The following is a 141,720-nucleotide window of genomic DNA, read 5'->3' as shown; positions in this document are numbered from 1 at the left end:
ACAATGTGGACTGTTTGCTTCTCCTGTGGGGGTGGGGGCCTTGTACTCACATTGCCAGGAGTTTGGCACGGTTTTCACCAGAACTCTCTATCTATATTCCTGACATGTCTTCAATAAAAGCCTTAAACCCATCAAGTGAGTTATTGTCTGAACGGGGGACCTGACAGTTTCCCCAGCAGGAGTTGGGTTGGGCTTGTAATAGGCCAGCTCAGGACAGGCATCGCTTTGCTGAAGCTCAGTTGCTCAGGTGAGGCCAGGGCCTGGGAGCCGGCACATCTGTTAGCCCAGCTGCCTTGAAAGGAGGGCATTGTAATCCGAAGAAAACTATATAGAAAAGGTGCCAGCACCCTCTGCTGAGATATTTGCTCATTCTCCGCATCTGGGAGAACAGAAAGATGCGTGGGTTGCTTATTTATCTGTTGGAAACATTCAAATGTCACTTTTCTATCCTGTGGAATTTAAGGTGGCTTCACAATGCAAATAAAAGACCACAATTTAAAATCTCACTTAGGCTCACACCAGTGGCGGAGCAACAAGGGGAAGGGGGGTGCGCTGTGCACTGGGTGCACACCTGGGGGTGCAGAAAATCACCCCAGGCCCCTTCCCCTTTCCCCCACCCCCACGGCACCCCCCACAGCGCCTTCCATCCCCTTCTCACACTTCCCTCTGCGCCGCTTCCCTCTGCAACTACAGTTCCCAGGAGACCTTGGGGCTCACAAGGTCTCCTGGGAAGTATAGTTTCCCATCAGGCTGTTTTTACTGTGAACAGGCCTTTTGCAGCCTGAAAAAGTTCTAGAAAAAGGAAAGGAAATAAGGTAAGTGGGAAAAGGGGGTGCCACGGGGGGGGCTGCGGGGGGTGCCGTGGGGGGGTGCTGCAGGGGGTGCTGCGGGGGCACCATGGAGGCACTGTGGGGGTGCCACAGGGAGAGCCATGGGGGGCATAGGGGTGGAAAATATAGAATGCGCACTGGGTGCAGTTTGGCCCAGCTACGCCTCTGGCTCTCACCCCTTTTGTGGATAAAGAGAGAATGTTGCAACTCTAACTGGCAGCTCCCACTACCCAACACTCCCTCGAGATCAGGAGGAGTACTTTTGGCATTGCTAGAGGAGCCTCCCTGGGTGCGTTGAGAGAGGACTCCCGAGCTCCCGGACGGGGACCAGTGGATTACAAAAACGTATAGTGTTGAGATACTGGAGGGGGAGTGCGGCCACGGACTATGGTCGAGATGAGGGCTGACTGATGAAAAAATGCAGTGTGGCTCATGAGGCCTGTGGCTACATTGGAGGATTCAGAGTTGGAATCTGAATACCAAGAAACCATTTGATCAATGGGATCAGGAGTGCTGGTGATACCAAGCTGAGATTTGGCAACTCCACAGAGATTTGGTACTACAGGTTCGCGCACAAATGGCAGAAGCAGCGCACAACCCGCTGGCGGATGGGAACCAGACTGGTACAGCTACTGTTCCACAGACAACAACAGTGGACACCCAGATGGGGGGGGGGGGAATGGCACCACCTCAGCCAGTCCAGAGCCCTCTGCCCCAACCTGCCCCACCTATGCCTCCTGCTCCAATGATGCCTGCTCCGGTACCTGCACTACACAGACAGTTGAACGTGAAGTTGGTGGCACCCCTAATCGACTACCTTACTTTCTAGTACAAATCACATGCAAGACTATGGACGACAACATGCCAGCGAAGTGGAGAGGGTCCATGATGCCGTGGCACTGCTTGTGTCAGGATGTGTGTCGGGGGATGGGTTGTTACTGGGATGCTATGCTGTGCCAAGCTCTGTCTGCTATTTTGCTGTGTTTCTTTCCTGCAGCTATGTCAGTGATTCTCAACCAGGGTTCCGTGGTACCCTGGGGTACCATGAGCACGTCCCAGGGGTACCCTGACAATGCTACCGCCTGCCCCCCCCTCACCGGAATCAAATGGATTTTGAAGGGGAGCTGGGTTTGGAAACCTCATGGGCTTCCTTTAAACAACATTTAAAACAGCATTGTTTTATTTGCCTAAATGCGGAGTGGATTGGGGGGGGGGGTAGATTTAAAGGGAGCTTTCCCTTTAAATCCCCCCAAATCCATGCTGAATTTAGGCAAACAAACAACATGCTGTCAATGCTGCTTTCCCTCCCCTCCCTTCCCCCTGCTTGCCACTCCCCCCACCTACAGGCCAAAAAAGGAAAAAACCCTTAAAATGCAAAAAAAATTCAAATGAACCTCAAGGGTACCTTGAGATATGAAGAGCAAGGTCAAGGGTACCGCGATGTCGAAAAGGTTGGGAAACACTGAGCTATGTTATCTATAACCTTGGGGGAAGAACTGTTTCAGTGAATTCTGTTGTTTGTTTCACATGTGGGGGGGGGGACACTGTTGCATGTCATCAAACTGTTCTGAGCTGATGCCTCAGAACAGACTTCTGCCTTTCACCTGCCATCAACAATAAACCTTTGAACTTTCAAGTGCTTCATTGTCCATGCAGGGGAGTTCTGACATTAAGCCTGTTCTCTAAAAAGTTGCCAACCTCATGCTTCCTTGGCCAGCTTAGGTTGCGCACATCTTATCAGCTATTCTAGCTTTTATTCAAGGACTCATTGGGGCCCTCTGCCTGAGGTCCCTAACCCCGAGATGAAACAGTGGCTTTCAACGCTTCTGACTGTGGAGGAGGATGAAGCTTTGAAGTCTGGAATAGCTTCGGCAGCTCCTCTGGTTGAGCAGACAGTATCGCACCATAACACATTTGGTTTCGGCGGGGACCCATCTGCACACTTGTTGCCCTGGGGTGGTTGATCAGTGAGTCAAAGGCCTGTGGATTACAAATCGATACCGTGGTCAGATCTGGGAGAAGATGTTCCCGATGATTGGTATTGGGACTATGGCAGCAATCCTGTGGATTACAAGTCTTCATATCTGATGGACCCTGTGTAATGAACCGACTGAGTCCAGGCAAAGTAACTACAAACAGTTCTTTATTCACTGGCTTAGACAGATCCGTAGACACGGCAAGAGAACTCTGGGCTGCCAGAGTTCAATCAGTAGTTTAAAACCAGACCATTTCCCCCACCCGAACGTGGATATCATAAGCAAAGAAGATTCACACAGAAAGAAGCACAGTACAGAGATAGCACACAGGCAAGTATATCTCGGCCCGGCTCACAAGCCAGGCAAACCACCCACAGAATAGTTCGTGTGCAGAATCGGGTGGGAACCAAGGTCAAAACACCCAGCACTTGACATCCTGGTACCAGAATGCTGGTACAAGCACTGGTGGATTCTGGGTATACACACTGCTTTATGCACCCCAGTGTGATAGAGGGGCTATGGCTGGAATTGATTCCACTGTGGCAAGCCATTCAATTTTTGGGCACCCCCAGCTTCCTCTGGATCCCATAAGCCCCCAACTCACACAACGGCTGCTGAGGAAGAATCCACCTATGCCCACCGATGGCATCTGGGACTATGTTTGTATTGCGGGGATAGTGGGCATCTAGCAGCCACATGTCTGGCTAAACCGGCTTCCAAGGGGTCCATCGCTCCCCCAACTGATGAAACAAAACCTGGGAAGGGTTGAGCGGGTACGGTGGATATCAACTGGGAGACCCCCATTGCACTGGGTAGCATTGGGAGGAACTGGTCTGAATTGGGGATGAGTGGCTCCAGCAACAAGACACCCAGAAATAAAGACGCAGGGCCCAATGGTGGAGAGCCCGGACGGTGGGAATGGTGGCAGCAGAACCTCCAGATAAAGTGAAATATTCAGACAAGGAATCCAGCACCGATACTGGGGCAACAGACCCTAGGAGCGGGAGAAGCTCGAGTACGAGGGAAGGTTCCGACAAAAGCAGCATGAAATGGAACTTTTACAGACAAGAGCTCAGTCTGTGGAAGTAAGGCTGACCCAGATGATCAACAAACCAGCTGATGGAGCTGTGGTGGGAGGCGTGACACCCACCAGAACCGTGCCACCGGGAACTGGCACTCAGGGACAGCCACTGGTGGCAGCTCCTATATTACAAATCCAGATTGTACCTTTGCCAATGCCCACTCCAGTGCTTGCGAGAAGGCAGATGACAGTACACTTCAATGGATCGCCACAACTGCTACTGTATTTCCTTATTCAGGTGGATGCCCATATGCAAGATTATGGTCAACAGTACCAAAGTGAAACAGAGCGAGTCCGTGATGATGGAGCACTGCTGGAGGGAGCAGCGGCTGATTGGTATGTGGACCTGTTCCAGTGGCAGGTTGGTGAACTCTGTACCCTACCTGGATTTCTGAGAGCTCTCCGCAGCTGTTTCGAAAACCCCTTTACGGGGGAGCAAGCTAAGCGGGAAATCATGAAGATGCGTCAGGGGAACAAGCTGTTTGTGGAGTTTTCCAAGGGGTTCCGTGCTCTGGCTAGCAGAATTCCAGATTTACCTGATCAAATTCTGGTGCATGCGTTTACTGAGGCCTTGAACCCAGAATTGCGAAAATGGGTCCTGATGAGTGGAAACCTGGCCAGTCTGAGGGATTGGATCATGCTGGCAAGTGACACTGATACCAGAATGATGGTAGTAAAATCATTTGAAACAAGGCCCCCTGTGCCTCACCGTGCATCCCCTGCGTTCTCTGGGTCCTGCAAGCTGCGAAGTCACACGTCGACCGTTGAGGAAGAGTCAACCTATGCCAGTCGGAGGCACCTCGACCTCTGCTTGTATTGTGGGGATAGTGGGCATCTGGCAGTCACTTGTCCAGCAAAACCAGCTCCAAAAGGGCCCGCCACTCCTGCACCAGTGAAGCTCTCCAGCAGCAAACCAAGCAAACCCAAGAAAGGGAGCTCAAAGATGGCCCTGGAAACCGACCCCTCTTTTGTGGATTCAGAAGGTGAAGGGACAGGGGTTGGTTTGGTTTCATCAGCCCGACCTCCAGAGAATGTGCCATCAAACTATCCATGACTGTTACCAACCAGCCAAAAACCACCAGAATGCTGGTACAAGTGCTGGTGGACTCTGGGTGTACACATTGCTTTATGCACCCCATTGTGGTGCAGGGGCTTCCGGCTGGAAATGATTCTGTTGAGACAGACTATTCAATTCTCCCAAGCAGACGGAAGCCCTATGATGGGAACTCCAGCTTGTTTTAAGACAGAAAAGGTGTTGATCCAGTGCACCCAGCATTGGGAGTGCCGCAGCTTCATTGTTGTTTACATCTCCAAATATCCAGTGGTGCTAGGGGTGCCTTGGTTGGTAGATCATAACCCAACTATCCTATAGGCTGAGCCCATTGTTCGTTTTACTGACACACACACACCCCATGCAGCAGCCATGTGCAGTAAAATATCTCTAGAACCTCAAAAGTTGGGACAAGCCAATTGCCTTCGGGCTGAGGGTAATGCAGAGATTCCAAAACCCTACCAGGATTTAAAAACTGTTTTCGAGGAAAGGAAATGTGATCCTTTGCCCCCACATTGAGCCATGGATTGTAAGATAGAGTTGATTCCCAGAGCTAAATTGCCCAAGGGGTGGCTCTACCCAATGAACACAGCACTGCGGGAGTTTTTGGACAAAAACTTGGCTAGGAACTTTAGTCAGAAAGCAGTAGCTACACCACTCCAGTTCTCTTTGTTAAAAAAAGGATGGTTCCCTTCGTTTATGCACAGATTATAGGGGTCTTAATGCTGTTCCCAATTCGAACAAATACCCCCTTCCACTAATCAAAGACTTGTTGGCGAGCCTAGGGAAGGGTCGCATTTTTACAAAATTGGATTTAAGAGAATCCTACTACCAAGTGTGCATTGAAGAAGAAGAAGAAGAAGAGTTTGGATTTATATCCCCCCTTTCTCTCCTGTAGGAGACTCAAAGGGGCTTACAATCTCCTTGCCCTTCCCCCCTCACAACAAACACCCTGTGAGGTAGGTGGGGCTGAGAGAGCTCTGAAGAACTGTGACTAGCCCAAGGTCACCCAGCTGGCGTGTGTGGGAGTGTACAGGCTAATCTGAATTCCCCAGAGAAGCCTCCACAGCTCAGGCGGCAGAGCTGGGAATCAAACCCGGTTCCTCCAGATTAGATACATGAGCTCTTAACCTCCTACGCCACTGCTGCTCCTCCTACGCCATTGCTGAAGGCTTTGAACATCTTACGGCTTTTAACACCAGCTATGGACAGTTTGAATACCAAGTCATGCCCTTCGGGTTAAGTGGAGCTCCTGGAGTGTTCATGAGTTTAATTAATGATGTACTACAAGATTTATTGTTTCAAGGAGTGGTGGGGTGTTTGGATGACATTCTGATTTATTCTGGGGATGAGCAGTCCCACATTCATTTGGTGAGCGAGGTGCTCCAGAGTCTGTGCTATGGCCAAAAACCTTCCGGGCAAGCCCCAGAGACTGTTGCAGCCTATTCCTGCCCTGGATGGTCCCTGGAAAGCGATTTCTATGGACTTCATGGGTGCAGTCTGTCATCTGGGCCCCTTTGAAGGAGGCAGCCCCATAAGAAGAAACACTCTGACTACTGCTTTGGTTCACATGGGGGTGGGGATTGCTGCAACATTTTATCAACAGTTGGCGCCTTCTCACCAGAACTGTCTTTCGCTGTTACTCTGTTGTCATGAATAAAATCCTTGAACCCTTCAGGCGAATTATTGTCTGAACGGGGAGTTTGGCAGGAAGCCACCACGGAGCTTTTCTTTCTCTACACTGGGGGAAAGAGAGTGGCAGGAGCTCCGCTGCTCTTGTTGATAGTGGTTGGCCCGTGCCTTGTTCCAAAGATGCCAGGCTGCTTATTAGACATTATTTTATAATCTGTTATTGGTTTTTTTGTCTATTGCAGTGGTGTCAAACTTGCGGCCCTCCAGATGTTATGGATGGTGGGGGGGGGGGGGGGGGGGGGGGGGGGGGGGGGGGGGGGGGGGGGGGAGGGGGGGGGGAGGGGGGGGGGGGGGGGGGAGGAGATGGGAGGGGGGGGGGGGGGGGGTGGGGAATCAAACCCGGTTCCTCCAGATTAGACACACGAGCTCTTAAGGGAGGCTGTTGGCTACAAGCGCAGACCCGCTGGCAGCTGCTGCCCACCCTCGGCTCAACTTCCATCGCTGCCTGCAGCCAGATGCCTCCCTGCTGCCTCGTCTTCAGTCTCTTCCTCTTGCGAGGCTGGGCTGAGGGGCAGGGAGGCGGCTGGCCGTAGGCACCGATGGAGATTGAGCTGGGGGGCGGTGCAGCAGCCAGATTTGACCACTTTGGCTCATCTGGACTCAAAAAGCAATTTTTCAACAAAGTGATTTTCTCATTCTAACAGAGCAATCCTCTACAGCAGTGGTGTCAAACTTGCGGCCCTCCAGATGTTATGGACTACAGTTCCCATTGGGGGGGGGGGGGGGTGGGGGGGGGGGGGGGTGGGGGGGGGGGGGGGTGGGGGGGGGGGGGGGTGGGGGGGGGGGGGGGTGGGGGGGGGGGGGGGTGGGGGGGGGGGGGGGTGGGGGGGGGGGGGGGTGGGGGGGGGGGGGGGTGGGGGGGGGGGGGGGTGGGGGGGGGGGGGGGTGGGGGGGGGGGGGGGTGGGGGGGGGGGGGGGTGGGGGGGGGGGGGGGTGGGGGGGGGGGGGGGTGGGGGGGGGGGGGGGTGGGGGGGGGGGGGGGTGGGGGGGGGGGGGGGTGGGGGGGGGGGGGGGTGGGGGGGGGGGGGGGTGGGGGGGGGGGGGGGTGGGGGGGGGGGGGGGTGGGGGGGGGGGGGGGTGGGGGGGGGGGGGGGTGGGGGGGGGGGGGGGCCACATCTCAAAAAGGATATTGAAGAGATAGAAAAAGTGCAGAGAAGGGCGACGAGGATGATTGAGGGACTGCAGCACCTTCCTTATGAGGAAAGGCTGCAGCGTTTGGGACTCTTTAGTTTGGAGAGGAGACGTCTGAGGGGGGATATGATTGAAGTCTATAAAATTATGCATGGGGTAGAAAATGTTGACAGAGAGAAATTTTTCTCTCTTTCTCACAATACTAGAACCAGGGGGCATTCATTGAAAATGCTGGGGGGAAGAATTAGAACTAATAAAAGGAAACACTTCTTCACGCAACGTGTGATTGGTGTTTGGAATATGCTGCCACAGGAGGTGGTGATGGCCACTAACCTGGATAGCTTTAAAAGGGGCTTGGACAGATTTATGGAGGAGAAGTCGATTTATGGCTACCAATCTTGATCCTCTTTGATCTGAGATTGCAAATGCCTTAACAGTCCAGGTGCTCGGGAGCAACAGCCACAGAAGGCCATTGCTTTCACATCCTACATGTGAACTCCCAAAGGCACCTGGTGGGCCACTGCGAGTAGCAGAGAGCTGGACTAGATGGACTCTGGTCTGATCCAGCTGGCTTGTTCTTATGTTCTTATGTTCTTAACACCCAGGAAGGGGAATTTCACTGTTGTGGTTATCTTGCTTTCGCTCGCTTGCCTGTGTGAAACTGTCTGTGTGAGATTCTGTGTGAGAACCTGAATTGTTTGTCTTCTTTTAGTGGGAGCTTGTCTGAAGCCCGTATAAGCGGCTGTTTGAGATTTGGGGGGTTAGTTCTCGCATTGCCTGTGCCTGACTAAGAATGCCAGCTCAATAAAGAACTTAATGTGGTTACTTTTGACTGGACTTTACTGGTTCGTTACACCTGCTTGGAAGGAAATGCGGCGGCCTGGTACGTGGGGCTCTATGAAGGAAGGGCGTCCAAACTTTTGTCGTTCCCTCGCTTCATGTCAGCCCTACACTGGAGGTTCGAGGACCCTTTTCAGGAGGAGAGGGCAAGGCAGAAGTTGCAGAACCTCCGACAGGTACACGTTCGGTGGCGGACTTCACGTCGAAGTTTCGCCAGCTGGCTGGGCAGATCCAGGACTGGCCCGAGCCAGTCCTGATCCACTTCTATAAGGAGGCGCTGGACCTGGAGATTGTGTAATGGGGAACGATGGGTGGTGACCCCCCAATGCTGGTGGGGTGGTACCAGAGAGTGGGTGAAACTGAGATTCACTTGATCAAGGCACAGAGCTACTGCTGCCAGTCCAGCCCCAGGAGACGCTCCCCACCTGCACCGACCAGACGAAGCAGCACCCCAGCAAAACCCCATTCCCTCGCAAGGAGCAAATCGGGGCCCGAAGAGTCACAGTATGCACGGCACAGACGACTGGGATTTTGCCTGTTCTGTGGGGGCAAGGGCCACATTGGTGCTGTTTGTCCTGAGAATGGGGGAGGTTCAGGAGGGCCCCCGAAGCGGGGGGCTAAGCAAGGAGGTAGGCCAGCCGCTAAGTCCTCTCCCAAATAGAGTACAGCCGAGAGGGGTATGAGGATGCATCTGGGGGAGTTGGGCCCAGAGGAGTCAGACAATTCAGATGCCAGTACCGGGTCGGTGGGAAATGACAGCGACCTGTCCTAAAGAATGCCCTAGGCCAGGTCCCTATGCAGGGCATCACACAGCTGCCTAGCAGCTCTCGCTGCCCTATCCTAGCGTCCCTTACCCTAAGCAATTGTAGGAGTAGTTACGGTAAAGTCACAAGCGTTGGTAGATTCGGGGTGTACCCATTGCCTAATGCACCCCTCCCTAGTGGCCCTGTTAGGCTTGAAGCAGATACCCCTACATCGCCCCATCGAGTTCGAACATATGGATGGGAGGGTGTTGGGGGGGCTGCAACCCATAAGACAGAGCCGGTGTTGTTGCAATGTGGGGAGTACTGGGAGAAGCACTCCTTCGTGATCATGCCCATGGCAAAATACACAGTTGTACTGGGCGTCCCATGGCTATGGGATCACGAGCCGCAAATTGACTGGGGGGCGGGGGCCATAATGTTCCGCGATCCTCCGTGTGGAGCACACATGGCAGGGGCACCACCACAAGATCTGGACCCCTCCCAGGAAATGGCCGGGTCAGCGGAGACAGCAGAACTGATCCCCCCCCCAGAGTACCGGGACTTGGCTAGGGTTTTCGAGGAGGGGGAGTGTGATCAGATTCTCCCACACCAGAGTATGTACTGTAGAATCGAACTGAAACTGGGAGCCCAGCTACCTAAAACTTGCCTCTACTCAATGAGTCCGGCTGAAGCGGTGGCGCTCCGGGAGTTTCTGGACAAAAAGCTCCGCAGGGGGTTCATCTGGCGGTGCACCATCGAGTTTGCAGCACCGGTACTGTTCGTGAAAAAGAAGGACGGAACATTGAGACTGTGCCTGGACTACCGGGGCTTGAACGCAGTCTCCGCTTGCAACAAGTACCCCTTGCCCTAATCAAGGACTTGCTGGCTTGTTTGGGAGGGGGGCGGATCTTCACCAAACTTGATCTGCGGGAAGCCTACTATTGGGTGCGGAAGGCCGAGGGGATGGAGCACCAATGTAACGAACCAGAAAAGTCCAGGCAAAAGCAACCATTATAAGTTCTTTATTGAGTTGGCATTCTTAGTCAGAAACAGACAATGCGAGATCTGGAGCCCCAAATCTCGATCAACAGCTTTTAAAGAGTAACAAACAGGCTCCTGCCAAGATAGGATAAACAAAGCAGAAATTCACACAGACTAGCAAGCAAGTGAGAGATAACCTAAAACAGTAAAATTCCCCTTCCCAGGCAGAGAGCCAGGAACCTCCAGCGGGAACCTCTCAAGGTCGGAATGCATACACTCACTATAACCTTACATTCCACCTCTCCTAAGAAACACCTCCCCCCGGCTTGTGAGGAAAGGCTTTATGAAAAGCAGTAACTAAAATGGGGGTGTGTACATCTGAAGCATTGACCCACTGATTATGGCCTGAAGGAAAACCCACCCACAAAACAAGATACTGTAAACGTTGTCGGTGCATCCAAGAGTCCAAAATAGCATCAATCTCATGATGCTTGTGTCCATCAATCAGAACTGGCGGAGGGTGTTCCAGAGGGCTGTATTGCCATGACTGTCAGGTAAGTTTGTGATAAAGTCCATGGAGATAACTTGCCATGGGTAGGATGCAGGAGGAATGGGCTGTAATAAACCATGGGGCTTGCCAGGAATAGATTTGGCCTCTGTGCAGGTAGGGCACCCTTTTACATATGTTTCAATATCCTTACACATGGAACACCACCAGAATTGGCAGCGTAGTAAATGCAGGGTTTTCAAAAATCCAAAGTGCCCTGCATGCTTGGCATCATGACTGGCGAGAAACACCCTCTTACGTAAAGAAGGCGGAACATACCAACAGTCCCCTCTTCTCCACACCCCATCCTTCAAAATCAACAAAGGGTCAGTTTCACCATCCAGAATGGGACTCCACCCCACGGCAAGGAGGTCTTGTAAAAAGGGCAAAACAATGTCAATGTGGGTGGAGGGTGCAGCGGGCAGCTGTTGCGAAGGCAGATTTGGGCTAGGCTGTGCTCTTGATTGAGCCCTGGTGCATGGAATGGCGCGTAAAGAGGCCTCCGCCCCCTTTGGCAGGCGAGACAGAGCATCCGCTAATCGGTTGGTTTTCCCTGGGGGAAAATGCACAGTAAAGTGGAAACGAGAGAAAAAATCTGCCCAGCGTAATTGTTTGGCGGACATTTTGGTGGGGGTTGAAAGAGCCAATAGGTTTTTGTGATCAGACCAAACCTGGAAAGGATGTGCCGCCCCCTCCAACCAATGCTGCCAAGTGCTAAGGGCTTCCTTAATGGTGGCAGTCTCTTTATCCCCTACTGTCCAGTTTAATTCAGGGCCGGACAGTTTTTTGGACAAGTAGGCGCAAGGAATGAGTTTCCCATCTTAATTTTCCTGCAAAAGGGCTGCACCCAGAGCCTTATCAGAGGCATCCACATGGACAACGAAAGGAAGTGAAGGGTCAGGATGGGCTAAAACCGGTTCTGTAATGAATGCGGTTTTGAGTTGCTGAAAAGCGTCCTGGCACTTGTTGGACCAATTAAGGGGGGCAACCGGTTTTGTGGCCGAGGGTCCCTTGCCCTTAGTCCATAACAGGTCAGTTAAAGGTGAAGCAATTTGAGCGAATTTTGGGATAAAATCACGATAAAAGTTTGCAAACCCCAAGAAGGATTGTAATTCCTGGCGAGATGAAGGAGCAGGCCAATTAACCACTGCCTCAACCTTGGCGAGATCTATTTCCAACCCCTTAGCTGAGATCCGGTAGCCATGAAAATCCAATTTTTATTGGTGGAAAGCACACTTGGGCAGCTTGACAAATAAAGAGTTATTGAGGAGCCGTTGCAATACCGTTCGGACTAACTTTACGTGCTCTTCTTCATTTTCTGAATAAATCAACACATCGTCCAAATACACTACAACACCTTTAAATAAGAGATCTTGTAAAACCTCATTGATCAGAGTCATGAAAGCCCCCGGAGCCCCATTTAATCATCGGAGGAAAGCCACACTCCGGCTGAGATGAGGTCGGGATAAGGCAACCAAAGACAGAGGCTCTGTTCCCAGGTCAGAATCCTCTGGAGTGGCGGAGTCAGGGGGAGAAGAGACAGGACCCCCTTTGGGGGCCTCTGTCCTAATCTCATATTCAGAGTTGAATGGACCCCTGAAACCCAGTTTATCCGGATCCGTGGGTGGTAGCCCACAGCGAGACATAAGGTAATTTTGTACAGCAGTCAAAAGTTACGCACTTGAGAAGGAGGATCTTAGCATAATGTAAATCTAAATCCGGTAAGGACCAGGCAAAAGCGCAACTCGCTCTGAGTTCTTTAGTGAGCTTTCGGCATTCTTGAGTCAGGATAATAGATTTATGCGTAGGATCTGGAGCCCCAGATCTCGATCAACAGCTTTTACAGAGTGTCAAACAGGTTCCCGCCAAGACAAAGTGTGTCAACCAAAGGCAGAAGTTCTCTTACCTACCAGACTAGCAAGCAAGTAAGAGATAACCTAAAATTCCCCTTCCCAGTGGGCAGAAAGTTTTTCCAGAAACCCTCCGGCGGGAACTCCTCTCTAAGGGCGGAACACATTGGCACACTCACCTCACAACCTCTACACCCCTTACTCACTGGTATGCTTTTATGCGTGGCACCCACGGTGAGGATCGTGGTCGGGTTTCGGGGATGCATGGCATCCTTCTTCATCTCATCTCCTGAGTCCAGGGTCGCAGGGCTCCTCGCCCTGTCCTGGACTTGCCCCTATTCCCTCATCAGGTTCTGGCAGTGAGGGACCCACCAGTTGTTCCATCTTTTCTGGCCATAGATCCGAAAAAGGGCGGGTCAAACCACAGTGATCCTAAGCTTAATGTCAGACTCTCAAACTTAGAAAGAACAGAAACCGTGAAAAGTCCTAAAGCAGTTTATTTCTTGCAAATAATTTACCTAGAGAGTAATAATGAGATAAAAGTGCAGGGATCTGAGCTAGAGAGCTCAGATCCAGGACCTATATCCTTCAATCCCCTCCCCCCTGTTTCGCCCCATACCAAATGACTACTACAGTTTCTACTACAATTACACTACAGAGCTTCAAAGGACCTGGGAACCTTTCACACCTCTTTGAAGGTGGGCTGGTGCCAGGAGGTTGCCAGGAAGGGAAGAGGGAAACAGGAAAACATTTGCAATTCCCACACAGCAAGACATCTAGGTACTGACAGGCATCGTCCTGACACAACACCCTAGTGATTCCAGCTGTGAAAGCCTTCAACAATAAACTGGAGACTTGTAGCTGGAAATAGCACAAGTACTCCGCATACGCCCAGAGGCATGGCATCATTATTTCACAGTCAGAAGAAGCCCCAGGCGGGTCCAGTTGCTGGACATTGCAAGCAGGTTTAGGTACAGACCTGCCTGTGTCGCCTTTAATTTCTTACAAAGAGAGGGCTCAGGACTCCAGCCTCCCTGGTATCCCAGCTGTAAGTGCTCATCCCTTTCTCCCTGGCCTGGTTATGCTTGGCAAAAGGCCTTCTGCACATGTTCTTGAGCACTGTGTGCTTGTATCATGTAACTGCTGATTTGCAACCCAAGGGAGGTGGTCCAACCTCAGGAAAACCCACAGCAGGTGTGCTACCAAGATTACATGCTGCGTTTCTCACCCTCCATCAGCACCATCCTTTCAGCGGTTTGCTAGCCTTTTCCTTCTGGGCAAACGGCAAATCGCAAGGCCAGAGCACTTCTGAGAAGCTGGGATGTGACCCATATTTCAGGGTGGGGGGAGGCCTTAATTGGCCAAGCCCCCCAGAGACCAGCCAGTGACTAACACTGTTCATGTAATCACTGCCTGGTCCCCTCCTCCTCTGGGTCTCTTCTTGCCCCTCTTTCAACTTCTGTTGGGGGCTAGAAAAACCCCCTGAGATGGTGACTTCCTGAAGACCTACTTTGTGCTGGCTGGCACATGTCCTGAAAGGCCATTTCTCTCCTGGGAACTTGAGTGTTTGTGGACTCTGCTGCTCCTTATGCTGAGTGCTTCCGCCTCTCCTGTTCACTTCCAGTGGGTTGGGACGGGCCGTGGCTCAGCCGTAGGGCCTCTGCTTGGCCTGCAGAAGCTCCCAGGTTCAGCCTCCGGCAGCATCTCCAGACAGTTGACCAAGTAGGAGGTGATGTGAAGCACTGAGACCCGTCTGAGTGGACAGCCCAGCCCTTGACTGCCCACGGGTCTGGTTTCTGAGGCACTTTCCTACGCATCGTGGGTGTCCAGCTGTCTGCTGGGCTGTGGCCCACCTGGGTCGAATCCACCCCAGTGCCCTGTCAGCGTGGTGTAGTGGTTAAGAGCAGATTCACGCTAATCTGGAGAACAAGGTTTGAGTCCCCGCTCTGCCACTTGAGTTGTGGAGGCTTATCTGGGGAACTAGATTAGTTTGTGCACATGCCAGCTTGGCCTAGTCATAGTTCTTCTGAGCTCTCTCAGCCCCACCCACCTCACAGGGCATTTATTGGGGGTGGGGGAAGGGAAAGGAGATTGTAAGCCCCTTTGAGTCCCCTTACAGGAGAGAAAGGGGGATATAAATCCAACCTCTTTTTGGAAACTGCAGTTTCCCTCTTCCCTGGCTGCACAGAAAGGCAGGCTCTGTCCCTTTTCCCCTTTCTCCCTGCAAGGCTCCTTCCATGCACAAAAGGGCCCATGATGCCCAGCTGTGGGAGCTGGTGCTGGGCTCGTAGCACAGGACTCCTTCTGGCCTGCTGGGCTCCTGGCCACGTTACCTGGCAGGCAAGGATGGCCTCTGCTTTCTCTTGACCTTTTAGGGAGGTCCAAGGCAGCTGTGGACAGCAGAAGGCACCCATAAATCAGCAGGTGGCCACTCCCTCCTCCTGGGAGATCAGTGGGGCACCGTCCTGGAGTGGGAGACAAGCCTGCTTTTGGCCTGGGTTCCCGGGTCCCAGGCTCACCCAGTTCAGCCCCAGAACTCGGTTCTAGAATCAGGGCTCACTCGCTAAAACAGATACAGTAGTAATGCAAATCACAGCAGCCTTCCTGAGCATGAACAGAGTGGCCTTCTCGCACCATTACAAAGCCAAGCTTATCCAGGATCCCACGCTGGCTAATATTGGTTCTGCTTTTTGCAGCCTGTGAAAACACATTTATGTCCATGTACTAACAATGAGATTGAGACAATTGCTCACATATTACTATGCTGTCAATTTTATGTAGATTTTAAGGGAGAGACTAATACCACCTTTATTATCACAGCGCTTTGACTATCCCAGTTCTTTTAATAGTTTGGATGAAATTTTAATTAAATATTTATTGGAATACAGAGTTCCTAATATAACATATCAAGTGACTAAATTTCTTTATATTGCCACAAGGTTATGACAAGCTAAGTTTTGATGTTCTTTTGTAATACTTATGAGATGTTTTATCTTTTATAACCAATGTGAGCTTGTCTCCCTGTGATAGAGTGGAAGATCATCTGCTCGTTTGTATATGTTTTATCTATTTATGGGTCAATGACCGAATCGTATCAGTTCTGCTTTTCTAATAAATTTAGTCTTAACACTGTGTTGTTTTGATGTCAACAACTATGCCCATGAGAAGCAGGCTCTTTCCATTAAAAAATGGTGATTTTTTTAATTTACTGCACTTAAATCCTGCCTTTCTCCTCAATGGGAGCCCAAAACAGTTTACATTGTTCTCCTGCCCTCCATTGTATCCTCACAACAACACAGCAAAGTAGGCCAAGCTGAGAGTGTGTGAATGGCCCAAGGTCACTAGCCAAGTTCTGTAGCAGAGCAACTATTCGAACCCAGGTTTGCTAGATCCTAGCCCCAAACTGTAGCCACGCTGGCTCCGTGTTCTGGAATTTCAAAGGCATGTTGGTTTCTGTCTGAGACCAGGCGGGCTGGCAGGGACAGGAGGCAGGGACAGACACCCACTCCTGCCCCCACGTCACCCAGACCCAACAATTGGCCAGGGCAGCAGAATGGGTTCACTGGGTTCAGTTAGTCAGCTTTGAACAACCAAGGGAATGGGGTGCTGTGGGGGTTCAGGCCATACAGCATGGAAGCCCCACTCCCCCCCCCCCAGGGATTCCGGTCGTGAGAGCCTTCAACAGCCCAGGGATTGATTAACCTGCTTCAGCTGCACATTTGCAACATTCCAGAAAAGATGCTTTGATTTTTTTTCCCTCTTAAGGTACATATCAGTTAATGAAGATGCTTCTAAGTTCGGGTTGCCAGCCTCCAGGTGGGACCTGGAGATCTCCTGGCGACAGAGGTCAGTCCTTGGAATAAAGGCTGCTTTGGAGGGCGAACTTTCTGTGGCACGCCCCAAAATCTCCCGGGCTTTCCAAGCCCAGAGTTGGGAACCTTGAATTGTGCAGGGAGTAACGGTTTTTCGCGAGCTCCTTCCAGCCCGGGGACAGGCGCCGGTGGGGGGGGGGGGTTCCCTCCGGAGACCACCGAGGATCGGACTTGAGTGAACCGGGCCTCCTCGCAGCGGGGAGACGGGCGAAGAAGCTCGTGAAGCGCAAACCCGGCAACGCTCCGAAACGCGCCCCTTGACGGTCCGTGCTTTTGACCGCCCACGGGGGAGTGCGATCCCTCCAGCTGGCCTCGGGTGCCACCTCCTGGCCGCTCCCTGCCGGGGACGGAGGGCTGAGGAAGGAGGGATTGCTCCACAGGAGAGTCGCCGCCCCCCCGCCCCCCCCCCCGCTCATGAACAGAGAAGGCTGCATCGGTCCCTCCGGCTTACCCTGCCCTCCTCTGACTGGAGGGGCTCATCATAGAACCATAGAGTTGGAAGAGACCCCAAGGGCCATCCAGTCCAACCCTTTGCCATGCAGGAACACACAATCAAAGCACTCCCAACATATGCTCATCCAACCTCTGTTCAAAAACCTCCAAAGAAGTAGACTCCATCACTCTTCGAGGCAGTGAATTCTACCGTGGAACAGCCCGGATGGTCAGGAAGTTCTTCCTAATGTTTAGGTGGAATCTCTTTTCCTGCACCTTGAACCCATGACTCCGTGTCCTAGTCTCTGAGGCAGCAGAAAACAAGCTTGCTCCCTCTTCGACATGACAGCCCTTCAGATATTTAAACATAGCTATCATGTCTGCCCTTAACCTTCGCTTCTCCAGACTAACATCCGCAGCTCCGGAAGCCTCTCTTGATATGGCATGGATTGCAGACCTTTGACCATTTTAGTTGCCCTCCTCTGGACCCGTTCCGGCTTGTCAATATCCTTCTTAAACTGTGGTGCCCAGAACTGAGCGCAGGGTCCTGCCTGAGGCCGAGGGACATTCTGTGTGCAAGGAAGATGCAGCACACCTGTCCTGACTAATGTGCCTGGTTAGGCAATTCTCCACGAACCCGAGTGGAGACCTTCTACGCATTTCCAGTGTGAACAGTCACTGCTGTTGACAGGCACGGCCACATCCCTGCCTTGTGCCTCACACTGGGGACCAAGGACACCTCGGGCATTCTTCCAGTCTCCTGGGCACCCAGTTCCCCAAGCGGGCACCCTCTGCAAGTTGGGTGTAGTGCTGGAGTCCCCTAGACTGATCGATCTGGCCGGGGGACTTCGTGCTGAGGACACCTCACTGGGACCAGCCCAAAATTTGGAAGCTTCTTTCACTGTCAGGGGTCTTGCCCAAATTGTGATGAAAGAGGCTTAATCTTCAGCAGGGAGCCTTCGAGGGAAGGTTTGGCTTCAGGGCTAGAGATTTGGCTTCAACCATCCTCTGACTGCTACTGACTTACAACAGCGGGGAAGGTGGCCCCTCAACCCTGCATGGCAGGAGGAGGCACAGTTAAAGTGGCCCACCACCCTCAGAGCCTCATGAATCCGGCTGGGCTCCAAAGGGGGTTAGGCTTCCAAATGTGGGTTCTGCTGAGGCCCCAGTGGAACGGCAGCCAGGTAAGCTCCTTGAAGTTGTCAGCAAGCTCACTTCCCCCGACTTCTCCCAGATGCCTACATTACAATCCAGCCCTCTGGTTTACCAGGGAGCAGGAGGATCTGAAATGGGCCGGGGGTCATCTAGAATGGTGCTGGCAAAGAACTCATACTGTCCTGCCCCTGACTCCGTATTCAGTTTATTTCTTTATTGTAAACAGCATCAGGAAAGGGCATTTAGACTTCTGCCATTAGAGCTAAAAATTAAGCATCAAACAGCCACCATTATACCCCTCCCCAAGCCCCACTTCCATGTCACATAATGCCACCTCTTGACACCAGGTCCCAAGGGGGGGATGGGAAGGTTCCCCTCAATCTCATGGGGAAAGGAGAGTACAGTCTTCACTTAGGCCAAAACAACCCATCCTCCTCAGCAGGTGTCTAAGGAGCAGATCAGGCCCTGCCTGGAAAACTAAACTAAGAGACAAAGAACAGATAGTGGTCCCAGGGAGGGAGGGAGGGAGGGAGGGAGGGAGGATCCCACATTCTGCCCGGGGGACATGGCAGGATGGGCCCAGAGCTGGGCAGACCATGACACATACTGATTCTGACAAATAGTATCACAGAGCTCATTGTGAGACTCATGAAGAGTGGGCAATTACTGCCTGGTCTCTAATCTCCCCTTTCTGGGCCAAGTGATTGAGGGAGTGGTAGGAAACCAACTCCAAGTATTCTTGGCCTACTCACCTGGCCTATAACCTTTTCAGTTTGGCTCCAGGCCAGGCTATGGGTTCAGAGATGACTCTTCCAACTTTAGTTGACAATTTCACCAGAAGGTGGAAGAAGCAACAAGGGGAACAGCTATTTTAGATCTGCTTTTAACCAATAATGATGACCTGATTAGATGAGCAAAAGTGGTAGGATCCTTAGGTGGGAGTGATCATGTTCTCCTGGAGTTTGTTATATAGTGGAAAGGGGATGCTAAGATTTTAAGAAAGCAGATTTCAGTAAGCTTAGGAATCTACTGGGTGTCATCTCGTGGTCAAAAATACTAAAAGAGAAAGGAGTGCATGATGGCTGGGAGTTTCTTAAAGGTGAGATCTTGAGGGCACAATTTCAAACAATGATGAGGAAAAATGGGTGGTGTCTCAGGAAACCAGGATGGCTGTCTAAAGAACTTTCAACTGAGCAAAGATTTAAAAAGGACATTTACAAGGGATGGAAAAGGGGGGAAATCACCAAAGAGGAATTCAAACAAATAACAGGGATGTGTAGGGAGAAAGTCAGAAAAGCTAAAGCTCACAGTGAGCTGAGGCTTGCCAGAGAGGTTAAAAACAACAAAAAAGGCTTTTTTGGTAATGTCTGTAGCAAAAGGAAGAAAAATGATAGGATAGTCACTGCATGGAGGGGATGTCAAAATACTAACAGGGGATGGAGAACAGAACTACTCAGCACCTTCTTTGCCTCAGTCTTTTCCCAAAAAGGAAACACTGCACATCCAGGAGAAAAAGAAATAGAAGATACAGTAGGAGAAATGTAGCACAGAATAAATAAAGAGGTAGTGCAGGAACACCTGGCTACTTTAAACGAATTAAAATCTCCAGGGCCTGATGAACTGCATCCCAGGGTATTAAAAGAACTGGCAGAAGGAATCTCAGAACCATCTTTGAGAACTCCAGGAGAACAGGAGAAGTCCCAGTGGACTGGAGGAGGGCTAATGTTATCCGCATCTACAAAAAGAGGAAGAAGGAGGACCCTAATAATTACCGTCCAGTCAGCCTGACATCAATACCAGGGAAGATTCTGGAGCAGATCATTAGACAGATGCTCTGCCAGCACTTAACCCCTGGGGGAGGGCGGTATAAAAGTGAAACAAATAAAAAAAATAAATAAAAAAAGAAACAGAACTACTCCACAAAAGGTTCCAATTTCTGCGGGGGGTGGGATTGCTCGGCTTATTCTCCCCTCCCCTCCCCTGACAGCACCTGAGTTTCCTGGCACCTTTCCCCAATCGATTAGTGAGGGTTTTGCTTGCTCAGCATCCTCTGGGCCCATTTACAATCCTGTTCCATAGCCCTCCCCCCCACACACACACACAGGCGTTCAAGAGCTTGGCTGGCTCCAGGCCAGGTTGGCTCTTGATGGCCCAAGCAGCAGGAGGAGATGGCATCTGCTGCAATGTTAAGTGGCTGCATTCAGTCCTCCGCGTCTGTCTGTAAGCACTTCTGCCAAAAGCCAAGCCCCGGGCACAGCAGCATTTGCCTTCTGAACCCTCCCCCCTTCCCAAACCTTCTTTGAGCTTCAGCCTCACAAAAATATGGGTGGGAGGGGGAGAGAGATGGCTCCAAATTTATGCTGAAGCTCTGCCTGTCAAGGCCAGCCCCGCAGGCTACTGGGGAATGCTCAGTGTTGAGGAAAAGGCATGCTTAGAGGACTTCTTGTAGGCAATCTATATCTATAAACTGGTTCTGGTAGGTTTTCCAGGCTGTGTGGCCATGGTCTGGTGGATTTTGTTCCTAACGTTTCGCCTGCATCTGTGGCTGGCATCTTCAGAGGTGTATCACAGAGAAAAGTCTGTTTCACACTGTGTCTAAGTGAGAAGGGAAGTTGACGGAGTTTATTGTTCATAAACCAGGGTAGGGAACCAATCATTAGCGTGTTTGATGGATCTTGTTATGCAAAGAGTGTAGCAGGAGTTGAGTGACATTGATTGGTGGGATTATCAGTCCATTTTTTAAGTACTGAGAGCTGGGCTTTGCTAATTTTTAAAGAAGAGAATTTAAAAATTAGCAAAGCCTGGCTCCCAGTACTTAAAAAATGGACTGATAACCCCACCCGCAATACAATGCACTCAACCACACCTTTGCATAGCAAGTTCCACCTAAACACTTAATGATTGGTTCCCTACCCTGGGACATGGGCAATAAACCACACTAAACTCACTTAGACACAGTGTGAAACAGACTATTCTCTGTGATACACCTCTGAATATGCCAGCAACAGATGCAGGCGAAATGTTAGGAACAAAATCCACCAGACCACGGCCACACAGCCCGGAAAACCCACCAGAACCAGTTGAATCCGGCTGTGAAAGCCTTCGACAATCTATATATATAAAAATCTAACAGTGTGTTTGTCCCTGATGGTGTCCCTCAGAAGCTGCTGGACGGATCACCCCCAAATTTTCACAGGACGTCCCTCCCTGTTGCTGGCAGGTAATCGGACCTTCAAACCACCGAAAGTCCATACCTGAGCCAGGTAAAATGTCTTTTTCCTGGCGCACCAGGCCATAAAGCTGCCTCTGTTTACCTGTCACCCTTAGATTGTTCGTGCTGCCTGTCTGTCTGTGGCCTGAGGGCTTGGTATGCCCTTAGAATGTTCATGCAGATGGGCAGAGATGAGCAGTGAAAACAGTAAATAGGTAATACTGTTAGGTAATACGAGTGGAAATGAAACACATACACACTTTGCCATGTGAGACGTCCGGTGGGTTCCCCTCACACCTCCCATGGAGTAGCAACTTTCACTCTCTGTACCTCATCCACTGCTACCACACAACACACATCCAGCTCATCCTTACACACCTCACTCTGCCCTCCCTCACATCCAACCACCACTTACCCACTTCCTCACCCATATTCGCCACAGCTCTCTTTTACTAAAAGCGAGTTGGAGTTTGCCTTTTTCTGGAGACTTCCGGTTGGGACGGCAAGCAGACGGAGGCGAGAGAAATCGCTCTCCGTAAACCCCGTTTCTTGTGCTGAAAAAAGGACTCCCCCCCACAACGAAGAGAAGGGGGTGAGCTCAAAACGTCAGCAATTACTCCCGGATTAAAAGGAGTAACAAAAGTTCGCCAGACAATTGAACGCCGCTCCGGAGAACACGCCCGCAGTGAACGGAGCGAAGGCTGAAACAGCTGAGCCGGGGCGAGCCTCATCCAAGGGCGGGGTAAGCGGCGACATTGCCGGACCCAATTTTCTTTACTAACTGGAACTTGTCAAGCTTCTTAATGAATGTGAAAGAAACAAAAAAAATATACATACTGATAGCGGGCGGAGTGATAGAAAACTGAAGATACGGAGTTGTCCTTTGCAAGCTAGTGCGGAGATGCAAATGAGAAACTGAAAGGAGAAAGGGGCGAGATTTAAAGAGCCAGCTCCATATAAAGCCATCTAGAGGAGAAACAACGGTAAGAACTGGTGTAAAGCGGCTGAAGTCAAGCTAAGGGAATAGATGTAAAAGAAGCCAGTTGAGAAATGAATAAAACGAGAAAAGCCAGTTTAATTGAGAAATCAGAAAAAACGGAGATGGAGTCGAAATTGGACTACATGATTGAAATGATGAATGGCATGCAAAAGGACAACACAAAACGTTTCAATGAATTAGAAGGAAAATTAAATGAAATGGACAATAAATTCAATAAAGTAAGTACAGAAATAAATGAACTTAAAAATGAAATGATGATAATTAAAGACTTGGGTCAGAAACTAGGAGAAGTAGAACAACGATGCATACAAATTGAAAGTCAACAGAAGGAAAATGAGAAAAAGATGGTTAGCTGGGAAGAAGAATTCAGAAAGCTGAAAAATCAAATGCTTCTAGCAGAACTGCATCAAAAGCAAAATATATTAAGACTTAGAGGAGTACCAGAGAAAGAAGGAGAAAAGACAAGGAAGGAAATGATTACAAATTTGGCAAAATATATAGATACGGATGAAGATGTACTGGAGGAAGATACAGAAAAAATATTTAGGATTAACACCAAACAAGGAGACAACAGAAGAGATAGGGATATCTTGATTTTCTTTTCAAGGCTGAAAACAAGAGAGGAAATACTTAAGAAAAATGCAAAATCCAAGCTGAAGATAAATACGAAAGAAATCCTCATCCTGAAAGAAATACCATATAAAATCTTGAAGAAGAGAAGAGAGTATGACTTCAGGACCAACATTTTAAGGAGAGAGAACATCAGATATAAGTGGGAAGATATCGAGGGTTTCTCAGTGACTTATAAGGAAAAGAAAATGAAAATCATGTCAATACAGCAAGGAAAAGATTTTGCAGAACAATTAGAAAAAATGTAGGTTAAGTAAAATTAATACATTTGGGGTACTAAAACAAAATATTAATATAAGATATTAATAATGGGGAAATTTTTCATTAAATATTTATTTTTGGACTGTATTAATTATTTTTGTTATGGATTTGAATTTCATTCTCATGGAATATAAATGGAATGAATCTCCAAGAAAAAAGGAAAAAATATTCCATATTTTTTGGAGAAAGAACAAATACTCCATTTTGATTTGTTTGCAGGAGACTCACATAATAAAAAAAAGATGAGTCATTGCTGAATAAACAAAAAGATTGGGTCAAATTTTCAAGTCTATCCTAGAGAAAAAAATAAAAAAGCAGGAGTAGCTATATATGTAAAGGAAGAATATAACCCTAAAGAAATAGTGGACGATGAAGAAGGACGTTATATAGGAATTGAAGTTAACTGGTTAGATAGAAAAACATTCGTGCTAGGAGTATATGCACCAAATCAAAATAAGAGTATTTTTTTCCAAAACTGAAGGATGTAATAATGAATTTGGGTTATACACATATTATTTTAATGGGAGATTGGAATGGTGTAATTTCAACACAGATAGATGAAACAATGCAGGAAAGGGTTGTAATGAGGAAAAGTAATGGAAGACTACCAAACAAAGTTTTCTTTTGAAAATGATAGATGAGATTTAAGAAAGGATTGTAGACGTGGTGGAGAAAAAACACATTACTATAACATTAGGAGAAAAAGATTATACCTATAGATTGGATTTTTACAAGACAAACTCAAGAATTGATATGATTCTTTGCTCTCAGGATCTGAGTATAAAAACAAAAGAGATTAAGATTTTGCCAAAAAATGTTAACAGATCATAAAAGCAATGAGTATGGACAATTAAATCAGGGAAGGAGAGGAGGGAGGGATGGAGATTAAATGAGTAACTTATTAAAAAAAGAAAAAATAATGAGAAAGAAATAAGAGAGAAGTGAAAGACTTTCTTAAAAATTAATTGGACTCCAGAAAATCAATATAAATGTAGTATGTGGGATGCATTAAAGGGCCTTTGTAAGAGGATTATTTATTAAGGAAAATAATATATGGAAAAAAGAAAAAGGGAAATGTGAAAATGAATTAATGGAAAAAATCCAAAAAATAGAAAAGGCGTTGATAGAAAACCCATCAACTGAAGAATTAAAAAACGAAATGAAAAACTTACAAAACCAGATAAATGTATTAACAGTCAGTGAAATGGGGGAAAAAAATTAATTATGCTAAGATGTATCACTTTGAAAATGCAAACAAATCAGGAAAATGGTTATCATACAGATTAAGGAAAATACATCAAAAAAGCAAAATAACAGAAATAAAAGAAAATGTAAAAAGCTTTACAAAACAAGATGACATTATAAAGAAATTTGTAGAATATTACACAACACTCTATCAGAGTGTAGAGAGTACGGAGGAAGAAATACAGGATTATATACAGCAAAATGTTACTAATCAATTTACAGAGGATAATAAAGAACAGTTAAACAAAGAAATATCCAAACAAGAAATTAAAGAAGCCATTAAAAAAATTAAAATTACATAAAGCTCCAGGCCCGGACTGGCTGCCAAATATATTTTACAAAAAATTTCAAGATCAACTAATAGATATTCTTCAGGTAATTTTCAATAAGATAAAAGAATCAAAACAAATCCCAGAATCGTGGAAAGAAGCCACTGTAACGTTGATACCAAAAGATAACCAAGATAGAACTTCAGTAAGAAATTATCGACCTATTTCTCTGTTGTTAAATACTAAGATTATAAGAATTTGTATGCAACTATCTTAGCTTAATAGATTGAAAGGAGTGCTAGAGAAAAGTAATAGGTAAAGAACAAAACGGCTTCCCTTCCTAGAAGATACCTGAGGAACAATGTAAGAATAATATTAGATATTATCGAATATCTGAGAACAAAAGAGCAGACAAACAAGCAGCTCTTACATTTATTGATATTGAAAAAGCATTCGATAAAATTTAAATTGGGCATTTATGGAAAAAAAATCTATTCAGAAGTACTAAATTATGGGGAAAATTTCGAGAATTGGATAACAGCCATATATACACAACAAAGAGCTAAAATCAAAGTGAACGATGAACTATCGGAATGGATTCAAATAAGGAAAGTGATCGAGGCAGGGCTGCCCTCTGTCCCCCCCCCTACTTTTTTTATCTTATCTATAGAGACTCTGGCCAAGAAGATGAATAAGGATAAACAGCTAAAAGGAATACAAATAAACAACTACGATTATAAATTCAGATCTTTCGCAGATGATTTAGTAATATCAGTAGAAGAGCCAAAAAAATCAGTAAATGTGTTAAAATTAGATTTAGAAGAATTCGCGAAATATTCAAATTTAAAAATAAATGAAAATAAATCTAAAATAATGTTTTTCAATATGACAAATAAACAGCAAGAAGAGATTTTGAAAGAGGCCAAATTTAAAAAAGAATGAAGATAGTAAAATATCTAGGAATAAATCTAACAGAAGCAAAACTCCTTACTGTTCCAAAATAATTATGAAAAAAGTCTGGGATAAAATCCAGAAAAGATATGGGAACAATGGGGAAAACTACAGTTATCACCTCGCTGGAAGCTAGAATTGCAGCAATAAAACAAAATGTGTTACCGAAAAATGATTTTTCTATTCCAAAGCTTTACCAATAATTATTGGGTTAAGAGGAAATGCTTCGAAATTTGGAAACGAGATATAACAAAATTTATTTGGATGGGGAAAAAACCCCGAATTAATTATGTAAACACATGCGACAGGATGGAAAGAGGAGGATTGGGCCTGCCAGACTTGCAGCTTTATTATGAAGCTGCAGGACTGGTTTGGTTTAAAGATTGGATGAGTTTAGAAAATAGAGAACTATTAAACATCGAGGGCCACGATTTAGTATTCGGTTGGCATGCATACCTCTGGCATAATAAGTGTAAATTAAATAAACAATTTAATGATCACTTTATTAGGAGAGCAGTTAGACAAATTTGGGAAAATTATAAAGCTAAATTCCTAATTAAGATGCCAGGATGGATTTCACCACATGAAGCAAGTGTGTTAAGACCAAATGCAGGAGGTATAGAATATAAAAGATACTGGGACATTCTGAAAGAGGAACGAAACATAATTAAAATAAAAGAAAAGCATGAAATACCAATAAATGGAAAACAATGTCAATGGTATCTATACCTCCAAATGAAAGACAAATTTAAACAAGACGAAAACAAAGGGTTTAATTTAGGGAAAAGAATCTACGCTATGGGAAAAGTTTTGTGTAAAGAGGAGAAAGGAATGATTAAGAGGAATTACAATCTATTATTAACCCAAAAAACGGAAAAAGAAAGGATAAAGAAGAATATGATTATTTGGGCAAAAGCAATAGGGAATAATTTAAGTTTGGAACAATGGGATCAAATATGGAATAGAAATTTGAAAATTTACAAGAAACTTATTAGTCCTAAGAGAAAAACGTAAATCAAAATTGCCTTTTACAGGCGGCATTTTAAGCCCATGATATAAATTAGTAAGGATGTATCCAAATACATCTGAATTGTGCTGGAGATGTCTTCGAGAAAAGGGAGATTAAGTGAACACATGTGGTGGGAGTGTCACTAAGATAAAAGTTTTTTGGAGAAAAATACATGAGAAAATACAAGCAGAATTTTGGGTTGTATACATTCGAAATACCAAAAAAAGAACGATTTTTTTGTTTAAAGTATTATAGTAGATCCAGCAATACAAATACAAGCCATAAGAAAAAAAATTATTTTTCCATATGATTACAGCAGCAAGGGACTCCATAATAATGGGGAAATGGAAGGGAGCAGTGAACCTCAGAGATGATAACAGAGATGGACTAGACAGAATAACGGAAATTATGGGACATGATAAGTTATCATCCTATCATAAAAGCAACTAAAGAGACCTTTAGAAAAATATTTACAAGATTGGGAACCCTTTATTGAATTACATGGAAACAATTTAGCTGTGTAGATGAATGGATAAAGATATATCAAATGATTGAAATAAACATCTTCTAAAATCAAGTGTATTTTAGTAAAATCTTCAGATTAACAATTTAAAAAAAATGTTTAGAAACAATGCATTAGGAAGGTAATAGGAACTATGGATTTACTTAGAAGAAAAAGAAGGAAAAGAGGGTTACAAATATAAGTGTTTTTCCTTTGAAGTTTTAAACAATGAATATAAGTAAAGGAATTATTAAGTTAGTATATTCAATGACAAGGTGAAGTCACGAACTTGGTTATGAAAGTAATGTATATTAAGTTGAAAGAATTATATGTTATTGACATGGAGAAGAAGTATATTAGAAAATAGTATTTATTGTTTGTTTGTTTGTTTTTAAAACTTAAACTTGAATAAAGATTATTATAAAAAAAAAAGGAGTTTGCCTTTTTCTTCTAAGAAAATCCGCGGGATGGGGGGCGAACCTACACTACCTGCTCCACTTCTTTTGCACATGGCCCTTTAAGAACCCAGGGAGCTGGCCTCGATCTGAGCGCCTCACCACCCTGCCTCTGCTGCCTGACTGGGATAGCCTCCTTGCCCCAGTTCTGCCTTACCCAGGCCAGGACTGTGCGTGTCAACCAGCCTCATGGACAGCAGGATTCGCACGCTGGACAGTTCCGTTGTGGAATGGAAAGGGTTACCTTATACTAAAAAAACGAGACAGCACCATATAACAATGTGCATTGAAAGGGGAAAGAGGGATTCCATTTGATCACCCCAAAAGGCTATGCTGGGGATCATTGGACCTGCATGGACATCTGTGTGGGTTGCGGACTGTGATGAGAAGGACAATTGCCACAGCAATGCGTGGCTGGGCCCGCTAGTCTATATATATATAAATCTAACAGAGTGTTTGTCCCTGATGGTCTCCCTCAGAAGCTGCTGGACGGATTGCCCCCAAATTTTCATAGGACGTCCCTCCCTGTTGCAGGCAGGTAATCGGACCTTCAAATCGCCGAAAGTCCATACCTGAGCCAGGTAAAATGTCTTTTCCACTGGCACATAATTGTATGGAAGAAACTGGCTGTGTTTAACTGTCACCCTTAGAATGTTCGTGCAGCCTGTCTGTCTGTGGCCTGAGGGGTTGGTATGCTCTTAGAATGTTCGCACAGATGGCCAGAGAAGAGCAGTGAAAACAGTACATAGGTAATACTGTTAGGTAATACGAGTGGAAGTGAAACACATACACACTTTGCCGTGTGAGAATTCAGGTGGGGTTCTCCCCCTTCACACGCAGGTAACTTTCACTCTCTGTGCCTCACCCACTGCTACCACACAATACACATCCAGCTCATCCTCACACATCTTACTCTGCCCTCCTTCACATCCAACCACCACTTACCCACTTCCTCACCCATATTCGCCACAGCTCTCTTTTACTAAAAGCAAGTTGGTTTGCCTTTTTCTTCTAAGAAAATCCGCGGGGTGGGGGGCGAACCAACACTACCAGCTCTGCTTCTTTTGCACATGGCCCTTTAAGAACCCAGGGAGCTGGCCTCGATCTGAAGCGCCCTACCACCACCTTGCCTCTGCTGCCTCGAGCTGGGATAGCCTCCTTGCCCCAGTTCTGCCTTACCCAAGCCAGAACTGTGCGTGTCAACCAGCCTCATGGACAGCGGGATTCGCGACCTCTGGACCAGTTCCAGATTTGTGCAATGTGGAAGGATTAATCGCTTACTACTAAAAAAAAGACAGCACCATATAACAATGTGCATTGAAAAGGGAAAGAGGGATTCCATTTGACCACCCTAAAAGGCTATGCTGGGGGTCATTGGACCTGTGTGGGTTGTGGACTGTGATGAGAAGGACAATTGCCACAACAACGCGTGGCTGGGCCCGCTAGTATATCTATAAACACGAAATACCACTGACTGATTCACTGACTCATCAAAAGAACTCAAAAACCACAGTACCTACAAAGTTGAAATTTGGCACACCGGTTCATTATGTGGTTTAGGTGCTCACTAAGAAAGTATTTTTCAAAATATTCAGTTTTACTTATTACACATTTACTGTGAAAATCAGACAACTTTTGGACCCCACAACATACAAAAAGCTAAAACAGGACCCAACCAACAAAATCACCAGAAAAACCAACACCTTGATTAAGAAATCCTCCATTGATCCAATCATACACCAACATCTCTGCAAATCTGAAGCTCACCCTCCTAGTCTTTATGGACTCCCAAAAATCCACAAGGACTCCACTCCACTCAGACCCATTGTGAGTGCAATCGGATCCCCTACATATGATTTGGCAAAATTCCTGGCTGCACAACTATAAATCCATATTGGACTACTACACATTACATTAAGGATTCAGCCCACTTCATTGAAAAAATCAGCAATCTTAAACTCAACCCCAATTATTATTATTATTATTATTATTATTATTATTATTATTATTATTATTATTATTATTATATTTATAAACCGCCCTCCCCCGAAGGGTTCAGCTAATGACAAACTGATCAGCTTTGATGTGGTTTCCCTATTCACCAAGGTCCCCATAACAGACACCATGGTATTAACCAGAATTTCCCAAAAGACATCACAGCCCTGAGCCCTGTTTCAACATTGACTCACTACCAGCTACTTCCAGTGGGATAATGAATTCTATGAACAGAAAGATGGGGTAGCCATGGGTAGCCCACTTAGCCCTGTAATAGCAAATTTTTATATGGAACACTTTGAGGAACAAGCCCTGGAAAAAGCACCAAAAAAGCCCACCATATGGTTCCGTTATGTGGATGACACATTCACCATTTGGAGCCACGGAGAAGAAGAACTAAACAAGCTCCTGGACCATATCAACAAGATCCACCCAAACATCCAATTTACTATGGAAAAAGAAAATGAAGGAAAACTGCCATTTCTAGATGTCTTAGTCATCCACAAGCCACACAGGATACAGAAGACCTATGCACACTGATAGATATCTACACAAAAACTCCAATCATCATCCAGGACAAAAAAAAACACCATTAAAACTTTGGTAGATCGTGCAAACAGAATCTGTGAACCCCACCTCCTTCAAGAGGAATCATCTAAACTGGGCTCTACAGACTAATGGTTACTCTACTACAGACATCAGAAGAGCTGCAAGACCAAGAACAAGCCACATGAACAAAGATGAAGAGCCACCTAGAGGGAAAGTATTCTTACCATACATCAAGGGAACCACTGACTGCATAGGAAAACTGATGAAGAAGCATAACCTACAAACAATCTACAGATCCACTAAGAAAATTCGACAAATGCTATGTTAAGCAAAGGATAAGATGGATCCTCTAACAACTGCAGGAGTCTACTACATACCATGTAGCTGTGGCCAAGTCTACATAGGGACCACCAAATGCAGCGCTCAGACACGAATCAAAGAACACGAAAGACACTGCAGACTAATTCAGCCAGAAAAATCAGCAATAGCAGAACACATGATAAACCAACCTGGACACAGAATATTATTTGAAAACATAGAAATTCTGGACCACTCTGACAACCACTACATCAGATTACACAGAGAAACCATTGAAATCCACAAGCACATGGACAATTTCAACAGAAAGGAAGAAACCATGAAAATGAACAAAACTTGGCTACCAGTGTTGAGAAACACAGAAAGACAGTGAGTAATGAACACCACCCAGACAAAGGATGACTATAGACAGTAAACAATCAAAGGGAACAAAGACCAGGCTACTTCCATTCAGATGACCTCACCTATTGACTTTGCTATCTTCATTGTTATTCACATGCTAATGGTGGATCCCACTCAACATATGTAAATCTAGCTTGCTAGTTGCACCCTTTACTTGCTAACAAATGGCTCTTTTCCCCCACCCTGGATACTCCAACAGGTATATATACTCCACTTGCTTTCCTACTATCAGTTCCTCTGAAAATGCCAGCCACAGATGCAGGCAAAACGTCAGGAGAGAATGCTGCTAGAACATGGCCATGTAGCCCGGAAACCACACAGCATCCCAGTGATTCCGGCCGTAAAAGTCTTCAACAATACATTATTGTATGTTTTTTGTAAATGATGGTACTATTATGCTGTTATGTGACATTTATTGATATTCTTTGCCAGGTGTGCTGTTATTATTGTTATCTTGTTGTTTATACTGTCACATTTTATGCTATTATGCTATGTTTATATACTCCACTTGCTCTCTGGAGGCAGCAGAGAGGAAAACAATGGAGAAGAGGAGTGGGACAGAAAGGGCTAAGTAAGCTCTGGTTTTATTATTTATTTATTTATTTATTTATTTATTTATTTATTTATTTAGACTTTTATACCGCCCCATCCCCGAAGGGCTCTGGGCGGTGTACAACATATAAAATAACAATATAAAACAATTAAACATTTAAAAGCAGCGATAAAACTAGAAATTTAGTTTACATAATCTCAGTGGATAGAGATATAATTAATATGTGATTGACGCCTTATGTTCCACCGTTAAAATTCCCTCTCCCCTGGAAAGGGAGGCATGGCGAGTCTCGTTAGGTGGTATGTGTGGCCTAGATGTCAGGGCCACAGGAAGGAAGGGGGGCACTATTAGCGGCCCGGGCTACTCCAAAAGGCCCGGCGGAACAGTCTCCGCCTTGCAGGAGGCCCTGCATGGAACTCCCCAGAGGTCCCTTGGAGGGGTCTCGGACAGCTGGAGGAAGAGCGTTCCACCAGGCCGGGGCCAGGGCTGTAAAGGCCCTGGCCCACGTGGAGGCCAGCCGCATTGCTGAAGGGCCAGGGACCACCAGTAAGTTGGCCTCCCCCGACCGGAGAGGCCGTGCAGGGACATATGGGGTGATGCGGTCTCGAAGTTTTCTTTGGAGGGCTTTTGTCAAAGCCACATATTTTTTTAAATTAATACTTTGAGTTAAAATATTGAAAAAATTCAAATTCCATGAACTTAAGAAGAAAAACAATATGTACAGAATATTGCACGACTTCAATTAAGTAACAAACATAAATTACATCCGCTCAACCATTAACTTAACTTACATTTCTTTAAATTCATTATAAGTTCCATTCGTTAGTCATAAATTTAATTCAATAAGAGAACCTAAGTAAATTCACAATTTCCTGTGGAGCAGAAATAAGAATAGTGAAGTCTGGCAAAGGATAGAAGGGAAAAAATGGTCAAAAATAGGTAAGTGGGATAAAGTTATAAAAAAGAGTTGAAGAAGAAATAAAGAGAGAGAGAGAAATAAGTAATTTTTTAAAAACCCAGAGTGTGAGTAGGTAAACAAATATCAATCAGATATTATCGTCTATAATATCTTGGGCAGACTTCATCAGTGAGCTCTGTATAATTCTATTACATTTTAGCTAGTGTCCAAAGAAAAGAGAAAAAAAGGCTGAACAAATTAATTCATAGTAATCTATATGATATTTATCTAAGTTATTTAATACATTCTCTCATACTAGTTAGCATCCTTATGTTATTCTTGCATAATTGTTCTACCTTATCCCTAACAAATATTACATACAATCAATAGATTCAATATTCTACTGGATATAGGCTGACCTCTAGCTTTTTCGTTATATAGTTTGTCCAGAGTTGCCAACTTTTTGCAAAAGTTTCTGCTGGGAGTAGTTTGATTTGGTGTATGTTTTTATCCATAACATAAAAATATTGAACTTTAGTTATCCAGTCGTCCAATGTTGAGATTTGATCCGTCTCCCAAGTTCTTGCTAGGATGATCCAAGCTGTTACGAGTAGATAAGTTATTAAATAATTGTGTTTCTTCACATGTTTTTCTTTGGACAATGCTGGACCCAAGAGGTAAGACAACAAGTGTTTTTTGAATTTTTACCTAAAATAATTTCAATTTGTGAATGAATCAACGACCAATATTGTTCCACTTTTGAACATGTCCACCATAAGTGGATAAATGTTCCTGATTTTCTTTGACATTTCCAACATCATGGGGAAAATTTATTACTTATCTTAGCTAACATTACAGGCGTTAGATGATTTCTATGGAACATTTTCAGATTGTGCTCTCTAATGTCTGTATTGGGGGAGTGTTTATAAATACTATGCCAAAATTTCTCCCAGTCTTGGAATGTTATCACTTCCTCATTGTTTTGGGTCCATTTGACCATGCATGGTTTAACAATTTCCATCTCTGTTTTATGTTTCAACAACAATCCATATAGGTTACTTATGAGTTTATGATCTTTACCTTGTAATATTTTATCCAGATTTGTTTGTTCAATATTAATACCCCAATATTTTTCATCTGATTTCCAACAACTTTTAAGCTGTTTGTACGTATACCAATGGCATGGTTGGTGTTCAAATAAAATTTGGGCTCTGGGTTTTATTTGTGTGGTTAAGTTTGATTTATCGACAATATCCCTATATATTAACCAATTTATTTTATTGTTTCTGTCTAGGATTTGAAGACCTTCCATCCTTGAAAGCAAATTGGGGATTTTGCTGTAGAATACCTTTTTGTACTTATTCCATATTTTTAATAAACTTTTCCTGATAAGGTGTTGATCGAACAAGTTGTCTCCTGTTTTTTATCTTTATTAGTAGGCTATAAATAATTATGCCAACCCTTAGGCATGTTATAACTCTCTATATTTAGTACTGTGTAATCCGTTAAATTGATCCATGTTTTTAACCAGGTTAAAGCTGCCGCATCGTGATAACCTTGAAAATCTGGCAGGGCATAACCATCTCTTTCCCTTGCATCAATTAGAGTCAATAATTTTAGTCTAGGTTTTCTCCCTCCCCATAGAAATCTTCTAATGTCTGCTTCCCAAATCTTGAAATTTTTCTTTGAGGTGATAAGGGGTAGGTTTTGAAACAGAAACAACATTTTTGGTAAAATAACCATTTTAATCAGAGAGATTTTCCCTATAAGGGAAAAATTCATTTGCCATTTATTATTTGCCACATCTTTTTAACAGGGGTTTTTAACAGGGGTTAACAGGGGTTTTCTTTTTTCTCTTTGTCCTGGCTGTGTGCTTCCCCCAGGCTTGCTGAGAGGTGGGGCTTCCTATTAGCTGTGTTGCTCAGTCTCTGGAGGCAGTGGCGTGTGCCTAACGGCATGCACAGGTGTTTTACTGAATAAGGACATATCTTGAGGAATAGTAGATAGTACAGAAAGCTCAAGGGGGAGGCAATAATTAACAGTTTAATAATTGAATATCTAAATGGAATTAGATATGAAGGCAGGAAGCCAGCAGGGGGGTGATTCAATCATTGTAGTAGGCGATTCAATCATTAGGAATGTAGAGAGTTAGGTTTATGAGAGACATGATGACCAGATGGTGACTTGCCTGCCTGGTGCGAAGGTTGCGGATGTTATGCTTCATCTAGATAGGCTGTTAGACAGTGCTGGGGTGGAGTCAGCAGTTGTGGTCCACATTGGCACCAACAACATTGGGAAATGTAGCCGGGAGGTTCTGGAGGCTAAATTTAGGTTGCTAGGTAACAGGTTGAAGTCCAGGACCCTCGAGGTGGCATTCTCAGAAATGCTACCTGTTCCACACGCAGGGCGAGCTAGGCAAGCAGAGATACAGGGTCTCAATGCATGGATGAGAAGGTGGTGTAAGGCAGAAGGTTTCAGATTTGTTAGGAACTGGGGAACCTTTTGGGACAAGGCATGGAACATAGCAATGTGCATGGGATAAGTGATAGTGGCTACAAAGGGCTAGAGGGCAAAGCACATAAATCCCAGGTTAGGGACGGAGGCGGGGTATACAGGTGTCTCTATGCTAATAGTAGAAGACTTCAACTATAAAATGGAGGAGCTGGAGTACAGAGTTTTGAAGGAGGACATTGATATAGTGGGCATCACAGAGACATGGTGGGATGAGGGGAACCAGTGGGATGCTGTTATCCCAGGTTACAGGCTTTATTTATTTATTTATTTATTTTGAGTTTTTTATACCGCCCTACCCCCGAAGGGCTCTGGGCGGTGAACAACAGTCTAAAACATACAATCAAATCGGGATTTAAAAAATAGATACAGCGCTTTAAAACATATAAAACTATATAAAACAAGCGTCAGGCCAACAAATAAAATCCAATTTAGAAACCTCCGCAAAGGAGGTGGAGGGAGGGGTCCCATAGATGGTGGAGGGACCCTAAAACAAGAACTAGAGTAGAAGGGGGGAGGGAGGGGGGCATTACATCAGCCGGGCCGGACACTCCAAAAGCCCGGGCGGAACAATCTCCGATCTTACAGGCCCCTCTGGCGTGAATTCACCAAAGATCCCGGGCAGGGCCCGGACAGCTGGAGGGAGAGTGTTCCCACCCAGGGCAGGCCAGGGCCGTAAAAGCCCCTGGCCCGGGTGGAGGCCAGCCGCATCATAGAGGGGCCGGGGACTAGCAGCAAATTGGCCTCTGCCGGGTCAAGCTTGCAGAGGCCTGGAAGGGACATAAATGGGGTACGCGGTCCCGGCGGTATCGAGGGGTCCCAGACCGCCAGATTAGGCCTTAAAGAGTGTAGCGCAACCCATACCTTCTGAAGATGGATCCGGAACTCAACCCTGGGAGCCAAATGCAGGCGGCGCAGCACAGGTTGATATGATCACGAAAGCGCTCTGTGAGTAGGCGGGTCGCCAGCGACATTGTTGGACCAGCTGTAACTTCCGGATCAAACTTGCTAAGAGGTAGGCCCGCCAGTGAGAGCCGAAGTTACCTAATGGAGTCCCAACCTGAGAGTGACCGCTAGTAATTGGATCACCGTGCGGGACCCAGGTCAGTGCGGGAGAGGAAGCGGAGCCAGCCAGCCGGGCCTGGACGAAGATGGGAAGAATGCAGCTCCGGGTTGTATGGCATGGGCCACCTGGGTCTCCATTGAAAGAGATGAATCCCAGGTGGACCCCCAGGCTGCGAACAGAGGAGGTCGGGCGCCAATGAGACCCCTCCCAATCAAGGGCTGGAAATTCCCAACCCTCGCCCCCCACGGCCAAGCCAAAGGATCTCCGTCTTCGGATGCGGATTAAGTTTTAAACTCCGCTCTGCTGCAACCAACCAGCTGAATTCCGCCTCCAAACAATGCTGTAGAGCTGCAGGGCAGCAAACCTTGTTCCCCCCCTCCATCAACAGAAATGAGCTGAGGTGTCATCCAGCATATTGGATGGCAGATCAGCCCAAAGCTCCGCACTCAGCTGAGCAAGGGGTCGCATGTAGATGTTAGCAACACATAGCGGGGACAGTAAGCCCCTGAGGCACACACTGCAACAAAGCCGGTACCTCTGGAGAGGCCTGGTCCCTACCCCGCACCACACTTCTGTTGACTCCGGGTCCCGGAGAAACTTGAGGCAATCCATTGAAGGACAGTGCCCCTTTTGCGACCCCGGAAGCGACCAGGGCGGTGGGTCAAAGGTCGTTAGTAAGGGGAATTCCATAGACGCATGAAATAAAAGGCTTTGGGAGTAAAAGTCCATTTATTAAGACATCTTAGAAAGCTCAAGTACACGCCCGGTGGCAGGGAATGACTACTTCCTCGCCAGAAGCACAGGTTATAATGCCTTTCACCCCATCCCCTTCCTGCTTCCCATGGGAACGGAGACTTCATCTCCGCGCAAGAAGATAAAAGTCTCCGCCGATGCATCTGGCTCCATCGCTCCTTGGGCTGTGGAGATGCACTCCAAGGTTTACTTCACCATCAACACCATTACTGAATCCTTGAGTGGTCGTACCACCACATCAAACGCCTTGCGGTCAGATCTTAACAAGTACCAACAGCGCCCGATCCGCCTTTGGTCAAGCTTCGCATCTGGAGCGCGGTCTGTGACGGGCAATGCACAAGAACCGTCTCTGTCCCATGCCCAGCACGGAAGCCGGGACTGGAAGGGGGATCGAAGCGCCGATGTGTCATCCAGAGGAAACCCTGAAGCTGAAGTCCAACACCACTCTCTCAATTACCTTCCCAGGAGCCAGTAAAGATTCGACTATCGGCGGTAATTGGCCAGATCTCCAGAGGATCTAATGATGGGGTCTTTTCAAGAGTGGGCATGGACCATCTGCCTCCCTTCCAACCCACCCGGAAAGACCTCCTTGCTCAAAGGGAGCCATTGATGATATTCAACAGGTGGGGTCGTAACTCCTCCCGGCAGGTTTTTTTTATAAGCCAGGAGGGGCACTGCGGATCCAGAGGACAGGTGAGTAGGTCTAACAGCAGCCAAGGCCCCTGTCAACAGCGGCTTTGGAGAGCAGGGAAAACTGGGCCAAAACAAAGGGCCTGAAGACGGCAAGGGGAGCCCTCCAGTTCACTAATTGTAGACAAAGTGGAGGGAAGGTCCCGGTGAATGACATTGACTTTGTCTGCAAAGCTCATAAATGCCTTCAGGACTAATCGCTAATGGTGGGAATTTACTGGACCCTCCGATAAGGAGGTTAAAGATCGAATCACTTTCCCGGAACAATTGTGCTGGACCAGCATGAGCTAGCAGATGCGAGAGAGGAGGAGAAGAACGTCTCTTCGCCTCCTTAGTGATGCCGCATGTCTCATAGGCTTTCATAAACGTCCTATAAGAATGTTCGCTAGCAGCTTAACCCCGACCGCAGATTTCCTCCACACTCGCTCTAGACGTCTGAGTTCCCGCTTCATAAGGCGGAGCTCTACAGTATACCACGGAGACCCATGAGAGGCGGGGGCCTTGAAGGACGATCGGGGGGGCAACTTAACTTCGATGGCATGGGAGAGCAGGGAATTCCAATCCTCCACCTGCTTCATCGAGTGTGCCTGGGTAGGTTCAGGATCCCGCAGAGCATCTCCAGGAAACCAGTCGGATCCATTAAGTCTCCTCGCTGGCTGTGGCATAAATCAGCCCGCTAAACGCCTAGACAGGAGTTGAGAAAGCGGCAAATCCATCCAGGATGCCTTTCAGGACGCATAATGGTCGGACCATGGCACTCTATCAGCAGAGGATGCGCACTCAGATCAACTCGACCCAAAGACCAAATCTAGCGTGTGGCCCAGCCTCATGAGGTGGGGCCAGAATTTACTAAGAAGGAGGCTCTAAGCGCCGCCATGGATGACACTAGGCCCACAGCCACTGTACAAGAGGAAGTATCGACATGGACGTTGAAGTCACCCAAGACTATAAGCCTGGGGGGAACCTCAACGCCCAGTCGTAGCCACCACCTCTAAAGCGAAAGCCATGGCAGGCTGATCCCCAGGTGCGCTTAGGCGCACCGGTACACCATAGCAGGACTGGCCAACCTCTCCAAGCGCCAACCACTCTATCGGCCGACACACTCTAAGCCAGTGATCTTCCGGGACAGAGATAGCCCTAAAGGGAATAGAATCACGGATGAACATTGGCCACCCCGCCTCGACCCTGGGTTCGAGGCTGGTGGAGGCACGCATGAAACCTGGTGGCTGACTCTAAGCCAAAATGACTGGTCTCGCATGCTACTTGCCCAGGTTTCGGTGACCTAAGCCAGGTCCATCTGCTGGTCTCCAAGATAATGCGTGGAGAGAACTGCGGTTTTATTATTGATGGACCTGGCATTTATCAACACCAGGTAATGACGAAGGTTAGGTGTCTCTGAACCCAACCACTCTAGTTCCTTGGGATAGGAATGAGGAGGTCAGAATGCAGCGAACGAGCATATCCATATCTTGTCCGCCGTCTATCATAAGGCCGCCGCCTACCGTCATATTTACCCCGTTCCATTAACACTGGGATCCCCAGCCCCATAAATGGTGCCCCCATGTCTCCGTTATCTCCCCTCTCTCAATAGCCTAGCTAAAAACTCCACCTCATGTGGGTCTAAACTTACCACTACTCACAACTAACCAATTTGAGACTAATACTAAACTACACTAATTCTAATCTATAACAGCTAAAATATTACTACAATATTACTACAAATATTACTACAAATATTACTAAAAATATTACTACAAATATTACTACAATCACACAGTTATAGGCAGATAATACAAGACCAAAGGAGAGAAGGGCCACAAGAACTCTAGCTATTGATTGAACAGGAAGAATAGGACAGGGGATTGATTTACAGGAAGAATAGGACAGGGCATGTCGAGGATGGTGTTGCCCTCGCCCTCTACGTCAAAGAGAGCAATAGTGTCACATAAAATAGCCAATGCAGGGAGAGCTGATTCCCCTACAGGAGTCCTGTGGATATCAATACCAGGTGTGAAAGATAGTCTAATATTAGAAATATATTATGGTCCCCCTGACCAAAGCGCACAAGAGGATTCTGAGATGGAAAAAGAAATTAGAGAGGCCAACAAAAGCAAAAACGTAGTGGTAATGGGTGATTTCAACTATCCCCACTTAAACTGGGAAAATGCATGTTTAGGTCATAGTAAGGAGAGAGCATTTCTGGATATGCTAAATGACTGTGGCTTAGAGTAGATGGTTATGGAACCAATCAGGGGAGAGGTGATCCTGGATCTAATTCTATGTGGGACCCAGGACCTGGTACGGGAAGTCAGTGTTGTTGAGCCAATAGGAAACAGCGACCACAATGCTGTCAGATTCTGTATCTCCGCATGTGAGCAATAGACAATCCAAGGAACTAGCAAAGATAGTGGTAGACAAGGAAGAAGTTCTGGCAGCCATTGATAAACTAAATGCTACCAAATCCCCTGGCCCAGATTGCATTCATCCAAGAGTTCTTAAAGAGCTCCAGCATGAAATTGCTGATCTTCTCACTTTACTATGCAACTTATCCCTGAAATCAGGCTCCATCCCTGAAGACTGGAAGATGGCCAATGTCACACCAATCTTTAAGAAAGTGTCTAGGGGGGACCCAGGAAATTACAGGCCAGTCAGTTTGACATCTGTTCCTGGTAAACTAGTAGAATCTATCATTAAAGATAAAATTATAAAACATGTAGAAAAGCAAGACCTGCTGAGGAAGAGTCAGCATGGCTTTTGCAGAGGTAAGTCCTGTCTTACAAACTTACTAGAGTTCTTTGAGGGTATAAACAGGCATGTGAATAAGGGGGAACCAGTGGACATTGTCTACTTGTATTTCCAAAAGGCTTTTGACAAAGTTCCTCACCAGGGCACTACTGAGAAAACCTCAGCAATGAAGGGAATAAGAGGGGAAGTCCTCCTACGGATTCAAAACTGGTTGAGAAACAGGAAGCAAAGGGTGGGTGTAAATGGGAAATTCTCGCAATGGAGAGATGTAGGGAGTGGTGTCCCCCAAGGATCTGTTTTGGGACCAGTTAACTTTTTTAACCTATTCATAAATGACCTGGAAGTAGGGGTGGGTAGCGCGGGTGGCCATTAATTGTAAGTTTGCAGATGATACCAAATTATGTAGAGGTGGGTGAGAACCGCAAAGGCTTGCAAAGAGCTCCAAGCGGACCTTGATAAATTAGGTGAGTGGGCTAAGAAATGGCAAATGCAGTTCAATGTAGCAAAATGTAAAGTGGTGCACATAGGGGCAAAAATCCAAACTTCACATACACGCTACAAGGGTCAGTGCTATCAGTCACAGACCAGGAAAGGGATTTGGGCATCTTAGTTGATAGTTCCATGGGAATGTCAACTTAATGCATGGCACCTGTGAAAAAGGCAAACTCTATGCTGGGGATAATTAGGAAAGGAATTGATAATAAAACTGCAAAGATTGTCATGCTCTTATATAAAGCAGTGAAGCAACCGCACTTGGAGTACTGTGTTCAGTTCTGGTCGCCACATTTCAAAAAAGATATCAAAAGAGATAGAAAAGGTGCAGAGAAGTGCAACGAGGATGATTGAGGGATTGGAGCACCTTCCTTATGAGGAGAGGCTGCAGTGTTTGGGACTCTTTAGTTTGGAGAGGAGACGTCTGAGGGAGGATATGATTGAAATCTATAAAATTATGCATGGGGTAGAAAATGTCGACAGAGAAATTTTTCTCTCTTTCTCACAATACTAAAACCAGGGGGCACACATTGAAAATGCTGGGGGGAAGAATTAGGACAAATAAAAGGAAACATTTCTTCATGCAACATGTGATTGGTGTTTGGAATATGCTGCCACAGGAGGTGGTGATGGCCACTAACCTGGATCGCTTTAAAAGGGGCTTGTACAGGTTTATGGAGGAGAAGTCGATCTATGGCTACCAATCTTGATCCTCTTTGATCTGAGATTGCAAATGCCTTAGCAGACCAGGTGATCGGGAGCAACAGCCGCAGAAGGCCATTGCTTTCACCTCCTGCATGTGAGCTCCCAAAGGCACCTGGTGGGCCACTGCAAGCAGTAGAGTGCTGGACTAAGATGGACTCTGATCCAGCAGGCTCCTTCTTATGTTCTTATGATGTTTTTATTAGTGATGTTATGTTTGAAGGGAGAAACAACACCTCGTAGGGTGTTTTCCCGTTGCACAACGAGCAGAGCTCACTGGTGGCTAAACACAGTGTAAGCTTACCTGTGCACGTGTGTGCGTAACCTTGCAAGTGAGCTTTGGCACAAAGAAAAGTCGGAGTCATTTGTAGTTTCTAATCTAATAAAAAGAGTATTTATTAGTGAACTCCATTCTGGATAGAAAGGTAGGTAGGTTCACTAATTTATCCTAATCTAGCTGGATGGAGACTGATGCAGGAAGCACCCATCCTCCCTCTAGGCATGGTGACAGTAAGATGGAGAAGAGTGCGAGAAGAAGGCGGAAGGAAGGAAGTCTCTGAGAGTATCAGTCTAACATCAAAGGGATAGAGCCAGCATGATAGCGTAAAGGTGTCAATCCCTAGGTCCCTATCTAGCCACTGGCTATCTAGTAAAACCCCCTCTGTGGGTCGAAGCAGGAAACAGCATAAGGTCCTTCTCTTCCAACAATGTTTATTATATTTCTACCATGTGAAATGCTATGATTATTGTTACTTGCTGGTTATATTGCTTATGTTGATTGATGTTCTTACTATTTTGTAATGTTATACCTATTGATGTTTTGTTGATTGAATATAACCCATGATGTTTCTTGTTCATTTTATTGTTGTTCGCCGCCCTGAGCCCTACGGGGGAGGGCGGGTTATAAATCAAATAATGAAATGAAATTATGAAAATGATAAGGGCTGCTTCCCTACAGCAAGGGTTCTCCACTCTGCCTTCCTCGCCACTGTGACTGCAGAAGCATCTTTCCCTCGGCCCTGGAGTCTCCAAGCATGGAAAAACTTCCGTCTATGGAAGCACAATTTCCTTGCCTCCCTCCTCATGCTGAAGTCCACAATGTCCTCTGAAAAGTTTTTCTGGGAGAGCAGGGAACCCCCAAGAATACATTGGGGGAATCACAAAAAAGACTGCCTACCCCATCACATGAGCAGAAATTTCAGGGGGAACCAATCTGGAGTTTTGTGCACACTTTCTTCTGTCTGCTGCCAATTTCTGCATTTGTCTTCCTGTTGCACTACTGGAGTGTTTTCTTTTTTAAAAAAAAAATCAATAACTGCTGCAATGCTAGAGGTGCTCCAGGAACGCTTTCTTGCAAGCCAGCTTTCGATCACTGTCTGCTCACTCCACAGTTCTTCTAAGCGGAGATGCTCTGCTCAGCTTTGGTCCACCCAACCTGCATAGCCTGTAGGCCAAGCAGCTGAGATATGTAATGCTGAGATTGATTAGCTGGCAAGACTGCGGTCTCAGCTGCTCAGCGTGTGGGCAGGATGGCACCTTGAGTGAGAATGATGGCACAAAGAGTCTCAACAAAGACGCAACCGAGTGACGTTGCTTGGGAGGCAGCCTCAGGTTTCCGAGGGATTTGGCACCTCTTCCGTCTGCATTCTGTCCTCCTTTTGTCTCCAGCCTCTGGGGCAGGGAGTGACACAGCTCTGCCTTTTCCCCTCCCCACTCATGCCAAGCCAGCAGGTGGAGGCAACCAAAACAGGCCACCAGGGGCATACCTAGGCAAACTGGCACCCGGGGCCAAAACCTGAGTTTGGCGGCCCCCCCCACCCGATGTATGGGTGGCCACCCTCCCCCACCATGACCAAACAATGATTTTTTTGTACCAGCTCACAAAACACCTCCCACTCCCATCAAAACATACATGGCTCTCTCCCCACCAAATCTTTTCCTAATTTCCTAATCACAACAACTTCAAGCCAGTGCAAGTCGGTATTAAGCATGTAAATCTCTCACAAATCACCCCCAGCAAAACATTTACCAAACAAATGTCAGCATCATCTCTCACAAAACACCTCCAGTGGAATCCACCCCTAAACAGCATCATTTTCAATGGTGTTTAAACTAGGGAGCTCAGATTCTTCTTTTAAATCTACCTTAAAAGGGAGAATCTGGGGTCCTTGGTTAAAACAAAATTGAAAGTGATGCTGTTTGGGGGTGGATTCTCCCCCACCCTGAAACAGCATCACTTTTGAGGGTTGGAGATTCAGATGAAACAAATAGCAGATTCGGCTGGAATCTGGGCAAATTTGGAGCACATTCAGACAAATAGTATACCTGCCCAAAGTATGAAACAAAAGTCTGAATGCAAAATTGTATCAATTTATGGGACTGTTGGTGGTATTTTTAGATGTTTTTTTTTGTGGCCTGCAGGGATACTTTATTTTTTAAACCCTACTTGCTGGCATGATTTCAGTGTTCCATCCTGAGACTGCCCTGATGATACCTCTCGATTTTGGTGATGTTTGGTTTCAGGGGAAGCAAAGTTATGGACGCCCAAATGCGACCAAATGCCCCACATCCCCACTGTTTTCAATGGGAGCCCCAACCTGGAGATGGGGGCTACCCATTTTGAGGGACCATAACTTTGGTCCCCCTGGAACATAACTTCACTCAAACGTGAAAGGTGGCATCATAAGAATAAAGTTAACAGATGATACCCTGAAAATGTGGTGTGTCACTAGCTTTAAAAATACACCCCTTCCAGGCAACTCCTCAAGAAAATGTGCCCAAGATTCTTTTGTTTTTGCAGTGACTTTGCTCCCATTTGTAGCTAATGAAAGGGGAATTTCTGGGGCAGGCTGCACATTTTTGAAGATAGGAGGTGCCAGACTTTCTGTGGCTCCAAGAGGCCTTGGGTAATAGCATCCAAGCTTGGTGAGCTCTGCTACTGGAGTAGGCGGGAGTTGAGAGAGTTCTGAGAGAACCCAGCCCACAGGCTTTCATATGCAGGGAGGTGGGAAACAAAATAGTCCCTTTGGGGGCCCATAAAATTGAACCCCCAGAAGCAAAGGTCTCCAAACCTGGATTCTATTACCAGGAGGCCCTCCTGGAGCCACCATGAAAGTCTGGTGCCTCTATCTTCAAAAATGTGCAGCCTGCCTACACACTCCGTGTACCCCCATTGGCCAAGCAATGGAGCAAAGTCACTGCAAAACAAAGAATCTTGGGCAAATTTCTTGGGGTGCCTTGGAAGGGGTGTATTTTTAAAGCTAGTGACACCAAATTTTCAGGGTATCATCTGTTAACTATTCTTATGATGCCACCCACGTTTGGTGAAGTTAGGTTCAGGGGGACCAAAGTTATGGTCCCTCAAATGGGTAGCCCCCATCTCAGGTTAGCTCCCATTGAAAACAATGGGGATGGGGCATCCCCTTTGGGGGTCCATAACTTTGCTTCCCCTGAACCAAACATAACCAAATTTGGGTGGTATCATCAGGACAGTCTCTGGATGGTACCCTGAAATCATGGTGCCTCTAGCCTTAAAAATGCGCCCCCTGCAGGCCAGAACGTGAAAAAAACACTTAAAACATTTAAAAACACACAAACGACCCTGAAATGTTGGCGCCCCCCACGTGACCAAATGGGGGGCGCCCGGGGACATAGGGTACCCCCTGTCCCTAGGCAGGAACGCCACTGCAGGCCACTGATGGTTCTGAAGAAAGACAGCAAAAAGTGCAGGAGCCTCTCTCTCGCTCAGTGACACCGACGTTTTGTGATCTTCTGGGGCTGCCTGGTTCTGTCTGCTTTCACTGCAGCTGAACACCCAACCAGACACAAGCAAACCCTGGGTGCGTGCCTCTCCAGCGTGGCGTAATGGTTAAGAGAAGGTGGATTCTAATCTGGAGAACTGGGTTTGATTCCCCACTCCTCCACCTGAGTGGTGGAGGCTTATCTGGTGAACCAGATGTGTTTCCACACTCCTACATTCCTGCTGGGTGACCTTGGGCTAGTCACAGTTCTTCGGAACTCTCTCAGCCCCGCCTACCTCACAAGGTGTCTGTTTTGGGGAGAGGAAGGGAAAGGAGCTTGAAGGCCACCTTGAATCTCCTTACAGGAAAGAAGGGTGGGGTATAAATCCAAATTCCTCCTCCTCCTTCTACGCTGATGAGTCCAACCCCCAGCCTTAAAAGCCAACCAAGTTACAAGCCTAAGTGATGCATTACCCTGTACCCATGGGACCCAATCCCACAAGCACACCCCCCCCCCCAAAAAAAAATGTGCCAGGATTTTGTTGTATTAATGTTATGGGTGGAATGAAGGCAGACTGCAGTGCTTTAAGCACACGCTAGATTTCTTTGCCTAGTGAACACAATAGGGGCTTACTTCTGAGGAAGTCCAAACCTGTGCACACTGTTGGACTTCTGGCACGGGCTGCCCTGGGAGACAGAGCCAGTGACCAGCAGGTGTCCAGCAGACCCTCCTTTTCAAAAAGATGCCTTTTTAAAGAACGAACATATTGTTCACTTTCAACTTTCCACCACTTGAGCCTCTTTTTTCTCGCGCGCACTCACAGGAACCCAGAAGGGCAGATCCTTGAGCCCTGGTGGGGAAGCACCTTTCAAAATACTGGCCCAGCCAATCGGAAGCCTTGCCCGGCAGAGTCCCCCACCTGGCCCTGCCCGCATTTGCAGTAGAATCGGTGGGCACCACTTGGGGACCCCTCAAGTAGAGGGACGAGCCTGGACGCCTGTTGGCTGGCACCCCACCCGCAGGGATTGCTGGCGGCACCACTTCCGAGCACAACGCCCTCGGGGTTGCCAAACTCCAGGCGGGGCCAAGAGATGCCCCGGACTTGCCAGGGAGGACCCCAGCCGCAAAAGGGGTAGAAACGGCAGGGATGGCGGGGGGGGAGGGGGGAGCCCGGGAGGCGGGCCCAGCAGGTGAGCCGCCCCCACGTGCGGGGAGGAGCCGCGCCGGCGGGCGGGGGCAGCGGCGGGCCCGCCGGAGAGCGAGCTGCGGCTGCTGCTGCCGGGGCGACGGGCAGGTGCGGAGCTGCCGGGGTCGCTGCCGGGCAGGGAGACCGCCCCCCCTCGGCCGTTTCTGCCAAGGGCTGGCCGCGGCATGCTCCGGCGGGGGCGGGGCGCTGAGCTGAGCCGGGGGCCGGACAAGGACTGGGGGGGGGGGGGGCCCTTGCCTTGATGTCTCCCACCCAAGTTCTGTGCGCTTCTGTCTTGCAGGTGGAGGCGGCCGGACCATCCCCCAGCGGCGTGACCCCCACCCTTCCTCCGGAAAGTAAGGGGACGGTTTAGTGGGGAGGGGCTGCCAAGGCTTCCCTTCCTCTTTCCCCTTGTGACCAAGAGGCGAGTTTGCGGGGTCCCCTCGGGCCAGTGGTGGGATCCAAACATTTTAATAACAGGTTCCGACGGTGGTGGGATTCAAACAGTGGCGCCGCCGCACACACGCCCCTCCAGTCCCTGTTGGGCAGGGAGGTTGCTTTAGTAACCTCTTCTCCGCACTCAGAAAAAACTGTGTGTCTGTCAGTTCTTGTTTACATTGCGTCCTGCAAGGTAGTCTACTCCGAGTAAATCCGCTGCTTCAACAGTAACCACTTCTAGAGAAGTGGTGAGAACTGGCTGGCTCCCACCTCTGCCTCCGGCGTGTGTGTGTGTGTGTGTGTGTGTGTGTGTGTGTGTGTAAAAAAATAAGTTAAAAACAAACATAAAATACCAAAACCCAAATCTCCCCCCCACCTGCCTTAAAAGATGCCCGACATTCGCCCCCACCCCCTCCAGCCAAAGCCCTGGAAAATAGAGCAATTTTGCAGAGCCTCTTGAAGGAGACCAAGGAGGGGCCTCGCCCTCCCCTTTCCAGGGAGGCCGTCCCAAAGAGCCAGAACCAGGATGGGAAAGGGCCGGGTCCTGGTACCTCTTTTTGCATCTGGAGGACCCCCCCCCCCCCCCCGCCGCTCTTGTCTTCTGCAACACAGGCCCGTTCCCCCTGCTACCAAGCAGTGGCCCATGTTCTTTTGTTCAGCTGTGGAGGTCGGGGCAGGAGTCTTGGATGAGAGCAGGCGGCCCCCAACAGGCTTGACGCCCTGGGCCGCTTAGTGATGGTTCTCTTGTAGTTTGCAGCACCCACATCGCAGACCCTCATTGCTACCTTTTGCAGATTCTTCCTCCCAAAGGACCTGTCCGTGGCTCCACAGATCCTGATGAGGCTGTTGATCGGTCCTGCTGTTGGGGAGAAAAAAATTGGAGCCCTGACCTTGCCTTGTTGGCCCAGAGGAGCTTCTGCGGGTACAGCCGGGGGCTGATTCGAAGTCTGCCTGCGTGGAGCTTGGATGTTGTGCTTGTGAAAAACATGAGCTGGGTTTGTGAGATGCAGGGAAGTGTTGCAGTTGTTCTGCATTCACGCGTGGCCCCCTCAGAGGGATGGCTCGTGGCTCTGCATGACTGGGTGCTGCATGAACCCCTGCGAGTTCTGTGACATACTAATGTTGACATGTTTCTAGTCCTGAATCGTTTCAGAAAAAAACTTTGGGGGAACGGAATGGCGTTTTGTACAGAGGAACTCTGCTGAACTCTGGGCAGGTGGATGGCCCAGGCCAGCCTCATCCCGCCAGATCTCAGAAGCTAAGTAGGGTTGGCGTTTGGATGGGAAGTTGGGGGTTGCTATGCAGAGGCAGGCAATGGCAAATTGCCTCTCAACACCTCTGGCCTTGGAAACCTTCAATGGTCCCTATAAGCCAGTTGACAGCAAAAAAGAAAAAGAAGAAGCTGAGTTTGCAGCCATTGGGAGGGCAGTGTCCTGTTGTGTGTTGAGATGCTTGGTGCAGATCCAGTGATGCCTGCGTTTGTGCTTGAGAGACAGACAGAGAATGTATTGCAATATTTCTGCTGCTGCGTTCCTCTCAGTCCTTCAACATATATTGCATAGAGCATGCAAAGCGGGCTCAGCCTGTGTGCCAAATGGGTTGCCGCATGCCCAGCTTGATGTGTCAGACTGGTGGGACTGGTTTTGGAGAGAGCCAAGGATGAGCAGCCAGCTTTTGTCATGCAATCATTCCAAACAGGGAGAGACTCAGCTTCCAAGCACCCTTTCAACTTACACCCCCCCCTCCACACACACAGTTCAGTGCTCCAAACTCTCTCACCCAGTTGATGATGCAGCTGTTATTGGGGGGAAGGGGCTCGGGGGAGTTCTGATGTGATTTAAATTTCTAATGAGTACCCAAACTTGTCATAAAACTACAGCCAGAGCTATAAAGGACTACAGAAACTTATTTTCAATTTTTTTAAAGTATGAAATAATGTGTATCTCAAGATAAGTCTAAATCTATAAATCCTGTATCAAAAGAGAACTGAGGTTAGCTTAGTTTTAAAGTTCAGAGAACGGACATAGCCAGCAGTGTTGCTGAGCATGGACAGAGTGCCTTACCCTCCCATTTGGGATCAGAGGAAGGGCTTCCTCCTAAGAGGGCCCAATCCTCCCTTCAGCCAGGCTTGACCCCAGCACCTTTTCTGTCCCCCTTTAGAAGCGGCAAGTGGAAGACACTGTCCTCAGTGCACCTGGAAACCTCTGCCTGGGGTGGGATTTGCCTGCCATGTCCGTTATGGTGGAAGCTGGGGATGACCAGTCAGAGCCAATGACATCTGAGAGCATCATTATCAACACGCAGCAGGTGATGAAGGGCTTGGAGGCTCTGCGGAGTGAGAACAGGAGCATCTACCAGCGACTCCAGGAGGCTTTGCTGAAGGAACGGCAGCTCAGGAGTGAGAGGGAGGAGGCAGCCGTAGCGGTCATGGACACGGAGTCCCTGAATTTGCAGGCTTTGGAGCTGCTGGAGGAGAAACACAACCTGGTCTGGAAGAGCCTGGAGGGGATTGAACTGGGCATTGCGGAAGCTCAGGTACTGGCAGAGTGGAAGCTGCTTGCAATAAGAAACTGCAACTATTGGCCAAGCTGCGGTGATGTCACAGGGCGTGCACAGGCTTTCCGGCTACTCAGGGGCAGGCCACGATGTGGTCAGTGTTGTTTTCTTGGTTTCCTCGGGTTTGGGTCCAAACGTGGTCTCTCACTCCGGGCTGGTTGAGATGCTGGGCTGGAGGGCAGAACAGCCAGTGAAGTAAGGTGGGGTGGGGGTGGGGTTTGGGATTTTCTATTTTATTTTTGAGTTTCACTGGGGATGTCTTTAAGTGTTATCATCAGCCACCAACTACAAGGAGAGTCAGGATAGAAATGTTTGAATAAGTTTTTTAAAAAATGAAATGAAAAATAAGTGCAGGGGAAGCAGCTGAGAGTTGGGAGGAAAAAACGCCTCTTGCCCTGGAGAAAAGGTGCCACCCACAGTGCCCTCTCCCCCTGCCCCCAGATGCTGATTGCCTTGTCTTCACACATCGAAGCCCTGGAGGCCGAGAAGCAGAAGCTGCAGACCCAGGTCAAGCGGCTCTGCCAGGAGAACATCTGGCTCCGGGAAGAGCAGGCTGCCACCCAACAGCGGCTGCAGCACAGCGAGGCAACCGTGGCCCAGCTGGAGGAAGAGAAGAAGCACTTGGAATTCCTGAACCAGCTCCAGCAGTTCCAGCCCAGAGCGGGCCAGGTATGGGGCAGGATCAGTGGCATAGGTAGGGAAAATTGAGCCTGGGGCAAAATCTGTTGTGCCCCCCCCCCCCAATATGGGCAGCGTCCCTCCCCCACCACGACGAAGCAACATTTTTTGCACCAGGTCATCTCAAAGTCACCATCACATTATAGAACATGACCCAACACACAAATCTGAACACACCCAAGGCTCCCTAGTTTAAACAACATTGAAAGTGATGCTATTTTTGAAGGGGGGAATCCACCCTGAAACAGCATCACTTTTAATGTTGTTTAAACTAGTTGTTTAAACTAATGTTGTTTAAACTTTTAAATACACCTTAAAGAGAGACTCTGGGCTCCCTCATTTAAATAACATTGAAAGTGATTCTAATTCAGGGTAGATTCCCCACCCACCCACCCCAAACAGCATCATTTTCAATGTTGGTTATTGTGGGTTTTCTGGGCTGCGTGGCTGTGGTCTGGTAGATCTTGTTCCTAATGTTTCACCTGCATCTGTGGCTGGTATCTTCAGAGGTGTATCACAGAGAGAAGTCTGTTATACACTGTGTCCAGACTTCTCTTATAACAGACTTCTCTCTGTGATACATCTCTGAAGATGCCAGCCACAGATGCAGGCAAAACGTTAGGAACAAGATCTACCAAACCATAGCCACACAGCCTGTAAAACCCACAACAACCAGTTGAATCTGGTTGTGAAAGCCTTCAACAATACTTTCAATGTTTTTTTAATCTAGGAAACCCAGATTCTCCCTTTAAATCCACTCCAAAGGGGGTGGATTTAAAGAGAGAACCTGGGGAAAAATTTGAGGGTGCCTGTCAGGGGAGCAATGTTTAAGCTGACAGTACCAAAATTTTAGGCTATCTTCAGGAGACTATCCTGATTAAACCACCCAGATTTAGTGAAGTTTGGTTCAAGGGGTCCAAAGTTGTGGACCCTCAAAAGGGTAGCACCATCTACCATTAGCTCCCATTGGAAACAATGGGGGATGGGGGCACCCCTTTTGGGGGTCCATAACTTTGGACCCCCTGAACCAACCTTCACCAAACCTGGGTGGTATCAGCAGGAGACTATACTGATTATACCACCTAGGTTTAATAAAGTTTGATTCAGAGGGTCCAAAGTTATGGACCCTCAAATTGTAGCCCCATGTACTATTAGCTCCCATTGGAAACAATGGAGGATGGGGGCACCCCCTTTGGGGATCCATAACTTTGGACCCCCTGAACCAAACTTCACCAAACCTGGCTGGTATCATCAGGAGAGTCACCCAATAATACCCTGAAATTTTGGTGCCACTAGCCTAAACAATGCGTCCCCTGCAGGCCAAAAATGGAAAAAAAACACTAAAAAATAGAAAAACCCACAAACGAACCTGTAATGTTTGCGCCCACCACAAGGTGGCACCCGGGGCACTTGTCCCCGGATGTCCCCATGGTAGCTACGCCTCTGGGCAGGACCCATCGGGGACAGGGCCTGCCTGAAGAAGCAGCGGAGCAGGGGCTTCTTGTGGTCTCTTGGGGCTCTTTGCACATGCTCAGAAGTCCTGGCTGTCTTCTGATGTATCCACAGACTGAGCAGGGATGTATCTGTAGAAAATGGTATCCAGGGCAAGCACTACTGGCTCCCCCAGCCCCCCCCCCCCCACACACACACACACCCCTCCACATGAAGTTTAGGGGTGCGGTGAGCCTGGTTGAATTCTGAGCTCAGTCTGGCTGGGTGCAGCATTCAACGGTGCACCCCCCCAACTCTACATGGAGTTCGGAGCGGGGGGGCGCAGTTTACTAGTGGCTGCTCAGAGGCTGCAGGGTGCTGGCTGGCACCCCCTTCAAGGGACATGGTGTGCCTTTCCCCACCCTTGATACGCTGGGAACTGAAAATATGTTTGAGGACATCTGGTCTCCGATGTCAATATACAGAATTTTTTTAAGGAGGTTGCCTGATCTTGGGGAAGCGAAAGGTTTTGGAAAATGGAGAGCTCGACGCGGTCGACACAAGTGCTGCCTTTGCTCTGCATTCGTGAAGTGCAGAGACTGGATTTGTTTTAAAAAAGAACAATTGCAAAGAAGGAGGCCCTGGGCTGACGCCTTCCCTCTTCCACTGTCTCTCTGCAGGCAGAGAAGGATGATGTGGAGGGCAGGAAGGACAGCCTCTCTTCCGTTTTCCCCGGTGAAGATGAGGACCTGCGACAGGGTGTGTTTGTGGCTCGCAGGGGTGCCTTGGGGCGGGGGCGCTCTTTGGAGAGGGGGAAACTGGGCATGGCAGTCTGCCTGTCATCCCTGTAAGTGCTGCGAATGAAGGTGGCAGGGAGACTTAACTTGCCCAAAGGTAAAATAGGGACCACCCAAAGCCACTGTGGGCTGAGTCTGATCCTGGCCCTGTTTCAGCAGGTATTGCCTACACTGACTGGCAGCAGCTCTCTGCAAATCTGGGTTGTTGGGGGGTTTTTTAGCAGAAACTATCGATCACAGAGAAGTAGGGTGGTACATGGGAGAAGCCACAGTTTATCAGGGCACAAGCCAACCTGGGGAGTGGGTTGCCGCTGGGGAGCCATAGGTCTCTGTGTCCACACCTCTTGAAGGAGAGTGAGAGACTGTGGCCCAGCGTGTGAACTGGTGCTTGCACGCAGCGGGCAACAGCTCCATGTCCGGAGGCTCTGAGAGTGTTTGCTGGGAAAAGCTCTTTCTTGGCCTGAGATGCTGGCGAGCTGCCACCAACCCAGACAGACTCTGGTGGCCAAGGGAGAGTGGAAGACTCTAGAGAGAGTGGAGGATCAGCCCAGTAGGGGGAGCCAGAAGGGGAGCTCTAGATTGTTCCCACCGCCCAGAAGCCGGACTTGGAAACACAGAATCGAACAGGAGCGGCAAGGGTGTAGAGTGCTGGAGCCTGGGTTTGTGTGCTGCCACGTTCCTTCCCTCTGGCTGCTGAGTCTCTCTAAGCCTCCTGCCCCCGGGGTCAGAGAGAGAATGCCTGGGAGGAGCTGGGCTGCCCTGAGCTGCCAGTAATCCGGTCTCTGCTAACCCTGTTTCTTGGCGACAAAGGAGAGGGACAGCTTGCAGCTTTGCACCCCCCTCCCCCTCGTGACTGCGATTGTCACTTGCTTGCCGCTTTCGTCAGGTTGCCAACCTGCAACCAGCAAGTGGAGATGTCCTGGAATTACAACTGCTGTCCAGACTACAGAGTTCAGTTTCCTTGGAGAAAATGGCTGCTTTGGAGGGAGGGGGCAATGGCATTATAGCCCACTTAAGGTCTCTCCCCTCAGGCTCCACCCCGACATTTCCAAGAATGTTCCAGCCCAGAGTTGGCAACTCTGTAGCATTGGGGGGGGGGGTGCCATCCTGCCACCATCCTGCTTTTCTTGGCCATGCGCCTCTGAAGACCTGGACAGCTTCTGGATGCCAAGAGGAGGATTCTTCTTCTCTGGAAGTCCAGCAGTTTCAGGGCTCTGTTTTCACCAGCCTTCGGTGTCTCTTTCCCCAGGGAGGCAGAGTGCAGGCGTAGCAGCTCAGCAAGGTGGTTATGAGATCCCTGCTCGCCTCAGGACACTCCACAACTTGGTCATCCAGTATGCTTCTCAGGGGCGCTATGAGGTGGCCGTGCCCCTCTGCAAGCAGGCGCTAGAAGACCTGGAGAGGAGCTCTGGACACAGCCACCCAGATGTTGCCACCATGCTGAACATATTGGCCCTGGTGTATCGGTGAGATGCCTCGTGCCAGGAGGGGCCCAAACACTTCTTCACCCTGCAGCTCTCCCTGCCCTACAAAGCCGCTTTCCTGGGTGTTTGGGAAGAAAGCACAGAAGTGGGCAGAGGAGGCAGAGACGCGTGAATGCATGAAGCGGTCTCATACACAAGTCAAGCCCTTGATCCATGCATAGGTGTCAAACTTGTGACCCTCCAGATGTTATGGACTACAGTTCCCATGTTGCTGGCAGGGGATGATGGGAACTGTAGTCTATAACATCTGGAGGGCCACGAGTGTGACACCTGTGCTAGAGGAACTATTGTCTACTCTGACTGGCTGCTGCCCTCCAGAGTCGCAGGCAGAGAAAGGTCTTCCACTTCACCTACTGTCTAATCCTTTTTAAGTGGAGATGACAGGGATTGAACCTGGGACCCTCTGCATGCCAAGCGAAGGCTGTACCGCTGAGCCATGCCCCTTCCTTGTTGGCCAGCCTTGGGGGAGAGGGGGTCCAAACTAGCTGGAATTCTGTAGAGAGGAAAGCCATCCCACATTTGAAGATTTTAAGTGAATAAGCATGGACAGAATTGGTGCCATCAGATCCCTGTGCTATCTGAGAGAGAGTTCCCTCTTCCTGCCTCCCCACACCAGCAACGCGGAATGCAGGAGGCAGCCAAGGGGGCACCTGCCCTTACCTGAGTTGCGGGCAGTAGCTGTGAGGGTCTCCAGTTGGTCCAGTTGACCCCCACCTCCCTGGAGACCAGCAAGGTTTCTGGGATACGAGCTTTCAAGAATCAAAACTCATGGCTATGGTGGGATTTCTGGACTGTGTGGCCGTGGTCTGGTAGGCAGGCAAGACATTAGGAGCAAAAAGTACCGGACCGTGGCCACAGAGGCCAGAAAGTCCACCACAGCCAGTTGATTCCTGCTGTGAATTCCTTCGGCCAGACAAATCAAAGCTCCGTTCACCAGATCTCTGATGGATCTCTTTGGCTGCTGCAGGCCCCAAACCCTTCCCTTGCCGGAGGTCTCTGTGCCTCTTTGCGATGAAGAGAGCTGCTCCATCCAGCACTACAGGTCATCCTCACCATTCAGCAGAGCTGGAGTCATGCCGGAGAGATTTTGGTTAGAATCCCCGCAGCCTGGGTGTGGGGAAAGGTCTTTCTCTGCCCGAGGCCAAGGGGAGCCACTGCTAGCCAGGGCAGACATGATGGAGTTAGACAGATCTCCTGGTCTGACTGTCACCTCCTTCATGTTACTCAGTGGCAAAGTGCCAGGCTGTGCCTAATGATTTGGGTTCTGAAAAGTTCTAGGAATACAAAGGGACAGCAGGAACAACAGACTTTTCTCTGCTCCAAGAGGTGGCCAAATGCTGGGGGTGGGTGCTGCTCTCCACCGCCTCCCGCCCCCATTCAGGAGATCCAGGAGTGTCCTCCACGTGACGGCCTCATCCTGAGCTTCCTTTGGTAGAAAGCAGCCGAGGTGGGTTTGCTTATCACCCGATACTTCTGCTTGCGTTGCAGAGACCAAAACAAGTACAAGGAAGCAACAGACCTACTGAACGATGCCCTCGACATTCGGGAACAGACCTTGGGAGTGGAGCACCCTGCGGTGAGTGCTGATCCCAAAGGTGATTTCAGAAAGGAGGGATCTCCTCCGATCTACGTGAGGGGCCAGGGGTATCTTTAGCTGGAGGATTGCGAGGCAAGGTTGGTCTAATCCACAGGTCCCAAACGCGGTGCCCTAAGACGCGATGGCACTCACTGGCACCTTTCCTGGAACCAAGTATTTTGAGAAACTGATCTGGCCAGGGGTGGCTTTTGTCCAGCAGAGCTTCTGATCGGCTCTTAGAGATTTGATTGGGTTTGTGGATCTTTAAAAATGTTTTGAAAGCAACTGCCACTACTGCACAAAGATCTTCACTGTGTGACTGAAGGTGAGCTTTTTGTGGCAGCAGTTTTGTGGCTGTGCTACCGTGCCAGGTCAGAATTCCAAAGGTGCCCATGGGCTTGAAAAGGTTGGGGACTCCAGCCTAACTTGTCTCCTCTTCCTTCCTGGCAGGTAGCCGCCACTCTCAACAACCTGTCAGTGCTGTATGGCAAGCGCGGGAGATACACAGAGGCAGAACCATTATGCAAACGGGCCTTGGAGATCCGCGAAAAGGTAAAGGCCCTTCCTGGCCTTGGGCCCAAAGCCTTGTGTGCGTTCAGAGCTGAAGGAAGTGGAGTCATGTCCTTTCCAGGGCCAGAGCAGAGAAGTGCTTTGCTAGTTCTTGCTGGTGGTGAGGAGGGACCATGAGGGGCTCAAGCAGCCAGACATCCCCCCACGTAACAGATCAGCTTTGGAGGATTCACCAGATGTCACCGGTGCCTTCTTGAAGCCAAAGGCCGGCAAACTTGCTTTGGTTGATAAAAACAAGAACCAGGATTCTAAGGATGCTGGTTTTTGTCACTCAGACTTGATGCAGCCGCAGAAGCAGAGCATACACAAAGGTCTGTTTGCAAACTGTCTTGAGAACCCAGTTTGAAATTAGGGCAGGCTGAAGTACAGAAGGCCCCGGCTCTTTGCTGTGACCTGGATGGCTGGCCCAGGTTAGCCCAATATCATCAGATCTCAGAAGCTGAGCAGGACTGGGATGTCCCCAGGGATGTCCAGGGCAGGCAGTGGCAAACCACCTCTGAATGTCTTGCCTTGAAAACCCTCCGGGATCACCAAGAGCTAGAACCTACCTGATCCACTCCTATCCCCAGTTCTTTTAATGTAGAAATATAGAAAAGGTATTTTACTTGCATGTCTGCAGTACAAACATTCTCTGATGCAAAACAATTCAAGGTTGTTGGAATTTCCTGTGGGTTCTGTGAGGGGTTGTCCAAAGGCAGAGCTGGCGAGGGTGTCTGTTGCCTGGAGCACGGCCTGCTGCAAATGCACAAGTCCAATTATGTACTTCTCCCAATCACTTTTAGTTTGGCTTCGGAGATCTGAGAGGTGAGGGAGCAGAAGAGAGCCCCCTTCCTGAGTTCTGTGTCTTTGCTCCCTGGGTCAGGTGCTGGGCATGGATCATCCAGATGTGGCCAAGCAGCTGAACAACCTGGCACTCTTGTGCCAGAACCAGGGCAAATTCGAGGAAGTGGAGCAATATTACCAAAGGGCTCTGTCCATCTACCAGACCCAACTGGGCCTCGACGACCCCAATGTGGCCAAAACCAAGAACAACCTGGTGAGGCTAGGGACTGGGGAGGAGAGGGCACCTCTGGGTTAGTATTTATTTGTTCTATTTTTTCATATTGATATATCCCATGCAAGGATTCTTTGGGGGTCGAGTGACCCTTTCACAGGGGTTGCCTAAGACCATCAGAAAACGGCCTTTTTATACGTTATATATACCAATTTTATGGTTGGGGGTCACCACAACATGAGGAACTGTATTAAAGGGTCATGGCATTAGGAAGGTTGAGAACCACTGGGCTATAGGATTGGTGGGTTATAGAGGTGTGTTGAACATGGGCTATATGAAGATTCTCTGTTGAGTCATTCAGCAAGATAACTTGTTGACTGTCTAGGGTAGTTTTACTAGTTACAGTTATGTTCCTGTTCTAGCTGTTAAAACATTTGTAATAAGATGGTCATCACTCGTTATGTTGTTTTAAGATATTTATCATCTGTGGTTTGGCTGAAAGTCTCCTCAGGAGCACTCTGGGGCTGGAACGCTGTGCTAGACTCCACCGCCAACATAGCGGGGGGGGGGGGGGCAGGGGATTAGTCGGCTCCCTCCTGGCATTACATCAGCGGGGCACAGTCTGCATTTCAGCAAGCCCGAAGTCTGGTGCAGCCCACTGAGGCTTCTTGGCGGCAGGGGGGCTTTTTTACTTACCCCATGCCCCCAGGAAGCCTCTTTGGGGATGGCAGCCGGGCACAGCTGTGGCGCCCGATTCATGGGTGGAGCTATCAGACAAACACCTGGTGAAAACAGAGGATCGCTGAGGCTGCCCAAAGCTCAAGTTAGCCAAATCCCAGCTCTCTGAAACAGCATCAGGAAGGTCAGATGTCCTCCCCATGAGGGCATGCCACAACTCTGGTGCAGTCCCATAGAAGGCCCTGCCTTATGTTGCTGAGTATTTGGGGGGGGGGGGGGGCAGAGCTGTACATAATTTTGTAGTCTTTAGGGTATAATAATCATCAGCATTTAGCTAGCACTTTTGAATTATCAAAACGCTTCATGTTTATTGTTACCCTTGCAACAGTGCTTTAAGAAAGGACAGTGTGTGTGTGTCCGTCCACCCCCACCCCCACCCCGGCCAAAAAATATGGATTTCCTCAAGGCCAGCAAGTGAATTCCTGACATGACAATGTCTGTACTGGAGAATCCTGGCTGGTGGATCATATTGTCTCCACACTATGCTGGCTCTCGCCTCACTAATTGTTCATAAACAAAACAGAAAAGAAGACTGCTGAGAAAATACTGTAAGGCAGGGGAGTCCAACTCTGGAGCTTCAGATGTTCATGGACTACAATGCCCATCAGCCATTCCAGCAGGGGCTGATGGGCATTGTAGTCCATGAACATCTGAAGCCCCAGAGTTGGACACTCCTGCTGTAAGGGATAAAACATAGCAGGACCTTTGGTTCATTTTAGCTGCTTCAAGTCAAGGCCCTGCACACCTCCCTGGCTTGGGAGGGGGTGTCCCACCTTAATGAACTGCAAACAGCCCGCTAGGCCTCAGGGAGGGAAGAGGTAGGAAACCTGCCAGCCTCCTCCTTGTCTCACCAGGCTAACGCGTACGTGAAGCAAGGCAAGTACGAGCAGGCGGAGGAGCTGTACAAAGAGATCCTGTTGTTGCACGACCTGGACCCAGCCATCAGGCGGGGAGGTAAGAGCCTCCCCTTGGCTGCCCACCCCCTCTAAGAAGCACTGAAACTGCCTTCTGGCAGAGGGGTCTGGGGGAGGAAGCGGCCCTCCCCAAAGACCCCTGTCTTCCTTTTATGTCCCCCACCCCATTTGTTCAGATGAGGACAGAAGACAAGTGGGAAGAGATCGCCAACCGGAGCTGGTAAGGACCTTGAGGGAAGCTGCTTTGGGGGTTGAGGTGAGAGTGGAATACATTGGCCATAATGGAAGCAGCACATTCTTGGGCTTAGAAGGGGGTCTTTGTGCCTGCTAGTTGGCTCATCCCCCTCCCTGTGTGTCCTCCCTCCTTCCCAGGGGGCTCTGGGCCACCTCAGACGCAGCAGTTCCTTCTCCCGGTTCCGAGAGTCGATCAAACGTGGCAGTGAGAAACTCGTCTCCAAACTCAAAGGGGACAGGGTTCAACGCGGCCCCGTGGCCCCACCCTCAGGGTAAGTACCTGGCAGTCCATGGTCAGGCCTTCCCCAAGGGACAGCCTTCCTGGGTAATGACAAGCATCACACGGGGTGTCATCTCTGTGGCAGGTTGAAGCGGGCCACCTCCCTCAACGTCCTGCACGTGGGCGAAAGACCGGCTGCCGTGTCCCCCCCGGTGAGTATGGGCAGAGGAGAGGCTCTTTCTGGAAATGCAGCGGGAGTGTTTGGCAGCTGGGGAGGGGGGGGGCTGCAGCCTCCCACTCTTCCCAAGGTAGTTGGATCGCTAGCAGCATTCAAGAAAGCATTCAAGACTCCATGCCCAAGACGTTTGGTTAGAGCTGAAATTATTTAAGCTGAGGCAGGGCTGGATCCAGAAGTACTTGCAAGGGGGCAGGTGGGGAATAGACATGTGTGTGTGTGGGGGGGGGAGGGATTAGCAGCCAGAGGCCCCACCAGAAGCCCTGGGTACTGGCATCTGCCCCACTTGAGGGTATACTAATCCCAGCCAATTGTTCAGCTCTGCTTGAGAACTAAGGGCTGGAGGGCAAAGCAAAGCAGAAGAGGACAGAACGGGAAGGAATAGGAGTGGGGGTGGAAGTTCAGGCAGCAGCAGCAACAGCCCTGGAGGGAGCCCACTGAGGCTACCTGTCTGTTGTTTCCCCTGCAGCACCCTGGCCGGCCCCTGACCAACTCGCACAGCCTGAGCTCCAGTACCCAGAATCTCCTGCAGAGCAGCTCCCCCTAGGATGGGGTGGGCACTTCCCGGCCTTTGTCGTGCCACCAGGGGCTGGGCCGTGATGGAAGTTCTCCTCCTCCTTTGCCTGCCCCACCTTCCCAACTGGCTTCAGAGGCACCGAGACCCCCAGCACAGCTCGGCTGTTGGCATCCTCACTGGCTGGATTGTGCCTTCGCAGATGGCCGCTGTTTCTCAGGAGAGTGTGTTTGTGGGGGGGGGGGGAGATACCCAGCAGAAGACTCCATTGCCCTTCCAGCTGCCTGCAGCGCTGTGCATTACTCTGCACTCTTCCCTCTGTCCACCCCCCCCCCCCAATTCTTGGCTGCTGTTACTGTCCAAAGTCACTATTTATTCTATTTATGCAACTGGGATTATGCTGCTCCCCCAATAAAGATGGCTGGAATTAGGCGGTCCCTGCTGTCTCTGGCTAGGGAAGACTGCGCAGGGGCAAAAGTTTTGGAGGCACCGCCGCTGAATTTACCAAGCCCTTCAAACGGGTACAAAAAGATAGCCCTGCCTCAAAATGTGGCTGTTCTCTATCCTTGGACTTACAGCCTAAACCTGAGTTACCTCACTCTTCTCAATCCCAGACCAAGGCAGACTTAAAGCCTTACAAGTTTACAAAAACACTCTTTTATTCAACCGAAACCTCCCTCCAAAACCTGGGAAATGGGCCCTAGCCAGAGTCTGTTCTGCCTCCTGGGCTCTGGCGGGTGGGGCCCCGGAGGACACCACAGAGCCAGCTGCGGTGGTTCGGCCAGACGCCTCGTCCTCCTCCTCAGACGTGGTGTGCAATATCTTGCACTTTGTGCAGTGTGTCCTCTGACTGCAGCTGCTCGAACGTGAGCAAGGAGAGGCCCAGTTGATCCTCCTGCCAAAAGAAGGGCCAGGAAAGCATGAGTGTCCAGACCCCCACCCTGCAGGGCCAGGGGCTCAGCGGGAGAGCATCTGCGTTGCATGTTAGAAGGTCCCAGGTTCAACTCCGGGGGTCTCCAGCTAAAAGGGCCAGGAAAGCAGTGATGTGAAAGACCCTTCTCTGCCTAGAGAGCCACTGGAGACAGGACGGATCTCAATGGACCGCTGTGTGTGTGTGGGGGGGGGGGGGGGCAGCAGGGCCTCACCTTCCCAGAATGCTCCATTCCCATTGCTCACCTTGCGGAAGGGCTGGGCCATCTGGCGCAGGAAGTACTTGGCCACCTGCACAGCCTCATCCAGCGTCAAGTTGAGGTTAGCATCTGTGATGTGTTCCTGTATCCATCGTGGGAGCTTCCCCCGTTTGTCAGCCCTCGCAAAGCGCTGCAGAGGACAGCAGAGCCCAGTGGTGAGAGTGGGGAAAGCCCAGAGACAGGGCAGTTGCTGCGGCTGAGCTTAGAAGTCCCCTTCCCCACCAGGAGAGGTTTCTCCATAGTGCACCTTATCAGCAAAGACCATGAGGCCGTAGTCGGTCTTCCCCCGGATGGCCCGGCCCATGCACTGGGCTGCGTGACGCATGGCATCAAAGGTCAGGAAGTCATTCTCTCGGATTTGGAACTGGTCCCTCAGGTATTCTAGCCGGGCCTGGGGAAAGAGGGATGTGGAGCAGCTGCCTTCCAGACAGGTCTTAGTTTGCGGCTGGGCTGCTCCGACTCTTCCCTCTCACCCCCCAAAAGCAGAGGATGTAGAAGTTCAAGATCACTCTCAGTTTTCAAATGCAGTTTTTTTGATTTACATGCAGCTGCCTCCTTAGCACCCCAAGGAAGAGCTCTGCGCACTTGGAGCAAGCAGGAAGGAACCCGTGTTGCCTGGCCCCAATTGCCTCCTTCCTTTTCTCTCCTCTGTCCTTGGGAAGCTCATCTTCCCTTGGAGTTAGGAGGGGGAGGAGGAATCATCCAGTCCGCCCCCACTTCTGCAGCCTAACCCTCCTGCCTGCACCCAGCCCCTCCCTGAGTCAGCATTCAGTATCTTCAGGAAAGGCGCAGACCACACGTATGGGCAGCAGTTGGCACCTCTGGCTGTCAAAGAGACGCTGCCGTTGCCCCTCAAGGCTCACCTGGCTACCCAAGCCAGCGCCTCTCTGCCTGCCTCTGCTCCGCTCACTCGCTTGTGGGCCTTCTCTGCGCCTTCCGAGCAAATTCTTCTAGTTAATTATACATCATTGCACAGCCGAGGCTGTTCCTGGCAGCTGAGTTCACTCCCTGCCGCTCTAATCCTTTGAAGGAATTATGGGAGACGATCCTGACCCCAGATTCCCCGTCGGTGCTTCATGGCAGGAGGGTTAGCAGAGCCCCACATGCCAGGCCCTGCCCCAGCTGGCTGCACCCTGGAAAAGCTCGTGGCTTTACGATTTTGCAAGAGACGGATGTCAGACCCACCTCAGGCACTCCTTCGGAGATGTCCCTCTAGGGGGGAGGTGGGGCAAGCATGCCCTGGAACTTGGAGTGAGGAGGCGCCTTTCCTTCCTTGTTTACCACACAGAAACCTCTGCCTGGAAAGGCTGGGCACAGAGACACCCCCCCCCCCCCCCCGGAGAAGGCTGCTCTGAGCGGAAAAACAGAACAGGCTAAGGCCAAGCAGACCAGGACTGTGCGCACCCACCTTCAGGATGCGGCTCTGGGTGTAGACATAGGGCACTCCAAACATGATCACGGCACGGCCATAGTGGTGCACTGTGGAAGGGAAAGGGCGAGGCTGGGGCTGGGCATGGAGGGCCAAAGCTGGCAAAAGGCATCCTGACTCATCTGGAGGGGTTGTGCGAGAGCCCAGAGGTGCCCCTGCTGGCAAAGGGCTGCTTCTCCAACCAGAACACAGGAAATAAATGGTCCCGCCTTCCTTCTCTCCCCCAGAACCTCTGGATCCTCAAACAGCAGGTATATGGTTAACAGCAGGTGCACTCTAATCTGGAGAACTGGGTTTGATTCCCCACTGTGTCACTTGAACTTGTGGAGGCATATCTGGTGAACCAGATTAGCTTGAGCACTCCAGCACATGCCAGCTAGGTGACCTTGGGCTACTCACAGCTCTTTGGAGCTCTCTCAGCCCCACCCACCTCACAGGGTGTTTGTTGTGGGATGGGGGGGGGGAGGGAAGGGAAGGGAGATTGTAAGCCAGTGGTGGGATTCAAACAATTTAACAACTGGTTGTTTTCAAGCACCATTTTAACAACTAGTTCTGCCAAAGTGGTGTGAACCGGCTGAATCCCACCACTGTTGTCAGCCCGTTTGAGTCTCCTTACAGGAGAGAAAGAGGGGCTATAAATCCAAATCTTCTCTTCTTCCTGCCTCATTCTTTTAAACACTGCCCCAGCTGGCCTTTCCTTCCCTGGTCTTCTGGATAAAGGCCTTTCTAAGCCCTGGCATTTGACCCCTGCCCTCGTCCTGGCCCACTTAACACCCCCCCACCCCACCCCAGCACCCACTGCTGATCTCATTCTGTGCTCCCCCCCCTCTGCTGTATCAGCTGCCCCGGATCTTCCTTGTTGGTTCTTGGGTGCTAACTCCCCTGCCTCTGAGTCCGTGACCCATGGGCTTTTAAAAACGTCTTTGTTCCTCTCACGCCTCAGCAGGGCTATCGAAGCAGCTCCCAGTAAGCTTGTTACACAACCAAAAACAGATACAGATCAAGGGTAGACTAGATGTCAGGACCAAGGAAGTTGCTGCTTCAGAGAAATTTCTAATGTATATTAAAATATCTTCTCAAAGTCCTTTGAGCAATAATCAGCACTGTCCCCAGATAAACCGGGTGGGCCAAGACCAGACTGGGAGATGGCGAAATTCAGAGGCAGTCAACCTCTGAATCCCAGTGCCAAAAGGCAACATCAGGGGGAGCCCTCAGCCCCCAAGCCCTGCTGTTGGCTCTCCAGAGGAACTGGCTGATTGCCGTGTGAGACAGGAGGCAAGACGAGATGGACCCTCATTGGTCTCACCCAGCAGGGCTAGCCGGAGGTTCTTAGAAGGGGAAGGGCTTGGCTTCTCTGCCCTCTTGTTGGCCTTCCATAAGAACTGGTTGGCCACTGTGTGAGACAGGATGTTCTACTAGATGGATCTCAATCATCTGATCCAGTGGAGCTCTTGTGAGATTCTCAATTCCAAGCCAGCCCAAAGTCCCCACATATCTTCCCCCAGCAGAAGGGCAAAGACACTCACCAAAGTCGATCCCTTCAGACACCTTCCCCCTGGCCACGGACAGCAAAATAGCTCCCCGGCCATTCTCGCAGGCCTGCCACACAACATAGATCCTAGTTACAAATCTCACTAGCATCCATAAATTGCTGTTCTGGAAGAAACAGGACTGAGCCCCAGAGTTGCTTCTGACCAGTTCAAAAAGATGAGCCAGCAAACTGGCACAGAGGCACGCAGGTGTGTTTCGGCCACATGGGGGCCTGCTTGCCAGACACAGCCCAACGTAGCTGTTGTCAGCATTGCAAACTGCAGGCCTCTCCCACCATAAGGATGGATCCGCAGACTGTTCCCAAGCCACATAGTAGGGAGCAAGCCTTCTGCCCTCCTTCCACCAGCCGACCCCCAGCTGCCTCCTCCCCCACTGGCCACCCACCTCCTGATACTTCTCCAGAGCCATGCTGGTTTCTGCTCCATCTTGCGTCTCAATGAAAAGGAGTTTGTTGCGTTGGATGTTCTCCAAGATCCCCTTTGAGGGCGAGAGAGAAGAGAGTAGCCAGGGGTCATCTTTAATGCAGATTTATTCATTGATTCTATTTTAAATATGTTTATGTCACCTTTCCAGCCAATCAGGGTTCCCAAGGTGGCAAACATAAAAAAAAGTGAAAACACTTGAAGAATTAAAAAGAACATTAAAGATGATAAAATAATTAAATAAAAAACAAAATTAGGTAGGAGGGTCAATAACCCATGGGGGGGGGGTGTATGCCAAATGAACGAAAAAGGCTCCCTCCACTAACAAAATACAACATCAGAAGGAGACAGGCAAATCTTTCTGGGGAGGAAATTCCAAGGTTTTGGTGCCATGACTGACAGGCACTTTCTCGGCTCACCACCCGTTCGTCCTCCAATGGAGCCGGCAGCTGAAGCACAGTCTCCAAGGACGACTGAAGCAGGGAGTACGAGACGTGGGTCATGAAAGCAGGACAGGGCTTGAAAGGTCAATAGTAGCACCCTGAATTGAGCATGCAGAAATACAGTCAAAGCACTCCTGACCATCCAGCCCCTGCTTGAAAACCTCCAAAGGAGGAGACTCCGCCACTGTCCCAGGCAGTGAATTCCACTGTTGAACAGCCGTGACAGTCAGGAAGTTTTCCCTAACATTTAGGTGAAGCCTCTTTTCCTGAACCTTAATCCATCACTCCTTATCCCAGGCTCTGCAGCAGCAAAAAACAAGCTTCCTCTCTTTTCAACATGCCATCCCTTCAAATATTGAAACATGGCTATCATGTCTCCTCTTAATCTTCTCTTCGCCAGACTAAACATCTCCAGCTCCCTAAGCCGTTCCTCATAGGGCAAGGAATCCAGACCTCTCACCATTTTGGTTGCCTCCCTCTGGACCTGTTCCAGCTTGTTAATATCCTTCTTGAATTGTGGTGCCCAGAACTGGACACAGTATTCCAGTTGAGGACTGACCAATGCAGAACAGAGTGGTACTATTACATCCTTTGATGTGGACAATATAATCCTCCTGCTGCCAGGTGGTGATGGCCACTCGCCTGGATAGCTTTAAAAGGGGTTTGGACAGATTTATGGAGGAGAAGTCGATCTGTGGCTACCAATCTGGATCCTCCTTGATCTGAAATTGCAAATGCCTTAGTAGATCAGGTGCTCGGGAGCAGCAGCAGCAGGCCATTGCTTTCACATCCTGCATGTGAGCTCCCAAAGGCATCTGGTGGGCGGCTGTGAGTAGCAGAGTGCTGGACTAGATGGACTCTGGTGTGATCCAGCAGGCTCTTTCTTATGTTCTTATTGATGTATCCCAGAATTGCACTGGCTCTCTTGGCTGCCACATTACACTGCTGACTCATGTTCAGTTTGCTGAGATCCCTGTCACAGGTTCTGCTGTCAAGCCAGGAGTCCCCAATCCTATATCTGTGCATTTCATTTTTTCTGCCTAAGTGAAGTTTCTTACATAAATCCCTGTTGAAATCCATTTTGTTTGTTTTGGCCCAGCTCTCCCATGTAGCGCAAGAGCGGGAGAAGTGCAAGAAAGCTAAGATAGAAAGCCATCTGGCCAGAGATGCCTCTGTTATCTATAGTTCCAAGGAGACAGGAAGAAATAGCAACGAGGCCCAGCATGAAGCACGCACAGGCACCCTGACACCCTCCTGGCTGCCTCCATCATGGACCACCCAACCACTGGAGAGTTGATCTGCTTCCCCAACTCATCTGCCCCCTTGTACACAGACCTGCTCATACCACGAGGCCACAATGTTCTCCATATACTGGTAGCTGGTGAAGAAGGCCACTATGCCATCTGGGACAACTGCAGACATCTCCAGCAATAGGTTGCCATAGTTGCGGATTACAGCTGTCAAACACAAAAGTCCATTTCTGGAAGGATGCTGCCACACACACACACACACCCTCCAGCAGGAGCAGGAGCTGCTACCCAAAATGTGCCCTTGTTTTGCCCTGAGACACCCCGGGGCACAAGTCAACACACTTGGTCCAACCAAGCTCTCTTCTCCTGGCTGCTGCACCTGTAGCCCATTGGTCCAGAAGAGAGGGGGCAGAAAAGGCTCCCACAACTTGCAAGGCTCTGAGCCCCACTGACCTCCCCCTGGGGAGAAGAACGCTCACCAATGTCTTCACGAGTCTCAAACTTGGAGCTGATGGCTACCTGGTCATTCCCACGTCCCACAACCTGAAAGGGGAAAAAAAGGGGAGTGGGTCTTTTTGCCAAAGGGGCAACCAGTCATCAGTAAATCTGAGGGCCAGCTTGAAAGAAACATAACCGGCCTGTCTTCAAACAGCGATGTTGGCTGACTGTTTCCAGTTCAAAGTGATGGTTGTGTTCTTTGACTGCTTGAGACCCACAGATCTGATGGATCATCTCCCACACGTTCCTGTGGGTCTTCTGGCTGCCCCCTACTGGCTGATTCCTCAGCTGAGGTGGTCTGCCTGGCATCAACCCCCAGCTCTTAGTGGAACTGGCTCCCTGAGGAAGTACAGGGACAGCCTCTTTCAAAATCTCCATGAGGCACTTCAAGGCCATATTATTTCCCAGGACCTTCAATGGGGTATCAATAGCAGACATCTTTTGGGGGAAGTGGGCTCTCTGGGATTTTACTCTTTTGGTTTTAAATTGTATTGTTATGGTTGTGACTTGTAAGCCATGAGGAAAAGTGGATTACAAATATTTTAATTAATAAACAAAATTCAAGTGGACTTTAGGGAATTCGGGAGGGAAGGTGTCAGTGGGTGCTGAATGCTTGCTCGCTTTCTCCCTCTCTGCTTGCAGCTTTAGATAACAGTGGCATCTCTGGGCTACTCTGCAAAGGGAGGGGTGGCCAGATGGCTCTATCTCTTTCCGAGGTCTAAGGAAAGAACTCGTGCTTTCCCATGCTTTTCCTCCTCTGACATTGCGTGGCTAGGGGCTGGGGGGGAGGGGGAGTAATAAAGCTTGGGAAACTTGGGGATTGGATCAGAACTGGCTTTGCAAAAGCCAGGGGTTCAATGTTCATTCCAATAAAGACTTCTGTGTGAGAAAATCCAGAGCCTGTCATTGAATGAATCATAGATCTGACAGAAGGCTGGCATAGCCTAAGCTCGTCAGGTTGTGGAAGCTAAGCTGGGTTGGTAAGTGGAGGGGAGACCACCAAGGCAGGCTCTGCAGCGGAAGGCCACGCCAAAGCCCCTCTGCTTCACACTTGCCTTCAAAGCCCCTTGCTGGGATCACAAGAGCTCAGCTGCAGCTTGATGAGAGCCCCACGAAAGCGCCACATTTCTTGACTGGCCCGTGAAGAAGCAGGAGGCAATTAAAGGATTCTCTGCCACCCTTGAGCCTTGTGGCCAAATATCCACCATTTCTGGACAGTCCAGGCCTGAGCATGTGCTTTGTGTGGAAAAACCCCTTGCTCAGTTCCTGCCACAACAAAAGGGGAAGTGGAAGCCTTGGATCACGGTGGGGCCCAGTTCGGATCTCACCTCTGTCATGAATTCATACACACAGCCTAAGGTTCAGCCTCTCGCCCCATGTATTACAGGAATAAGAGTGGCCTGCATTACAAGGCTGTTGTAGGTTTGCGTGTGAAGAGCTATGAGCTCTACAAGTGCCACAAAAATGCAAAACAGTAATTGTCATCCTCATCCTGCCAGGCAGTAGGACTGTGAAAGACTCAGAGATTGGCCATCCTGGGCTAGACAGACGATGGGGCCTCAACTCTGTGCCAGGCAGCTTAGTAAATGCAACCAAGGCAACCAAACAGTCATTCCTGGATCCTGACCATGATGGTCTCTGTCACTCACCATTGGACACAGACAGGTTCTGGCCAGGGTCATGGTGAAGGTAGCCATGGTAACTGGTCGGAAGTCCAGGATCTTTGGGTAGATGTCCAGCGGGGAAAGGGTCTGCAGCAGAAAAAGGGGGAAATTGGCAAATGATTCCACCCCACCCCCACCCCCACCCCCACCCCCACCCCCTTTGCATTCCATGCAGAAAAACAAGCATTCAGGCTTTGAGGGAAAGGCGGAGGAGGACAGATCAGCACCTGAAAACCCCACTCACCCCTGAGGTAATGATGACTGACTGGAACCTCTCAAAGACAGGCTTGATAGCAATGGAGGCATCCATACAGCTGGAGAGAGGAGGGGGGAGCAGGTGAGGACAGCTTCTCTGACATTCCCCTTCACCCCAAAAGATGGTGCTTCATAGTGGGTTTACCAAAGAGGATCCACTATCCACCCCCCAATTCCCACAAGTTTAGGCTGGAAAGATTTCTCCCTCCCCTTTGCCCCAAAAAACAATGGCACCAAAGCCAAACTGTAAGCAACAGAATTTCCAGTCAGGAACTGCCCGACCAAACAGAAAAGGTAGACCCTTTATGCTCAGAAGCTGTTTACCAAACACAGGATGCAAGCGAAAGGAAACTTTGTTTGTTTGTTTGTTTCTTCGACTTTTATACCGCCCACCCCTGGAGAGCTCTGGGGGTTCCCTTCATGCCCAATTGTCTTCCTTCTTCAGTTCTATAATATCCTGTTTTGGAAACTGGGGGTGGGGGGAGGACACCAAAACTGTTCAGAGCTGCTGTTCGAAAAGGCAGTGATGCTCATGGAGGGATGAGCTGCAACAGTCCTCACCTGAAGTGCAGGACTGGGTTGGTGATGGTCGGGGTTCGGTCATCAAAGGGTTCTATGAGGATGGTACAACCTGGAACAGGATAGACCAAGGTGAGGGGTGGGGGAGTTATGTATGCACACACACGAGAGAGAAGACACACTCAAAGCTGGCCTGCAGAGAACTCCCAAATCAACTTACACACATTGACATTAAAGAAATATGCTTCCTCTAACTTTCTGATAAATATTTTTGCCTCTTCTAAAAAAGGGAAAAGCACAAGTTTCTATTCCTCATTGTTTCAGGGGTGGGGATGTTTTACAGAGTTAAGCAGCTCTTGGTGCCATTTTACCAACTATCCACAATTTCTTGCTGGGGATTGATCTTTAAATGAATAGTTATTATTTTAGGGGTGTGGTTTTCAGATTCAAGTTTAATAGACCCAAAAATTTTCAGAAAATTTGAAAAAAGCCATATCCTCAGAACATCACAAAGTCTCTCCCTAGACCAGTGGTGGCGAACCTTTGGCACTCCAGATGTTATGGACTACAATTCCCATCAGCCCAATTGGCCATGCTGGCAGGGGCTGATGGGAATTGTAGTCCATAACATCTGGAGTGTCAAAGGTTTGCCACCACGGCCCTAGACTGATATGGAGTCATGCTCTTTCATTAGAGGTTGGCTCCATTATGACATATGAGGAATCTTTGTGGGGCTGGGGGTGGTGGTGGTGGTGGAGATAGAGGCAACAAACTTGCAGCACAGTTGCTGGTTACTCTCCTTCCAAGACCCTTCAAGTTTGGTAAATATTGGGCCACGGGATCCAATGTTATGGGCCCCCATTTTTCTCCATTGGGTACCACGGAGAATGGATGGGGAACCTTCTTTCGGGGCCCATAAAACTGGATCCCCTGTTCCAACCTTTATCAAACTCAGGGCTTTTTCTAAGGAGAGTCACCTACAGCTATGCTGCAAATCTGGTGCCCATATGGTATATAACTAATGCTTTTTCCAGGGACATAGGTATAGATTTTTTATGGGGGGAGGGGGTTCGGGAGTAGGGCCACACACACCCCATCCCTAGGGCATGGCCACGCCCCCGGCCTAGCGCTTATAAAAGCAGCTCTCCGAGGCCAGGGACGGCAGACTCCCCTGCCCTGCCCTCCCATGCCCCCCCCCACCAGCTGGGCTCCCAGCCGGCAGCCGGCAGTTCTTTCTGCCCTCTCCTCTGGGCAGAGGCATAGAGGGAAAATGGAGCCCGGTGCAAAATCTGAGTTTTGCGCCCCACCCCCCTCCCGGCAGCCGCTGTGATGCTGGAATCCACCCCCAAGCATCACTTTCAAAGATGTTTAAACTAGAAAGCCCAAATTCTCCTTTTAAATCTACCTTAAAGGGAGAATCTGGGGTCCCCAGTTAAACAACATTGAAAGTGATGCTGTTTTGGGGTGGATTATCCCCCACCCTGAAACAGCATCACTTTCAATGTGGCGCAGTGGTTAAGAGCAGGTGCATTTTAATCTGGAGAAACCGGGTTTGATTCCCTGCTCTGCCGCTTGAGCTGTGGAGGATTATCTGGGGAATTCAGATTAGCCTGTGCACTCCCACACACACCAGCTGGGTGACCTTGGGCTAGTCACAGCTTCTCGGAGCTCTCTCAGCCCCACCTACCTCACAGGGTGTTTGCTGTGAGGGGGGAAGGGCAAGGAGATTGTAAGCTCCTTTGAGTCTCCTACAGGAGAGAATCCAAATTCTTCTTCTTCTTCTAAACTGAGGACCTCAGATTCTCCCTTTAAAGGGGGTGGATTTAAAAGGAGAATCTGGGGAAATTTGGGGGGGTGCCTGCTGTCAGGGTGCAATTGTTAAGCTAGAACAGGGGTAGGGAACCTGCAGCTCTCCAGATGTTCAGGAACTACAATTCCCATCAGCCTCTGTCAGCATGGCCAATTGGCCATGCTGGTAGGGGCTGATGGGAATTGTAGTTCCTGAACATCTGGAGAGCCGCAGGTTCCCTACCCCTGAGCTAGAAGCACCAAACTTTCAGGGTATCTTTAGGACACTCTCCTAATGGTACCACCCAGGTTTGGTGAAGTTTGGTTCAGGAGGTCCAAGGTTATGGACCCTCAAAAGTGTAGCCCCCTGTACTATTAGCTCCCATTGGAAACAATGGAGGATGGGGACACCCCCTTTGGGAGTCCATAACTTTCAACCTCCTAAACCAAACATCACCAAAACTGGGTAGTATCATCAGAAGAGTCCCCCAAACAATCCCTGAAAGTTTGGTGCTGCTAGCCTAAACAATGCGCCCCCTTGCAGGCCAAAAAAAACCTTAAAATGTTTTTAAAACCCACAAACGGGGGGGGGGGGGGGGCGGAGCTTCGGACATGAATGGGTTTTTTTAAAAATCCGAGACACACACACACCCCTTACCTACATCCTTGGCTTTTTCAGATTCAATGAAATAGTGCCCATTTTTCCAGTTCAACACATCCAAATAAACACCACTATATCATTTATATTTTACAAATTGCATAGGCATGTTTAAAAGTCTGAAGTGAAGCAACAGGCAAATTTTAGAAAGCCACACACTAGTCTTTGTGAGTACTCAGTTCAAAGCAGAGCCTGTGTTTACTTCGGAGAGTCCAGGCTTCAAAGACACCAGCAGGGAAGCAAAATCTTCCTATATGAGGGCTGAGGAAGAAAATTAAGCTTCTTAATGGTGCCAGGATGGACTCGGCATGACAGTTAAGCACTTAAGAGACTTAGGGGGATATTTATATGCTGAAGTCACACCCCACACACACTTGCCCAGACAGCCAACCCCCTGTTCGTCCTCGCCTGTGGAGATGCGCAGCTCTTCAATCCTCAAGCAAAATCTGTCCACTGGGGGAAGGAGCACAGTCCGATTGTGCCCAGCACATGCCAGGCGCTGACACCAAAGGAGAGATCCTGGCCGCCTTCAAATGAATCACCAACGATGGAGCATTTGGCAGGGATGGCACAGAAAGAGAAGCAGGGAGAGCCCAAGAGGCAAGGCTCCGTCTGAGCTGGGGGCAAGTGGGGCGTTGGATCCTGCTTGCAAGGCCAAAACTCAGCCCTGGGCCCGATGGAGAAGAAAGTTCTCTCCCAATGAACCACCCCAGACTTGAACCTGTTTGCCTGGGACAAGGACAGGGACACACAACTGCCAGGCAGTCTCAGCTCAACTGGCTCTGTTTCCCTTACAAAAACCAGAACTCTCCACTGACGGAACTCAGGAAAAGCCAATCTCTTGCAGCCTGCATATGTTAAGCAAAGGGGATGTCTCACTTTGCAGAATTTGTTCTGCTCCTGCCAGGGATGGGGAAGGACAAGGATGCAGGCACTGAACTCCCCACCCTGGTAGCTCTCCTCTTCTGGTTTCTGAAATTACAGAGGCCACATTCCTACCTCACAAGGTGTCTGTTGTGAGGAGAGAAAGGGAAAGGAGCTTGTAAGCCAGATAGCCAGCATGGTGCAGTGGTTAAGAGCAGGTGGATTCTAATCTGGAGTACCAGGTTTGATTCCCCACTCGTCCACCTGAGTGGCGGAGGCTTACTGGTGAACCAGATGTGTTTCTGCACTCCTACATTCGTGCTGCGTTACCTAGAATTAGTCAAAGTTCTCTCAGGACTCTCTCAGCTCCACCGGCCTCACGAGGTGTCTCTTGTGGGGAGAGGAAAGGAAAGGAACTTATAAGCCACCTTCAGTCTCCTTACAGGAGAGAAAGGTGAGGTATAAATCCAAACTCTTCTTCTTCCTTAAGAACAGGGTGGAAAGTGTAAGGGCAAGCAACTGAGGTTTTTTCCTTAAGCGAAGCTGCTATAATACACAGGTGGTATCCTTACCTTTGGAGTAAGTGCTAACCAATGTGGCAAAGTTGGCAATGAGAGTGATGGGGGAGAAATCAGAGATGTCAGCTATTTCCAACGTGCGAAGGAGAGACTGTAGCCGCTCAGCACAGAACCTGGGAAGAAGAAGAAAAAGCAGTTTAGGGACCAGGTTTGCTTGCTTGACTTCTGCCGGCTGGACCCTTCCGTGGATGGTGTTGTGTTCTTGACACCTCTGGGCCCTACCCCAGCCAGGACTCAATGCTAGGTCAGGGACACCAGTGGGGGATCCTGGGAAGGCAACCCCACCAAATCTCAACTTACTCAGGGAGCCCAGAGCCGAGAATCAAAGCACACCATTGCAAAATGTCCTTAGAGCCAGATGCCCCAAATTTCTCAGCAATTTGTCTGAGTCATAGGAGGGGGCTTGGGGCCTGTTTGCATGTGACTCCCCAGGCCTGTGGTTAGGGCCCCCACTGTCAGGGAGATTGTGTCTAGGTGACTGACATGCATTCCTACTTCAATGTAAATGTTTACAGCTACAAATCAGCCTGTTATAGGTTACCACTGCCATCTGGAACATTCTTTTAATGATCTTTATGGCTTCATAAACTTTGTAGATAACTCTGCCTCCCCAACACCCTGGACCCATGAGAAACAGAGTCGCATCTGTTATCTCGTGGGGGCAGGAAGCCAGGTGGCTTTCTCTGACTATCTGTCGCCAACCTTGGGGCGCCTCAGCTCCAGGGATTGTTTTTCACAACTTCTTGGGAAAGCGGGAGGGGAGACTTGCAATGAGATAAAGGGGATGGCAAAAGCCAGATTTGTCTGAACTGGCTTTGCCAAGCTTTGGTGCTTTGATGCCTCATCAATAAACACTACAGAGTCCATTTATTGACTTAAAGTTCGAAACCTAACACCTGCCCTAGTCAAGAATCCAGTGCAGAGACTCTTCAAATGTCACCCTGGCGCACAAGATCCCAAACAGCAGGATGGGTAGGGACATGACAGACCCCCTCTCCCCACACTTACTGGAGGGGTTTGCGTTCAATGCAGACCTTCTCAAAGACATCTTTCAGAAACGAAGGGGGGCTTTCCTGGACCACGTGGTGGACCCGCAGACGGGATTTCAGGTACTCCAGGAAACGTTTCAGGAAGCCCACAAAGTGCTCTGCTGTCCGGATGTTCCCCGGCACAGCCTCTGCCAGAAGGGAACCCAAAGACACACCCGTCAGTGCTGCTGTTCTGATGCAAGCAGGAGGCAGCTGCATAGCTGCATGCACCACAGCTGGCCTGTTCCCCACAACATGTTCGGGACTGCCTTGCATGGACCAGGCTGCACAGCTCCATCAAGCCCAGAATCCCCTTTCCAGCAGCAGCCAGACAGGGGAAGTCCCAAGCACAACAAGAGGCAACAGTTCTGCCCAGAGTCCACCTCCAGCATTCAGCTACATTGCTTCTGAAAATGGAGGTTCCATTTAGCTGCTATGATTAACAGGCCTCTCCCACCCCATGAGTGGGCCTTTCAAAAAGCCGTTCTCAGACATTTTGGCAACTCGTTTCCCGTCATTAAAACTAGTGCAGGATCAATCTCGCCTACCCAAGGCAAACAAGACAGAGGATGGCAAAGAATGACTCTGAGTTGAGGTCCTCTTCTGAGGCCTGGGGCTCTCTGCCAGATCTCCAAGGTGTGGCTGATGACAGCCAGAAACAGGCCTCACCTTTTGATCACCCCCCAATGGCTGACCTGGTTCCTCCTTTACTTTCTTTGAGGGGCCAGGCCAACGTCCCACTTGACCCAGGTTTGCAACAGAGGACTGCCATCCTCCGAGGGGTCTTATGGTCATTTCCCAGGCTGAGGCCTGCTTCGGCAATCTCCTTTGGACAGCAACAATTGCTTCAAGTGGCTTTAGGCCCCAGCTCTTCTCCTCAGGAGCAGCAGTGGTGTAGTGGTTGTGAGCAGGCGCACTCTAATCTGGCGAACCAGGTTTGATTCCCCACTCTGCCACTTGAGCTCTGGGGAACTATATTAGCCTGTGGACTCCAACACATGCCAGTTGGGTGACCTTGGGCTTGTCACAGTTCTCTCCAAACTCTCTCAGCCCCACCCACCTCACAGGGTGTTTGTTATGGGGAGGGGGGGAGGGAAGGGAAAGGAAAGGAGATTGTAAGCCCCTCTAGGTCTCCTTACAGGAGACAGAGAGGGGTATAAATCCAAACTCTTCTTCTTCATTGGTCTGACTTGCTTCTATGGTCTCATTTCTTTCATTCTTCTCAGGCAGCCATTCCACAAACCTCTTGTATTGTGTGATTAGTTTAATTGCATCAATTGGTTTTGATTTATTGTTGTGGCTGTGAGCCGCCTCAAGCAGGTCTGAGAAGGCGGCACACACATTTCCCAAGAAAATAAACTGAGAGCAGATCTCCCACATCACAGACACTAAAAGAGACACACAAGCACCTTGCAGGATCTCATCTGGCAACACAGGATTGGCCAGATAGACATCTGTTTCCCGGGCGATGTTGGCCTCCTGCAACCCCTCTACCAGGCGACGGTATTCTTCCTTCAGCTTCTGGGCATCTGTGTCCTTGATCCTGGCCATAGGAATGTTGGGGGTCAGTTGTGGGCAAAACTAGGGGATGGGAAAGCAGGCCAGTGGGCAGGGAGGTGAACAGGCCCCCAGGCCTGAGGAAGAGAGAACCCAGAAACAGCCAGGAGGGTGCGTGTGCAGACAATGCCACTTTCTGGGAATGTGGACTCCCATTGATGTTAAAACAAGTTGCTGGCACTCACGGTCGCCAAAGTATGTTTTGAAGGTGTGTGGGAAATCAATTTTTCCCCAATAGTATTCTCCCATTTCCCACCATAAGACAGGCTATCATGCCACAAGCCAGAAAAGGGCAGCAGAATTTGATTTTAGTTTAATTTATTAGTCGCCTTTGTCTTTGCAGAAGTTAAGGCATCTATCAAAAAACTAATTATAAAAAAACACAATAGAAATAAAAGAACAATTATTAAAAATACATAAATGGTGCAATTTTAAAAATTCCAGTTAGGGTAGCCAATAAATAAAATAAAACTAAATCAATCAAATGCTAAATCAGTGGTCTGGGCTGGCAAAAGGAACAAATGTTTCGCTTACTTTGCACCACAGAATGGGTTGCAGCGGAATTTCCTCAGTTTTAGCACACCACACCCTGCCCGGGGGGACCACAGAGTGGGGTAGAGAAAGATTGATTCACTCACTTCTGGATGGTGGCTTGGAGCATCGCCACGTTAGCCTGGCAGCGGTCCAGCGTCTTGCGTGTAACGTTGACACCCATGGAATCGATGCAGACGTTGTCTGTGGGCCAAAACAAGGCAACGAGATGGGACTCACGTCCTCCCAATGAGATTCAAACCCCCTCCCTGCCACTTGCACACACCCCCCACAAGTGTCTAGTTGTAAAAATCCTGCCTGGGGTGGGAATGACCTGAGCCACTAGGCCACAGGCCCAAGAGGATCACAGCAGGACCATGTGCTTTCGGCTACTATTTCACTTCCCCTCCAAACTGGGTTGCTGCATCGGCCAAGAGGCCAAACTCTGCATCCCAGAGGTGGAGTGCTCACAGGGACATGTGGGGTCACATGTCCCCGGTCACACACCAACTGGTCACGTGGGGAAGCAGAGAATCACCCCCATGCCTTCCCCTTGGCCCTGCCCCTCCAGACAAGCTCTTTCAGCTGGCTAAGCCTCCACTGGCCAAAGGAGCACCCTGGCGGGGCCGGGTTGAGGGGCCGCCCGCGGCCGGCTGTCAGATTCCCAATGATGGAAACAAGGTCTTGTTAAAACAGTCCTTCATTCAGCATTTTGTGAACAGCGTGGCAAAGCCAGAACTGACTTTTCCCCGCGCAAACTGTCAGTAATATCATTGAGGCTGCATCCCCCATGTGAACTAAAAACACAAACATGCAGATAGTGAGAGATAAAATGCAAGTCCATTAGAGTTGGCCTTAACCAACCCCTGCTGGAGGAAAAGAGCAGAAACACACTACACTGTATTCAACTACAATCCCTTCCCCCACAAGCCCCAAAGATGCAAGCGACCCCAGCATCCCATAGGCATCCTGACACAGGCTTCCACCAGCTAAGGTAAATGGGGTGCAGAGGGAGGGGACGGGGGGGCACCTGGAAGTGTTGCCCCGGGTGCCCCCCCCACCACCACCACCACCACTGCCTCTGCTGCATTCCCAGCACAGGTCTAAGCCGACGTGACCTGGAATCTCACTAACTGGAAAACACAGTGGAAAGCACTATTCCATCCATCCATCCAATAATCACAGCTATCTTGCCTCTGAGCATGGAGAGTCAATTCTTAGCTGGCCTGTCAGACTCACAAGGTCTTTCAAACCCCTGCTCGCCAGAACAGCCCCCAGGGAGGGTGGATGGCTATCAAGTGAAGGAATACAAGGGATAAAAGCAGACCGACACATACCACCACCCCCCCTCCCCCGCCCCAGCCTCCCCATACCAATATTGTGAGCCTCGTCAAATACGACAACAGATTTCTTGTTCAGCTCTTTGGAGACCAAGTTGGCGATCTTGGGATCCAGTAGATAGTGGTAACTGTACACAACAACATTGGCATGAAGGATCTAGAAAGAGAGAGAGAACGGGTGCCTCATTCCCCCTGGACAGAAGATCATGGGTGGCTACTGATCTGGGGCTGGACGACAGAGAAAGTTGCTTCTCCGATCCTCAAAAACACACACACACACACACACACACACACAAAACCCTACCAAAAACATACTAACACCAGAATGTATTATCAGCCACTCCAAGCAGGAAAGATGATGCCATTTATCTAACAAATCCAAGCTTTTACAGGAAACTTTAAAAGGAAGAGAAGAGAAAGATGTTAGAGCATCTTTACAGCTGTTTTTGAAGCACACTTAAAATTTTGCTCTGGCATGATCCAAATTCCACATCCTGCATTTATTATGTTCACTGAATTTATTATGCTTTGCTAGCTGAGAGGCAGGCAGGCACTGAGCCACCCCTGTGCCATTGCTGATAGTCATTTCTTTATTCCATTAATTTATGTCCTTTATAGTCCACTTTTCTCACGTGGATTCAAGGCAGATTTTATTCAGCTACCTCTGGCTTCTGACATTTAATTTAATCCTGTGAATATATATTGTTAAACACATTCTTATATGGCAAAAGATGGCAAAAGGAGATTCTTACAGCATTGCCATGGGCACTTACAACAACGTTCTTTGATTTTCCTGTGCACTGTAGATGTGAAAGGTGGATGCTCACTCTATACAGCGGTTTCCCCCAGAGGCGGAGCACTCACGGGAACATATGGGGTTACATGTCCCTGGACGCATGCCAGCTGATCATTGTGACTCACATGCTACAGACTTCATCGTTACTCACATGCCAAGCTACTTCTATTCAGATGGCCTCACCTATTGACCTCACAGTATATATACTCCACTTGCTTTCCTTTCCTACATCAGATCCTCTGAAGATGCCAGCCACAGATGCAGGCGAAACGTCAGGAGAGAATGCTGCTAGAACACGGCTATACAGCCCAGAAACCACACAGCACTCCATTTTCAATTAAAACCACAAATAAAATGGCAAACCCTAAATCTTTTCCCCCCTCCCCGTGTTAAAAGATGCCTGTCAATTCAAACTCCCCCCACCCCCACGAAAACCCTGGCAAACAGGCAGGCCTTGGAGCGCTGAGGAGGAAGCCCCCTCACTCCTTCAGGGAGCCCATTCCACAAAGTTAGAGCCAAGAGGGGAAAAGGCCAGACCTGCGCTCAGTGCCAGACGAGCCAGCAGGGGCTGCCTGAAGAGTGCAGCTGGCCCACAGCAGGCAGTCCTTCAAATGGTCCCCTTCTGGGAGAAAGATGGAGTATAAACAAAGTAAACAAAAGTCAATGCCCCAGCCATATTACCGAGTATCTGGCGAGGAAATAGGGACACCAGCCCTTCTGCCGGCCGTAGGCCTTCAAGTCATCCAGGTTATATATGCCATATGGAAGGGGCACTTGGCGGCCATGGGCGTCGAATTCCTGCCAGGGGAAAAGCCAGTGGAAGTTGTAATGAGCTTCATCCAGTAGTGGCTCACCGCTACTGCAGGCTGGCCTATGTCTGGTCACCACACAGGACTGTAGCCAGGGGCTAACACATGCACAAGATGCATTAAGTACTGAGACCTGTGGATCAAAACGTCCCCCTCCAGCCCTGCAAGATGGGTCATCTGCAAAGCACACCCCCATCAGCCATTCAGCCGCCTCAGGGCAATTGGGGGGTGGGGAGGAGAAACAGGCACAACATGTGATCTGAAAAACAAGCTGTTTTCCGGGTCAACGGAGTCCCTGGCTATGTAAGGAGATCTCCACCACCATTCCTCACAGGCAATTCAGCCATCTCCCCATGGTCTGTCCAGACCACAAGTTTGGGATTATAAAAGGGGCAGAGGAGCCGCATTCTGTCCAACACACATGCCCCCTGTGATCCACAGCACCCTGTACCTCAAAGAAGCGGCAGGAGGGCACACTGGCATCCTGCTGGCGCTGTGCTCGCACATATGAGGCTGTGCGGCTGAAGCATTTTCCATCCACCTCCTTCCCAAAGCGAAAAGCACTCACCTAGGGCAGAAAAGGAAGCTCAGTCCCTTCAGGCGTGAGTAAAAGTGGCGCCCGCCTTTCAGCCAGGCACTGGCCCCTGAAGTTCTCTACTTCCTTCAACCGATGCCTCAGTCCCCCTGAGCACAATGTGCCACTTTGGGCACTCCGACAACCTCAGGGACTTGCTTGAGATCACAACGGGCTGTATAGGAACTGGGGGGCAGGCCTCAAAGTGTGGGTGAGAACACAGAAGCCCTACTCTGAGACAAGGCAGTCTAGGGTGAACAACAACCAGATCACACCCCCAATGTCCCCTGCTCAAGCCCCACTGAAGGGGGCAAGAGGTGCCCCAGAACCTCAGCCTCAGGCTTTGCAAGCTGGGGGCGGTGACTGCATGCCTGGTTCCCGTTAATTCACTCACCTCTGGGTGGATGCAAAGGTTCTTTCTGGAGCTCAGTGCCAAGCCCAGGAATGGCAGCTTCTCCCCTGTCTGCTTCTCATGGAAGTCTAGGAGTTTACGCAACTCCTCAATCACCTGGGAGAGAGATCTGATAGCTGCAGAAAAGCTGCTGGACCCCAAAAGCCCCTCACCGGTCACCTGCAGGCCAGATAGCAAACGCTTGGCCCAGTCAGCCCCCAAGGACCTCCCCAAGTCAGCTGATCCTCTACGGGCAATTCAGGCACACATCAGCTGCAACCTCCGCCTCTGGTTTCAGTTACCTTCTCAATCTCTGGCACAGTTCTGGAGCAGTAAATGAGTTTGGAGAGCTCCAGGGGGTTCGCCTGCGAAGGAGAGGAAGGTCAGGTTGGCCTGTTGGGGTCGGAGTGTCTAGTTTTGAGGGAAGCTGCAGGCAGCAGTCCTCTGGCAGACAATGGCATTGGTGGAAAGGATTTGTCCATCACTCAGGGTGTCTAATACAATTGGGCTCATGTCCTTTTGTGGAACATCCAGAGCTTACTGTGACGATGAAGGCACACAGATATGGGCAAACAGCAGATCGCAAAAAGGACTGCATTTTTCTCTCTCTCAAAAAACTCTGCTGACGTCATTTTGGAGTTAATTTATGGAGGTATAGCAATGCCTAGGAGGTACACAGTAGAGGTGCCCAAAATATTATCAGATGTTGCCAGAGAAAGTCAAGCCATTCCCCCCTGAGCCACAGTGACCCGTCTAACTCTTCAGCCTGTGGAAGAGACTTGATGGTCAGTTTGTGGGACAGTCCCGGGCATACTCACTTTCTGGTAGGCCACAATGAGAGACAGCAGGGAGATGGTCTTCCCCGTGCCCGAGGGCATTTCCAGCACACCATGGCCCTGGGGGAGGAAAACAGAGCCACATCTAAGAGTGTGCATCCACCTTGACTTCCCAAGGCTTCAGAAAAGGGAGGTCAAATTCCTACAAGCTAGAATGCGGCTCAGGATAGGTATTTATGTCCTGCTTTTGCCCCAGTTGGGCTCAAAGTGTTCTCTCCTCTAGTTCCTCACAACCCTGTGAGGTAGACCAGGGTAAGAATTTGTGATGAATCCAAGGTCACCCAGTGAGCTTCCATGGAAGTGGTGGTGATTTGAATCCAAGTCCACTACCCTACCCTATTCACTCCACTGGCTCTGTTTCTAATTCTTCAGCACAAATGCTGGGTTTCTTGGGAGTACTGCTGCCTCCCAATCTGGCCTGATCCCAGCAACTCCCCTGGAATTTCCTTGGAACACTTCTCTCTCTTGTCGGCAAAGGAAAGTCTTTCTCCCCTTTTGATCACACATGAAACGTCCCGCCTCTGTTTTTGGCAAACCTTGGCGTCCAGTGTCCTCTTCAGCTCCAGCATGTATGAGTACTGTTCGGGGTAGATGTAGTCATAAGGGAAATAAACAAGCAGTCCGTCTATATTTAGCCTGGGGGGAGAAAAGAGCATGGGCATCAGGGAGCAAGGAGCTCTAACCCCCAAGAATGAAATAGCCTGGTGTCAAGCACCTTGCCCCCCTGGTGCTCAAGGGACTGAGCCTTCTGCCTGCCCACCCCCCTCCCCCAGACTGCCCTCAACAGCCCTGCTACCCGCATGGCCATTTCAGTCTTCTCTGCACTTCTTCACTGTTTGTGTTGGTCTGGTGGTGACCAAGGGTTATTAGTATGGGGTTAAATCAGGGGTAGGGAACCTGCGGCTCTCCAGATGTTCAGGAACTACAATTCCCATCAGCCCCTACCAGCATGGCCAATTGGCCATGCTGACAGAGGCTGATGGGAATTGCAGTTCCTGAACATCTGGAGAGCCGCAGGTTCCCTACCCCTGGGTTAAATAAATAACAGCTGGTGGATCTCAAAAATGGGGAAACACCAGAAGTCTCGCCAGTAACATCAGTCACCGACAGAGTTGATTGGGAGGGACCACGGCTCAGGGATCCTTCCTGGTGATGCCAGGGATTGAACTCGGGACCTTCTGCATGCCAAACAGCTTTACGCCACTGATGCGAAAGATCTCAGCCTGAGACTCTGGGCAGCTGCTGCCGGCCTGAGTTGACAGCACTGATTCTGATGAACTGATACAGTCTGATAGAGCATAGAGAAGTCCTCTGCAACGTTGCTCTTGAAAGGAAAGCAGTGAGGGAGTAAAGAGTTTTTGCCTGGTTCAGTACTTGGACAATTTTGACAGAGGGGTTTTGTTTGTAAAAAACAGGTTTATAAAAAAAGTGAAACCTAAGTCTGGTCAAAGCTGGAGTAGCACAGAGGTCAAGAGACTGAGTGATGAAATAGTAAGTCCTGGGTTCAAACTGTAACTTTGCCACAGGGTCAGATAATGGCTTTTGGCCTTAGGAGGCTAGACATGGGCTTCTATACAGGGCTGCTCTAATAGTTACTGAGGAAGACACCATGAAACGCCTTGAACAAAGAGGTTAGCCTGCACATGGGAGCTGTAAGGGCAACATCAGCAATCATGCTGTTCGCACCTTAGACTCATAGAGTTGGAAGAGACCCCCAAGGGTCATCCAGTCCAACCCCCTGCCATGCAATCAAAGCACTCCTGACAGTTAGCCATCCAGCCTCTTTAGAAACCTCCAAAGAAGAAGACTCCACCGCACTCCGAGGCAGTGCATTCCACTGTCAAACAGCCCATGTTGTCAGGACGTGTTCCCTGATGTTTAGGTGGAATCTCTTATCCTTCACCTTGAACCCATGACTCCTGGTCCTAGTCTCTGGAGCAGCAGAAAACAAGCTTGCTCCCTCACTGACATGATATCCTTCAGATATCTAAACATGGCTATCATGTCACCTCTAGCCTTCACCTTTAGAAAAGCAAATAAAGAAATCAACAGGTGTGTATGTGAGTTCATGCTTGCACACACACAATCAACACTGTGGTTTGGGAAAATTCTGGCGTTTTGGAGACAGAGGTTAGAGGGAGTGGCCTTGGGCCAAGAGGTATTTATTCAACTGGGATCTGACCCCATACAGTCCACTTCCTCCAGCACAGCCACTTCCTCCAGGGGGACTGACCCATATTGCTTGGAGATCAGCTGCAATTCCAGAAAATCTCCAGCCACCAGCAGGAGTTGGTAACCCAACCTTTTACGCAAGACATACTCAGAACTCAGTCAGTCCCGCTGCATTTAGTGGCATGATCTGCTTCCACGTCAATCTGACCAGGATCACTCGCATACTTTACACCAGAGAGGGCCATGATCCTAGCACTGCTTCTCTGGCATTGAGTGCTATTTCTCGCAGCGAGGTCTACTTCTGTGTAAGGGATGCAAATGCCCTGTCCATGCGATAACACGGTCAGTAATGCCCCCCATAACTACCCTCTACTCCAGCAAATGCCCTCTTGTTTAATTAAATCCCACTTTTTGGTTGTTGTTTTTTTACACTGTCTTGATACCGGAAGTTGTATTTTGGATGTTGAAATACTATTTACATTTATAATTTTAACACTCCATTGTTCTTCAGTGGTCTTATAGACCGGGGGAGGGCGGTCTATAAGACCAATCAATCAATCAATCAATCAATCAACCAATACATTAATTAATTAAATTAAACCCGCCCCGCCCCCTACTCTCCATCGCCCCCCTCCCCACGATCTGCCATTTTGGCCCCCAGCAAAACCCTCCCCTCAATAACCTGGGCTCATTTTAACACACACCCCCGCCTCCCCAGATCCCAGAGGTGTTTCCCAGATGCTCCCCCCACCAAGCCACTCACTTCATGGTTTCTTCCCCGCTGCGGCCGCACTGAGCGGCAGTTCCCACTCAGGCCTGGCACAGCCCACCTTCGCTTCTCTCCCTATACCCGCCTGCCTCTTTCACGCTCTCGCCTGCTATTGGCCAGCGAGCACAGCCGACCCGCTTTTCCATTGGCTGATCTAAAAAGAGGGCGGTGGCCTCATCCTGCGAGCGGGGCAGATCGCCTCGCTCCCCGAGAGCTTCGGCTGCACCGCCGCACAGGCTGAAGAAGTCGCTTAGGATGTCATCCGACCGCTGCGACTAGGTCGGAGTAATCGATCCCAGAGCAAATAGCTTCGAGACCGAGGGCGCTCCTGGTCGGACAGGTGATGACGGCGAGACTTAGGGGGGCCCCGCCAGCGCCGGCCTCCGCGCCAGGCTCCCGGAAGGAACCCCCCGAGGGCCCCCGTTCAAACTCCTGCCAGGGCCGGGGAGGCGGAGGGCGCGTCGTGGCTGGCCCGAGGTCGCCTGCCAGCTTCCGTGGTGGCGGCAGAGCGGGGATTCGAACCTCTGAGCCCTCGCGATCAGTGCAGGATCCCCAACCCGGGCATCCGACTGGCTTCCCAAGGACACGATAAGCAAAATATTCCTGTTGCCCCCTTTGTTCTTTCATTGTCCATTTCCTCCTAGAGAGCCAGCGGGGCGTAGTGCTTAAGAGCAGGTGCACGCTAATCAGGAGAGAAAGAAAAAAGAAGAAGAAGAGTTTGGGTTTGTATCCCCCCTTTCTTTCCTGTAAGGACACTCAAAGGGGTTTACAATCCCCTTTCCCTCCTTCCCCCCCCCCCCCACCCACAATAAAACACCCTGTGAAGTGGTCCGAAGAGAGAGCTCGGAGGAACTGTGACTAGCCCAAGGTCACCCAGCTGGCATGTGTTGGGAGTTCACAGGCTAATCTTAGTTCCCCAGATAAGTCTCCACAGCTCAAGTGGCAGCGTGGGGAATGAAACCCGGTTTCCACAGATCAGAGTGCACCTCTTCACCACTACACCACAGGGGGAATATAAGTCCAACTCTTCTTCCCCTGCAAGAAAGATGTTTGTGCATTTGCATTTTGCCCTTCTGGCTCTGCAGGATCAAAAATTAGGTTGCAAGATTAATCAGAAGGGTTGGCAGCTTTGGGGACTGAACATAGGCTGACGGCTACTCTGCAGGGAGACAGCCACCCAGGAAGTTTAGCTTTCCACTCGAGCAGCAGAGCAAGGGGTCTGCTGTCTTTTGGCTCAGGAGGAGAGCTCAGTGGCCAGCTGGGGCTGCTCTGTCAAGTACTGAGTAGAAAATATCAGTCTTGGACACTTCTTTCCTGGAGAGAAATGGCTATAGTGGGGAGCCACAGGGTTCTGTCCTGGGCCCAGTGCTATTCAATATTTTTATCATTGATTTGGATAATGAAATAGATGGCATGCTAATCAGGTTTGCTGATGACACCAAAATAGGAGGGGTTGCTAATACCCCAGAGGACAGTCAGAATCCAAAATGACCTGGACAGATTAGAGAGCTTGGTCCAAAATTCACAAAATGGATTTCAACAGAGGTAAATGTAAGATACTACACTTCGGCAGAAAGAATGAAATGCACAGATGGGGGACCCTAACTTGACAACAGTACATGTGAACAGAATCTGGGAGTCTTACTAGACCACAGTCAGCAGTGTGATGCAGCAGCCAAGAAAGCCAATGCAATTCTGGGCTGCATCAACAGGAGTCTATTGTTTAGATCAAGGGAAGTAATAATACCACTTTATTCAGACCTCTCCTGGAATACTGTGTCCAGTTCTGGGAGCTGCAATTCAAGAAGGATATTGACAAGCTTGGAAGGGGTCCAGAGGAGCCCTACGAGGCAGAGGCTTATCTAGGGAAAATGTAGCCTGGTACAAAATCTGAGTTTTCCACACACACACACACTGTGTGAGCAGCCACCCTCCCCCACCACGACCAAACAATGTCTGTATGGACCTGGAGGAAGGAGAAGGGGTGTGGGGGCAATTTTCTGCCCCCACATGACTAAATGGTTGCAACCTGGGGACATTTGACCCCATATGTCCCCCTGGGCAAGGAGAGACTTAGGGAGCTGGGGATGATAAGTCTGGAGAAGCAAAGGTTAAGGGGGGACATGCTAGCCATGTTTAGATATTTGAAGGGATGTAATGCTGAAGATGGAGCAAGCTTATTTTTGCTACTCCAGAGACTAGGATGAGGGGCGATGGATTCAAGGTGCAGGAAAAGAGGTTCCTGACGGTTAGGGCTGTTGGACAGTGGAATGCACTGCCCTGCAAGGTGGTGGAGTCTCCTTCCTTGGAGATTTTCAAACAGAGGCTGGATGGCCATTTGTCAGGAGTGCTTTGACTGCATTTCTGCATGGCAGGGGAATGGACTCGATGGTCTTCATGGTCTCTTCCAACTATGACATGTGGCAGAGCTTCTTCTCCACAAGCCTAGGGCTTTCTCCACCTGTTTTCCTGGATATCTTCCAAGCTTGCTGAGTGATTGGGGCAATTTCGGTGCTGCCTCTCCATAGGGCCTGCTTATGGCAGCTTAGCCTGTGCATGCTCAACCTCTGCCCCACCTGGCTACGCAGCTGTGCCTGCACGGACAGCCATAGTTTCAATGGCCTCTCAGAAGAAGGGAGTTGTACACAGTCTCATGAGACTTGGCTGAGATCAGTCACTCTCAAAGCAGCCCCTCCTGGGGGCTGGCCTAAAAGTAGATTCATTCCCCAATAGGGTCACCACTTCTAGACTGGGAAATTGGGGGGGGGCAGATAAATGTTGGACATGGACTGCCAACCTCCAGGTGGCATCTGGAGATCTCCCATTATTACAGGTGCTCCCCAAACAACCCGGACAGTTCTGCTGGATGAAGCGGCTGCTTTGGAGACATTGTGCCCCACTGAACTCCCTCCCCAAACCCACTCCCCAGGCTCCACCCCCCTCCCCAAATCTCCAGCTATTTCCCAACCCAGAGTGCAAGCCAACCTTGAACCCACATTATTCGTAGGAATCCCATTTTCCTGCTCTGCTGCAACAGCTTTGCCCATTTGAGCCAAGACTCGCTAGAGTTGCCAGCTCAGGTTGAGACATTTGTTGAGATTTCCTGCGCAGAAGCTGGAGAAGGTGGAGTTTGGGGAGGAGGAGAGGAACTCCGCAGGGTACAGTGCTATGGAGTCACCATTCTGTCTAGGCAAACCAATCTCTGTCCTCGGGAGACCACTTGGAATTCTGGAGGATTTGCAGGTGTTATCTGAAGGCTGGTAACCCCACCTTCTGCAGGGGCCAGTGCAAATGGGCAAGATCGACAGAATAGGTGCACACCTATTCTTGGCTCCAGCAGCCCCTGCCTTTGCCAGAGGAGGGCGGGAAGGCTCCCCCATCTGCCATTTCCCAAAGTGTATAAAACAGAATGGTGCTGGGGCTATTTTTTCTTAGGGCTGTAGTCTAATGGAAGAGTGTGCTTGTGTACAAGAAACAGAACTGTAGCTCATTACAATATTTATTGTATATATTATGTTGCTTTTAACATTGTCATCTGTTTAATTACATTTTCTGCATTGCTTATGTCTTGATGCTTTTTTTGCATTGTTTCTAACATTGTAATCTTAGTTGTATTTTGCTGTGTGTTAGACAACTCATGCTATATGTTTTTGTTTGCTTTGTTTTATGGTGTGTAATTGGCCTTGAGTTTCAGTTGAGAAACACAGGCTATAAATAAATATAATTAAAAATAAAATAAGTAACAGAGAACAGCACCCGTGAGATTTCTGCCTGTCAGGTTACAGTAGCAGGCACCTAACAGCCCCTCTGGTTTTCAGAACCCCTCCCCATCCCTTCCTCTCCATACCTTGGGACCGATATTCCCTTCATTCACCAAGGCCTTCCCACCTGGCGTTTAAGCAGGAACGTCATCCAGTCTTTGTCCATCAGACCAACTTTAATAGTACAGTCTAGCAACCCAGAGCTGGTGTTACAGATACACACAGAACGACCAGGTCTGGCCCTGCAGCACTCCACCATCACTTGCAACTGGGGGCAGCTGCCAGCGCCACAGATGTCGTACAAATCTATAGGAAACTAGTTGGGTTTTTTTAAAAAAACTAATTCAAAAAGCCCCCCCCCCCCCCCTTGGCTCAGCAGGATCCACCAGGCTAGGAGCTTGTGCCAGGGAATCATCCCAGGTCTTTGTTGGGGCACATCAGCCTCAGCAATCTGGCCTTCTGCAACATCATCAACCGCATATCAGAGCGTGCAAGTCAGGCGTGGCTCCTGAAGGAAAGCATCACTGCAGGACAGCACAGTTGCTCGGCCCCAGGGAGGCAGGTCTCGAATTCAGTTCAGGATGAGGGGGGCAACAGATGAGCAGCATGGGCTTCTCAGTCAAGCCAGAGATCCACAGGAGCCCCCACTGCATGGTGGCACATGAGGACCACAGCAAGGAAGATGATTTACCGCCAATCCAACTAACAATTGCATTGCTGCTGCTGAGCCAAAAGGCAGAGCTGGAGGCAAAGAAGCAGAAGGGCCTGGAAGACCCCTCCCCCCCCCCGACACACACACACCATCCTGCCTGATCCTGCCCTTCCAGGTGGTGGTGAACAGAGCTGTCCTGTACTTCTCTCAAGCCGCCTGCATCAGCCAAGGACAGTGGCGCCACCTTTTTCACCACAGCGAAGGGGCTTCATTGCTTCCCCGCCTGTGCAGGAGAGTCCTCATGCTGCAGTTGGGTTGTCCCGAGAGAGGCAGAGGGAAGAGGCAGTTTGTGCCAGGACAGCGCTGGTGGATGGATGCTGCAGTACTAGGAAGCCAGCAGATCTCTTAAGAACCAAGGCAGGCCTTACTTTTGAGCACACCCACCCAAGGAGTCAGGGGGGTCTAGGGGCCAGGGAGGGACCACGTCAGGAGTGAAGGGGAGAACCAGGGGAGTAAGCGAATGCAGCAGAGGTCAAAGCTTGGCAGGGAAGGTCTTTGCCACAGGCTGCCTTGAGTCAGTCCTTGAATCCTGTAGAAGTTTCACTTTCCTCAGGGAGGGGAATAATGTTAAGAGTGCTGGGTAGGACGTGTTCACATGGAAGGAAGCAAACCTCAGGAAGTCGTCCTGTGCTTCCCCTCCCCAGTTACTCAGCTCTTCTTCTTACAATAAAGCCATGGAATCAGCTGTGGGGCAAGGCTGAAAGCCTCTTGGGGCATCAACCCCTCTCTGCAGAATCACCCCCTTCCAGGGCCGCCAGGGCCATCAGGAGCCCTCTGGGCAAGCAGGTGAGATGGCAACAATCACTCCTTGGTGCCCCAGTCTCCTGCCCAGTCATGCCTCTTGAGTTCCTTTCAGGACGGCAGTGAGGGAATGCCCGTCCTGAAAACGTTATGCTTTCTTCTGCTGAGGCCTCACCCTGGGGAAGAGCTGGGAGAAGAAAGAGAAGAGACAAAACAGGTTAGGTTTCCCCTGAACACGCCCACAGCACCCAGAGAAAGGAGCACACCAGAAATTCCCACAGCCACATTACACAAGCGCTTTGCTGCTGATTAACCACATAAGCAGTCTCACTGAGGGCCAAGAGTTTCTACAGGGCTGCCAACCCTCGCAGCTCAAAATACGTCCAACGTACTGTTGAAGGCTTTCATGGCCAGAATCACTGGGGTGTTGTGTGGCTTCTGGGCCTCTGAAGATGCCAGCCACAGATGCAGGCAAAACGTCAGGAGAAAATGCGACTGGAACACAGCCATGCAGCCCGGACAAACCACAACACCCGCCTAGCTCAAAAGATGTTCACGCCCTTCTGAGAGCAGAATCCCAGCCCAGGGAAGGGGCCGTTGCTCAGAGGGGCAGCATCTGCTCGGCAAGCAGAAGGTCCCAGGTTCAATCCCCAGCATTTCTACTTAAAATGATAAGACAGCAGCTGAGGCGAAAGACCCTTTTCTGCCTGAGACGCTGACTAGCCACTGCCAGTTGGAGCAGACAGGGCTGACCTTGACGGGCCAAGCAGCTGATTCAGCACAAGGCGGCTTCATCTGCACTCCTCGTCACATCCTGTGGTGTTCTTCTGATGCTTTTATAGCGCCGGCAGCAGCTGTGGTCAGGGAAACACACACACACACACGGCAATGATTTGTGGCCAGGACTCTTGGGAGCCAAAGGTGAGACTCACCCCAAAGTAGTTCTTGGGCACATAGCCCTCCTGCCCATAGAGAGACGCCCACCACCAATCCGTCTCCTCCTGGCCATCACGACGCAGCACAGTGACAGGTTGCCCCTCGTGGAATGACAGTTCGTCGCTGAACTCAGCACTGTAGTCCCAGAGGGCGTACACCACCCCGTTGTTCATCAGTCCCATGTTCTGCTCAACATCTGCAAAAAAGGGTGTTGGGGGGGTCAGCACATGATGCTTCCCTGCTACCTGCTGGCAGTGTCAGGATATATGTAAAAAATAAAGGTTCACAAAAGGTTCATCTTTTAATTAGCAAAGGTTTGCCCAACACCAAGGCAGAGACAGTAAGTCTAAAGCGAAGTGGCTGTGGTTGACCTTTAACATGATTGGTGAGTTCAACTGTGACTCTAGACCAATGAGAGGCTGTTGCCGGGGTGGGGGGAAAGTATCCTGTTGGATGTATAAAATGCAAAGCATTGTATATGCTAAGTTCAGAGATTGAGTCTATGTTGAGAGTGTAGTTCAATGTGTATGTTCAACTTTGTTCTTGCTGAAGAGTTCTGTATAGTCTTATATAGAATAGACTTGTGTAACCTTGCAACTGCTAAAGTAAAACCTTCCTCTGGAAAGAACATCTTGCGTGGAGAGTATTCTTTTCCAAGTGTGGTAGAAGGCTGCAGTGAGTGCAAGAAGACTATTTGACTTTCTCATCTTACCAGAGTAGCTCCGCTTTAAACTCTGCTGATAGAGAGAAATTATTTTTTTAAAAAAACTTTGAACTGGTGCATTCAAAGTGCCATTTTTTCATCAGCTCCAAGTTCACTGCCACTGGCTAATGGACCACCAGTTGCTAGCCCTGAAAGCTCAGACTGGGCCCCAAACACAGGACACAGATTTTTTTAGCCATTTCACTTTGTTACTCTACAACTGTTGTTTTCCACAAATTTTTGCATTTTGCATTGTTTTGTTTCATGTTATGCACGAGGCTTCCTCGAAGCCAAGCAAACAGGCAGGCACAGAGAAAAGTGTTTCAAAAGTACAATCCAAACAGTGATCAGATGCATTCAAACTACTGTAAATCTTCTTCCAAATGAGGCAGTCAAAATAGATGTAGCATGTGAAAATTGGAAGGGAAGCATCAGACTGGCGCTCACCTGCCAGGTAGCTGAAACACTCGCTGTAGCCATCCCGGTAAGGGTCACACTTCTCGATGGCCATGCTCCCGTCGCTGCAGGTGGTGGCAAAGATGGCTGCGCCGTGCTTGACCAGAGCGATACATATGGCTGTATCATTACAAGAGGCAGCACAGTGCAACGGGGTCCTAAACAGGAGAAGCGAGACTAGTGAAGGGGGGGATGGGGCAATTTGCACAGTGGGCAGCAGCCCCCCCCCCCATGGGCAGAAAAGGCCCCTTTGTCTGGGGAGGTGGGGAGCAACAGAAAGGCATGTCCTCCGCCCCTCCTCTGAGACTTACCACCCATGGCTGTCAGGAGAGTTAACATTGGCACCGATGTTGATGAGAAAGTCCACAATGTTGTAGTTGGCACCGCAGATGGCATTGTGGAGTGCTGTAATCCCCTCGTCATTTGGCTGGCTTGAGTCATTCAACTGTGTGTGTGGGGGGGGGGGGTTGCAATTTAAGGTAGTAAAACAAAAGGAACCATGAAGAGGAGAAATAATTTGAGAACCCTCACCTGCAACATCTACATGCCCCCTGCCCAGGATCCTCCAAGCTCTGAGGGAATTTTCCTCCGGCTGAATCTCAACTGCTTTCGCCACCTCTTGCCTCCCAGAGCAAGCTCGGTCCCCGTTTGGCTTTTCCTTCAGGTGTGTTTACAAAGCCTGTGAGTGGCTCAATTCTGCTGCTTTTCTAATTGGATCAAATGCCCGAGGCTGCCTGACACTGGGCCAGCCCACAGATTGATCTGCCTGAACAAGGTCTGCTCTGAGATCCTGACAATCCATTCGCAGGAAAGGCCGTCCCGGTGGGGCCCTGCCACACAGCTCAGGCCCCTCCCCAAAGTAGCTGCCTGCAGAATGGGATTCAAATCCTTAGAGTAAATGTACTGGGCGGGGGGCGGGGGGGGGGCTTTTGGATTACACTCTCTTATTCCTTAACATTCAGGCTTTGAATTTTAACTGGGAGTTTTTTTAAATCATGGTAGTAATTCATTAGGGAAAGACCCTGGGAACAGACACACCAAGGTTGACCAGTTGCCCGATTTCAAGGAGACGGTGGCATTCCCCTTTTTTATTTAAATGTTATTTTTCATGCCACTATCAACCTCTTGCAAGGGCTTGCTCCCTCTTTGGGAATACAAAAACAGGAACTGAGAAAAAGAAAATCTGGAAAGCTTGTAACTACCCGACATGCCCTGAGACCAGCCACCCCACCCCCACTGATTTTGCCAGTTTGTAACAAGGGGGTGACCAACCTGGCCTGCCTCACAGGGTTGTGGTACAATTCCCTGCAATCTCATACATGCTGTGTTAGAGAACTGCCAAGTCCTCTTAATTTTTGAGGTTTTATCCTTTATTCCCCTGGCATAATGTCCTTTGATGTCATGCCATGACCATGTGTGGAAGCCCCGGTTACAAAGCTTGCCTTCAAAACATTTAGTAGAGCCAAATAGCTTGTGAAATAATCAAGCTGGCCTCGCGCCAGTCTTGCCCCACTGACAGAGTTTGCCATCAGCTGAACAGAAAACAAACCACTCCACCTCCCATCGAGGCTGCCCCGGCCCCAATCCATCCCAGCTCAGCCATTCTCAGCAGCTGAACCTCCTCACCTCCGCCACGGCCTCCTTCACCACGTCCAACTCGCCGGTCAGAGCTGCATCCAGGAGGAGAACCAGGGGGTTGAGGCGGGCCCTCGGTTTCAGCCGTTTCCGTGGGGAGGAGACTTTGCGCAGAGCCGAGCGTTTCTCCTGCACAAAAAACAGGGAAGGGAGACAATCAGAGAGTGACTTCCTGGGGGAAAGAGTCGGCCAGAGTGCTTTCCCTTTTCGCCACTACCCTTTCCCCGAAAATAAGCCCTACCTTGAAAATAAGCCCCAGCATGAACATTAGCCTAGATGCATCTTTTGGAGTAAAAATTAATATAAGGCCCTGTTTTGTTTTGGGGAAAACACAGCTGTGCTGGAGGCCGCGCACCAGTAGAGACAAGTGCCAAGGGGAAGTGTCGTGCAGCCAGGAGAGATCTTGGGGATGCAGACTTACTGGGCTGTGCACAGGAGAGATTGTTGCTGGACCCTCAAGCATGTCTGGAATGGAAGGCACCGGCATGGCACTGGGGGGGCTTCGAGGCGGTGGCGCAAGTGCTGGCACCACGGATGTCCCGGGCACCTTCTGCTCAGAGGCCTCGATGATGGGCACAAGATCCGTCTGTGGGGCTGCCTCCCCCATCAGCACAGCCTCCTCCTTGCGTGGATGGTGGTGGAAAAGACGGCTGATAATCTGCTGGTATTGCTTCTTGTGGGTGGGGGGCAGAGCCACGCTAGGGCACTGCTCCATGGAACCACGCCGCTTCAGAGGCCGGGGCATCTCTGCCAGGATGCGGGCCACTTCCTCGAACTCAGGCACCTTCTGGGCTTCCGGTGGAAGGACCGGCTGCAGCCGGGTGGGGCTCAGAGGACGCGCAACCTCGTCCACCTCTGCTGGCTCACTGCCCGGTAGGAGGCTTTCCAGTTCTGGTTCCATCTCGCCAGTCAGCAGGGTGATTGGCACCACGCGGACAGGCTCAGCAGGTACCTCGAAGGGTGGGGCTCTGCTGTTGCCTAGCAACAATGACAAGAAGGTTACCAGTAGGCCTTACTCTCTGGAAAAAATACCATCAGTCCACATGCATGCCTTGCCATTCAGCTCTGAGAGCCGACAGCGGCTACCCTGTCACAGACTAACTTATCCATCCGTCAGCTGGAAACAGCCCCTCTGTCAATGGAGTTCTAACTAAACAGGTGAGGAGAGATCAGCAGGATGTTAGGAAAAACGGTTTAACAATCAGGGCTGTTCATCAGTGGTGGAAATGGAAGGGCGAGCAATAGAATCTTTATTGGAGTGGTGGGCTCTCTGTCCTTGGGGGTGGGATCCTGTCAGTCAGCCTGCTGAAGAGGCTGCACTCGTGGCCCTCAGGCCCCGGACAACTTCTGGTCTCTATGATTCCAATCTGAACTGGAAAATGAACTACGATCATATCTGGAAATCATTTCATACACACCGACTCCTTTTTCCCTCTCCAGGCTGCGGAAGGGTTCTGTCAGACCACAAAGGCTGAACAGTAAACACAATTTAAGTGTTGAGACCAGAGGCCTGCAAGTGGGACCCGTCTCTGTTTCGTCTTTGGCACAATGTTTCCGTCCCACATCAACAGGAACCAGAGCCCAAGAAACCATTCTTCTTCCACTTGCCGGGAGCTATTGTGCTTTTATCAGAAGCCAGGGGAGGGGGCACCGTTCTCCACACCCAGTGTGCCTTTCGGAAGCCCGGGCTCCATTCTGCTTCCCAATGGGGCCCAGCTCAGCACCCCAAAGGCTGTGCCTCCCCAGCAGAAGCCACTCACCTTCACTGCCAGACTGTGCCATCCTCAGGTGGGGTTGGGCTGGTGTGAGGGGCTGCTGCGGCATCTGCTTTTGTAAGGAACGGAGGAAGAGGGGGGATCCCAGAGGCGCCTGGGAGAAGGGCAGTTTTGTGCCCGAGGCACCGTGCTCCCAGAAGGCATTCTGCAGCCTGAAGATCATGGAGAGGGGCAGAGGCTTGTGGCGTTTGGGACGGCTGCCTTGGGGGCTGGGAGGCGGCATGGGGATACGGGAGATGGGCTGCTGGCCAAACTGCCAGTTCCGGGGCAGGGTGCCTGTCTGGTTGGCAGGGAGGAATCGGCGGAAAGAGCTCTCAGAGCGGCGCTCGCTGGCCAGTGGGGAAACCTTGTAGTTCCGAGGTAAAGTGGCACTGTGCATCCCATAGTGCTCCTCCTAAGGAAGAGAAGCAAAAGGTGAGTTCACCCACACACACGTGGATACAGGGAAGTCACACCTTTGGTCCCTCCAAGTATCGTCTACTTAGACTGGCAACAGCTCTCCAGCGTTTCCAGCAGAGAAAGGTCTTTTCCATCCCCTCCTGCCTGGTCCTTTTAGCAGGAGATGCTGAGGACTGAACCTGAGTCCTGCTGCAGGCCAATCAGAGGCTCTTCTGCTGAGCCATGCCCCCCCCCCCCCACCATTTCTGCAGGCCAATCAGAAGCTCTTCTGCTGAGTCATGCCCCCCCCCCACTTCCTTCAAGTGATGGGTGCCCAGCCATTTTGATGGTTAAGAGAGAACCCAAATATATGCTTCAACTAAATATTCCTCTTGATTTCCTACATCCAGTAGTTTTGCTTTGTTTCCAGGGCTCCTCACAGTTACAGTCTATGGAAACTCTCCCTGTATAAACCCCGTGGAAATATATATGAATTATACAATGGTAGAACACCTTACTCACCTTTCCTTGGCCAACGCCCCCACCATCTAAACTCGATTCCCTCCAAGGAGCCAGTGGCAACCCTGCCCCACTCTGGCGGTGCCCCCCATGAGGGTCTCCTCCTATGAAGAGAAACACTATTGTTGGGGACAGTTACCTTACCAACTGTGGTGCCCAGGGGTGAGACCTCCGAATGAGTGCTTCCCTTCTCGCTGCGGACAGGAAGCTGGGATGTAAAGCCAGTCAAAGACAGACTTCAGCTCCCTGCCACATTTTTTATCTCTTGCATTCATCTCCTGCCTTTCTTCCCAATGGGGACCCAAAGCAGCTTACAACATCCTTCTTGTAACCTCACAACGATCCTGTGAGGTAGGTTAGGCTGAGAGAATATGTGGTGGGCCCAAGGTCACCCGGCAACCCTTCCTGGCAGAGTCTGCCCCTTTCACCACAACAGCACACAGGTTTCCACACTCACTTTCATAGCTGGCTGGGTGGGACGGCTTTTTCTCATATGCCACATCCAGATCAGATTCGTTCCACCCTTTCTGCGATCTCCTCCGAATCACTAAATCATCTACAGAAGGAAAAACAGGAAGCTTCTGCTTTTATGGCAGCAGAGACTGTGGACTGTGGGCACAAATCTCTGAACAGAAAGAGAGGAACTCTGTGTCCGCCAAATCAGCACACAACCCCCTGCTGTGCATAGATGAGACGGCTTCCTACCAGGAGGGGAGTCTGGCGGGAAATCAACATGGCTCCTTCTATGCCATTTTTAAAATTCACTCACAGTTACTTTGGCAGCTTGTGCCACCACAGCACAAGGATTAACACTGAGCTGCAGCAGCCATTTTGTGGCAGCCATTTTGCTGCTGTGCTCCACATGGCGTGGCAGAATTCCATATATGCCCGCATGATCAAAAATGTTGTGACCCTGGTCACAGGGACTAGGAACTTGCTTCATGTTAAAGGAGTGGAACCTTGGATTCTTAGAAAACCCAGGGTCCTTCGGCATCGGTTCCTTTTTCCCCAAAGCATAACAAGATAATTAAAAGTTGCCATATACACATGCAAGGCACTATCGATAGTGGAAGAAGAAGAAGAGTTTGGATTTATATCCCCCATTTCTTTCCTGTAAAGAGACTCAAAGGGGCTTACGATCTCCTTGCCCTTCCCCCCTCACAACAAACACCCTGTGAGGTGGGTGGGGCTGAGAGAGCTCCGAGAAGCTGTGACTAGCCCAAGGTCACCCAGCTGGCATGTGTGGGAGTGCACAGGCTAATCTGGTTCACCAGATAAGCCTCCACAGCTCAAGTGGCAGAGCAGGGAATCAAACCCGGTTCTTCCAGATTAGAATGCACCTGCTCTTAACCACTACGCCACTGCTGCTCCCTTAGTACTGTATTAATAGCCTACCTAATTTTTCCAAATGATTCAAAAGGCTATAAATCTCCATCTAAGGTTGCCAACTCCTGGTGGGAAAATTATTGGAAACTTGGGGGTAGAGCCAGGGGAGCAACCTCAGGAAAGCAGAATGCCACAGAGAGCGCCCTCCAAAGCAGCCGCCTTCTCCAGGGAGACTGAGGTCTGTAGCCTGGAGACAAGCTGTAATTCCAGGAGATCTCTAGGTCCCACCTGGAGGATGGCAACCCTACCTCCACCCAGCAAATCATAGCACAGATTCAGCCTTTACCTTGAGCCCGGAACAGTGGGAAGGCGCCTGGCACGGAGGGGTACATGCTGTGGTTTTCATATGGCGGAGGCATCGGTGGCCGCGGAGATGGCGCTCGGTCCGGAAAAAACATCAGAGACTCTGATCCCTCTGTCGGCTGCCGTGGAGATCCAGCTCGACCCATCGGCCCGGTGTAGGGTTTGTAATCATACTGGCGTTCCAAGGATCCAGCTGACCGGAGGAAGCGAGGGGACGACGCATGGCCCATGGAGCCGGCCACTGACTCATAAGGAACCGGCAGCACCTTTGGCCGGGGGGATGAGGTTCGGTCCAGCTCTGATTGGAGAAAGATGGAAGGGCGTGGGGAGGTGGGCCGGCCCAGTGTGGATTGGGTCGGGAGGAGCTGGTTGGGTGAGGAGCCATAAGGGGCTCCCGGGGACAAACTGGCAGAGTTCTCGCTGATGGAGGAAGAGTAGCTCTCAGGTGAGTCCAGGGAAGCGCTCTTCCAAGGAGACTGATGGAGAAGGGAGGCAGCGGTGGGGACTGTCCAGACCGGTGTGTCCTGTGTCAGCCAGGGGCTGATGCTTGGCCTGTCCCCCTGCCAAAAAGCAGAGAGAAAGAGTGAAGTGTAAGCCATAGCTGTGGAAAAAGCTGCAGCCAAGGCCAAAGGCTCTGACCCCAGGGAATAATAGTCTGCTTCCATCGATCCCGGCTGGGGCTTGCCAATAGCCACCAACTCACTTATTTCTTCCTCTTTTCTCCTAGAAAGCCAAGCATATCACATGGCTTCCCAACCCGCTTTCTGTCCTTACAACACCCTTGTGAGCTGGCTTAGTCTGAGAGCAAGTGGCAAAGTCCCCTGTGGCTGAGCGGGGAATTTGAACCCAGGTCTCTAAAGTTCTAATCCAGCACTACCCATCCCTGGCATCCAGCCCACTATCTTTCTTCTACGGTACTTCCTTCGGGTGCCACCATCCATTTGCCTGAATCCTGCCTGTCCAACAACCAGGAAGTCTGGCGGAGTGTGGGAAGGAGAAAGAACAGCTAAGGAGCTTGTTGCCATCAGGAACAGTCCAAGAAAAGTATTTTAGCATACAAAATAATGATAGGTGTGCTACACGACACACACATTCCAGTCTGGGGCGCTTTACACTGATCTCCATTGTACAAGTTCCAGGCTAAGGACTAGTGGGCAAGCAGACCACAACACAAGAGAGCGAGCAGCCTGACTTCTAGTGGTCAAGAGCCTCAAGCCCAGTGGCACCTGGCCACCTGCCATTATCAGAATGCTACGGTGGGGCTACACTCACAGGAGGCTGCCAAGCACCCTGAGCTCTAGGACAAAGGCCAGCTTTCTTGCCAAGCCCCAGAAGCCACCAGCCCCCCTCTACAGCTCCAGTCCCCACCCACCCACCCCCACCCAGTCCCCTGTCCTCACTCCCCAGACCGTACCTTCTGTGGGACGCCAGACTGCCCAGGACTGCCTGTCCACAGTGACTCCAGCTGCTTAGAGAGCTCGTCCACCTTTGCAGCTGCTGTGTCCAGTTCCACCTGCTTGAGGTCCATGTGCCGGGAAGCTAGAGCTGCGAAGAACAGGACAAAAAATAAGAGACATGTTCTGGATGCCTCATGTGCCAAACAGGACTCGATATACACTCCCTAATCAAGGAAGGAAGGAAGGAAGGAAGGAGAGGAGGAGGAGTTTGGATTTATATTCCCCCTTTCTCTCCTGCAAGGAGACTCAAAGGGGCTTACAATCTCCTCCCCCACCCCCAACAATAAACACCCTGTGAGGTAGGTGAGGCTGAGTAGAGCTCCAAAGAAACTGACTAGCCCAAGGTCACCCAGCTGGCACGTGTTTGTGTGCACAAGCTAATCTAGTTCACCAGATAAGCCTCCACAGCTCAAGGGGCAGAGTGGGGAATCAAACCCGGTTTCCCAGATTAGAGTGCATCTGGTCTTAACCATTACACCATGCTCGCTCTCACAAGACAATTGGTCCTGTTCTAGACCTATTTCCTAAGTAATGCTGTCCTCCAGTGTGGTGAACAGAGAGACCGTCACTCTATTCCAGGAGTCCCCAACCTTTTAGATGCTGCAAGCATCTCTAGAATTTTAGGAGGAATATAAACACCACCTAAAAATGGCTTCCACAGTAGGTGGGGCTGAAATTTAAAATGCTGCCTCAGGAGGCAGAGCCAAATGGAATATATTTTGCCCCACATCTCCTGGGAACAGGGTAAATAAAAATCCATTGGCTTTGTGGCTGTAGTCTGGTAGGTTTTGCTCCTAATATTTTGCTTGCACTTGTGGCTGGCATTTTCAGAGGCATGCCACACAGAGGAACACATCTTACAGTGACATGCCTCTGAAGACCATCAGGCCATGGCCACACAGCCCTGAAAACCCATGACAACCATTTTGGCTGTAAAAGCCTTCAACAATACAAAAGTCTGGGGTGCTGTGTGGTTTCCAGGCTGTATGGTCGTGTTCAAGCAGTTCTTCAGAGGATCTGTTCCTTCTTCAAAAATCAATTATTTTTTAAAATGAAAAATGGAATTTTAAAAATTTGAATCAGATGTTTTAAATAAAATACTTTGATGAAAAATACTTTGGGGAAAGATAGCTTAAATAGTTTTCTGCTTAAGATGCATTATAATCCAGAGGTTACTCATCATGGTAGAGGATAAAGAATTAATTGATAAGAATGTTGAAACAAAAATGGGAGAGAGACAATTTTTTAGAAGAAGATAAAAGAGAAAGAATTATGGACAGTATAAAGAAGATAAAGATATAAAAATACGTGGAATTAGAAAGAAAGGTTTTACTTAAATGGTATAGAACCCCAATACAACTAGCCTATATGATTAAAGGATTAAGCCCAAAATGTTGGCATTGTGGAGAAAAAGGAGCATATTATACACATATGTGGATAGAATGCAAAGTTGTGAAAAAGTTTTGGGAGAATATTTTGACATATGTAGAACAGTTAGTAAAAGTAAAAATTGATGTAAATAATGAGTTACTAATTGTGGGGATAATAGATGATATAAGAGTGAACAGAAGTTTGGAACCAATGTATAAAATAATGATCAGAGCAGCATACGCAGTGTTAGCGTTGGGCTGGAAAGATAATAAAAAATGGACAGTTTCAAACTGGTTGGAATATATTTGGGAACAAATACAGTTAGAGATCTTTGAGAGACTGACAAAAAACACATTATGGCAAGAAAAAATAGAAGATATTATGAAACTATGGACATTGTATGAGAAATGGATGGAAGAAGCCGGATTTAACGAAAAACCATGGAATAAGAGAATAAGAAGAATGAACCTCCTACTGCTTGCATGAAACAACCAATTAAAGAGTGGGGGGAGGGGGAGAAAAAGGAAAAAAATGTATAGATAGAACAAAGTTATTAAATGTAACAAATGTATAAATATTCTACACAATAAAAAATTATTTAAAAAAACCAAAAAACCTCATAATGAAATAAGGATCAGTTTTTAAAATTGTTAAGGATATGAGACGGTATACCCATGCAATGCTTAAATTTTCTGGGTAAATGAAATCCACTAACCCATTCACAATGTTATGCTCTTCCAGAGGTTTCTGTAAGATTATTTTAGGCAAATTTTCTGTCTAGATATTATTGTACATGTTTGGTTTTGCAGTTCTCACAATTTAGAATTTGTGTCTGCATGCCTCTTCTCCACAGTAAAAAATGTTATAAAATAAGCATTTAAAGTTGAGAAAAAGACTTTAATCCGATTGTTCCTTTGCAAATCTATGTACACAGAATCAATCCTTATCTCTTAAGTGCTAAGTTTTAAGAATTTCAATGAATAGAAGATACTTTGGAATGGAATAGATCTGCACAAGGAGCTAAGGGAATGGCAAGGAGTAGAAATGATAGTGAAGTGTTCTGAGCAGAATACTCCATAAATCTTGGGATCTTTGCGAGTATAGCCTGAAATTTATCATATCATTCTCTCCCTGGAAGAGAAAATCTAGAATAGCATAAAAGCATAGGTCATAAAAGAGACACAGTTTGGGAAGGCTGTAATGAAATTACTCAACCTTTGAGTAAGTAAATCTGTAATTTTGATACAACTGTAAAACTAGTCTGAAAAGTTATCATTCTGAAAATGAAACCTTCATCTGGTTGTAAATATTAAGATTATACCAGCAAGAACAAGACTTTATATAGGAAACCATTATTTAAATCAAGTATTACTGACTAATGATTTAAATCCTGATTTAAATCAGATTCAATTTGATTTAGATCAAATCCACCCTACCTAGGAAGAAGGAAACACTGAAGAAGGAACAGAACCACACTCTGACTAAGGAAATTTGCTTACCAGTCTTTCTCAATCTCCAGGAGAAAAATTATTTCATTTGAATTAGGGAAGCCAATACCAAGCCCTGCTGTACAACTACCCCACCCAGTTTCTGAAAAGTTTGGTAGGTTCCACATTGGGGAACCCTGCTCTATTGCCAAATTTTATGTACACCTTTCCATGCAAAGTATCTGGTGACATTGATGTTAATCTACTTTCTTTTTGGTCACCTCATTGGCTGGAAAATAAAATGAAAAAAAGTCTGTCCCCATATTTTCCAGATTGTCCCCTTGGGGACACAGAGGTGACTACTGGGGGAACGACTGCCACGGTTCAGAGCCAGCCCACCTGAATCACACACAGCCACCCCCACGGAAGGAAACGCTCTCTGCTGAAGCCACTTGAAGTGTCCTGTGGCAGCTTCAAGTCTACGGTGACTAGCCGTCCCGATTTTCGCGGGACACTCACGCTTCTGCATAGAGTGTCCCGCGTCCCGCCGGGCTTATGCCATTGTCCCGATTAGGGACAATGGCCCGCAGCAGCACACTGCCTTTTGCGGCAGCGCTCCCCAGTCAGGAAACAGGGAAGCACCCCAGAAGGCACTGCGGCTGCCGCAGTGCCTTCTGGGGCGCTTCCCTGTTTCCTGACTGGGGAGCGCCACCGCAAAAGGCAGTGTGCTGCTGCGGGTGCGCGCATGCAGGCGCATGCGCGCGTGCCCCGCTTTTTAAAAGGGGAAATCTGGTCACCTTATTCAAGTCCCAACAACTGAGTGAAGCGGCAGCTGCCACCTCAAGAGATCCTGGAAATCTCTGTTGGAGCGAACCTTCTTTTTCCACATATGAAGAGTCTTGCAAATGAAATTCAGGAAGTTGTGCTCAAAGATCTTGGCTGCTGTACGTCTATCAAAGATATTCTGCTCCATCCCATAGTGCTCTACCAAAGATCCAGACAGTCCTGGGAGGGACCTCCCCCCGACCCAAAACATACTCCTTGGCCAGAGGGCTGCCAGTTCTCATATGCTCAGGAAGATACCGGAAGCCCTCGCCATAAACACAGGCCGGGTGTGGCTGCTGCAGCACTTGGCACCTGTGCAGGAAAATACAATGTCTGTGCTGTGGGCAGGCAGGGCACGGGCAGGTCCAGTCTCGCAGGACAGAACAGGCGGCAGACAAGAATGTAGTCAGAAGACAGTCCAATGGGTCAAGGCAGGCGGAAGGCGAAGGCATAGTCATGGGTCAGTTCAGCTGGTCATGGTACAAGAGAACCAATAAACAGGCTGGGGTGCAGCGATGAACAAAGCACACCTGTTGCTCCCAGGTAGAATCAAGCTCACAGCAAGGCTTATAGAGAGAGCCTTGTCCAAGAGGTTGGGATTCTGCAAGGAGTTGATACTCATCAGATGCAGACACTTCTAGCTTCCCCTATCTCAGCAGTCAGCAACCTTTAAAACCCAAAGAGCCATTTGGACCCATTTTCCACAGAAAAGAAAACACATGGAGCCACAAATACTTTTTTACATTTAAAATGAAGAAGGGTGCCCCATCCTGCAGCCCTCCTATGGGGGCTGCTGGCTGGGGCTCCTCTCTTGCACGGAGGTCGCCTGGCTGGCTGGGGAACCTCATCCAGCCAGGCAGCCTCCATGGAAACGAGGGGTGCCCCAGCCTGAAGCCCTCGCCTGGGTTTCCTCCGAGGTCTGTGCTGGCTGCGGCCCTCGGCCGGTCTCTTCCCTGCGCTCTGAATTTCTTAAAGGGGCAATTCCCCAAAGATTGCTTAAAGGGGAAACTTTCCCCTTTAAGCTATCTTTGGGGAATTGCCCTTTTAAGAAAATCATAGACAGAGGCTCAGGCTGACTGCCTGAATGGCAACCTGGAGCCAGCCTGAGCCGAGGGGGATGTGTGGGGCTGGTGGCGGCGACAGCGGCGGGCAGGCGGGCAAGAGCCGCACAGCAAGCAGGAAAGAGCCGTTTGAGGCTCGGGAGCCGCGGGTTCCCGACCTATGCCCTATCTGCTGCCAGCTGAGTACTACTCCTCCTTTGCAGAGGCGTATCTGGGGTAAATGGTGCCTGGAGACAAATTGTCTCCAGGACGCCCCCCAGGGTCTGCCCCACCCCAACTCGGCTCTGCCCCAGATGCCCTCAGGCTCCACCCCCCACTGCTGGTTCCGTCGACCCCACCCATGTCACCATGGACATGGGAAAAGTAGGGTGCCCAACTCCCCCTGCCGTCTGGGCTCCCAGCCAGTAGCCAGCAGCCCCTCCAGGCAGGCCAGAAGAGACTGCAGTCCCAGCCTCAGAGACCTGCTTTTATAAGCACTGAGGCCAGGGGTGGGACTTTCTGCTCCCCAAGCCCCACCCCCAGCCTCAGTGCTTATAAAAGCAGATCTCCGAGGCCAGAACTGCAGACTCTTCTGGCCTGCCTGGAGGGGAGGTCAGAAGAGACTGCAGGATGCCGACTGGGAGTCCAGCAGGCGGGGGGGGGGGAGGAAGGGAGGGGGAGTCCATGGCGACATGGGTTGGGTTGAGGGTGCCTGGATGCAGCAGGAAGTCCTGCTGCCTCTGCGCCTCGACCCCGTCCATGTGTCACTGATATGGGGGGCGTCAGGGGTTCTTAGAAACAATGAGGCAGCAATGAAGCAGCATGGACGGGGTCAAGGCACTGAAAACGATGAGGCAGCAGGATTTCCTGGTCACGTGGGGGGCCGATTTTACGCCCCCCACGTAACCAGAAGAGTGGTGCCTGGGGACAAGGGGTACCCTTGTCCCTAGGTAGATACGCCACTGCTCCTTTGCTTCTGCAGCAGCTGCCTCTGCTTCTGCCTCCTGTGCACAGCTGACATTACTGGGGTTCCTTAGGAGGAGCCACAGGCTCCTCCACCTGCACGTCATCAGGCAGGGAAGGACTGGGAGTTGGCTCTGCTGCCTGGTCTTCCTCAGGAGCAGCCAAATCTGGCTGCACCATGTTGTCAAGTTCTGCCTCAGAGTCCTCTGTATCCTGGTGAGTACCCAGGGGCTGGCTCAAGACAATGTCCCTGCAGTGCAGGCCCAGCACTCCCTTTTTCCTCAGAAGGCACAGGGCCATTGTGTAAGTTGCCTCTTATGCAACCTGTAGAGGGTTTTGCTCCAGACCCAGGGCACTTACCAGACTGAAAACATTTGCCATTTCTCCAAGGAGGAGGAGGAGGGCAATTCCACACACACCAGTCTCCTAGTCTCAGAAGAATTTGGGATCCATTGAATGAGCTGGCCGTGGCAGAGGTCAACCGTCTAAGCCAGAGGTCTGCAACCTGCAGCTCTCCAGATGTTCACAGACCACAATTCCCATGGTGGCAGGGGCTGATGGGAATTGTAGTCCATGAACATCTGGAGAGCCGCAGGTTGCAGACCCCTGGTCTAAGCAGTGTTCCAGATAGGCCTTCAGAGAACAGTTCTTTGCAGCTCAGGAAGGAAGGGGAGGACTCACAGGGGTGGCCTTCTCTGTGAGGTGCTGTAGGGGACGACTCAATGGGTGTGTACTACCAAAAGGCACCTCCTCGCTTGTCCTTAAACTGCTGGGGGAACTGGAAGAGGAGAGCTGTGCCCCTCTTCCCTTACCGACAGCTTGGCACAGATCCGTGCCCCGCACCCACCCATGAGGGATTTGGTGGGCATTTCCTTTGGACACTCCGATACTTTCCCATCGCTGCCACAGCTGTTTCCTCTTCATATTGGCCTCTGCTTTGAGCAACCCTCCGAGTGGAAAAGAAGGTTTGGGTTGCAGTAAACAAATATAACTGAAGCAGGGACAGCTGGACCAGGCCAGGCAGATTTGGCCCCAGGGCAGGCTGTCCCCAACCTCCACCAGCCCCAGAGCCTTACCCAACCAAGGCCAGGGCTTCTCTCTGCCAGCCAAAGAAAGGGCCCAAGTTCCTTCATCTGAAAGTGGTTTTTCCACTGGCTGCCAGGCATGGAGCAAACAAAACAGATTTGGGGAGGCACCGTTATCTTTCAAGATGCCAGACAGTTTCCCTTCTTTTTTCGCCTCACTGCTGCCTTTTGAGGTGGGCCAGGCAGAGGCAGGCCCAAGACTCACTAAAAATTTCAGAGCTGAGCAGAGCTCCTCACGCCAGACATCAGCCACTTGGGCTGCCCAACCCCCACCCCACCCATCCCCGCTGAGTCAGGGGGACTGATGGCCTGTGTCTCCTCCTCCTCCTCCTCAGACACCACCGCAGCTCAGGCCTGAAGGGGAGAGGCCCTGGTGCAAAACTGACTGATGTCTCATTCGATGTCACACGCAGATGTCTTCTGGGACCCCTCTCTGACAAAGAAGAGCAGCTTCAGAGGGCAGCTGTGTTGCTCCGCAGCTGAAGGTGCTGATTTGAGTCCAGCAGCACCTTCGAGACACACAAGGTGTTCAGGGCTTCAGCTTTGAGAGTCGCAGCTCTGGGACCCCAAGCAGGGAGCTTTGACTCTCCAAAGTTCATGCCCTGAAATTCTTGTCAGGCTTTATAGTGCTCCAGGTCTGGCTGCTTGTTCCCAGACAGCTTCGACCTCAAAGAGCAGACTAGAGAGGCCAGTCCCCGCAGCATTAGAGAACACCCGGTGGATCCATGGCCCCACCCCAAGGAACCGTCCAGGAATGCACAGAGTAGACCCGACCCCTGCCCCAACTTACACTGGAAGCTGAGATCCAGGATGGCCCGGGCATCACTGACCTCTTCGCTTGCCATGCTTTTGGCCAGTGGTTTCGGCTCGGATGTAGTCAGCTGCCAGTGCCTCAGCTGTCGGAAGGACCTAGGGGGATGAACCACCTCCATGACTGGCATACAGAGACAGTCGCATTCCTAGCTGGGCATCTGCCCTTATGAGCTCATGCAAAACCCCACCATAACCCCCCCCCCCCCCCGAGCTCGTGCCTGCTTCAAAACGCAGCCCTCGCGAGTGGCAGCTCTATAAATGGGCTGCCCTGCCAGCGTTCCCTGGGCAGGGCTGGGAAACAGGTGCAGCTTCTGACTCAGGACTCTTGCATAATCAGAGAAACCGAGCAGGAGCTGGGAGGAGGCCCCTGGAGCGGCCACGGGGCCCGGGCAGGAAGGAGCCAAACACAGCCTGCCCTCGAAACACTCAGCGGGGCAGAGAGCAGGCAAGGTGGAGGAACCCCTGCTCTGCTAACGAAACAGAGGGGCCCTGCGTGATCGCTGGCCCCTCCCCCCCAGCTGGTCCTGACACTGGCATGGCCACTCCGGCCTAGCTGTCTGCTGGCTGTTTGATCTGCTTCTTCCAGGCTGGGCAGGATTCCCAGAACAGGTTCCCTGTCCTTGTGTCAAGGAGTCACAAGTCTGTGCTCAGGGCCTCACAATGGGGCCGTTCTGCTTCCAGGGGGCGGGTCCTCAAAAGCTTCCTCTGAACAACCCTTGACAGGCATTCTGGAATGACGTCAGGACCAGTTTGAACAACAGGCCAGCTAATGAGCTATTGCTCGGGGCTAATTCTAGCTTGAATGGCAGATTTTTACAGGGGTGCCAACCAAATGGGGGGAAAAACATTTGCCTGATGAGTCACTCCATTTCTGTGGCCCAAAAACACCCCTTTGGAGAGCAGCTGCAGCCAAGCCTAGTGCTGGGGCACGCCCCCTCCCCATGGCTCTCTGGACTGCAAGCGCCTCAGGGCAGAGGTCAGCCTTGGATTTGCATCATGTTTATAAAGGCAGTCACAATGACAAAAACACCATGACAAAAACACAAGACACTTGTTGTGGATCCTGGGGCTTGGAGAAGGAGCGCGCTCTGCTGAAGGGAACCTCGGCATAGATCTCACTGGTTCCTGCTGATGTGAAACAAGTCAGCAGGTTAAAAATCCTCACCAAAAACTTGGGTGAACCCACCCACTGGCTCCCCTGGCCACGCCCAGTCCCTGCCTGTTTCTAAGTGATGATGATGAAAAAGAGCATTTACTTATTTTCCAATCTAAATAGATAAAAACAGCAACATACATCAATAAAGCCGGGCAGCAGCTGAATTTGTCCCTTCAAAACACTGAGCCTTCATGGAAACTATGCAAATCTTTACAGAGGCCATCTCATCATTATCTCCTGCTCAGTAAAAGGCAGAGAACTGGCCTGGAGGTCTTTATGCTGCCGACACCCAACAGAAACAAAGAAAGGGGAATAAGGGTGAATTTCTCAGGTATGGTGCAATTTGCCCTCCAAGAAGGAATCTGGCAGCTCAGGGGTTATGGACATGCCCGGACTGCTGCCAACATGTGGACCCCCCCCCCCCCATCAAGCCCAGGGTTGGAGAAGCTGCGACTCTCTCTCTTGCAAAAAGAGAACAAGGGCACGATTGGGGGAGGGGGGGCTGGGACGGACCTCGGATGCTGTGGCCAGAGCCTCGGAACCAGGCCAGGCAGGGGGAGAGCATGATGGGAGCCTCCCCTTGCTGCTTCCCTGTCAGTTCAAGTGGGTCTGGTTCTTCAGAGCCTACTTTAGCCAGACAGCCCGGAAGGGAAGCCAGGGAAGTTCAGGGCAGGAAGTTTAGCCGCACAGTTGCAGAGGCACTCTGCATATGCTCACAGGCATTCCTCTCCAGTCTTGTCCCCAAGGAGCACCCACCCCATTTTTGAAAAGGCTTGTGTGGCTGAGTTGCAGTTCTACAAACGGGCTCTTCTTCCTGGGGTCTCATTTGCACCTTGACTTTTAACATCACTGGTTAGAGATGGAAGAAAAACAGTTGGCTTTTATACACTGTTCTTCTCTATCTTATGGAGCTTCAAAGTGGTTTATCATCACAATCCTTTCCTCTCCCCAAAACCTTGTGAGATAAGTGAGGCTGAGAGAGTTCTGAGAGAACTGCAACTGGTCCAAGGTCACCCAGCCAGCTTCATGTGGAGGAGTGGGAAATGAACCCAGTTCCCCAGATTAGAGTCTCCTGCTTTTAATCATTATACCACACTCGGGGAAAATGTGACTAATTATGCTTTTAATAAGGGACTGAGCTAAAAAAAACTCCATATAATTATGCACCACGATGCAGAGGGAGGGTGCAGCTCGCTCACTCCAGTTCAGAAGAGGACGTTGGTGTCCCAGCTCACTCCTGCAAGCAGTACAGAATTGTTTTAACTCCAGAATACGGGGAGGGGGATGTTCCCTACCGAAAAGACCACGGTGCAAATGGAAGTCTAATCTCAAACATGCCAGGGGCCCCAGGAACCCCTCTCCTCTCCTACCCCTTACCAAAATAAGCAAGGCCCAAAGATGTATCCAAAGGGAATGGTGTCTGCATGCATGTGTGTGCTTAATTCATACTGTGCACCTCCCACTCTTGAAATCCAACACTAATTTATACTCCACTGAAATACACAAAATATAGTACAGTGTGGAGAGAGCCAGAGTGGTGTAGTAGTTAAGAGCAGATGGATTCTAATGTGGATAACCAGGTTTGATTTCCCACTCCTTCACCTGAGTAGCAGAGGTTTATCTGGTGAACCAGATGTGTTTCCGCACTCCTACATTCTTGCTGGGTGACCCTGGGCTAGTCACAGTTCTTGCTGAACTCTCCTAGGCCCACCTACTTCACAAGGTGTCTGTTGTGGAGAGAGGAAGGGAAAGGAATTTATAAGCCACACTGAGTCTCCTTACAGGAGAGAAAAGTGGGGTATAAATCCAAACACTTCTTCTTCTACATCTGCATAACTGACAGCAATCTGTGGCCCATATTTTCAAATATCTAAATTAATGGATTAGGGTCACACTAATGCTAAACAGATTTTTCTGCAAAATTGGGGGATCCCCAGGTTGTCAGAAAAATTTGAAATGTTAAAAAAAAAACCTTTCCCTCCAAATGTAAAACACAGTTGACCATATAAAGGGAAGAACCGGCAGTGGCTGCACAGAAGACCACTCTGGGCCCGTCGATCACAGCAGATGCCAGGAGAGGCTCCAGATCTGGCAGGGTGACAGCAAAAGGTGCCAGGAGCCACTACAGGTTTGGACGGGCTCTGCGGTGTATGGTGGGGTCTGGAGCCACGCCAGGCTCAGCGGTGGGATAAGAAATGGGATCCTCTCCACAAATCTTGTTGGGGCCGCACTTGTAAAAAATAATCAAAGCAAAATTACAAATATAACAGTTTAGTGCTGAGTTTATCAAAAGCAGTCCTAAATGGAACCACCTTCAACAGCCTCCCAAAGGTTGACCGTGAGCGAGCCAGAGACGCCTCCTTGGGGAAAGGACTCCATAACTGTGAGGTCACCACTAAAAAGCCGTCTTTCACAAACCACCTGAAGAAGAAGAAGAAGAAGAAGAAGAAGAAGAAGAAGAAGAAGAAGAAGAAGAAGAAGAAGAAGAAGAAGAAGAAGAAGAAGAAGAAGAAGAAGAAGAAGAAGAAGAAGCAGCAGCAGCAGCAGCAGCAGCAGCAGCAGCAGCAGCAGGAGGAGGAGGAGGAGGAGGAGGAGGAGTTTGGATTTATATCCCCCCCTTTCTCTCCTGCAGGAGACTCAAAGGGGCTTACAATCTCCTTGTCCTTCCCCCCTCACAACAAACACCCTGTGAGGTAGGTGGGGCTGAGAGAGCTCCGAGAAGCTGTGACTAGCCCAAGGTCACCCCGCTGGCGTGTGTGGGAGTGTACAGGCTAATCTGAATTCCCCAGATAAGCCTCCACAGCTAAAGTGGCAGAGCAGGGAATCAAACCCAGTTCCTCCAGATTAGATACATAAGCTCTTAAACTCCTACGCCACTGCTGTCCACCAAAATGAGACACTTTGGTGGATAGGACCAACAAAAGGACCTGATCTTAATTCCCAAGCAGGAATTTACAGACTTACAAGATTTAAAATACTGCGAACCGACACCACAAGGCATTCAAACAACAACAACAATGAGGACAACCAGTGGCATACCTAAGCAAACTGGAGCCCTGGGCGGTCACCCTCCCCCACCGTGACCAAACAATGATTTTTTCCACCAGGTCATTTCAAAGTCACCATCACATTATAGAACATGCCCCAACTCACAAATCTGAACACAGCAATGGACCATGCCACACAGCAGAAATATTGTTTTGGAAACATTTTCAAAATGCTTTCAAAATGTTTTATTACTGCTATGAAAACATTTTATGGTGTTGTATCCAGTCCCATCAATTGGGGGAAACAGCATCACTTTCAATGTTATTTAAACTGGGGACCCCAGATTCTCCCTTTAAGGTGGATTTAAAAGGATAATCTGAGCTCCCTAGTTTAAACAAGTGATGCTGGAATCCTTTACCCTCAAGCTTATCATTTTCAATGGTACATTTAAGTTAGGGGAGCCCAGATTCTCCTTTTAAATCCACCTTAAAGGGAGAATCTGGGGTCCCCAGTTTAAACAACATTGAATGTGATGCTATTTTAGGGTGGATTCTCCCCCACCCTGAAACAGCATCACTTTCAGTGTTTAAACTGGGGACCTAAGATTCTCCCTTTAAACCCATGTCGAAGGGGGTGAATTTAATAACAACAACAACAACAACAACAACAACAGCCTTTATTAAGCATGGAGGGAATAAAAGAAAGAAAGAAAACAAGCACTGGCAGGAAGGGGGTGGATTTAAAAGGAGAATCTGGGGAAATTTAGGGGGTGCCTGCTGTCAGGGGTGCAATTATTAAGATAGCAGCACCAAAATTTCAGAGTATCTTCATGAGACCCTATTGATGATACCACCCAGGGTTTGGTGAAGTTTGGTTCAGGGGGTCCAAAGTTATGGACACTCAAAGGTGTAGTCCCCATCTCCTATTAGCTCCCATTGGAAACAATGGGGGATGGGGGCACTTCCTTTAGGAGTCCATAACTTTGGACTCCCTGAACCAAACCTCACCAAACCTGGGTGATATCATCAGGAGAGTCTCCCAAAAAATCCCAAATCTTGGTGCTGCTAGCCTAAAAACTGCACCCCCTGCAGACCAAAAACAGGAAAAACACTGAAAAAACAAAAAAATTCCACAAACGAACCTGCATTTTTTGCGCCTGCCACAAGGGGGTGCCCTGAGCAACTGCCCCCTTTGCCCAATGAGAGGAACGCCTCAACAGAATCAAAGAGCAACGTGAGCCAGAAATTACTAAGGCAGGGTATACAATGCAGAAAATAAAGTTGCAAAAAGTAGAAGACTATGCAGTAAGTGTAAGGTGGCACCAAATGGAACAGTGATACACAACACACAGATACTGTGCCAATGAAGATGTACAAAAGACTTGCTCCTGCTACACACCTTCTACATTTGGGAGAAGAGCCTCCTAGGCAACCTGGGAAACAAACCACCCGCTTCCACCTTTTCTCCTCCCACCCACCCCCCCCATTCTCAAGCCCACCAACAGTCTGGGAGCCTCTGATGCCCCCCCCCCTCCAAAGCATACCTGATAGCGGAGCCAGGAGAGAATCCCGCTCCTGGACTATGTCTGAACTAAAAACGATTGGAAAATTTATTTCTGTCTTGTATTTGTTTAGGTAGGAACTGATTTGTATTAGGTAGAAATAGGATTTGTAAGTTTCCCTGTATTTGTGCTTGTATGGAACCTCCTTGGCCCAGGGCAGAGAGCCATCTCTGCCCTACCCGGACTTATCCCATTCACGTGTAAAGTCCCCTGATGCACACGGACAAAGGGAAACCTCAGCCGAAGCGCCTTGCCCTGCTTAATCTCGTCAGCAGGCAGATAAGGGGACTCACGTCATCGCTCTTGGCTTCCTGACCCCGGACACCTGGAGAAAACCTTTGTGTGTCCCCCGCCAGTGGACACGTCATCGCCTCGCCCTGCTCTGGCGCGAAACTTGAGAAGAGGATGCATATCGGACACTGATTGGTTCCTGCATGTTGCAAATGAATGATTGGTTGTTTTGAATGGTGGTGGGCTGTCTTTGGTTCTCCCGGGCTCCCGACGGGAGAAAGTGTACTTAAGGGATTGTAAGGCTGCTAGGCAGCAAAGTGTTGGTGCGGAAGGGAGGTGCTGACACTTAGGTCAGCATCTCAATAAATCTCTTTTATATATCCGAGCCTTGTCGGGTCTTGCTTGGGTTCCTGGGCGCTGCCGAGAGCGGGATACTCTAGAGCAAGGAAAGTGTTACCCTGAGCAGCGCGGTAACATACCAGCTTTACCAGCAGCAAATGCCACCTTCAGCCTCCTGGGATGGGTGATGCAGAAGCCTGGCAGATCCACATTTCCAGGCAGTTTTGGGCATGACTTTTGTGCCCTTCCCTACCAAAGAAAAACTCTCTGGTTCCTCCACGTCTCCTTCTTCTCCTTGCCCTGTAAGGATCTGAACTTCACAAGCACCACAGGAGAAGGATTCTGCAAAGCACATTGGTGGTGAAAAGTGTAAGTCACAAGCTGTGGCCCCACCACGGCCGGCCTCTGTGTTGTGACTCTCTATTTCCTTGGTGGTCTTCCAGCCAAGTAACTATTCGGGGCCGACCCTGCTTAGCTTCCGAAATCTGACAAGATTGGACTAGCCTGGACCATTCAAGTCAGGGCAGAGATTTGCCTCTGTGACGTGACTTTGGCATTTCTTTGTGTTCTCCCATCAAAGTCTTACTGGGGCACAAAGCACACCGGAGGCACCAACATTTAATGATTGCACACACACATGATTGAGGTAACAAATGTTTTGTCGGGATTCCCACACAGCCCTCCACAAACCACCTGGCTGCTTCCAAGAGGCAACGCGGTGGGGGGGGGGGGGCAACCAGCAGGCTGCAGCCTCTGTGCCTTCTGGGCGTGGTGGGGCTCCAAGGAGGCAGCTGAAGGTTTTTACAGAAGATACTGAGAAAAACAGCCTGAAGCTGTCGAAGCAACCTGTGGCCCTTCCTTGCCCATCCAGAAGGAAAACCTGTTCTGCAACATATGCCCACGCCCAGCCACACAGAGCCCAGGAAGTTGGGGCTCACGGCTGTGTCACAACAGCCGCCGAGGGGGAGATGAGCCCAGAATCAGGACTCAGCTGGGACAAAAGAATCCTGAAAACTTCACAGGATACAGCTGCCAACACCTCACGAGCTTCACCTCCCCTCTCCAAATGCGTCTTAGGATAGGATATTTAATTTATATACCCCCTCCCGCAAGGGACTCAGGGCAGTGCACAACAACATGACATCATACAACAACCATCAAAACATAACATCAATAAACATTGGATCAAACATAGCATCATAAATATCATGAACATAACACCACAGAACATCACAGACGTTTTGGCCTTTCATGCCAGCCTCCCCCCACTTAGGAAAACCCAACTCTGCTCTCACCAGCAGGGAAGTTTTGCAAGAAGTGAGCTGCAGGACCCAACGAAGGCATCAGGCAGCGGTCACCTGGACTCCCCATCCAGTTAGAAGTTCTTCCCCATAGGCTCCTGAGCCCACCCTAGCTATCCATATGACCAGCTGAGCCCCAGAACGGCCAAGAAGGAAACCAGCAAAAAATGAATGCTGAAGAGAAGTGCCTCTACGCAGAGTACTTTCATCCCTTTTCTTAGCCAGTTCCCCCAGACCTGCAATGAAGGGCAAAAGCTCTCTGCCTTCCCCTGGGACCAGGACCGTCCAACCTCTTCAGCTGCTGCGTCCTCACACCCTAGGTGAGGGGCATGAATGTCACCCTGAGGAGGCACGGCGAGGGCAGCCCCCCTCCCCGCATCCCTGTTTGCAAAGCTCTTGGAGGTGGCAGGTGCCGACTGGAATCAGAGGCGTATCTATGCAAACTGGAGACCAGGGACAAAACCTGAGTTTGCCGCCCCCCGGTATGGGCGGCGACCCTCCCCCACCACGACCAAACAATGATTTTTTTGTACCAGCTCACAAAATACCTCCCACCTCCAGCAAAACATAAATGGCTCTCTCCCCACCAACTCTCTTTCCTAATTTTGTCCTCACACCAACCTTATGAGGTAGGTTGTTAGCCTGAGAAACAGCTCCAAGTCTGTGCAAGTGGGTATTAAGCATGTAAATCTCTCACAAATCACCCCCAGCAAAACATTTACCAAACAAATGTCAGCATAATCTCTCACAAAACACCTGCAGTGGAATCCACACTCCAACAGCAACACTTTCAATGGTGTTTAAACTAGGGAGTCCAGATTTTTCTTTTAAATCCACCTTAAACGGAGAATCTGGGGTCCCCAGTTAAAACATTGAAAATGATGCTGTTTTGGGGTGGATTCTCCCCCACCCTGAAACAGCATCACTTTCAATGTTTGAACTGTGGACCTCACATTAGGGCACCCCTTTTGGGAGTCCATAACCCCCTGAACCAAACCTCATCTAACTTGGGTGGTACCATCAGGAGAGTCTCCTGAAAAATCCCTGAAATTTTGGTGCTTCTACCCTAAAAACTGCATCCCCTGCAGGCCAAAAACTGAAAAAAAAACCACTAAAAAGACACACACAAACCTGAATTTTTTTGCGCCCTCCACTAGGGGGTGCCCGGGGACATGTGGTACCCCATATTCCTTAGGCAAATACACCACTGACAGGAAGCCAACATCTCACAGCCTCCCAACTGAATACAAGGGCACGGTTCAGGTGGGAGCCCCAGTTAGCTGTGCCCACCAGGGAACAGCCTGTCCTGACCCCCTCCCCAGGTAAGGAACGAGGCCCCAGGGCCAGCCTTGTCTGCTCTGGGCCTCCGTTTCCTGTGCAAAAGACAATTCTGGCCAGAGCTGTTCTTGCACAGCAGTGGGAAGAAAAGTCACAAAGGGCCAGATCCCCTCAATGACAGGCAGTTCTGCAAATTTCATAGAATTGGGTTTTATGGATCACCACCTAGGGCCCCAGAACCGAAAACCGCTCAAACAAGGCTTGTCCCAGGGGAAAATTTGGTCAGAAAAGCGATATGTCAGTTTGTGCAGTGGTTAGAGCGCAAGACTAGAGCCTGGAAGACACAGGTTTGTGTCCCTGCTCTGCCAGGGAAGATCTTGGGCCAGTCGCACACACTCACCTTGGCCCACCTCACAAGGTGGTTCTGAGGATGAAGTGGAGGAGAGAAGACCAATGCAAGTCGCTTTGGGTCTCTATTGGATGGACTACCAACGAAGTAAATATAATCTGACCTTACCCAGATAAAACAACTGCAAAGGAAAAATTGTTTAGGGAAGGATCTGAACCTAAGACCCTGACAAGAATGTTGGCACCTCAGTTCCCCCATGTTTCAACCTAGATGCCCCAAGGCAGTCCAACCTCATCAGATCTTAGAAGCAAAGGAGGGTGGACCCTTGTCAGAACTTAGACGGGAGGCCACTGAGGAAGGCCCGAGTCGCTATGCAATGGCAAACCACCTCTGAACCTCTCCTGCCTCGAAGACATCACTGGGTCAAAGAAGCCGGCTGTGACTTGGCTGCATTTTCTCCACACACCCAGTAACTGTAGGCCTGATTTAAAGCTGAGGCTAATTTAAAGCAGAGCAGAGACCAGCCACAAACTGCCAGAGCAAGCACACCTGACAACTGGGTGCACAACCCCCACACCTGGCATTCGGGAGGCCCCAGTGGCGCATCTGCCAGAGAGACGTGGAGGGTCAATTGGCCCCAGGTGCGGGAGGGGCCTGGCGGGCCGCAGGAGCAGCCCATCCCGCCCATCCTCTGTTAAATCCTGACCAGCCCAAGCTCAGTTAAATCTTCCTTCCTGGCGGAGTCCCCTCACAAGTCCTGAAAAGGCTGCGCTTGAAGGGGCCCATCCAGTCAGCATTATGCTTCTCGCCTCCCCTATACCTGCCCCATCCAAAGCAAAAGAGCAGCCAGGGGCGGGGTGACACCCTGGTTGTCGGCAGGAGAGGTCAAGCAGCAGCGGCGGCGGCAGCACAGCCAAGAAGCAGGCAGTCCTTTGGGGAGCGGAAGGGCCATTCTCTGCAGCTCATGCCAAAGAGGGCCTAAAAGCCACAAGCTGGACGTGGATCTCGAGAGGTCAGAGAAACACTCTGCACAGCCTCAGGTGGCTCAAAGTCAAGCTCAGGAAGTAGAAAAATATTCTGAGGCCCCAACACATATTAAGCCCCACTCCTCCCAAAACCAAAGGCCTGCTCTGGCCAAAGATGGGGGTGAGAGTTTTCCTGGAGCCCCAGACAACCTGCAAAAATAAACTCCAAAGAGGAATAAGGCAAGATTGCAGCCTCTTCCCCCCCCCCCCCCCCGCCCCCCAGCAAATATGGGGCACTTCCTTCCAACCTGGGTGCTGCCAGGTTTTACAAGCAGTCCCATAAATGTACCGGAAGCCATAAAATGAATTCACATTTCTCGAATCACAGGGAACCAAACACCTGGAACTCTTCCGCTTCCAAATGCATGCTTGCACGATTAGTCTGCCAGTGGTTTGTCCAGAGAGGGACGTGTGATCAGGAGTCCTGGTAAAGGCTGACCAGTCCACGCTCAGTTAGATCCCCCTCCCTGGCGGAGTCCCCTCGCAAGCCCCGAAAAGTTTGCACTTGAAGGGGCCCATCCAGTCAACTTGGCGCTGCTGTGAGCGTCTTTATACTCACGTCCCGCCCGAAACAAAAGAAATCTGGCCTTTCGGAAGGTTCTGGCAACCCTGCTCCCTGTGAGTGCCACCAGCCCTCGCCGCCGCCCAGTCGTCTGGAGCAGAAGAGTCAGCCAGGCACTGAGCCGACAAGAAGCGCCGCCGCTCGCCTCCCCGCCTGGCCGGCTTCCCTCACTAAGCCTCTCAGCAATGCCTGCCTAACGACGCCTTAGCAAAAAGGAAGAACTGCAGATGCGGCTCCAACGCTGTCAATACGTCCACCCACATTTTGTGCAAAAGGCTGAGACACCCCCCCCGCCCCCCTTCTGCTACTGACCAGGCTGGACCTGCAGCGGAGAAGCTGATCTTCCTCTCCCTTTTCCAACGACCCCTTGAAAAGGGATCATTTCACGGGCAGGAGAGCAGCCTCGGTGGGGCGAGAGCGGCTCAGCTCGGCCCCCTTTGCAAGGCCCCGATGCCCGCCCCACACACACCCCTCCCCCTTGCAAGCCTCTTCCGGAGGTGTCGGGCGGGGGAGGCACTCCCCTCCCCCGAGAGCCAGCAGGTTCCCCCGCCGCACCTCAACCCGCAGAAGCCCCCGACGGGACGGCACAGAGCCTCCCCCCCCCCGTTTCCCTCTGGGGAGGGTTTGCGAGTCCCCCCCCCCTCCCCGGGAAACCTGCAGCTGCCTCCGAGCTGGACGGGCGGCCGTCTCCGTTTCCCTGGGAGGCGGCCCGTCTCGGCCTGCCAAGTTTGCAAGCCCACCTGGAGAGGCCGCCGCTGCCGCCTCCTCTTCAGCGGGGACTGAGGCTGCTGATGGGCGCCGGCTCGGAGGGGCGTCGCACGGGAGAGCCGTCGGAAGAGCCTGCCTCCGGCTCAGCCCCAGCCGCCCTCGCCCGGCCGCCAGTAGGTCTCCTGCCCTGACTTGGGCAACTCCGCAGGTAGGACCACTCCCGGCCGAAGCATGTCGGGAAGTGTAGTCGTTTCGGCCGCCAGGACCGGATCCGTCCCGCCCACCGTCCGCCCCCTCGAAAGCTCCTGGCCGGCGTGCCTCGGGGCTTGGGCAAAGTTTCGCCCAAGGGACGCGCAGAGCCCGGCGCCTACCCCGAAAAGAAGTTCGCCCGCCGCTCGCAAACCGCGGGAGAACCGCAACACTCTGTCCATGCTCAGAGGCGCGACCCTTTCCTCCCCACCCAATGGCAGCCAGTGGGAGAACGTGAACCCCCGCCGACCGGTGCAACTCACGAGATCGGGCGGAGATTCGGAGGAAGCCCTCCGGTGCTGGCGGGAGGTGGGGGATGCGGCTCACCGCCTCCTGTCTCTCCCCAAAGTTCGGCGCATCCCTCGGGAGGTGGCGAGGACTACAATTCCCAGCAGTCCCCGGGGCCCGCCAGCTGATGCATAGCTTTGGAATGCACCCCGCCTCCTTCTCACGATTCTCTAGCGAGGGGAAGCGGGGGGCTCGGTCTGCCGCTTACTTTCCCCCAACCTCACCTCACCTCAGGCAGAAGAGCCTCCCCCCTTCTTGTGGGACAGACACCCACCCCTTTTCCACCAGCAGCCTCTGAACACGTGCAGAGCGCCCTTCTGCACCCACATGGCATGGACCCGTTAAGGACCGGCGTGCCCCCTTTTGGTGGAGCACCCTTGTCTGAGTGGGCTCCCAGTGAAGTGTCAGCATTCCCGAGGGCGGGGGGGGGCGGGGGGGGAGGGATCTGGGATTCCCCAGGAGTGCACAAGAAGGAAGTGCCATGTGGGGTGCAGGGCCTTCTTTTGAAACCAGAGCCGTCCGGAAGAGAGCTGTGAGGTTCTGGGAAGGATGCTACTGAAAGGAGAGAGGTCACCAAACTATGGCTGGTGTTTGTGCTGATCCAGACTTGCCCAGGTTAATCCTCTGTCTCATGTTTGCCAGGTGACATCAGCCAGACTTCAAAGGGCTGCTTTTTGGGAGGAGTTGCCCCCTCCCCCATTAGGCAGCAACCGCTCTGCTTTTTTGCAGTCCCAAAGTCCAATCGCAAAGCAAAATATTCACCTCCCTCCTGATAAGGACATTCCAGAAGGTCTCTCGGTCATTTGGAGAATGTGCCCTGCAGAGCAGCTCTGGGCACTGCCTGGGGGCCTCGGAAAGAGAACAGATAAATCCTGCAGTGGACCCTGTCCCTGAGGCAGCAGAGTGTAGTGGTTAGACTGTCAGGCTAGGCTCTGGGAGAGCCTCCCCCCACCACTTTGCCACAGAATCCCACAAGGTTGTTGTGAGGATAAAATGAAAAAAGAAAGTCACTGTGGGTGCCCACTGCAGTGGGGAAGTGAGTGGAATATAAACAAAGTAAATAAATGGGGTGGACTTGATGGTCCTCTCCAACTCTGTGATTCTATGGTACCCTGTTTCCCAGAATATAAGACATCCCCTGAAAATAAGACGTAGTAGAGGTTTTGTTGAAGTGCGAAATATAAGGCATCCCCCGAAAGTAAGACGTAGCAAAGTTTTTGTTTGGAAGCATGCCTGACGAACAGAATACAGAAAAATAAGACATCCCCTGAAAATAAGACATAGAGCATCTTTGGGAGCAAAAATTAATATAAGACACTGTCTTATTTTCAGGAAAACACGGTAGCCTCCAGAATAGAAGCTGGACAGGCCCCAGCAATCTCCCATGACCCTTTCTCAGCTAAGAGAAGAGCCGCAGTATCTGTACACAGAAGGAAGCCCCCACCACTGTAGCTGTACCAGAAGGCACATGGGGACACACATCACAACGTGAGTGCACAAAACTGTGACTTAGTCAAGTTCTGCACTCCAAATCCACCGCCATGTACCGCTGAAGGCGCTGTGGATTCTGAGATGGAAAACTGCGCCACTCTCATTGCCTTGATGTCTTGCTGTGTGAGAATTGTAAATGTTTCCCTGTTTCCCTCCTCCCTTCCTGGCAATCTCCTGGCGCCAGCCCACCTTCAAAGAGGTGTGAAAGGTTCCCAGGTCCTTTGAAGCTCTGTAGTGTAATTGTAGTAGAAACTGTAGTAGTCATTTGGTGTGGGGCGAAACGGGGGGGGGGGGATTGAAGGATATAGGTCCTGGATCTGAGCTCTCTAGCTCAGATCCTGCTTTACATTGTTTCTCTTCTTATTACCTGGAATAAACTGCTTTTGAACTTTCCTATGGTCTCTGTTATTTCCACGTTCGAGAGTCTGACATACACTGGGTTTTGTGGGCTTTCCGGGCTGTATGGCCGTGGTCTGCTAGAGCTGGTTCACAGCCCGGAAAACCCACAACAACCAGTTGAATCCTGCTGTGAAAGCCTTCGACAAGACATATTTGTACAGTTTCAGCCACGTGGCTTATGGCTGTCCTATCTACACCGCTCCTGTAGAATCTCTCAGCAGGGATCTGAATCTTTTCAGCTAACCCTCCCTTCAGTCCTTGAACTCAGGAAAGCAACCAGCTGGCTTGTTTTCAAGTGACTGAAAACATCCTCTCGCCCGACAGGCATTCTGGCGTTCTTCAGGTAACCCAGGAGCCCGGAAAGCCAGGGTGGAGGCTGTAACGTGACTTTCAGGAAGTGGGTCAGGGCTTCACATGGACACAACAAAAAGAAAGATCCACAAGGCAAGACACATTTTAACACACTTTTGTGTTGTTCAAGGAACTGTTGCATTGGAAAGGCTATTTTGGGTCAATTCTGCATGGCCCAAATATCCCAGGTTGAGCCAGGGAAATATCCCAGTTTGGCCAAGAAGTGGATTCTTGGGGTGGATTCTCAGACCCGGGGGGGGGGGGGGGGGCTGAGAAAGGGAGCTCCTTGCCTCTGCGTTTCGTGCCATGGCTCAGGGTATATTCTCGGACCTTAATATGCAGCGGTGGCCGGGGGAGGGGGGTTGGGAAGGGGAGCTGCTTGTCCCCGCATTGTGAGTTGTGGGATAGGTGTTTTTTGTCACCCACAGAGAAGGAAACCACTCTTCTTCCCAGAGGATCCCTGGCTGGGCAGGTAGGGGGTGAGGGTGCAGTTGATCTGCAAGCCGCCTCCTGTGGGACCCAGGACCAGGGGTGCTCCCCATGTGCTCCCTGGCTGTGGGGAGGCTTGAACCTCTTTGGGACTGTTCTTTTTTCCCCAGCATTGGTGGGGGGAGGCCAGATGTTTCGCTGGCCTCTCATTTTTTGCCAGCAGTCTAGGGATCAGTTCTTTCGGAACAAGGCAATTGTGACTGGATCTGGCATATTATCTTCTCTTTTTTTAAGTAGAGAGGCCAGGCAGAAGACCCTCCGCAATGTGAGAAAGTTCAGTATCCGCGTGGATGCAGAGCTTTCTCACTGTGGAAGGGGCTGGCAAATTGCCAGGTTCTGAAGTTCTCCAGGCTTGATGCCTGCCTGATCAAGGTTTTGGGGTCTGCCTCCTGCCCACCTGACCTCGAGGTGTGGGGGAGCATGGGGGAGTGGGTGGAACCAGTGTGCCCTCTGTCAAGAAAAAAGGCTCGCCGTGTCCAGTTTTGGGGAAATCGCCCCGTGTGTGCCACTTTGAACCGTCAATTGCCAGTGCTGTTAATTATTCATAACCCACACCTTGGGTGACAGAATGCTCCAATCCCTCAGGCAAGCTGGTCTAGCCAGCAGGTCCCTGCCCTCGTCCCTTTGTGGGCTGCCGCGCCTGCAGTCCCCGTGGGCTTCAGCCGCTCTCTTGAGTCCCCGGTGCTTTCTCCAAGTGCCCCTCGCCAGCAGCACTGGCTGCTCAGAGCGCCTGACAGTCACCCAGGAAATGTTGCCCCCCTACTCCCCAAGCACCCCCACAACCAGTGCACCCCCAAAGCACCTCTACTGAATGGATCCAGGCATATGTGGCACAAAGCATAACCCTCCCATTCTCCATCAGCCACCAGGCACAAGGTCACCTGAGACACGGCGTGCACCTGCATGCCACGTCTGAAGTGACATTGTGGCTGGATTGTGATGGAGAAGGGCAGGGTCGTGCTTTGAGGCAGTCCCCCGTCTTGCCCACTGCAGCCGTTTTAGCTCTGTCTTTTACAACAAAGGGTCACCTTTTGTCGTTGGCCTCCCCTGAGGCAGTTACATTAAGGCAGAAACATTTTAGGCAGCATTCAAACATGTTTGTTGCTGCCATCATGTCAGGCCGAGGACCCCATTCAATGGCAGGCCGTGGATTCCACTGATCAGAAGCTTTATTGGAATGGACACTCTGAGCCTGGCTTTGCGGAAGCCAGTTCTGACCATCACTCAATTCCCCAACAGGAGAACCCCTCCGTTGCCACCACCCCCCCCCCCGTCCGGCCCCTTCCCACGCAGTGCAAGAGCGGGAGAAGTGCAAGAAAGCTAAAGTCCCCACCCCACCCCAGTCAGGCGGGAGATAGAAAGCCATCTGGCCGGAGCGGCCAGAGAGGCCTCCGTTATCTATAGTTCCAAGGAGACAGGAAGAAATAGCAATGAGGCCCAGCATGAAGCACCCACAGGCACCCTGATACATCAGAACCCAGAAATTGTGATCGGCTGATCAGTGCCAGCTCTTTGAGAACTTTCTTTACTTTAATGCCCAGGTGGTTCTCTCAGTACATGTTACATAATTCCGGAGTGAACATGGCAGATTGCTGAAAGATCTGCAGGGAAGGTAGTGATGACATAGCCCAGAACCCACACAGATGAAGAGCTCTCTTGCAGAGCAGGGGGCTGCCAAAAATGCCAGGTCCTTGAGGGTCCCAGACTTCATGCCTGCCCAAGCAAGGCTTGGGGGTCTGCATCCCACGCTCCTGACTGGGGTGTGTGGGTGAGCACGGGGGAGTGGGCACTAATGGTGGTTCACTGTCCCTCTGTCAAGAAAACAGGACCCTTGTGTCCAGTTTTGGGAAATTCGCCCTGTATGTGACACTTTTGGATGTTAATTGTCAGTATCATTCATTATTCATAACCCACAATGCCTTGCCTCAGGCTACAGATCTGATCTAGCCAGCAAGCCTGCTGCCGCTATGTGCTTTGTGGGCTGCCTACAAGACCTGGCGGCCCTTGCTGAGATTCCTGTGAGAAGGCCAAGTGGCTCCGGGTTCCCTCGGCAGTACTTGTGTCCTGGCGCTCCAGATGGGGTCTGAGGCTCTCCACAAACCCCATGAAAGTCCTCCTAGTCATGCAGAAGTTCCTGAGCCATTCCTCATCATCCTATAGCTCACGGCTGTCCCGCCTACCAGGGGGACGGACACATCGTTGCGAGCTATTCCTCGTACCATCTTCTCGCCCTCACAATTGGGATTGGCGGTCACCCGATCCCAAACATCCACCCCCGATCATCTGCCCCCACCGAGGCTTCCAGATGTTGTCTCTCCTTTCCTACACCAGTTAGAGGAGGAGGGGCGGCAGGACGTCCCTGCGGGGGAATCCGACCCCCTCCTACAGGAGGAGTATGGAGGAGGGGAGACTGTTGGTACGTCCCGCCGACGCTACATAAGCAGGTCCTGATGGCTGGCCATGATGCCAGGCAAGCGGGACATTTCGGATTTTTAAAAACGCTCCACTTACTTCGGCGTCAATTTTGGTGGCGCACTATGTGCAAAGACATTGAAGGATATGTCAGAGGTTGTCCGACATGTGCGGAAGCCAAGTCTATCCCAGGGAAACCTCATGGTTTGTTGCATCCCATCCCTGCAGCATCCAAACCCTGGCAAATGATCTCTATGGACTTTATCACGGACCTCACCGAAAGCCATGGGAATACCATGTTGTGGGTAGTGGTGGATCTCTTTTCGAAGCAGGCGCATTTTGTTCCATGCTCCACCATTCCGTCAGCCCCTAAATTAGCCAGGTTGTTCATTCAACATATCTACCGTTTGCACTCCTCCCCTGAAAAGGTGATCTCCGACCACGGCCCCCAGTTCATATCTAAGTTTTGGAAGGCATTCCTGGAGATTTTGGGAACCACCTCAGCAGTGCAAGCGCTCCGTTACCCGCGTGCAAAGCGGCCGGGCCAGACTGAAGTGAACCAACAGAACTCTGGAGACCAGTACTTACGTTGCTACACCAATTATCATCAAGATAACTGGTCTGAATTACTGCCCTTTGCCGAATACGCCTATAGCAACGCCGTTCACAGTAGTACCAACAAAAACCCCTTTGAAGTGGTGTCAGGTCGTTCTTATCCTCCCCTGCCTCACCTCCCAGACCAGGTATTGCAGCCCCCGGACTTTGGTGAATGGATCCAGTCATTAGCTGAAGGCTGGAAGTCAGTATCCTCTTCACTGGCACAAGCGCAGGAAGCGCAAAAAACTCAAGTGGACAAACATCGTTCTGACTTCCCTTTGCAGATTGGGGCATGGGTTTACTTGTCCACAAAAAATCTTAGAGATGTGCATAAATATTCCAAGCTGGGCAAGAAATTCATAGGGCCCTTCCGGATCACCCAAGTGATCAATGATGTGACTGCTCGTTTAGAGTTGCCCAACTCGTTAAGTAACATTCACCTTGTTTTTCATTCTAGCTTACTCAAGCGGGCTCCAGATTCCGATGCCTGGCACTACCCAACGGAGGCACCCCCACCGGTGATTATTGACGGCCACAAGCATTATGAGATTGATGCCATTCTGGACTCCCGCTATTCTCGCAAGCGTTTGCAATACTTTGTTTCATGGGTGGGATACCCTTCAGGCCATAATCAGTGGATTTATGTGGAAAATATTGATGCCCCCTCCCTGATCTCTGCTTTTCATAAATCTTTTCCCGCTAAGCCAGGTGGGGGGGAAGCTTTCTTTGGGGAGGTGGAGTGTAAGGTTGTGGGTTGATATGTGTTCTGTTCAGCCAGTCTGGCCTTGGAACATTCCTCGGTCTGGGCTGTTTGCCCAGGCTGGCTGTGTTAGTTAACCTTGCTGTCTGCGCTTATCATATACGTTTGAAGCTTGCCTTTTTTCTGTCGTGGGAATTCTAGTTGGAAGTTCAGGGAGGAGCCGTTTTGCCCGTAAAAGAGGCAACCTGTTTTGGGAAAGCTCAGAATCTGCATTCCGTGTATTGTGTTTCCTGAAGTTTATGAAATAAAGAACTCTTCAAAGTTACTTGATTTCTGGTCCTTCGAGGTTCCTTACACTGTGCAGGAAAAATGCAACCCCACCTCCTGCCCAGGAGGCCCCCTAGAAGGGAAGGACAGGGCTCACCTCCATCTGGTTGGTCCAAGGACTTCACCAGCTGTTAGAAAAAGGGCAGAGATTAGAAAGCAGCCTCCCCCTCCCCTCTCCCCCTGTCCCCCAAGGCTCAGCAGCCAGGCTTCAAAAACTAGCAGGTTTCTAGTCCTCTCTAGGCCTGCTGTGGTTCCCATTAAATCAGAGCAGTGTTGGGGGGCAGGCGTGTATTGGGCTGATTCCTGCCCCAAGGTGTCTGAGAACAGACAGGAGAACCGAATGTGGGGTTACTGTGCCGTGTACTGTGGAGAGGGTGGGTTTGCTGGGGAAGGTGGGCTGAAGCATAATGCCAAGGAAATTAGGATTAAATCATTCAACCACTTGCGACCAGTGCAAACAGGCCTGAACTGCATGGGTGGAAAGGAGGCGGGGGAGAACTCCCAAAGCAACTTTTAAGCTACTCCCCCCCCCCCCGCGCGTGGGGTTTTCAACGCAAGAGACAAGCGGAGGTGGTTTGCTGTACTGCTGCCGCCTCTGCAGAACGACTCTCAGCCGGTCTGCAAGAACTAACCAAGGCCAAATAATCCGTTTTGCCTACCAGACTTTGGGCTGGTTGGCCTCCCAGTGACGGTCGCCAGGTGGCGCTCAACGTCTGGTCGCGCTCCGGCGGTCCTCCCCGTTCCCAGGACTCGACTGCGCCCCGCCCCCCCCCCCCCCGCCCCACCGCGCCGCGCCGCCGTGAGAGTCTTCAACCCGCCGCCGCCGCCCTCCCCCCTTTGCGGCCACTCGTCAAAAACGACCCGTCGTCGGCAGCACCCCGCCGCCCTCGGGACAGGAAGAGTCTTCAAGGGTGGGCCCTTCGGTTCCTCAGCGGCCGGGCGTAGCCTTCCAGCCACCGCCGCGGGACCCCCGAGATTCCCGGAGAGACTCAGCCGAGGTCTGGCCTCCGGGGAACTCCTCTTTTAAGGCGCCCGCCCCCCACCGCGCACACGCGCAAGCGCACACACACGCCGCATCCTTCCAAGTTTTGTCCCGGTGCGGAGGGGCGAGCGGCCTTGGCGGGGTCCGTGGGCAGCCAGCAGGGATGCTTCGGAGCAGCGCTGCCTGTTCCGGGGAGACCTGGCTGGCCGGAGAGGCGCGCGGGAGGTGGGGTCTGTTTGGAGGAGCTTTGCGTGCCCCCTCCCAGGAGAGGCCTCCCTACCCTGCTGCCGGGAACACAGAGGAGGAGGGCGGCGGCCAGCAGGTAGCCAGCCCGCCCCCCGCCCCCCGCCCCCCGTGCCTCGCATCGTCCAGCCGAGAGGAGCAGGCTCGGGCGCGGCCGGCGAGCTGTCCTTCCTCGGGTCCTCTTCTCCCGGGGGGCGGGGCGAATCAAAGGCGGGGCGGCGGGAGGGCCGGGAAGGGTCCGGGAGAAGTGGGAACTGGGCCTGGCCGGGGAGGGGAGGGGCGAGCCGCCGGCCGACCTTCCTCCCGTTGTGCCCGCAGCCCATGGGAGGGACTGGCCCAGCTGTCCCGGCCTGGCGATGGGCCCCCGAGGAGCCCCCTTCCCTCGCCCCGCTCCCTTCGAGACAGCAGGCACCCACCCAGCCTAGCAAGCGCGGTCATTCCCAACGTGCTGCGTTTGCACGCAACACGCTTACTACGCAAACTGGGGGAAGAGAAGAGGGCTCTCTGTGCAAGGTCAGAGGTACAACTCTCTCTTACCCCCTCCTGCTGCCTTCCAATACAGCCAATACACACGTGGCACCCCCTTTGAGGGTCCATAACTTTGGACCCCCTAAACCAAACTGCACCAAACTTTGGGGGTACCATAAGGACAGTTTTCAGATGATACCCTAAAATTGTGGTGCCGATACATGCAAAAATGCGCCCCCTGCAGGAACATCCCAGAAATTTGCCCAAGAATCTTTGTTCTGCATTGAGTTTTCTGTATTGCTGTCCATGGGGGTTGCAGGCTGGGGGGGGGGGACTTTTCTGAAGGCACAGCCTCAAAACTTTCAGGATCTCATCAGGAGACTGCCCTGATGATACCCCCCAGGTTTGGTGCAGTTTGGTTCAGGGGGGCCAAAGTTATGAACCTTCAAAACTGTAGCCCCCATCTCCTATTAGCTCCTATTGAAAACAATGGGGGATGGGGCACCCCTTTTGGGAGTCCATAACTTTGGACTCCTTGAACCGAACCTCACCAAACTTGGGGAGTAGCATAAGGACAGTCTCCTGATGATATGCTGAAATTGTGGTGCTGATATGTCTAAAAATGCACCCCCTGCAGGCACCAATGTCCTGGTGCCAAAAAAAATTGGTCATGGTGGAGTGGCCGCCCATGGGGGGGGGGGGCATCCAACTCAGGTTTTGCCCAGGGCTACAGTTTGCCCAGGGCTGCCTCGTTACGCCCCTGGCTGCCGGACACTCGCCCCGCTCAGCCGCCCGCCTGCAGTCGGCCAAAGCAGCCCTCCCGAAGTGCGGGGGGAGGGCCTAACCCCTGTGCGGGCCCGGCTTTGCCGGGGAGAGTGGCGACTGCAGGCCAGCCGCTCTCCCTACCTAGCGGGGCAGCGAGCGAGTCCCCCGGGGCGGCGGAGAGGTGGCCTGGCGCGTCCCCGTCTGTGTGAACGGCACGCTCGCCTTAGGAATGTGATCGACCCAACCCGCTACCGGGCTGCAGCCCTCCGCGTCGACCAAGAGCCCCCCGGAGGCGCAGGAGAGGCCGCCCTTCGGCTAGTCGGAGGGCAGCCGCGGGGGAGGGGCGGTTCTGTCCCTTTGGAGGGGGCGCTCCTGCTTTGGACCTTGATGGGACCGCCAGGGATGCACGAACTCGCGCGCGGGGGGGGGGTTCTTTTTATCTCGCTCCCACCCCGTGTCGCTTTGCGTCCCCTCCCCTAATTTCCACCAGCTTCTGGATTGGGCCCCAAAGGTGGGTGGGAATGATGGGCCCCGGGGCGCAGATCTGAAGATGCCAGCCACAGATGCAGGCGAAACGTCCGGAGAAAATGCTACTGGAACACAGCCCTACAACCCGGAAACCACACAATGTGCAGTTTCTGGCTCAGTCACTAGGTGGCACTTCCAGCTGACCAAAACCATGCGCTTCCCAGCTATTTTCCAAGCACGCCTGAGCCAAACATCAGGATGTGCTTTTTTAAAAAGGGACTTGCCTAATGTAAATTTGCTCCCCAAATCCAAATCTGCTCTCCTCCCCCCCACAACTGTAACAATATTCTTGTGTTTCTTTAAAAGAAAGGAGTGATATGGTGTGGAGAATTCAATGTGTTAAGTTAATCCATAAAAACATATGTAATATTTTTTTATTTTTTTATTTTTCCCCTGCCCATCCCCAGAGGGCTCAGGGCAGCTAACAACAGCATGAAAACATTGCTACAGATTAAAACAATAATAAATACATTAAAAGCAATGAATACAGTACATGCAGGACAGTTCAAGATGGTGACTTACAACCCCCCATTAACCCCCTGGGAAGCCACAAAAATAGATATTAGCACGGCTGGCCTCCAGAGAAAGCTGGGTGGAATAGCTGCATCTTACAAGCCCTGTGGGAACAGCTCAAGTCCCGCAGAGCCTGTCCTGATCTCCATTGGGAGCATATTCCACCAGGTAGGGACCAGGACCGAAAAGGACCTGACCCCTGTCAAGACCAATTGGATAGTTTTGGGGCCAGGGAGTTCCAAAAGGTTCTCCCCCGAAGAGTGGAGGGACCTGCTTAGCAGAGGCGAAGCTACCAGGAGGCTGGTGGGGTGGGTGGGTGGGTGCGTGGGTGGGTGGGTGCGTGTTGCACCGGGCTTCATTGGGCAATATGGGGATAGGCAGTCCCTAATTTATTATTTCATTTTTGAAAAACCTGATTTTCAACAGCCCAAAGAGTTAGGTTTTAAGTGGTAGCTCTAACATTCCACTAATCTTCCAATGAGACACTGAAGGGCTCTTCCGGGGCTCCAGGGCCTCCAACTCAGTGATGTAGGGGTTGGGCCTAGCTATTCAGGGCGTGATTGGCAGCTCCTACTCTTCTCCATGCCTGATCTTTTAGCTGGGTACTGCTCTTCTGAAACTGCTCTTCCTTCTTTCTATTTGCTGATCTTCCTGAATGTCTTCTGAGACATTCTAAGAGTATGCTCAGGACTCACCTGGTGTGTGTGTGTGGGGGGGGGGAGTCTTCTATCCATCCTTTCTGCATTCAGATCTGAGTGTCAGTGTGTGCTTAATGTCTGGGGCCTCTGGGTTTCTGAATTTCTCCATTCATGTCTTCTTTCTCACTATGCTTGCAATGTAGATAACAGTGGCATTTCTGGGCCGCTCTACGAAGGGAGGGGCTGCCAGCTGACTCTCTGTCTTTCCCTGGACCTTGGGAAGGGCCTTTCGCTTTCCTCTACTTTTCCCACTTTTACCTGGCGAACTTGGGGGCAGGGGAGGGAGTGAACAACAGAGGCAATAGAGCTATGGGCATTTGTGGGGTGGGCCATAACTGGCTTTGCAAATGCCAGGGGTTTGGTGCTCATTCTAATAAAGACTTCTGATGGATGAAATCCAGTGTCTGTCATTGAATGAATCATAGACCTGACACCTCAGCTGCAGGCTGCTCTTCCCACAGTAGATTAAGACATCCCTGCCTTTGCCTGTGTTGTGTGCGTATTCTGAAGCCCCACAGAGCAAGTGCTACCCTCTAGTGCACCATTTTGGAGGGTTGTTGTTTTTTTACAAACAAAAAACAAAACCTTTATTGGACTTGAATTTTTTTGTAAAGCTGAAAAAAGTCAAAATCCCATCCTGGTTTTCCAGCTCCCACCTCCTAAGATGCAAACATTTTCAGCTCCATTCAAATGTGTGGGAAATGTTGGGGAGGAGCCTGTTTTTCAACACAGAGGCACTGAATCTGCAGCTTATTAGCAGGAGACTCTCCTTAGAGAACCCCAAAGTTTGGTGATGTTTGATTCAGGGGGTCCAATTTTATGGGCCCCAACAGGCTATTCCATTGGAAATAATTGAAAACTACAATGGAAGGTGGGGTACCCCCTTAGGGGGCCCATAAAATTTCAAGGGGGGGGGGGCCTCGAACCAAATTTCAACAATATTGGGGTTCTTCTAAGGAGAGTCACCTGCAGCTATGCTGCAAATTTTGTGCATCTATCTTGAAAAACAGTCCCTCAAACCACAAATTTCCCGGTAGGCTTTAATGGGCCCATGTCAAGCCAAACATCTGCAGGGAAAAGTTTATTTTGCTCCAGTTGCATTCAATGGGAGATCTTTGTGGGGTTCTGAGCTCGACTGTTTTTCAAGAGTCAACAAATCTGCAGCACAGCTTCTGGTGGCTCTCCTTAGAAGTACCCCAGGGTTTGGTGAAGTTTGGATTCTACAGGCACCCAGTTTTCGTCCATTTAGGTGATCACGGAATTGGATCCCCACATAAACTTTACCAAACTTGGTGGTTCTTTAGAGAAAATTCACCAGCAGCTATGGTGCAAATTTAATGCCTCTACCATGCAAGGCAGCTCCCCACCAGAGCTCCACAAAGATCTCCCATTGAATGCAATTTAAGCAAAACAGTTTTCCAGCCCCTCTTCCTCCCACTGTTTCCAACATTTCCTCCTTTTTTCCTCCAGGGGAAAAGCAAAGAGGCAATGCCTGTGAGCAACCACCGGTCCATGCCTCCCACCCCCAAAACCAACACAAGCTGAACAGAGCCTAAGAGAACCAATGCCAGAAACGACAGAAACAAAAGACAACAAAATCAAAACAGGAGGAACTTTTGCCAGCCCAGACAAAGCTGCAAGCCAGTCCAATTAGCAGGTGGATTCTAATCTGGAGAATAGGGTTTGATTCCCCACTCATCCACCTGAGTGGCAGAGGCTAATCTGGTGAACCATATGTGTTTCCGCACTCCTACATTCCTGCTGGGTGACCTTGGGCTAGTTCTCTCAGAACTCTCTCAGTCCCACCTCCTCACAAGGTGACTGTTGTGGGGAGAGGAAGGAAAAGGACCTTGAATCTCCTTGTAGGAGAGAAATGTGGGATATAAATCCAAACTACTACTACCACTACTACTGTTCTTCTTCATCGTCATCGTCTTCTTCTTCCTCCTCCTCCCCCCCAGCAAAACATGCTGTAAACAAAGACACCTCCACTTTCCCAAGGTCTCAGGAAGTGAAAGGGAGGGGTTCTGTGTGTCCCCCTCACACACCATTACAGCCTCCGAAGTTGGATTCTTTTAAAAAATCATTTTTCATTAATTTTATATTGGAGCAGTTAATAAAATATAAAAATTAAAGAATAAACCTTTACAGATAAACGTATCAGAACAAATGACATCTAGATATAAAATGGAACTTAATATTGCTACATTCTAAATTTGAGAAAGCCTATCATCAATTAAAATAATATTATTCTGTTAAATTCAGCTTTCTTTAGAAATAACTACTAATCACAATATATATTAACCACAAAACATACACAGGCAGGTAATAAAAAACCCTAAACTAATTTCACCATTCAAATGTTTTCCCATCAATATTAAACTACATCACTATACCCAGCAGTGTAGAGCCCCTTGGGGGTTGGCCGGTCTATCAAATATTTAAGTTGATAAAATGTCTGGGGATTGTTGTTGGTAAATGTTGGGATTTCATTGGATTTCATTGGATTGCAGGATGCTGAAGAATTTTAGTGTAGTTTAGTAGTCAACCTTCTTGGATGTAATGGGAATTAGGTTGCTATAAATTGGGTCAAAAATGTATACACTAAACTGGTTCTGAGAGAGTAGATAGTTGTAGTTAGGTCCTGGTTTACAGAGCTGTGGGAAATTGTCACCTATATTTCTATTTTTCAAATCTTATGTTTGTTATCAGGTTAATTAATCTATGAGGTTGTTTAGTTGTAATGGTTAACAAGTTATGTATAGGGATTGGTGTTTATTGCAGGTGCTAAGGTGAGTGATATTTGATGCTTTGCTACTATTTGTATGCTATGTATTATGTTATGCTATTTCATATTGTTATTATGTGCTATGGTGATTATATTGTTAGTGGTTAACCTGAGATAGGAATATTATTATTAATGTTTGTTAAGATGATGTTGGATTATGTTAGGGTTTATTGTAGACGATATTATGCTTGGTCCTATTATATTGATGTTGTTGTTACTTATCATATTGTACACCGCCCTGAGCCCTTCAGGGGATGGTGGTATATAAATTAAATTTCAAATCAAATTATCATCATCATCTTCTTCTTCTTCTTCTTCCTCTTTTTTCTGGCTCTGAGTTGTAGTAACAAGCCATGATGGCACGATTTTCTTGTGCACGATACTTCTTTCTTTTGGATGGTTGGTCCACTTGTAGCCCACTTGTCGACGCGTGCCCAGGGACCCCAGGGAGCCCTTGTTAACCTGCACGATGACCAATGCGATATGGAATAATTTTTCATTTTTATTTATTTATAATCAATTTTATATACCGCCCCTCCCCCGAAGGGCTCTGGGCGGTGAACAACATAATCATAACAGCAATAACATTAAAATCCCAATTAAAACAGCGGATTAAATAAATTGTCACCATGTTGTATGGGTTGGTGGATAATCCTAGCCTGGTTTCTCAGTTGAGACCTGTCTGGCTTGGGAGCCCCTTTTGGTAGAATACCCCACCTCCAGCATAGCTGTAAGGAATCAGTATAGTCCAGGCCAATAGTAACCGTAACAGTTCATTTATTGGTAGGCAATCATGATCTTCTACAGACAATGCGAAATCTGACCAGTCTTCCCCCAGCCGCCGCTTTTACAGGCGAAACCTTTCCCGCGAAAATCCAAAACCAAAACAACCCAGCTTTCCCATCCCACCATTCCCACCAAGTTAGAGATAGAGATTCACACAGAACAGAAGCCAAAGATGGCAAGCACGCAGCTATGTTGAGACAGAGATAAAGACTGACCTGGGCCCGGAGGAAGGAATGTAGACTCAAGGTTAGCTTCAGGCTTGTGAAGAAACCGAAGCAACCTTACACTCTGCCTCCCCAATGGAATTCCCTTCTCCTCCCGGTTTGTGAGGGAAAGCCTTAAAAAAAAAGCCAGCAACTAACAGATGGGGGGGAGACCCAACTTGCGTTTTCTGAATACACCCACTGGTTGTGACCGGAGGGGTACCCCACCCATGACACCAAATATTGAAATCTTTTGCGAAGCAAGCGAGAATCCAAAACAGCATCAATTTTGTAGTGCTTGTGTCCATCCATCGTGACCGGCGTGGGCTTCTCCGGAGGGCCGTGCCAAGCATCGGAATCTGGAGCCCGCCTGAGCAAGCTGGAATGAAAAACAGGGTGAATGTTGCTTAAACTGGTTTAGGCAATTTCAGAAGCGAGACGTAGCGTTGTTGATTACTTGTGTAATCTGAAACGGCCCTATGAATTTCTTGCCAAGCTTTGAGTAGCGATGGACATCTCTAAGGTTCTTTGTGGACAGATAGACCCACTCGCCCACCCTTAACGGGAAGTCAGATTGATGCCGATCTGCCTGCTGTTTCTGAGATTCCCGCAGTGGCGGGAGAGTAGTTGTAACCGATTTCCAGCCCTCCGCCAATGTTTGAATCCAAGAACTAAACTCCGGAGGGTGGAGCGGCTGTTCGATAAGAAGGGGGAACGGGGGAAATACTTGCCCCGTAACCACTTCAAAAGGGGACTTGCAGGTACTACTGTGCAGAAGTCATTATTATGAAACATACTTCGACAAAGGGCAACAGATCTACCCAATTATCCTGATGATAGTTGATGCTTGTATAGCGTAGATGCGGCTCCAGCGTTCTGTTAGTGCGTTCCGACTGACAGTCACTTTGAACGTGGTAGGGGGTTGCGATTGCCGGAGTAGTCCCTAACATGTTCAGAAAGGATTTCCAAAACTTAGAGACGAACTGGGCGCCACGGTCTGAAATTACTTTGAGCGGGCCGGAGTGCAAATAGTAGATGTGCTGCAGGAATAGTTTGGCTAACCCGGAGCAAAGCCGGAATGGTAGGCGTAAGGAATAAAATGCGCCTGTTGAGAAAACAAGTCCACCACTACCCAAAGAATGCGGGGGGTTGCCATGGCTTTCAGGAAGATCTGTAATGGCCAGAGTCCATGGAAATAACCTGCCAAGGTTGGGATGCCAACTGAATTGGTTGCAATAACCCATGAGGCTTGCCCGCGATGAGTTTTGCTTCAGCTGAGACAGGACGAAGCGCTTTAACATACGCCTCAATGTCTTTGCGCGTAGTGTACCAGAATTGCCGGGGCAAGAGATGGAGAGTTTTTAGGAAACCAAAATGTCCCACGCCTGCTTGGCATCATGACCAGCCAGCAGCACTTCCTGGCGGAGCGAGGGAGGGATGAACCAACATTCCCCCCCTCACATGCGGCCTCCTTGAGGCGAAGCAATGCATACGGCATCCTCCAGAGGGACGGGTTTGCGTCCGTACTCTTACAAGCATAGCAAAAAGGGTGTGACGATATCGGGGTCGGAATGGGGGGTTGAAGGTGTTACAGAGGGTGGATCGGCTTTTGCTTACAGGGATGCAATTTTTATTAACCCCAACTGTGATGGGAGACAAGATGGTCGCGTGGCACAGATGCGCAGAGGCGGTTCCGCTTGCCGGGAAGGTGGGATCCGCTGGCATTTTGCATTTCCCTGGGGAAAAAATGGACTGTGAAATTGAACCTAGAGGAAGAAATCAGCTGGCCGTGTTGTTTAGCAGAACATTTTTTGGTCGGGGTTGACAATGCTGAGAGGTTCTTATGATCCGACCAAACTTGAAAGATTTTGCAGCGCCCCTACTAGCCAATGTCTCCAAATTTTAAGGGCTTCTTTAATGGCCCGGCGGTTTTCTTTTTGTAAGCCCACAGTCCAGTTCAATTCCGGTCCTGACAGTTTTTTAGACAAATAAGCACCACTGATTCTTGAGTTTATTACATCTTTATTTTTTTTCTGCCCAACCACTGGGGCTACTCCCAAAGCTTTGTCTAGAAGCATCCACATGAACCACAAAGGGAAGAAGGCGGGGATTAAGGGTGCTTCAGGACAGGTTACTGATGGTGGTAACCGTTTTCAGTTGTTTGAAAGCGAGAGCTGGAGAGAGAGACCAATGCAAGGGGACCCCCGGTTTCGTAGCTAACGGCCCGCGACCCTTGGTGCGCAGGAGATCAGTGAGAGGCAAGGCCAGCTCTGCAAATTGGGGAATAAAGTCACGGTAGAAATTGGCAAAGCCTAAAAAGGATTGCAGTTCCCGACGTGTAGTGGGCACCTGCCAATTGACAACAGCCGACACTTTATTCAGATCCATTTCCAAACCCTCGGCAGAGATCCGATATCCTAAGTAATCCATTTTTAGCTGATGGAAAGCGCATTTGGAAAGTTTAACAAATAAGGAATTATCGAGGAGACGTTGCAATACAGTTCTAACCATCTTGACGTGCTCCTCCTCCGTTTGCAAGTATATGAGAACATCATCTAAATATACTACGACTCCTTTAAATAACAGATCTTGCAGCACTTCATTGACAAGTGACATGAAAGCCCCCGGAGCTCCGTTTAACCCGAAGGGCATTACAAGGTATTCATATTGGTTGGCTGCGTAGCAGAGCAGGATCTCCGGTTGGCATTCCCCACAGGGTTCTGCATTCTGTCTGAAACGAGCTTCCAAATCCAGGAGTTCTCTCTCCCTACGAGCCAATGCTGCCCGTTGTTGATCGATTTCTTGGCGATCATGAAGAAGCCGTTGTTGTTCAGCTCTCTGCAGCGCAGTGTCCACTTCCCCTTGATCCCGAAGAGCCCGGAGAGTCAGTTTTTCCCGGGACAGCTCAAGTCTGGACTGTTCGGCAAGAAGACGTAACACTCTCTCCTGTTTGTCTCAATCTTGTTGGAGTTGGCGGTAGAGAGTTTCATTTTCCCTTTCTAACTCACCAGGAAGATGAACATCCTGGGAAGAGTCGTGGGTTCGCTGCCACTCCTGGACCCGCTGCCATCTAATATTTTCCAGATCCTCAGCTTGATTTCCACTTCGGATTCTGAGATCCTCACGTCCACGCGGCTCTTCCTCTTGCACATCTTCGGATGAGTCAGAGGGATCCTCAGGTTCCTCCGTACCCAGTTCATCGGGAAACATCAGTTTGAGTCGAGATCCACGCCGCAGCTCTCCCAACTCACGCTCCCGCATTGTAGCTATTGACTCAGCTCTGTCACCTGGTTGAGAACCAGCGAACTCCAAGGATTTACGTATCAGCATCGTGCGGTCAGCGATCTTAGGTCTTGCTCCGGTGCTCTGCCAATACTCCACAGGCGGGTGGTCTTCCAGATAACGATCCAGGAAATGTTCCAACGATTCAGCAGCCGTCCCGTGAATCGTTGATAATCCAATTTCTTCAGTAACCTTGTGCATTACTGGTTTGTAATCCACATGTTGGCAAGTGGTAATGTATCTTTCAAGTGGGGCACGATCCATACACATTCCACCACCGGGTTCCACTATCTCCCACCGCGCCTCGAGGCATCCGGATGATACACTGTGACGGGCCACCAGGGTAGCTTGGTCCACTTGTTCCTGCAGTTGCAGGAAAGCCAGGCTGCGACTAAGCTGGGGTCTGGAAAGGGAGACCAGGGAGATAGACTCCAAGGGATCCCTAGGGGCAGTGGACTCAGGGCGAAGCGAACCAGAACCCTCTTTGGGGGCTACCGGCTCCTCTTTGTATTCCGAATTCATCGGACCCTTGAATCCCAACTTCTGCATGTCGAAGACACCAGAGTTCAATCCAGAGGAAATTAATAGAAGAAGGTGAGATTTCGCATAATGTGAGGAATCAGTATAGTCCAGGCCAATAGTAACCGTAACAGTTCATTTATTGGTAGGCAATCATGATCTTCTACAGACAATGCGAAATCTGACCAGTCTTCCCCCAGCCGCCGCTTTTAGGGGTGAAACCTTTCCCGCAAAAATCCAAAACCAAAACAACCCAGCTTTCCCATCCCACCGTTCCCACCAAGTTAGAGATAGAGATTCACACAGAACAGAAGCCAAAGATGGCAAGCACGCAGCTATGTTGAGACAGAGATAAAGACTGACCTGGGCCCGGAGGAAGGAATGTAGACTCAAGGTTAGCTTCAGGCTTGTGAAGAAACCGAAGCAACCTTACAATAGCTCTCAACATCATCAAAGCACACAAGCCCCTTCCCCGTGACAAGGGGGTGCACATGAATACTACACTGAAACATTGCAACTTCCTAGGCCTCTGAGTGAGGCTCAAATTGTAATGAAGGCCAACAACAGCTAAAGATCCGGCAGCTGTGAAATCTACAATAATAATAATAATAATAATAATAATAATAATAATAATAATAATAATAATAACAACAACAACAACAACAACAACAACAACAACACTTGTGCTGTGTTGTTATGTGTATAATAATAATAATAATAATAATAATAATAATAATAATAATAATAATAATAATAATAATAATAATAATAATAATAATAATAATAAATGTGAGGAACAGGTAGAGTCCATAGCAATACAGATCCATCAGTTTAGCAAAGGGAACTCTGGGTGCCCAGAGTTCCAACCAGAGTTAACATAGACAGCACTCCCCTCCCAGATCAAAGAAACAGAAAACAAAGCACTTTCACACAAAAGGATTTTTTCTAACATTTCTACAATCAGATACATGCAGTATGTAACTTTTCAGGTCGGCCCACATTCCGGGCGCGGCACCAAGTAACAGAACGGGATGGGAAGCAAAGTCAAACTCAGGCACTGACATTCCGCCTCCTCTAAGATCCTCCTCCCCTCAGCTTGAGAAAAGGCCTTATGAAAAGCAGTCACCAACTGCGGGGCGTGCACATCAGATACGTAGTCATGCCCAACTGGAAACACCACGCATGAAACATGATACTGTAAGCGTTTGTGATGCATTCTGGAATCAAGAATGGCATCGATCTCATAGTGCTTCTCCCCGTCAATCAGAACTGGAGGAGGACGGGTCGGGAGGCTGTGCCAGAAATCGAAACCGGGAGCCTGCTTGAGCAAACTAGAATGAAACACAGGGTGAATTTTGCTGAGTATTTTAGGTAATTCCAAACAAGCAGTCACATTATTTATGACTTGAACGATCTTGAAAGCCCTATGAATTTACGTCCCAACTTAGAGTATTTATGGATGTCCCAGAGATTTTTGGTCGATAAATACACCCAGTCATCGACCTTTAGGGAAAAGGTTGGCAATGCTTATCCACCTGTTTCTTTTGAGCGTCTTTGGCTGTCTGCAAAGCAATGAGTATCGGATCCCATCCATCCACTATAGCTTGAATCCGGTGTTGCAATTCTGGAGGCTAGATGGAAGATTGGCCCAAAAAGGGGAGGGGTTTTGCAGAATAACCATGAACAATTTCGAAAGGAGGCTTGTTGGTGCTTCTATGAACTGCATTATTGTAGGCATATTCCGCATAAGGTAACAACTCCGCCCAATTGTCCTGTTGATAGTTAAACACCTCAAATACTGTTCTAAAGTCTGATTGGTCCATTCCGACTGGCCGTCAGATTGGACGGGGTAAGGAGAAGAGGCAGCAGACTCCACCCACAAGAGTCCCAAAAACACCTTCCAAAATTTAGAAATGAACTGAGGGCCCCGACCCAAAATAATCTTATCAGGGGCTGAGTGGAGGCGGTAGATTTGCTGAATGAACAATTTGGCTAGTCGTGGAGCAGTAGGAATGGTGGAGCAAGGAATGAAATGAGCTTGTTTGGAAAATAAATCCACCACCATCCAAATCACAGTATTCCCCTGACTTACAGGCAGATCAGTAATAAAGTCCTTAGAAACAACCTGCCAAGGGCGTTCTGCTACTGGAATAGGCTGTAGCAGCCCATGGGGCTTACCAGGCGCAGATTTCACCATAGCACACACAGGACAGCCTCTCACATAGTCCTCAATATCCTTACGCGTGGACCGCCACCAAAACTGCCACCGAAGTAAATGCCAAGTCTTTAGGAAGCCGAAATGCCCAGCAGATTTAGAATCGTGGCCATGACGGATGACTGTACAACGGAGTGGGAGCGGCACATACAGACAGTTCTCCTTCATCCAAAGTCCATTCTCCAACTTAAGGGATGGCCCACCCTCCTCTATAGGAACCGCCTCCCTCCCCGCCTCCTGCAAGGCAGATTGGATGGAGTGCAGCTGAGAGAGCAAAGGAGGAGAGACGGACGGAGTAGTGTCAATAGAAGTGATGGGGAGTAGGCGTGCCTGGGCACGAGGGACAGCTAAGCCCAATTGAGCAGGAGAAAGTACAGTCTGGGGTGCTGAATGGAGGAGTCCCCACCAGAATCCTCGGGAAGGTGGGACAAGGCGTCTGCCAAACAGTTGGTTTTGCCAGGAAAATAATGAACAGTAAAGTTGAATCGGGAGAAAAAAATCAGCCCATCTAAGCTGTTTAGCAGACATTTTACCAGGTGTGGACAAGGCAGATAAGTTTTTATGATCAGTCCAGACCTGGAACGGCTGAGCAGCCCCCTCCAGCCAGTGCTGCCGAGTCACCAAGGCTTGCTTGATAGCTCTTTGTCGCCTACGGTCCAATTTAATTCCAGACCGGAAAACTTCTTAGACAGGTATGCACAGGGGTATAGGTGACCATCCTGGGCTAGTTCCTGCTGTTTTTTGACCAGCACTTGAGCTTCACGATCCTGATTATCCACATCTTGTTGTTGAAGGAGTTCTTGGAGGTCCCATTCTTCATCTAGGGGCTGATCCTCCAATTCACAATCAAACTGGGTGCACAGGTTCCAGTTCACTCTCAGCCTGGGCAGCACGGGCTTCCATAATGTGGATACGTTCCTCCAAGTCGTGCATACGGCATTGGGATTCATCTGGAGCCTTAGGGAGTGCATGCACTTTGGGACGAGCACCAGTACTATGAAACTGGTCCTGAGCCACCGTATCTTCTAAACAACGGTCAAGGAACCGCTCCAGTGATTCACAAGTAGAACCGTGGATAGTGGAGAGTCCAATCTCCTGTGTGACAAAACGTAGACCAGAAGGTTTGTAATCCACACACTGGCGAGTTGTAATATGATGAGTTATTGCCGGGGCCTGATCCATAGTTGCATCTCCCCCGGGTCAGCGGGAAGATCACACACCAATGTGGTCTGGTGGCTGGCAATGAGGGAAGATCACACGCCGACGTGGTCTGGTGGCTGGCAATGAGGGAAGATCACACGCCGATGTGGTCTGGTGGCTGGCAATGAGAGTTGCTCCCAGGTCCCGGAAACTCGTAAACTGAATACTATGGGGTTGGGAAGCAGTCACCAGGGAAGGGGCCTCATGGAATGGCACAATGTGAGGAACATCAATGTGAGGATTCCTTGGCTGGCAAGCCCCATAATCGACCTCGGGGCTCTGGCGGTTCTGTTTACACCGCCGGCTTTGGTGGCTTGGTGGACATCGGCGGCCTGGCCCGTTGTGGCGGTGTTGATACCAGGTACCGGACCGGCTTGGTGGTGGCGCCATTGGGGATTGGTGGCAGAGACACCACCCACCTTCCTGGCCGGGACCCAACTTCTGCCGAGGCTCAACGGGGGGCCTAGAAACAGCGGTGAGCTTGCTACGACGTCTGCGTTGGAACCCGTGACGAGAGACGTCCAGCCGGCAAGCCAGAAAATCGACCTTGAGGCTGTGGTGGCCTCATGTGCAGGGGCGGCGGCCTTGTTAATTACAGCCACGTTAGCAGTGCGAGACCAGCTGCGGAGAGTGCTGCAGGTGAATCAGAAGACCGGCAGATTGCGAGGCGATTGTGAGGCGTCCCTCGGATCGACGGGGCTATTAGGAATAAAAAACCTCCGAGTGCTTGGCAACACCATTCTGCCTGGATTTGAGGAGCCGGTGGTGAGAGAGCCGTGTGAACCATATTCCAGAGGACAAACTCCGGCTTCGGAGCGACGTTAGCAAGATCTAAGTGGGATGCCCAGTGGCAGGGGGCTCCTGCGTGTTGCTCCATTTGCCTAGGATTGTGCTGCCTGCATCTTTGGACTTCCTGCTACCTCGGCAAGCTGTGGATTAACGGCTGGCCCTGGTGGTGGGGGCCGTGTCCCTGTTGCCCATATAAGAGCTGCCCATGCTAAATTACTGCAGACTTATAGATCTGGTGGCAGTAGCCACTGTCTGCTAGTTAACACTCTCTTTCGCCCCACGAGTAAATGCCAGTTGATCAGTAAGTTTCATCTAGCTGATAGCTGGGTTTGTCTATAATATTTAGTCTAACGATTGTATATTTATCATTGTTAGGATTAGTGGGGATTAGTTTATTCATAGGATTGTTTAGGCACAATTGCTGTTGTAACCTTCCAGCCTGTGTGTGATGTAATATTAGGTTAAGGTAGTTAGATTGGTATCAGTACCTAGCAGTAGGGTGGGCCTGCTTTGTGTGGTAGTGGTTAGTGAGGCTATAGGTTTTGGGGAGAGCGGCTGAGCAATGGGGGCACCTACTCTGGGGCAGGGGATCCCGGTGTTGATGGGACGGGGTAGATATAGCGGTAGGCGGCGGCTGTATGATAGAAGACGAACAAGATATGGCTATGCTCGTTCGCCTTCTGACCTCCGACCTATCCCAAGAGACGACGGTGGCAGGGTTCAGGGTTACTCTGCTTCGTTGCTGGTGTTGATCAATGTCAGGTCCATCAACAATAAAACCGCTGTGCTCCGAGATTATCTCGAAGCCCAGCAGATGGACCTGGCCTGTATCACCGAAACCTGGGTGCGTGAGGGTGAAACCGTCGCCTTAGGCGAAGTCACGCCACCCGGGTTCGCGTGCCTCCACCAGCCACGAACACAGGGCCGGGGGGGAGGTGTGGCGATGTTCATCCGTGATTCCATTCCCTTCAGGGCGGCCCCCATCCCAGAGATCGCCGGCATGGAATGTGTCGGCCTAGAGTGGTTGGCCGTGGAGAGGATGGCGGTC

At 50.0% G+C, this 141,720-nt stretch overlaps 3 protein-coding genes across 16 annotated transcripts; 1 reads left to right on the top strand and 2 right to left on the bottom strand.

The window, feature by feature from the left end:
* The first annotated feature begins 46,156 nt into the window (after positions 1-46,156).
* KLC3 (kinesin light chain 3) lies at positions 46,157-60,125 on the top strand. 7 transcript variants are annotated; one of them, XM_048499322.1, is made up of 14 exons: positions 46,157-46,261; positions 46,617-46,671; positions 47,548-47,675; positions 48,914-49,403; positions 49,751-49,978; positions 53,465-53,681; positions 55,188-55,275; positions 55,726-55,827; positions 56,708-56,881; positions 58,432-58,531; positions 58,668-58,747; positions 58,864-58,997; positions 59,091-59,157; positions 59,650-60,125. In XM_048499322.1, the coding sequence occupies exons 4-14, from the start codon at positions 48,983-48,985 to the stop codon at positions 59,725-59,727; spliced, it is 1,689 nt and encodes a 562-aa protein (XP_048355279.1). In that variant the 5' UTR covers positions 46,157-46,261; positions 46,617-46,671; positions 47,548-47,675; positions 48,914-48,982; the 3' UTR covers positions 59,728-60,125. The 7 variants fall into 7 exon arrangements, with proteins under 7 accessions (XP_048355279.1, XP_048355277.1, XP_048355278.1 ...); XM_048499320.1 differs by lacking the exon at positions 46,157-46,261 and adding an exon at positions 46,359-46,423; XM_048499321.1 differs by lacking the exons at positions 46,157-46,261; positions 47,548-47,675 and adding an exon at positions 46,369-46,423.
* A 206-nt stretch (positions 60,126-60,331) lies between these two features.
* ERCC2 (ERCC excision repair 2, TFIIH core complex helicase subunit) lies at positions 60,332-83,706 on the bottom strand. 4 transcript variants are annotated; one of them, XM_048499304.1, is made up of 23 exons: positions 83,601-83,706; positions 81,202-81,301; positions 80,648-80,725; positions 80,132-80,194; positions 79,833-79,946; positions 79,316-79,432; positions 78,737-78,853; positions 77,293-77,416; positions 76,027-76,123; positions 75,241-75,374; positions 73,812-73,980; positions 72,798-72,916; positions 68,958-69,027; positions 68,386-68,455; positions 68,127-68,228; positions 66,459-66,522; positions 66,065-66,186; positions 64,249-64,341; positions 63,840-63,912; positions 62,293-62,363; positions 61,132-61,275; positions 60,871-61,014; positions 60,332-60,589 (listed from the first exon to the last, which is right to left on the bottom strand). In XM_048499304.1, exons 1-23 carry the CDS (start codon positions 83,603-83,605, stop codon positions 60,497-60,499), a joined length of 2,283 nt encoding a protein of 760 aa, XP_048355261.1. In that variant the 5' UTR covers positions 83,606-83,706; the 3' UTR covers positions 60,332-60,496. The 4 variants fall into 4 exon arrangements, 3 of the variants coding, with proteins under 3 accessions (XP_048355261.1, XP_048355262.1, XP_048355263.1); XM_048499305.1 differs by lacking the exon at positions 79,316-79,432; XM_048499306.1 differs by lacking the exons at positions 62,293-62,363; positions 63,840-63,912.
* A 3,816-nt stretch (positions 83,707-87,522) lies between these two features.
* On the bottom strand, positions 87,523-117,994 carry PPP1R13L (protein phosphatase 1 regulatory subunit 13 like). Of its 5 annotated transcripts, none has more exons than XM_048499282.1 (13): positions 117,903-117,994; positions 105,870-105,988; positions 98,326-98,456; positions 96,895-97,471; positions 95,680-95,778; positions 95,226-95,326; positions 94,311-94,719; positions 92,972-93,528; positions 92,542-92,679; positions 91,227-91,360; positions 90,907-91,073; positions 89,753-89,952; positions 87,523-89,007 (listed from the first exon to the last, which is right to left on the bottom strand). In XM_048499282.1, exons 2-13 carry the CDS (start codon positions 105,922-105,924, stop codon positions 88,969-88,971), a joined length of 2,607 nt encoding a protein of 868 aa, XP_048355239.1. In that variant the 5' UTR covers positions 105,925-105,988; positions 117,903-117,994; the 3' UTR covers positions 87,523-88,968. The 5 variants fall into 5 exon arrangements, with proteins under 5 accessions (XP_048355239.1, XP_048355237.1, XP_048355238.1 ...); XM_048499280.1 differs by lacking the exon at positions 117,903-117,994 and adding an exon at positions 117,423-117,557; XM_048499281.1 differs by lacking the exon at positions 117,903-117,994 and adding an exon at positions 116,995-117,114.
* Between the last annotated feature and the right edge of the window lie 23,726 nt (positions 117,995-141,720).

This window comes from Sphaerodactylus townsendi, linkage group LG06 (genome assembly GCF_021028975.2).
Source record: "Sphaerodactylus townsendi isolate TG3544 linkage group LG06, MPM_Stown_v2.3, whole genome shotgun sequence".
Lineage (NCBI taxonomy): Eukaryota > Metazoa > Chordata > Lepidosauria > Squamata > Sphaerodactylidae > Sphaerodactylus > Sphaerodactylus townsendi.
Note: the sequence above shows the minus strand (reverse complement) of the source record. Positions and strands in the feature narration are given on the sequence as shown.

Coding starts and splice junctions, on each gene's coding strand:
- PPP1R13L (XM_048499279.1), bottom strand. Junction 95,779..96,894: donor CCCACTGTTCCGGGCTCAAG/GTAAAGGCTGAA, acceptor TTCCTTCTGTAG/ATGATTTAGTGATTCGGAGG. Junction 89,008..89,752: donor TGCCCAAGAACTACTTTGGG/GTGAGTCTCACC, acceptor TTCTTCTCCCAG/CTCTTCCCCAGGGTGAGGCC.
- KLC3 (XM_048499317.1), top strand. Junction 49,404..49,750: donor CAGGGGCAGGCCACGATGTG/GTCAGTGTTGTT, acceptor CCCTGCCCCCAG/ATGCTGATTGCCTTGTCTTC. Junction 55,828..56,707: donor CCTTGGAGATCCGCGAAAAG/GTAAAGGCCCTT, acceptor TCCCTGGGTCAG/GTGCTGGGCATGGATCATCC.
- ERCC2 (XM_048499304.1), bottom strand. Junction 79,947..80,131: donor CTGTGCCAGAGATTGAGAAG/GTAACTGAAACC, acceptor TCTCTCTCCCAG/GTGATTGAGGAGTTGCGTAA. Junction 61,015..61,131: donor TCATGGTCTTTGCTGATAAG/GTGCACTATGGA, acceptor TGTCCTCTGCAG/CGCTTTGCGAGGGCTGACAA.